This window comes from Colossoma macropomum, unplaced genomic scaffold (assembly GCF_904425465.1).
Source record: "Colossoma macropomum unplaced genomic scaffold, Colossoma_macropomum, whole genome shotgun sequence".
NCBI lineage: Eukaryota > Metazoa > Chordata > Actinopteri > Characiformes > Serrasalmidae > Colossoma > Colossoma macropomum.
This window is the reverse complement of record NW_023494792.1, coordinates 10,963,920-11,108,098: the sequence shown is the minus strand read 5'-3', so window position 1 is coordinate 11,108,098 and position 144,179 is coordinate 10,963,920. Positions and strand designations below refer to the sequence as shown.

At 39.6% G+C, this 144,179-nt stretch overlaps 5 protein-coding genes across 7 annotated transcripts; 4 read left to right on the top strand and 1 right to left on the bottom strand.

Moving 5' to 3' along the window:
* Window positions 1-11,521: 11,521 nt before the first annotated feature.
* On the bottom strand, window positions 11,522-13,812 carry LOC118811599 (four-jointed box protein 1-like). The gene has a single exon (XM_036575926.1). It carries the CDS (start codon window positions 13,529-13,531, stop codon window positions 12,326-12,328), a length of 1,206 nt encoding a protein of 401 aa, XP_036431819.1. The 5' UTR covers window positions 13,532-13,812; the 3' UTR covers window positions 11,522-12,325.
* Window positions 13,813-45,039: 31,227 nt separating this feature from the next.
* pamr1 (peptidase domain containing associated with muscle regeneration 1) lies at window positions 45,040-77,573 on the top strand. Its single transcript, XM_036575925.1, has 14 exons — window positions 45,040-45,231; window positions 57,786-57,962; window positions 59,469-59,594; window positions 60,059-60,173; window positions 65,512-65,729; window positions 66,883-66,990; window positions 69,708-69,878; window positions 70,167-70,355; window positions 70,651-71,613; window positions 72,320-72,505; window positions 72,704-72,770; window positions 73,581-73,813; window positions 74,222-74,583; window positions 76,487-77,573. The coding sequence occupies exons 1-14, from the start codon at window positions 45,108-45,110 to the stop codon at window positions 77,045-77,047; spliced, it is 3,600 nt and encodes a 1,199-aa protein (XP_036431818.1). The 5' UTR covers window positions 45,040-45,107; the 3' UTR covers window positions 77,048-77,573.
* A 5,540-nt stretch (window positions 77,574-83,113) lies between these two features.
* On the top strand, window positions 83,114-119,378 carry slc1a2b (solute carrier family 1 member 2b). Of its 3 annotated transcripts, none has more exons than XM_036575922.1 (11): window positions 83,114-83,398; window positions 107,569-107,708; window positions 109,817-109,969; window positions 110,980-111,230; window positions 111,343-111,493; window positions 111,591-111,717; window positions 112,844-113,077; window positions 113,456-113,650; window positions 113,893-114,027; window positions 114,316-114,550; window positions 116,482-119,378. In XM_036575922.1, exons 2-11 carry the CDS (start codon window positions 107,579-107,581, stop codon window positions 116,551-116,553), a joined length of 1,683 nt encoding a protein of 560 aa, XP_036431815.1. In that variant the 5' UTR covers window positions 83,114-83,398; window positions 107,569-107,578; the 3' UTR covers window positions 116,554-119,378. The 3 variants fall into 3 exon arrangements, with proteins under 3 accessions (XP_036431815.1, XP_036431814.1, XP_036431817.1); XM_036575921.1 differs by lacking the exon at window positions 83,114-83,398 and adding an exon at window positions 102,099-102,389; XM_036575924.1 differs by lacking the exon at window positions 83,114-83,398 and adding an exon at window positions 102,101-102,389 and having other exon boundaries at window positions 114,316-114,504; window positions 116,482-116,604.
* A 3,585-nt stretch (window positions 119,379-122,963) lies between these two features.
* On the top strand, window positions 122,964-124,710 carry LOC118811596. The gene is made up of 2 exons (XM_036575920.1): window positions 122,964-123,721; window positions 123,887-124,710. Exons 1-2 carry the CDS (start codon window positions 123,058-123,060, stop codon window positions 124,027-124,029), a joined length of 807 nt encoding a protein of 268 aa, XP_036431813.1. The 5' UTR covers window positions 122,964-123,057; the 3' UTR covers window positions 124,030-124,710.
* A 10,555-nt stretch (window positions 124,711-135,265) lies between these two features.
* LOC118811595 lies at window positions 135,266-141,609 on the top strand. The gene is made up of 3 exons (XM_036575919.1): window positions 135,266-135,291; window positions 138,001-138,690; window positions 141,326-141,609. Exons 2-3 carry the CDS (start codon window positions 138,018-138,020, stop codon window positions 141,466-141,468), a joined length of 816 nt encoding a protein of 271 aa, XP_036431812.1. The 5' UTR covers window positions 135,266-135,291; window positions 138,001-138,017; the 3' UTR covers window positions 141,469-141,609.
* Window positions 141,610-144,179: the final 2,570 nt, after the last annotated feature.

Genomic DNA, 144,179 nt, shown 5'->3' with positions numbered 1-144,179 from the left:
TAGCATGTCCAGTTGGCCTCACTGCATGTCTTTGGACTGTGGGAGGAAACCCACGCAGACACGGGGAGAACATGCAAACTCCACACAGAAATGACCCTGGTCACCCGGCCGGGAATCGAACCCAGGCCATTCTTGCTGTGAGGTGACAGCGCTACCCACTGCACCACTGCACCGCCTGACATTTGCAGTCCCGAAAGACTAAATTAATCTGATAAATTACATGACAGAAACTGACTTTTTAGCGATATAGCAAATGGCATGCACAGAAATCATATGGACTGAAGGAAGTTTAATATAAAATTATGGACATTAAAAGGGACACTCTTGCCAAAATGACAGATCTTACCATTGCTACATTGTTGTAAACATGCCTACTCACCTCCTACAGCAATGCTGCTGTAGTCTCAAAAGTGAGATTTTTCAGTTTAGAGGATAGAAAACACCCTCATGATGATGTATCTTTAAGGCCAGAGTTACTTTTGAAAAACTACAAGCGCTTTGAGGTGGATACATGAGGGGGAGCTATTGAAATGTTTTGGTTTGGTTTTTCCCAGCTAGCTGATAAATGTAGACAGAAGACTGTATTTATTACCCTTTACATGAGTGGTACATCAGTGGATTTCTTTATTGCCATTGAGGGAATTCTCAACAGATGTGTGACGTATTTGCATAATGCATGCTGGGTACTGTAGTGACAGAATATTAATGGGCAAAAACAGGACAAGGGCACAAAATTGTTAAATCGGTGAGGCTGGAGGATGCAAAGCTGCACTACAGAATACTACATAAAATGACAAATACTATAGGCTGGAATGCCCCTTTAATGGGTCAATTGTTGTATCACTATTTTTGCAATGACACTTTGAACCCTTGTAGATCTATCTATCTATCTATCTATACAGCAGAAACACTACAGCTTCTAAACCCAACTTGCCGTTTGCTACACCTTCGCCATGGCACAGATACAACTGGGAGAGATATAAGCTTTAAGCATCACGATCCAGTTTCCAGAGCTTTCGCGAGATTGTCAACCTCTCTTTATCCCTTACTTAAACAGGCTGTTTTTGTTACTGTGCCTTTAAGACTGATAGATGATAAATGAACTCTGTTCTGATTGGCTGTCCTGTATTGTGCCTCATTCAAAAGTCACTCCAAGCTAGAACACTCCTTAGAACATCAATGTGAATGGGCGGAGCCAAACTGCTGCACACTGAATAGGTGGATACATGTAAATGAGTTGGTAGTTGCGACATGACAGAAACAATGAATTCAAAACGGGCTGTTTTTGCAGTATAGTTTCCATATATAAACTGTAAGGATGTGGAAGTATGCATTTTAAACCTTAACAATGTTTGCATATTAGTCCAAGCTAAAGAAATTTGGTTTTCCAAGTTATGGGCCCTTTAAACAGTTAGATCATGTCACACATTGCAGGAAACCCCGGCCGGTTCACTAAAACACCATATTCGTTCGACTTCATTTGTATGTGTGGTGTTAGGCTTCGAGTTGACACTTCATCTATGCAGTGGAATGTTGTCTGCAAAAATAGCAAAGGCAGTAGAAAAGAAGAGTGAATGAGAGTGCTCCAGCTGTCAGATACGCAGATGGAGAGACAGAGAGGGGGAGGGAGAAGGGGGAGGAGTGAGCTGGAAAAAGCAAACGTTTGCTTTGAAGTAGCCCCTATCACCCTTTCATTCACCTTCTTTACTCATCAGCATGTCATAAATCGCAGCGCGTGTGCGTGTGTGTGAGCAAGCGTCAGAAATGCCTTTGCCAGACTGAAGCCGTGTGAGCTATAGGAGCACCTGGAGAGAGGAGGGGCAGCGACTGAGATTATTCACTCACACTAAAATCCCCCCTCAAATATATTCATTCAACACACACACACACACACACGCCATTCAAACATTTCAGTAAATCCTCTCTCAAACATATCAATCCAATACATACTCACACGCAAATGTGTTCCATTCCCTCATTCTACTGTGTTTACACACTTGCTCAATACTGAAACTAAGTGTGCTTTGAAAAGAAGCTCCACAGACACTGACATGAACACCTAACCCGTCAGCTCTGAGTGAGTGTGATGATGGCAGCATGAAATGCTGATTGACCACGGAGATCTCCTGACACACAGTCAAAAGGACAGAGAGAGAGAGAGAGCAAGAGAGAGAGAGAGAGAGAGCGAGAGAGACAGTCGGTGAGAAAGCACATAAGAAAGAGAAAGAAAGAAGGGGAGAGAGAGAGAGCAAGCAAGGAACAAAAGCTGTGGGAGAGAGACAGAGCACATGGAAGAGAGAGAGGATGAGAGAGAAAGGAAATGAGAGAATGAGGGAAGGAGAAGAGACAGTGAGAGAAAGGCAAGAGAGAAAGAGACAAAGAGGATGGGAAAACATAAGAAAGAGAGAGAGAGAGCTAAAGAAAGAGAAAGAAAGAGCAAGAGCATGAGAGAGACAGAGGGAAGAGAAAGAGAGAGAGTGAGAGAGAGACAGAGTTAGGGCATGAAAGGTTAGGTAAACAGTACATGGATGGCAGTGTCATGCCCTGACTGAGGCCCATCACTCATGGTGCATTCCAGAAAACACACCATCCATACACCATCTGGTTTTGCAGCACACACACACGCACACACGAGAAAAAATCTTCTTAAATGTGTTTTTTTCTTGACTTCATTCTTAAGAAAAAAGTTCTGAGAAATTATTATTCTTTAAATAACTTCTTAATCATTATCTTATTTGCTTCTTTTAACTATTTTCCTGATATTCTTGACAATATTATGTTCTTAAATGTTTTCTCATGATAGCCTCACACTTGTCTTAGGCTATAATAGTTGGGAAGGTGAACATCTAAATTTATTATGGACGCTGCCTCTGCTACTCCTGCCCATCCTTGTCTGTCACCCCACAATTATCATATTTCCAAGAAGTATTTTTTCCTGTCGGCTGTTTCTTCCAGCATTACTTCTACTTCTTGTTTGCTAAATTTTTTAAACACTTGGTTTGATGGTTTTCCTCCATTTTGCTGTCCTCTGAGAGGATTAAACTAAATAACAGACATAACAGTTACTACAAACTCAAAGTGTATCTTGTGTCATTTATGATACAGGGTTAAAGGCAACATAGCATACATAAGAAAACTATGAAGATTAAAAAATATAATTAAGAAGATTTAAAAATAAGATTATCTTAAGAGAATATTTGAGAACTTCTTAGGTTTTTCATGAGAATTGCATTTAAGAACATTCTCATGTTCTTAGTGTTTGTCATAAGAACCTTCGCAATTTTTTTTCTTAAGAAAATGTCAAATCAAATCAAATCAAATCAAATCAAATCAAATCAGATTTATTGTCACATCACAAGAGTACAGGGACACAGGTGAGTGAAAAACTTGAGTGCGAGTTCCACAAATTATGCAGAGAACAGTATTTACACATAGATAAACAAAACTATAGATAGGATAGAAGAATAGATAAAACCAATTTAACTAAAATATATACATATAATCTTACACTAAATGTGAATCCGGACCCAGATATCTGAAGAGTTCAATGCCTCTGAAAACCAGCTCACAGAAAGTTAATACATGAAATGGTCATGACTACACTGCCAGATGCCTGAAACATTATTTTACAATGATTTTGAGAAGGTTTTGTCCTAAAACATATTTGTTTAAATGCATGTAGGGTGGAGAGGGACATGAAGGGTGTAGTAAAGAAAAATGGTCCCCAAAGAAAACCACAATTTGTCTGTTATCAATATTACATATAAAACAGAAGACACATGTTGGTTCACTGGTGGGTTTGGATAGTAAATGAAATGGCTATATTTGCATTGTAGACATCACAACCCCTGGTTCCTCTCACTACCATTGAAAAGAGTCAGTAAGTGTCTCTACAATGCACATCATTCACATCAGAATTACTTTGATTATATTTCAACAATTATTTATGAAGAAATTGTATAAAAAAATTGGAATTGTCCTTTCAGAACTTCTGCAAGAGGTTTATACTTTAAAAGTTTAGAGATACATGCATGAAAAGAGCAACCAATTCCCACAATCATAACACTGATTCATTAATCATAGCATAGTTAATTATATCAGAGTGTTTGTTAAATTAATAATGGTATATTGCATCATGAAAGTGTTATGATGAAAACTAGTGAGTTTTTTTTTTTTAATTGTTCAGTGAATGAAAATCCACATTTGCAACTGAGATGAAGTGTAGCTCATTAGCAGTACCATCTACGATGCAGTCATGCTGGACGAGGTAAAGCTCTTTAAAGGTGCTGTATCCATTGCTCCAGCTAATATGTGCTATTGATTATATTTCCTGACTGATGTGAAATAACCAGTATAGTTAATGTTGTAAGGAGTATCAACAAGACAAACTGTTTTTCGTATTTTTGTACCACATGCACACTGAAGATGAGCTTGTCATAGCAGACCCAGACTTAGTACAGAGTGCAGACTTTGTGTTCTAATATCCCTCTGTCCTTCTCTTTACAGCCTTATTCTACCTGCAGGCCTTCAGGATAAATGTGGCCATAAAATATAAAATTCCTATACCTTTATTCTAGAAATATAGCTCTCTGCAGCACTGTCGCAGCATTTATCTTTAGAAGTGGAAAATGTGGGACTGAAAAAGCAATAAAATGGGAGCAAGAAAGTGAAAATAAAATGGGGTAAAATTCCCTAGGTGACTATGCGAGTGCTTTGTCGAGTGGAGGCAGGAGTTTATATGCAGCTCTCGTGGCACTGGTTTCAGGAAGAGATGCCTTTATAGCCACACTGAATGATTAGTTCCAACAATCAGTCGTGCGATGGAGAACCTCTAAACAGCTCTGTTTGGACACAGGACCAAATGAACAGAGAGTGATAGGAAAGCGGGACAGACAGACTGACTGACAAAGAAAGAGAGGTGTCTGTAAAAAGTAAGCGAGAAGAAAATCGAAGAAAGTCCCTAAGGAACGTTTCACACTAAGGGCCGGGGGTGTTGTCATGCCAACGGGCCTGTTGTCCTAAAGCGCATCTGCTCTTCCAAGTCTGCAGTTTCTGTCTCAGGTGTGTGTGTGTGATTTTGCTTGCCTATGTTTACCCATTCGTTGTTATGCACATATTTTTTAAGCAGAACGGCTGCTACTCAAACTACCTTCTGCTTTCTGGTCCACCTGAACCTGTATGCTAGGCTCACTTTTTAATATTTTTAAATTACATACAATACTGTGCAAAAGTCAGACCATCATTTATTTATTTAATATCCAGTCAAGAGTGTGTTATTCAATATTCAGCATCGGAAAAAGGCAGAAAACAGAAAAATATACAGTAGTCTCAAAAAATAAGTACAATTTAAAAATTTTCAGTACTTAATGTATCCACCCTTCACCTTCATTACAGCTTCCATTCCTTTCAGGAGACTTGCTTTTATTTTTTCAAAGAAATCTGGAGGGATATTTTTCACACCTCCAAAGTTCAGTCTTAGATGTTGGTTGGGTTGTATTTTCTGCTTCTTAAAATCCAATAATCCCAAACATTTTCAGTGATGTAGAGGTCTGGACTCTCCATGGACACTGAGAACATGGGCAGCTTCTTTGTTTCACAAATTTCCTTTTATTTTGTCCATTTCCTTTGCTCAGAAATGGCTTCTTGATGGCTACACATCCTTTCAGATCCATAGCAATGGACAGAAACACCTGTGGATTTTTTCAGATCTGAAGTAAGAGTGGAGCTTGATTTACTCCTTTCTCTCTAAGACAAAGGTACTGTTTATCTGATGGTGACAGTTTTGATGGTCTACCAGGTCTTGCACTGTTGTTAGAAGCCCCGTTTGCTCCATTTTTGGAAACTCCTGTTCACTTATTTTCATTTGACTTTCCCTTTTCTCATGCAAGTGAATAATCTAATCTCACATCTCCTCAGAAAACTCTCTTGAAAAATAAATGACTTGCACTTAATGGCATTTTTGACCAGAAAATAAATAAATTAAGGGTGGTAGTGTACATATTTATATTCTATTTAGCTTTGTTTTTTTAATGCATTCTGCTTTTTTCCTGTCTTTGTCACCAGAACAAATTCCTTGTCTGTGTAAACATACCTGGCTAATAAACAAAGCTGACTCTGACTGTGCGAGACTGAGTGAGCGCATTTGTGTGCGTGCTTTTTTATGTGAGACTGAGCGAGCATGAATATGTGTTGCCGCAACCAAAATTCTTCCTAACCCCTCAGCAGAGATTAGGTGTTATGGGAAGCATACTCTTCTTCAAAGACTCGCAGACCACACCCACTATTGTGCCATAATTACTATGTGTCTCAGTACATGAGGGAGAGGACCTGAAAGAGGCCTATGATTTAGAATGAGTCACTTCTCCTGCCTCCTGACTGCCAGCACGTCGAAAGCATCCCGGCGGGGGTGACTTGAAAACGCGCCCAACTGTCTGCCTCTCATCTCGAGCGTACGCACACAAAGCGAGACCCTGCATGCCTCTTCTTCACTGTGTCTGAACCCAAACCCACCCCCACCCCCCACTGCTATCTCTCTCCCACTGAACCATCTCTCAGCCAAACAAGAGGGATAAGCACTGAGGGATTGGGCAACCCAAACTGCCATATGCTACAGACTAACTGCACTACTGTAACAATGCACTTGTAATCACCTTGCATGTAGCAGCACGGTCTTTGTCATCACATTGACTTGCCAAGTATGCTATTTCCATAGTCGCCGACTTTTCTGCTTTCTGATACCGCCCGCAGTGCAGCACAAAGCACAATTTACATAGAAATGGCTGTATTACCATGGCCCTGTGCAAACCGAATTATGTGATTACTCAAAGAGACTACTGAACGCACACATGCCTCTGGCACATTAAGTACCTTCAACTTAGAGCATTAAGGCAGTAGCCGGCCAGCCATAATGTGTCGATTCTGTTGCTCGCCATAGCATGTCGATTCAGCAGTTCGCAGGCTTTAGCTGAAAGAATGCGAAATATCCTATTGTGCCTTGTCTAATCGATCAGGTCTGGATGAAGCCAAGATGGAAAAAAGTGAGATGAGAGAAAGAATGGAGAGACCTAGAGACACATCTGTGAAACAAGCAGAGCTTCTTCTTTACTCTCATAAGTCATGTACGCTACGCTAAGTAGCAGTGCAAAGAAAATCACCCACACACGTCATAATGTTGGACACTTCTGAAAGGACTGAGAGCTTTTCTCTCTTTCTTTGCCCACACTAATACTGTCGACAGCACCCATCATCATAATTGACTGCTACATGGATTCACTATTAATGTTCTACATGTCAGTCCTTGATGGTGTATGTGGACTACAAGTGGTGAAGATGGACCACCCCCCCACCTCTGTGCTATAAAAACACAATCACGTGCCCATCCTGCTCATTCAAAATGGTCTTCCTACTCCCACCCGGCTCAACTCGAACCATAAATCCACAGCAGGACATTTGCATAGTAATACAAATCGGAAGCCATACTCAAGTCCAGAAAGATAGTTAGACTCATAATTCATAATGACAGATACCATCAGAATCGGTTGTTCTTATCTCACTACATTTTTTACTTTTTTTCTCCTCCCACACTACACTCTTCTTAACAAGAAATTCTCCATTTACATTTTGATGAGGCTCATGCAAATGCAGAAAAACTTGCCTCATTGCTGGAGATGATTCTCTCAATGCTGCGCAGATGAACCAACAAGCTTCGCCCTCAGGAATTACGCAAATCCAGTGAGCATGTCAATCAACACAGTTTACTTTCCTAGTCAATCAAGCGAAAGTGAAAGCTGGGAATTCTGGAAGTGAAGATTTATAGAAGGTTTATAAGAACAATACCTATGTACAGCATTTCAATGCATGGTCAACTTAGTGGAAGAGACACCTGAGGGAGATCTAGCGTATGAGAAGGAATATACATCAGACAATTTACTGTATTATTTTTCTCTCCTTCTGAGGCCATAAAAGCAAAAAATAAACATAAGGGATTGAGTGTTGAACTGATTCTGTTTGTAGGTGCAGGTGCACTGAGAGAGAGAAAGAGAGAGAGAGAATGATCGATAGACAAACAGAAAAATAGATATTAGGAGTGAAGGTGAGGTTAAATTCACTCAACCTGTCAAAGAAAGCTTGTGTCTGGTATTGATAAAAGGATGTGAAACACTTCAAGCGCTCCCTCTTCACCAAGCTGACAAACGTCAACATTTTTCTCTCCTCCAGCTTCTGAAACTGAATCTCCATGATGTTCTTAAAACCCTGTAGCACTGTTTCCATCTTACTTTCCAAATTACTGCATCATCAGCTAGCTTTCATAACACTTAAAGTCTGCCCTGGCCTCGGAGCCAGGATCAACACACGCGCTTCGGGTAAGGGTCCTAGAGACTTTAGTCATTGACCCACAGTGAGTAATGGCATCCTGCCTGCCAGGTTTCATGCCATGCTGCACTGGCTCTTGCCCACCCGAGTGTGGCTAAGTGACTTTCTCTCGGCTGTGTTTGTGCCATAATCAAATCACTCACGCATAGAAAGTTTGCAATGTGGCACCCAGAGAATGCCGAACATGCACACACACTGGCCGGGGCACAAGTCAAGCACGCACTTTCCCATGGGAGCGTTCTGTACCAGCCTAATTGCTCTTTTTTGTCCTTTATGTGTGAAGCCTATAACAGAGCACAGTACAACAGATGACAGTGACCCAGGACCTTTTATTTTTTAACAGAATATGTTTTCAATCATATTAGTTTTTCACATTATTGTGGCTAACAATGCTTGATATATCAGAAACAGAAATAGAATTTTTTCTTGTTCTGATAGGTTTACTACTTGCTTGAAACCCAGCAGAAGGTCTTTCATGTTAAAAAGCTAACTTTTACTATGAATTGCAAATATTTTGTACTATTATTTTATTAACCTGATAACAGCCCAGGCATGTTCTGGTATGTTTTACACTTGTATGTATTGTTGCTATGGTAACAAAAGTTTGGTGTTTGTACAAAACAGTAACTTTTCAGGCGGAAAAAAACATGTTAAGTTATGACACAATGTAACACCAAGTAATTATGGACCACTTCATTACGAAATTTAACACAATGTAAGGGCAGCTAGATTTTCAACTAGCGTAATTTTCTTTAAACGATAAAAAACTTAAAACTAAAAAAAAAAGTATCTGAATTTAAACTATATTCATTACCGACAAAAAAATGTAAAACCCATGTAGCATGGCCATCTGACATTTGTTTGATTAAGATTTGCTTAAACTAATCAGCAAGACTTACGAAGAAGCCAGATGTGCAGTTCACCACTGACAGAGAAGCTCTGGTAAACAGCTGGGTCTCTGGCACTCTGGAAATCTGTTGCCCCAGGGTGAATGTATGCAGAGATCCACCCCAGCTTCCTCTGGAATGTCTGCAATGTGGGTGCCTCCCCTGAGCCACTAGGCAACAAGAGCAGGCCCTGTGATTACCTGCAGCCTGAGCCGCATCCAGAAAGCTTCACTGATACTGCGTAACATCACGAACAGGATAGGACAAGTCACGAAATTCCCACCTGGAACTATCTATAACATGAGGCTTCCTTTTACTGCTGACCTGAGAGCACTTTTTAAAGTATTCGCTGTCAAGGCTTTATGGTTGCAGCGAGGCTCAATGAAGCAGGTCCTAGATCAGCACTAAAAGGCCAGCTTTGCCCCAAGGCTGTCCTTAAGCAGACCCAATCCCACTGCTGACAGTATGATCAAGCAGAGAGGCCAGTGGGGCCTGCCATTAGAACACACAGCCCAGATGGACTGAATAAAAGCATCGGCCTCTGCAGTGACCGGTGGGGGTAGAATGGTAACCAGGTCATGTTGCACAGCAGGGGGCTTTGGTGAACAGGGACAGGGGGTTCTGCTTGGGGACGTTTGTGTGGTTTTGTGGCATGAGGCGAGCAGTTAACAAACCCCAGACATGGAGCAGGGGGCACACGTGCAAACAGCAAGACGTAAAAGCCAGAAAAGCAACGATGGCTTTTATTTCAGCCACAACTGTTATTAAAGCCAGCACGAGAGCTTGTTAAAGGAGGGAGAATTTTTTAAAAAGGCAAAAGGGGGACTCATTAGGAGAGCACAGCTTTCCTTTTCCACTTCACCAACATGGCACACATACAGGGGCTGATATGAGTGTTTATGGAATTGTGTAAGCACGCGTGTGTAGAAGTTGCTTGTGTCTGGCTTAAGCAAGCAGGGCTCAGCTTTGCATTGTTTTTGTAATCCCCAGTGTCTGTAGACTCTCGTAAATCTCTCCCAGCTCCTAGCGACGACAGACGTGCCTCAGAGCGAGACGCCCAGCTGCATGCAATACCAAAGCACAATAACCCATCTTAACCCTGCTGCTGATCCGCACCCTTACTCAGTCTACACACATCTCGATTTCTCTATCCCCATTACCACAAGAGCAGACAATACACTCCCTATAGCTGCATTTACTTGAGCTGAAGCTAGGTGTATCATGACGCTAAGCGCCAACATCAACAAGAAGCAGAGGAGATCAACCACGAGTTAAATGCTAGCCACAGAATCTGAAGTTCCTCCTTGGCTAATCTTGAACCTTTGATACAGCAGACAGTGTATTCCATACAAATCCGCATCTGGGCAGGATGGGCTGATGAAAAAGCCCCAAGGAAATCAACAAAGGTGTGAGTGTGTCCATCATAATCTGAACCAGATGTGAGTACAGACTGGAACGCATTAGAGTAGCTTTGATCGTTGATTCCTCGACAGGTTTTGAGGAGCATCTCCCAACCCTCCTCCACTAGCAGCTCTGGGTCTGAATTCACAAACCACCTCAAGACGTAGGCGTGCTGATCTAGAATCAGTTTTTGTGACCATGACTGTCATAAATCCAAAGCTATCTGATCTGGAATCAGTCCATTAACTCAAGATGGCTTCACAGATACTTGAGCCCAAGCCCAAGCAAATCAATAATAAATCCAAACAAATTAGGCCCTCGCGCTGCATGGGATAAAATTAAAATTAGATTCTGTTCACTGATGAGTGAACAAACAGGAAAAGAGCTCCGCTTTGCTCGCAGTGTGCATCACAGGGCTTGACCTAGCAGTTAGCAACTCCAATTAACACCACACATTGAGTCATCAAATTACAATGGCCTCTCGTGCATAAAAACCCAGTCCTTTGAGACTCATTGATTGAAGCCACTGATCACAACTTGCGAATGTAAACTTATCTGGTTAGGAGTCAGCTTGTCTTGAGCATAGTTGGTACCAGTGGCCCTGAAATAAAATAGCACTGTGTATGCAGCATCAGAATGATTCTCCACTGAGCCTGTGTGGAGTGTGATGTGCACTGTGAAGAAAAGAGCCTTGTATGAAGTATAAAAAAAGGAGTGTGTAAAATGTTACTGGCTGAGAATGTGAGTGCTTAGGCGTGGCATTCCTATGTAACAACAGCAACACTGTCTAACTCAGAGAGTCTTTCTCACAAGATGTTTTGTTGTTCTGTGTAGGAAAGAAGACTCCAGATCAGCACCAGCAGCATTCGGCTTAGTGAAACACTTCAGTTCCACTAGATTTAATGGCATGTAAAAATGACAGGTTTTTGTTGTCCAATAAAAAAAAACAAAAAAACAACTGGAATGTTATCACATATTGTGACTTAAATTAGTTAAATAGAGTTCAGAATTCACAAAGCGAAATCCCACAACACATTTTCAAAATCAACAGACATCCCACCACTTCATTAAGGCTATGAATTGTAAAGCTGTGCAAGAGTAACAATAAAAGGCGACCATCTTAATCTACTTCTGTAACAGTGTGAATATGACCATTAAACCAAACTCAGCACTACAGTGACCCACAACGTTTTCCAAAGTATTTAAGAATAAAGCATGTCAATAAAACACAGAAGAGCTGTCCAACTCCTGTTAATTCAGCTGTAGCTTTGTTTCCATCAAATAAAAAACAGAAAAACAGCCTAATATATCACCAAAATGGTGGAAGCAGCAAACCACAACAATTAACCAATGCATGACTGCAGTTAGGCTTTTATTGCATTGCCTAACCGATTAACTCTATCTCAAGCAATATGCTCAGTGAGTTTAAGGTTTTAAGACTTTTCGAAAACAAAACATGTTTTCTTGTCGTGGAAACTCATACAAAACAAGACGTTACTTAGACACGTTTGAGGTCCGTCCCCACAAGAGGTAGTCCAGCCAGATGCTGAAAAGTTACAGAGAGTTGAACACAGTTCATGAGTTGGATATTGGCATGGTCACCTTCACAACCAGTGGTCTATATTCATACTCATTTTTGGAAAAGGGTCTGCACATCGGAAAAACTACAGCTGGTTGTACTTCCCTTTACAGTGCAATATGTGCCTGTAGACTCTGTCTACTCTGTCCTGTAATATCCTGGCGTGCTCCTCGGACAAAAAGCCCAGCTGTGCAGCCAGGGGTTCACTGTCCTGGTACAGTTCGAAGAGGCGCGCCCGCACGTCCCGGTACCGGTGCAGAGCTGCGACCCGCTGGGCCGTCCTCCTCCTGAAAACGCACACGGACCTCAGGACAGAGCTGTGGTACCTCTCCCACATGTCCAGCACGCGGTAGCCGTGCACTAGGCCCGCCTCGTTGTCTATGAAAACCAGGGCACCATGGGGCGCCTTCAGCAGGTTGCTTGTGTCCCGCTCCATGACACGCGAGTCCCACTGCAGGCTGAACAGGTTGCTGACCAGCCGGTCGAAGTTGGCCGTCAGGTAGTCAAACACGACAAGGTCGCTCCACTGAGCTAGCTCAAGCAGGTCCACCTCAGTCTGGTTGCTGAAGTCCGATGAGGGGCGCAGGCCACTGCCATCCGGCCGCAGGGGCGCAGGGGTCACCGTCCCACTCAAGTTGGCGATCCACTCTGTCATGGACACTACAGCTCGTCCTGACCACTGCAGGCTGTCCACCCTCTTCCTCACGTGCGCCCACTGCTCCGCGCTGGGCTGTGCTAGCACGAGAGGAGGCACGTTGGAGATGCCCAGCAGCCTCGCCAAGTAATAAGCCAGAGTTTCCCCCTGCACCTGCTCGGCGTTGATGCCGTAGCGCACGCACGCTCTGCTGCCGTCCGAGAACGTGGCCAGCTGGTTGGACGTCCTGCCGCAGCCCGGCTCGAGGGAGAGCACATGCTCGGCTCGCGCACGCAGGCTCCAGGCGCGCGCGCGATCCTCGCTGAAACCGGCGGGAAGGCGAGACTCGAGGCTGCGGCTCCAAAACACGCCGTCCTCCAACGGCTCGACTGCCCTCGCTCCGACGTCCTCGCTCACGAGCGTCTTGTTTTCATCCCCACTCCCCGCCGTAGCGTTAGTCCGAGCGCGGGGAAAGAAGCGGGAGGTGGTCCGCGCGGCCGGGACGGCAAGTAGGGCTCGGAAAGTTTTGGCCGTAGACGATACGAGGTCCCGCTCTCGCCGCTCCAAGCGCTTCTCCAAGCCGCCCCACAGGTGCAGCACGCAGGCGAGAGTGCAGAGGAGCAGCAGCGCCAGCGAGTTCAGCGAAACGGCCCTCATGTCCGCTCTTCACACACTTTCACACCACTTTACGTGTTCTCCATCCACGAGGCTGCTCCGCTAACACCAAACACCCGCAGAAGACCACGCGCTTCGTCGTTACCACAAGGCTGAGGGGGACGAACGCGTTTTCATCTTGGTTTTCTCAGTTTTACCTCAGACTCCCCTCTTTACTGACCTTCGTTTTCTCCTCACTCTCGCTAACATACTCCCCGTTTCCGTTAAGACGCTGAAGCTCCTTCTCTGTCCGGCCGCTGCTCAGCTTTGAGTTGGGCTCCGCTCCGCTCTGAGAGAAAGACGAATGGCCACGTGACCGCAGCGGCGAAGCTGATAGGCTGGCGCTGTCTATTGTTGTTTTCCCCACCCGTTCTGCGCCAGGCCCCGCCCCCTACCCTGTGATTGGCTAGTAGTCCACACTGACTCTGAATGGGCGGTGTGTTTGAACGTGTGAACTACTAGCAAATCGCAGCGCAGGAGGAGGCGGGGCTTGTGTAAATACAGGTGGGAAAATAAGGAGGTCTGAAGGGAGAACGGAGGATTCTACCAGCTAAATATTTATGCATTTATTTTATTTATTTATTTTTAAGTAATTTTTGTTATTATTTTATTTTATTACTGGTTTGGTGATGTTGGGATCCAAACGTGTGTGTGTGTTTGTGTGTGTGTATATATATATATTTATATGTCTATAGTGAATGTTAGACTTTCATTTCCTTTGGTGACAGTAGCTGTGTGGTGACAATTGTGTGCAGTCAAGGGTCATAGATTTTTAGATTTTAGGCTGTATGTTTTGCTACTAAAAGTACTTTATATTGAAGTCTTTGAAGAAACATTAGAAGCTTTATAAAATGCATGTGTTTTTTCATTGGATTAGTGGGAGAGGGAGTTAGGAAGTCTTTCTGGCAGGCCAAATCAAATCTTTCTCTGGACAGGCCTGCTCTAGAAAACGATGGTAGTCCAATTTTTAAGCAATTAAAAAGGCCACTACAGCTTTCATTCTGCTGATTCAAAGTCTGAGACGTGTTACAGCAAAACTTCTCCATGTGTAACCTGCTTCTCGAGATGGAAAACACTGTATAATGACAAGTCTAAAACTAATCTCACTTTTACAGTATGGAGAAACCCAACTGAGACCTGAGTCTCATGCCCAGTGGAACCCTGATCTGACCTCATTAAAATACAACAGTATAGTTATTAAAAATACATGCAATAAAGTAAAGATGAAAGCCACCCTCACATAAAAAGGTGCTCCCATGTGAGATGGCCATGGAGCAATGCTTTGAACTGTTATAGTTAGATTAAACACTGCAATTTCTGAAGCTCATTCCAAATCAAACGTGCTTTGAAGTAGAATGCCATCTTTCTAAATTTGGAGGCAACAGAGTGTGCCAGCACAACAATAATCTTTTCTGCCTGTCACTTAGAATGTAATGTCATGTTTCAAACTTCTGTAACAAGGCCCTACAGACAAGTAGCAGATAGAGCGTCTCTCTATTGAATGTGAAGCTCATTTGAAAATACAAAAAAATAGAAAAACACAAATCATAGTGGCCTGTATGGAAGGAACCAAAGTGAAGTGCACGACAATGTAGAGTCAAATATACATCCAATACAGAAAGGGAAATTAACCAAACAGTTTCCATCATTTAAATATAAACCACAAGCTACTCATGTAAATGAATCCTAATTTCATGTACTTTGTCTTTATTCAGCTAAATGGATTTGAAATAATAATGATATAAGTGATGGTTTATGTCATCATACATCATTATTATTTTATCATTAACAATTTTCTCTTTCATTTAGAATCCCATAAAGACTTCAAATGCAAAGATATAAAGATTAACATGAGTATAAATGCAAAGATTAGGAAAGAGTATTTACAGAGAAAGCCATTTCTATTGTCATAAATGATTTAGGACACATCATTAAATTTATTAATGGTTTCAAGATTTCAGAAAGACAAGAAAATGTGGGTATACAACAGTAATTACTCAGAATCAACAGGATAAATAACATCTTCAAGACTATGAAGAGAAAAAACACGACTGGAACAATCTGGAATTACAGCATCAGGAATATTTCAGAGCTCAGAGTCAGGTAATGAAGTAATGTGTTATGTGTAGCTACATCACATCATCATAACTGAGCCAAAGCATCCAAATGTGAATGATCTACATCATTTTTTCCACAATAGTCTTATCAGTACTGGTATCGCAGCAGAAGGTCTACTCTTCCAATCCATTTTAGGTCATTAACAGCATTAAAAAGGACAGATGCTCTACTCAAAAGGACATTATTGCCATCATTTATTTCTTTTTACATCATTTAAAAACACCATCCAATTACACTCTATGAATTTCATGGTGAATGGACCAATAGAAATGGTGAGAAAAATTCTTGCAGTAGCATTGCATTGTATTGGCATACATTAAGCCAAGAGCACTTTTCCATTTTCATAAATTTTCCATTTTGGAAGCATGCAAATTTTTATGACAGTAAGAAGACAGTGAATAAAAATGGCAGTTTGGCAGTTTTAAGTGGTTCGTTATCGTACAGTAGCAGGCTTTTACTTTTACCAAATCCTGATTTACATTTTTAGCTTTTATCCGTTTTCTGCATCTACTGTACTGGATGAGGTCGTATGCAGGAATAGCTCAGCCTATTTCAACTTAATTGAAATTTGCAGGAACATATAATGAGGCTGAGCCTTCTATCTTAGGCAGCTCCCCAGTTCCATTTTAAAATTCCTGTGTCAGAGAACTGGAATTAATTAGTTCCTTAATTGGCCATTTATGACACACACACACACACACACACATGCGCACACACACACACACACACACACACACACACACACACACACACACACACACACACATTCTTCTTTCTCTTACTTTATGTCTCTCTGTCTCCCTCTCCCTCTCTCTCACACACACTCACAGACCTTGCCCTCTCATCAAGCTCTTCTTAATGCAAGTCTTCTTCTCACAGTCAGTCAACTCTGAATTTAGGTTTTTAATCAAATTAATTAGGCTGTTTTTACAGTGGAATGTTGACTCCAGGACAGAATTCTCAATTACCAGACAGAAATAGGAGAGACACGAGACATGCACAGAGTCTGAAGTGCCTACAGTCAAAACACAGCCAAACGGCCATGGGGATATTAATATTCCAAACCTCATTCACCTGACCCTCATACCACATGAAGGGGAAAATCTTATAAATTGAGCAGGGACATTGGAACAGGCTGACACACACACACACACACACACACAAAACACTGTGCAAAAGTCAGAGACCTTCAGTTCAAGTCAAGCAAGTTACATTTTGCAGTTATTCATTTTTCATGAGATTGGATGTAAGATAATCCACTTGTTTAATGAAGGGGAAAGTGAAAGGAAAATAAGTGAAAAACAGACAAAACGTTGTTCAAAAATGATTTAATGATCTGGAGAAAATAGAACTCATCACAACTGTGCAAGACCTGACAGACCACCAAAACTGCCACCATCAGATAAACAGTTCTTAAAGCGTCTCGTCTTTGAGAGAAAATCAAGCTCCACTCTTGATTCAGATCTGAAAAAATCCACAGGTGTTTCTGTCCATCCTTCCACTGTGAGAAGACAGCTCAACACTATGAGTCTGAAAGGATGTGTAGCTGTGAAAAGGAAAATAGAAATGTAAATATTCAAAAGAGAATAACATTTGCATAGCAAAAAGAAGCTGCTGGTGTTCTCAGAACAATGGACTGACCACAAGTCCAGACCTCAACATCACTAAAAGTGTTTGCGATTTTTTGGATTCTGAGAAGCAGAAAACGCAACCAACTTTTAAGACTGAACTTTGGAGGTGTGGAAAATATCGCAGCAGATTTTTTAGAAAAACTGAGAGCAAGTCTAAAGAAAATAGAAAATAATAACGGTAAGGGTGGACAGAATAAATGCTGAAAACTTTGATGCTAAAATTAGTTGTTGAGGCGTCTGTGTAATGTTTTTGTTAAATATGTGTTTTCTGCTTTTTTGGATGCTGAAAAATGAACAACTTGTACATAAGGGTCATTATTAAATAAATGAAAGGGTGGTCGCTGACTGTAAACAGACTCAAAATCTTCGGAAAGGAAACCATTAGAAAAAAAACACATAAAGCAAGAGAAAGACTGTGTGTGCCATAAATCGGAAAATAGGAAAATAGAAAAGTAGCTTCTTTATTGTTAGATGCTCAAAAAAGGAAGAGTACACTGTACTTTGTTGTTCCACAGTACAAGGCTTCATCAGGCCACTTAGAGTATATTGAAGTCAGACAGGATCCAATAGAGACCACAGAGCCATTAGAGTGCATGGTATGCTATGCTCCAGCACAAATGCTGGCTTCCTCAGATATCAAGCATATCCATTTCCGGCCATGTGTCATCCGCAGGCCTGGCATGGATGGAAGTCCCAGCCACATTCTTTACTCGCTTTCACAGTAAAAATGTCGCAAGATATGAAGCCAATAAGAATGCCTGTCTGCTCTACTGTCCTCCTCTCCATACATGATCTATGAATGGCTTCAAAATTACTTTATGAGCCGGATCAGATGTGTTGAGGAATACCTTTAGGTTTGCAGAGCAGTGGGTGCCCAGGACTAAAGCTAAGAACCACTGACTAACCAACCTAACCATATGAATAACAAAATATGGATAAATTAAAGGGATACTTCAGCATTCCTCAACCCAGTCTCTGTCTGCGGCATGTATAGTATATGTTCTGTTACCACAGAAATTAATTTTAAAGCATTTCCCAGTGCTTAGAAAGAACAAGAAACCTGCTAACTTGAAAAAGACACTTATAATAGACACCAATGGGCACTTGCTGAATTTTGTCAGTGATTGTTCAAAATACATGACTATATAGTGTAAATTTGAAACATCAACCCTCACACTATAACAACCCAAGTGTAAGGATGAGACAGACATAAAAAATGTGTTACCAAAGGTTCTTACAGAGTTTTATGCAACTTTGGCTCTGGTACGAGTCTATGCGAAAACTCCACACACTAACCATGTTTACATGCAGCCTAATAATCCGCTAATAGTCCGACTAATAGCTCAATCAGAATAGAATACGTCCATATATACACCTCAATTGGAACAGACTAGTCCGATTGAGGCCATTTGAAATACAATTTCTATGTTATTGACCGAGGTTACAGGATAATCCTGTAAATAACTCGTTAAATACAAGAACAATAACCATGTAAACACCTGTATCCAATTACATTCCCAATCGGAACGTGTAAGTATGTTCTGCGCAGGTGCGTTTCCGTCATAGCGAAAGTTGATAACGTTCAACATGGCAGGAGCAGAAACTGGTCTGCTGAGGAGACGAAGTTTATGCTTTGAACTTTAAAAGACGGCGGTGGGACGGGTGTCCAGCTTATGTGTCTCAGAACGCAACATCTTCCTCTCGTGCCATCTTTACTAAGTACATGTGAGGTACATTTTCCTGAGTCTGACATCATTTTAAAGTAATTAAAAACACAAGCACTGCTCACCATTGCTTGTCTGACTCTGACTGGACTCACATGATGCTCGTTGTCATGGTAACGTCTACACTAAGTGGTGCTCTACACATGCGCGTAATTTTGGAGCAGATTACTTGTAGTGTGCATGTAAACAGAGATTTTCTAGCAGATTGTTGAGTAGAGTGAGCATATAAACACCTTAGTCTTAGTCTATAATTGGAATGTATTTAATCGGATTGGCAAAAATCTTTGCATGTAAACACAGTCAACATATTACCACAAATTCTTCCCTTTGGAAAACTAGTCCAGTCTATGAAAGAACTAATTGTACAAATACACAACTTCATTTGTAAATGTCTTCTACATTATACAAAAATATGTTTAACTTTTATTGATGGAATTTAGCAACTGTCCTTTGGCTTCTGTTATGACTGTGTGTCAAATCTACAGTGTTTCTAAGGTCAGGGAAACTTATCAAAATGATTGTATGTTGTAATCGAACATACACTATAGATGTGCTAGACAGAGATTAGGTTGAAAATGCTGGAATATTCCTTTATAGTAGTCTTTATAAATATTGGACTTTTTAATAGTCCAAAAAAGGCAGTATAGATTTTTCTGTCTGGGCCGCTGTGCTGAGTTGTGTTTTGATTGCTCCATTTCTGTCACTACGGTCTGGGGCTGATATCTCCAGTGTCTGCTAAAGCCACAGATGGCCTGCTCACATTCTCTCTGGTGTCTGGGCCAGATCAGGAACCCGACCAACAGAAACCCAATCACCTTGCTCACTTTGCAGAGGCTAACACTGCACTGGCTCTAAATCATACGCACACACACTCGCTGACATGCACACACACACACGTGTGTGCATATGCACACGCATGCACACAGATACACACACAGCAGCCTTCATCGCTAATGTTCGCCTTCACTCCTTCCTTCGCTTGCAGGTTGAATAATGGATGTTCAGGCCTACCATTAGCGCTGAAAGCTGCAATCATTTCACTTCAGCTGACAATAACTCAAACTCAGGGACTGGGGGGAGCGAGTGAAGACGGGGAGAGATTCATTCAACACTTGTCCTGTTGCTTTGTGCACAATGACATTCTGTATTGAAGTTCTGTGTGTGCGCATGGGTGCATGAATGTGCAAAATGATTACATATCACACACTGCAATATGGTGGTAAAAAAAAGAGAAAAGTGATAGTGCCATAGAAAGCTGCAGCAAAGGTTGGGTGATATGAATTCTCAACTCCGCATATGGGCGAATGAGTGAGAGATGGAGAGAGAGGAACGATTGATGTGGGTGCTGTCTGAACGACTTCTGTGCTCATCATCCAGACCGCTGGAGAATTCAAATTCCAAAATTCCATACCTGCCTCTGGCTTTATACTCATCTGAGGTACATTTTTCTCTCCAGCCAGCGCTGCTTTTTCATTCAGACTGATTGCACTCAGCCAGGCCAGCCGGAGAGCAATAGCAAATGGATCTAACACACATCTTGATAGGAGGAATATTAAGTCTTTGTCAGCCTGACCAAGGATTTGGCATTCCAAACTTGAGAAGAATACTACATTTGTCAGATTAAACCAAGTGGAAAATGACAGGGGCACCTTTCTGAACCAAGCAATATATCAGCAAGTGCAACCTTTAGAAACCTTGAATGTAATGAATTGATATGCATCTGATTGAGAAATATTCAGAGAAATGTTGAGCCCATTTTCTGTCTACATTATACATGGAAATTGGACATTTTATCTACATTTTACTTTGGAAACTGGAAACAAAGGCCCCTGTGAAAGATGAGGGTTAAGGTGTCGCGCGCTCTCCGTCAATCACTTTGGTAGTATTACTTATTTTAATGCACGCAGGTTAGCAGTGAAAGGCCCAATCTTAAATGTGGGGCTCAATTTGAGCTGCAGTGATGCTCCATTTAGTGCAAGCAGATCAGTGCCATTCTTTGTGCTGACTGTCGAATCCAGCCAGCTGGCAAGCCTCATAAACCTCAGCACCCCAAAAGGCTAAAGCTGCAGCCACTGTGGGCTGCTCTCTCTCGCTGCAGGGATACTCTGTACAAAACGGCCTGCGAAATCCCACCGTTTTCCATATTTAATGCAGTTTTATTAGCCTGCCTTTGCCAATTTCTCAGAAGCCCTTGGTCCTTCCTGATAAGGCTGCCTGTGCTTTTCAGAAATGATTAATACCACTCAAGCCTGGCACAGAGGCGCTCCTCAGTCACCCTGGATAATTGTTCCTTTCAGCCACAGAAAAGAAAGGTTGGAGAGAATGATGGAGAAAACCTGGCCCTTTGGTGCACTTGTCTTCACCTGCAGCAGCTTGTCTTATTTTTTATTTTTTTCTTACTTATCCCAAGTCACTTTCGGTCCTGCTGAACATCAGCACTTTGCGGATGTACTTACTGATCATATCTGATAATGAGACAAGGAGGTGAATACACTGTCAACTAACCTCATTAGACCAACAAGCCTGCAATCTCCCAGATTATTGGCCATAGACCAGTAGGCCTTAATCCTCTATTAAACAATTTAAGGATCCAATCCTCCCTCACTAACTGGCTTACTGACTTCAGTGGGCTCAAGTATTTTATGAGGGGAATGCCTTCAAATTGGCTAACAAGGGGCTTAAATGAGCTGGCCAGTTTTGCACAAAAGTCAAGGCTCGTTTCAATTTATTTTCTCTCTGATGAAATGTGGCGCTCACAAGCTGACCCAGGCAAGGCAGAATTTGGGTCACACGGCCCATTAGGATTAGTGATTGTGCTCCAGCATTCCTCGTGTTTTCTCTGAAGATTTAACCAGTGAATGGGCAAGATGAAAGAGCAGCTCCGAGGCTACTAAGCCGCTCGTGCTCGCTTGCATCACGTCACACAGGCATGATTGTGCTGTGGTGTGCCGTGGCCTGCCAACCATACGCCAAGATCCTTCAAAGCCAGTTAAGCGAGGTCTGATTAACATGGCTGCATTACAAGTGAATAGATGAGCCCAGCTGTGCCAATTCAGCAAACAGCTCCTCCCTGTAATATCTCACCCATAAAATCGGTACCTTGGGGGCTGAGGGAGTAAAACTGAAGTTTCTATCAGCGTCGGCGATCCATGGCCTCAGTAATCCGATTCATCTACCGTGAAACCTCAGGTCGAGCAAGGCCACGCTCAGAGCTGTTGTAGTGAACAATAAAAAACCCACATGTGTAGTAGTCTCTGGCTCCCAATGCACTGCAGAATGGTTAGGGGTCTTTAGGGGTCTCTGAAGTAACTATTATACTACCCCCCAGGCCAACACAACAGACTGAGCAAGGATTTAGATTAAATATACTGCAATATAAAGTGTTTTTCAACTTTTATTTGTTTTATCCGAAGAGAAACTGTTATTTAAGTGATTACTAACCTGATTTTAATCTATTACAAATTTTTTACATCTCTAGATTTTACAAGGCAAGTAATTTGTAGAACTCAGACCTCAACAAATAGTAGTAGTGTTTGAATGGTTCTCACAGTAATGTTATAACAACACCAGTTATTAGACATGATCATGCAGTGTGTTGTTAATGTTACTGAGTGTCACGCTTTGTTGCCTAACATTGATGTAAACACCCAGCATATGATTTTTTGTGGAAATTTGGGAAAATTGCAAAGATCAACGTCCACACTTGTGATTTGAATCCTGCCGTATTGTCTTTATTTATGCAAGATTTAAATGACTTTTATTGGGCCAATTTTTTAAAAATTCTGTACCAATCAGCTGGTCAAATCCCTTATCAATTACATTATAAAGCCTTATCTGGTAAAAATGAATTTAGCTGAAATAGTGCTGAAGACAACTGCTGGAACATGAAGATACTAATCTGACCCTGTTTAAAATCTGTGTGCAGTGTTTTTTGACAATAAGATTGATAATAAAATTATGCGGGCCATGTCCTCCCACCACTAAAGGCAGCTCAGTTCTTGCATAATCTGACCCAATCTTCTGGGTCAATGAGTCCTAAAAAGGGTTCAGCATTAAGCACCATGGTGACCACCCCACATGCCTCAACAACAGCTCCCTCATGTTAAAATGGCTAGTGAACCATAAAGACAGGGTTCAAGTCTTTCTACCAAATAGCAGTTTTAAGGGAAAATAAATCATTACTTGTGTTGTAACCATAAGCAGTACAGATGGGACAATTGCACTGAGAGGGCTGTGACAATTGGGCACCTTACGCCTTTACTGGACCCCTTATATTGTCACTTATGTACCCATGACTCATGGGTAGCTATGATAACTAAATAGCATATGTCAACCATTAGCCTACTTTAGAGCAGCAACTTGGTTGAGACATAACAATAGCAAGTAAACAAGTACATTACATTGTCTTTTTTGAAATTCATTCAAGGTCATATTGTATGGGGAGCCCATTATTCTTTCCACTGGGGCCCATAATATTATAACAAATCATAATGAGAACACATTCCACTTTCTTTCTGTAATTCAGATACATTCAGTGTGCATTCCACCATTGATCCTTATTATGTCTGAGACCAAATGCACACTTAAAGCCACCAGTGTATATCAAGCCGATATCATATTTTCACACATTTAAGTTGAAAAGTGTCTGCTGCATTCTAACATGCTACCTTAATCATTCTCCTCCCCTGGCTGTTAGAAATTGTTCCAGAGCCTATATGTTCTAAATGATAAGTGTCCCCCCGGATGAGGCAGCATCACCATGCACTGTTAGCATGCGCATTATACTCTTTAAGCAAGAGTGATCGCGGCCATTAGGAACAAAGGCATCGTAACTGAATTATTTAGCAGACACAGAAAATAGAAAGACACACAAGCTAGCAGATGAGTTATAGACAGTTGTTAGGATATACACATGCACACACACAGACACATATAGTGCATATCAGGTCTTGGTGTTAAGTGCTGTCATAAATTATAAGAGGACATCAGCTACTGCCTGGAAAGAATGGACAAAAGTTCTATGATATTTATTCTCTTTTTGAAGCTGCTGCAGGCAGTTATTGGTGAATAGACGTGAAATATTTGAACGGTTCATCAGACACGAGCCTCTCCAATCTTTATTTTCAGTTGCAAACTCCTAGAGAGCTCCAAATCCATCATCATACTCCTATTCATTCTTTCTGTTTCATAAAGAGAAGCATGGTGCTTCATATTTCATGGAGAGAGAAAGAACAATTCATGCTTTGGGCACAAGTGGAACTTTTTCACTCATTCCAATCCTGGTATTAACATTTCTAAAAGAAATGGCAAAACTGGCCTCAGGTCAGGATGAAAGGACAAGTTCAACCAGAAAACTCTTCAGAGTTTAGGTTATATCGCCCTCTAGAGGCTGTTAGCTTACAATAGCATAAGCTGCACTTAAGCCTTTGCCTAAATAGTACATTAATCCTGAAGATTGATAAGCTCTGTTTAATGAATACTAATGAACGCTTGAGCTGATAACACACACATCTATTTAAACAAGCCTGCATTGGGGCAGAATGCAGCCTCTCAGTACTATTCTTCAATCCTGACCCTGGAAGCAGGGGGAGTAATTATTCTGTAGAGCTTAGGTATGCCCTTAGGCCCCTTCACAGCCACAACAACAGGGTTTTTTGTGTCTCATTTGCATACCCTGCTACCATTACATTGATGTGTTATGTACGTTTTTTTCTTCTCAGCAACTTTGAATTCTCTTGGAATGCATTTAAAAAAGTATGAAAAAATATTCAACTGTGTAAATCAGGTTTTGAATCCTGGGGCACAAATACAATGCAGTCATATTTATGGAAGGATATATTTAAATAGCTATCAAATTATCACATTAAATTGAGAACTGAAATAAAGGCTATAAACCTAAAATATCATTAAGATTGCACTGCCAAGAGGCCAGTCAGACTTCGCAGTCAAATGCATAGGATCTTGACGTGTTCCATCCAAAAGTTTGACTGACATCAGCATGCTTTAAACCATGTCTGAATCATGGTTCGTAAGATTCACTAGAACACAGCTATAGCACAAGTGGGCTGATTCTAGTTCGATGGTGAAATAATATAGGTGCAAAAGAATCATATCAGGGTAAACTTCTCTAGCCTCTTTCTGCAGGCCCTCTAGTGGCCATTTCACCAGTGGAGTGGAAAACAACTCAGACATTTTTAATTAAAGTATATATCCTTTTGAAAAACAAGCTGTCCTGAGTTTTTCTTAACACAAAGCACATTCTGAAAACTAAATATGTTTGTTACAAAAGCTGTTATTGTCTATTGTCAAGGCATTGCAAGTTCATGTTTTACAGCAGAAATGTTCAAATGCCAGCACTGTTCTCCAGCAGAACCTGATATATCCATTCAGTGCATAGTATTCGGATCATTGACGCAACACCGTTTTAGGCAGAATCTCAAATGGCTTCCTTCTCCCATACAAAGTGCACTACATAGGTCTTAAAACAATGGCTACTGCATCTAAACAGTGCACAGTGTGTCTAACAAAGAACCACTTTGGATTCAGCCATGTGTGCACAATTCCATACTGGACATAAAGTGCAATATTTAGCTGTAAAACAGTGAGGCAATTAAAATTCAGCCTTAGGATTTTCCAAGGTGTGATCTTATAGATGTTTAATATTGCCTATTAATGGGCTGTTTTTTGTTGCAATTTTCAGCACTTTAGATTCTTGTTTTATGTTAAAAAATGTTAAATATTGCACTTGTGTGGCTTTGCTTAACTCTGAAACATGAAATTAAATGACCATTGGAGTTATCTGTTTTTGCCAAAAGTAAAATGTAAATTAATTTAAATAATAAAAAAAATTAGTAAGTTAGTAATTTGGTAAGTTACCTGAATTTTGTTATTTTTACTTAATCAAAAGAACCCAATAGCAGTGTGATTGATATTGCCTGGAATGGAAAAAATGATTTATGAATACATATATATATATATACAAATTAGGGGTGCGGGAAAAAATCGATTCTTAGATGCATCGCGATGCAGATGTGGACGATTCTGAATCGATTCACAAATGTCAAAAATCGGTTTTCTAAATATTTAATTGACAACGTAACGTTGACGGAACGCAAAAGGCGGAACTTGGAAGTGGGAAAGTGCAGCGCCCGGACAGTCTGTGGCGGCACATAACAAAAACACTACTGGATGAGCGAGAAATCCGAGCGGCTCCCTCTGCATTAAAAGCCAGGTTAGATCAGGAGTCACAACACAAATGATAAGAAGAGACGTTTTGTCCTTTCAACAAAAATCAAACCACCTCGGGAGCCACAACATTTAATGTCCAGTATGTCTCAGTATGTGATAATGTCCTAGTATAGACTAAACAATATAAAGGAAAACGCAGATTTACTTTGCTCTGCTTTAAGCTTTAGCTCAGCTTTAGCCGCCTTTCTCCCATCTCCTCCAGAAAACTTTTCCTCAGAAGTTGATCAGTTAAAAGTCTCTCAATGTTCGACTGTTTTACGAGGCTGAAGTCGCTTCTTATTCTCCAGCTTCTTGTTCGAATTTTCCCGTTCCACCTTAAATTCGAACTGAGGCGCCGAATGTAAATGCGGCACCATTTAAGGTGGAACGGGAGAATCCGAAAGAGAAGCTGACTTCAGCTTCGCAACTTTTTAGTGTTTGACAGTCTCTCATTGAAGATTTAACGTACCAGGAAACCAACTGTGCTGCTTATAAATGCAAATAACGCATCACTGCTATGTGACCTGCAGTCTGCACGCCGCTTCTCAGTCGTTACGAAACGGGGCTTTCGCACTATGTTGCACACGTCCCGTCTCAAAGATACTTTACTGACACAGCGATCCCCCCCGTCTCTACAACGAGACCAAAACCGAAGTTATAAAATCACTAAAAAAACGGGTAGAATAGCTGTAACATGTGCTGCGTGGACGTCCATCACTACTGGATCTTATTTCACCGTAACTGCGCATTTTATCGCAGATGAGTAGCAGCAGCTTCTCGTGCTCCAAACAAGAGCACTGACTGAGAGCCTTCTAGTTCACTTGCCACATCACTTCCATTTGTTTTATTAAGAAAGATATTGGAAGTAAATTCATTATGGATCATTACAAATACTTTGCTTTAAAAGTACCAAGTCACTTTAAATAACAACACTGAGTCACTTAGTCTTTAGACTAAGACTTTAAAATGTATATTGTCTCTATATTCTGTGTATATTTTGTGTATATTTAATATGTTTCAGTTGGTTTTTTGCATCGATAATCATTTTATAATCGCATCGCAGCCCTCTGAATCGTAATCGAATCGTGAGGTGCCTAGAGATTGCCACCCCTAATATATATATATATATATATATATATAAAGTTGTATGCAACTGCCACAATTGCATTTTATGGTTATTGTGATAAGAGGTTAATATAGGTCCCCAATCTAGGTCCCTGCAGCTCTGATTTTTGTAAACACTTAGGTTTGAGTGTTGTGCAAGTTGTCTCTTACTCAGCAATGTGCTGAAGACCATTTTACTATCTGATGACCTTTTGTAGGTCAGTTAAGCATATATCAAGATAACATTAGCTGTCAGCATTCTGAATACCTGGGGGAACAGATTTTATCTTTTGTGGGCCTGAATTGCAGACTTTTTTTTTTTTGCACTAGGCACCTATTTCCTATCTTGGACAATTACCCCAAAGAAATTCAATGGACTGAGTTAGAAGTGCACAGCATTGTCTAAAAAAAAAACAGGGAAAACTTACTGGAACACACAGTTAAAAGAGTAATGTGGCAGAACGTGGAGAAATGAAATAGGCCACTGAGGAGAATGACACTGGAGCAAGATCCTTGGAGAGAGGTTTGACTGAAAGGATGACTGAAAGACTATACTGACTGCTCTGAATGGGACTTTTCATTGTGTGCTGGGTTTGAATCATATAAAAGCCAGAGGGATGCAGAAGTTTTTAGCTCTTTTCCAGACAGTTGGACATGTAAACCAGGTTTTAAAGTCACAATTTCTGTCTTAAACCGTCACGGCATTGTAGTTTCACTACGCTATTACCCAGTCTCGGGTTCTTGCTGTTTAGAGATGCTTACACACAGTCTTGGTTTGATTACAGTAGTGGTAATAGTGGTTAGGCCATTATACCCACACAGTAATACGAAAGATATAATAAGAAGCACACACAGTCTTTTAACACTGGAGGGCGCTTTGCGCTGCAAGGCCTGGTCAGTGAATTTGGAAGTATGTCAGCTTTATTGATGACTGAGTTTTAGAAGTATGTGTGTGTCCTCATATAACAAATGTTTGTTTTTGTGTTGATGTAAGACTTTCTGTGTTGTGCAAGCTCCTTCTTCATCTGGCGCTGGGTGCAGAGCATTACTCTTGATGTTTTCAGTGCACACTTGGATTGGGTTCTGTGAGGACAGCAGTGAGCAAAAACCTAAATTTACCTAATTCATTTGTGTGGATCTTTTCTACATGAATAAATTATGATACATGAACACAACTTTGTCTTTTAGCACTAATCTTGTTGATGCAACATATTTTATTTATGTGGAAATGACACATTGAATCTAGTAAATACAATGCATTACTTTTTCAGTGTGGGTAAACCTCAACTATCACTGTGCACACCCATAGACACATGCCACAGCACACCCTTAATATTCCTAAATGAGCTTGGACAGTATATCTGGATTCTGAGTGTTTATTTGGATGTGGGTCATCACCCGGTGCATGTGGAATGCGCTCGCGGCCAAGTCTGACTCACCCAATCAGCATGTACGTCACACGCAGGATCACCCTCTGCTCACGCAATCAACGAGGCAAATATTTTCTGTGGAAACCACCAACAAAACTTTACCAACAGCAGAGGTATCTGGTAGAGGCGTTTCTGTAGACTAAATAACAGCAGTGCAGGGCTGTTATTGAGTGTGCTGTAAAAGCTGAGTTTACTCATATGGTCACAAGCCTCTGGCAATGACTCTTGTGTGCTTTTGCCCACTGTTAAATGTCAGCTTTTTCTCCTCACCACACGCACATGTGCTCTCATTCACACAAACACAAAAACAGTCCAAAAAGCACACATGTACACACGTACAGTGCTGTAAAAAAGTCAGAGACCATTTATTGAATTTTCAGTCAAATTGGCCATTCAATATAAACTGCCCATTTTTCAGTGTCAGGGAATAAATCAGAAAGTATATTTAACTGAAAATTACCCAGAAGATTTAAAAGCTAAATAAAATCTCTTTCTTAGTGTGTCCATTTGTTGCCTTTATTACAGCTTCCATTCTTTTCTGATTCCCATTTCCATTTTTCCTCTTTAAAGCTTTTGAGTCTGTGTACAGGACTGTGAAAAAGTCAGTGACCACCCTTTCATTTATTTAATATCCTGTCAGAGTGACTATTATGTACAAATTGTTCATTTTTCAACATCAGTGGAAAAGCAGAAAACACATATTTAACAAAAAATTACACAAATTTAACACATTTTTCATTATTTACCTTTACCTTTATTACAGCTTCCATTCTTTTCAGGAGACTTGCTTTCAGTTTTTCAAAGAAATCTGCAGGGATATTTTCCTACACCTCCAAATTTCAGTCTTAGAAGTTGGTTGCATTTTCTGCTTCTCACAAAGTAATCAAAAACACATTCAATGATGTTGAGGTCTGGACTTTGAGGTGCAATTTTTCTGTTTCCTTTTTCTCAGTAACAGTTGACAGCTACACATCCTTTCAGACTCATAGTGTTGAGTTGTCTTCTCACAGTGGAAGGATGGACAGAAACTCCTGTGGATTTTTTCAGATCTAAAGCAAGAGTGGAACTTGAATTTCTCCTCTCTCTCAAAAATAAAAGCTTTAAGTGCTGTTTATCTGAGGTGATGGTTTTGCTGATCTACCAGGCCTGTATTCACAAAGTCTCTCACAGCAGGAGTGATCTTGGATCTAATCCTGTCAATAAAGTCATAGTAAATAAGACACACACTCCTACTCTGAGAGGATTTGTGAATATGAGCCCAAGTCTTAAACAGTTGTTAGGAGTCCCATTTTTTCTATATATTTTATTAATTTTTGGAACTCCTTTTTTGGAATCTCCTGTTTTCCTCCCTTCCTTATGCAAGTGGAATATCCTATATCTAATCTACTTAGAAATAGCTCCTGAAAATTGAATAACTTGTACTTAATGGCCATTTTGACTGGAAATTAAATAAAAGAACTTTAGTGTCTGACTTTTGTACAGTACTGTATGTTAGGTTCTTAGACCCAGATTAATCCTAAACCTAGACTAAAAGCAATTTTCAAGTATGACTCACCACTGGCACTACAATATAGTCCAAGACTGGGCTTAACCCATGTTCGGGAAATCAACCCTTTCACTATCTGTCTTTCTCGTTCTCTCTCCCTCACTCTCTGTCACTCACACGGACACAATTACAAAGGTGCCTTAATTGCAAAACCATACAGATTCTGCATGTTCTTTTGCCACTCTGGATTTGTAGTCTGGAAAAAATTCATTAAACATGGAAACTTTGTTGCTATGGAGAACCAAAACAAACTGTGAGTGTGGTGTGTCTGCTCAGCTTTGCCTCTGGCCAATCTCCCGTGCATTCGCACAAAAATACACACCGGTTTTCACCGTTAAACCCAAACACACACACACACAAACACACACACACACACAGAAAATAAATAAAAACAGTGATGGAGTACCTAAACCATCATGATATTGTATCTGCTTATGTGTAGGCTGGCACTGGTCGTTGTTAAGCAGTGGGGTTAAGGCATTTAAAGGCATTGATATGGGATTTGTAAGACTTGAGTGTGCTGTTTATTGTGTACTGTGTTTATTTGTGAGTGGATTGCGTGCATGGACTGGGTGCTTATGTCTGTGTGGTGGACGGAAAATCTCGGAGCAGCCGTCTGCACTGTGGGCTTTTCCTCTCTGTCTGGTTCCGCCTCTGCACTTTCCATTATCTGACCGACAGCTTCCCTCAGTGTTCCTTGGGCATTCACCAGAGCCGATGAAGCTGGCGAAGATCCAATCTGGACAAGCGTCCTGCATCTAGAGCTGGCCTTGGGATAGTGGATTTTAATACCTTTAATGGGGGGCCTGATTTCCTTTCAATGCAAATGGACATATTTGCCCTGCAGGTTAGGACTGAAGGTGCTGAACTTGTTTTCAGTAGCATTCTCTTTGTTCATGTGCAGTGCTAAATATCTGTTAGACAATTAAATGGAAGACAAGGGCAGGAAATGATCATTAGGACAGGATAAATTTCATTTTCTTTTTAGGCCAGTGGGCAATTCCTCTCAGGCTTTGTAGTTCTTCAGTTTTAACCACATAGTGGTGCTTTCATGGATGTTAACCACCTATTTCTAACAAAAAGCAAGGGAACCAGAATCAGAGATAGACACCAAACATGTCTTGGCTGATCAACTATGTTTGGGGCTATTGCAAAATTGTCTACTCACTTAGCTTGGGAGCTAACCTAGATCACAATGTTCAGATACTATTTAGGGCACTTTAGCTGTATATCCATTTAAAATGAGAAAATGCTGATGATGAGCTTGTGAAGACTTAAGTGGTTGATGTTAATGTTATATTAAGAGCTGAATTAACACCAGTTAACACCATCAAATCTTTGGGGGGAAATGTCTAGCCTGAAAGCAGAACTGCTCAGTGAACTTATCCTTAAGTCATCTTAGCTATTGCTTCATTTCATCAGTGTTCCACTTAAGACTTGAGCCAGAAAACATTCCAGCCACTTGCCAGTACTTACTCCTAAGCTAAACGATGGGCTCCAAGGTTCTACAGTGTTAAATCAAAGGAACATGACCTATTTCATTCAAGTGGTTGTTCACAAATCATATTTGGATGGTGCTGACAAAGTGTACGAGGTTGCATTAGATAAGGGTTATAGCTCAGTCCTTCAGGTGATTCAAGGACCGCTACTCTACATTTATCATGATACACCCTGTAATGTGAATTACATTCTGTAATCTTTGCCATAATGTGGTTTTAGACTGCAGCAATCTCCTCCATATGGAGCCTTTTAGCTGTGGCAACGTTTTTCTGATTGCCATCTCTGTAATTCGAGTTCCAAGTCTTATCTTTCCAGGGACCCATTGTCACAGTAGGACTGGCCTGGATGGGAAGACGGAATGTTAGATTTAAGACTCCATAGTGGCACCATAGTGGCATGAATTAAATAAATCTAATGTAGCTGAACTCAACCATATGCGTAGGACAAAACGTGATGATCTCATGTATGGGACTGCATTTGTTTTAAATTATTCTTCCTCTCTACCTATCACAGAATTATGGTTGTTGATGGTTCCTTGGTATTGCTGTCAACTGGGCTAACTCTGGAGATAGAGATTGCCATCAAACACACCACAGTGTATATATACACATTACTGTCCCGTGAAACTTCTGAGAGAAAGAAGCAGATTAGAACTGAAAATACAGCAAACTCTGGAGTCTAAGGCTAAGGCATTGAGTCAATTCCTCTTTTTTATCATGATACTGATATCTCCACACGCTTCCATGGTCTAGTTTTCTCCAAAGGGAAGGATTTTTGGGGTGTACAGATGTCACAGGTTGCTTTCTTTTAGCTTTTAGAAGGCCACCTCAGAACACAGGGCTCAAAAACTACTTTTATACTCTTCTGTGAGTCAGTGTGTGCAGAGCTTTGGTTTCATTGCTCATAAATGGCAGTAATATAAACAAAGTAATTAGCATATAAAAACATGCTTCTTCAGGTTACAGACCATTTGTGCCTGCATCTGGAACTGGTCTACTTGAGGGAGGTTACATACTTTCAACTTCTTCATTTGGCTTTAGATCAAAGAATTAGTGGCACCACTTTCATATTTTAAATACAGTCTACCTCATAAGGTTTATGAGGTTTATGAAGAGCCAGATCACTTAAAGACCCCATGCACATAAAAATGTGTTTTTTAAATGGTTAACTCCTAATGGATAGCTTAATAAGATGACATAAACTGATGTTTGTGTCAAATGTATATATATGTATACATATATATATATGTATAATAAATAATTTGGATTAAATTATTGCTGTGTCAGCTTCCATTCACAGTAAAGAATATTTCTTTCTTTCTATAAAGTTACAATTTTATTGATGTGAGGATTTGTTCTGACAGTGACACCATGTAACTTTGCAATGTACCAGTAATGAGATTAATGTAAAACTTACCAAGCTTTGGGGCTCTGAGTTAGTTTGGCTGGCGAAAGGCAATGAGGACAAGGGAACAAAGGAGTGGGGAGGACTTGCTATTGAAGTTGAGTGGAACCACTTCTTGGAGTGGAAAAGTGTTCTGTGGTCCGATGAATCAAAATTTGGAATCCTTTTTAGACATTATGGCTGCCACGTCCTCTGGGCTAAAGAGGAGAAGGACTATCTTGCGTGTTATCACAGTTCACAAGCCAGCATCTGTGATGGTATGGAGGTGCATTAGTGCACATCTGTGAAGACACCATTAATGCTGAATGATATATATATACAGGTTTTGGAGCAACATATGCTGCCATCCATACAACATCTTTTTCAGGGACTGCCTTGCTTATTTCAGCCAGACAATACCGAACCACACTCTAAATGTATTACAACAGCATGTCTCTGTAGTAAAAGAGTCCAGGTGCTAAGCTAGTCCGCCTGCAGTCCAGACCTCACCCATTGAAAACATTTTGCGCATTATCAAACAAAAAATACGACAAAGTAGACCCTGAACTGTTAAGCAGCAGAAATACTATATTAGGCGAGAACAGAAAAACATTTCAACTTTCAAAACTACAGCAATTGGTCTCCTCAGTTCCCAAACGCTTACAGTGTTTTTAAAAGAAGAGGTGATGCAGCACAGTGGTAAACATGCCCTGTCTCGACTTTTTTGAAACATGTTGCTGGCATCAAATTCAAAATTGGCATTTATTTTTCAAAAAAGCAATTAAATTTTTCGGTTTCAACATTTGATATGTTGTCTTTGTACTATTATCAGTTATATATAGGGTTGAAATGATTTACACTTAATTGCATTCTGTTTTTATTTACATTCTGCACATCCCAATGGGGTTGTAGAACATTTACGGATTATTATGAATTATTGCTCTTACTTATACCTTCTCGCCTAAAAAGAAATGTCCTGATTTCTATGTCTAGCAATGAATTGAAGAAACTGTGTAGCAACAAGTACAACCAAAATAGCAATTTAGAGCAAGATAGAGGCTTGGATATACTAACATCTGAAATAGATTAGAACAGCGAAAGTCGATTAAGAAACTAATAAACAAGCCCAGTCAGTAGAAATTAATTATTGTCTTTCAGCAGACAGCCAGTGCTGGTGGCAAGATATACCAAAGGGTAAAGGGGTTGGCTTGGATATAGGTCAGGGAGGGGGGGGGGTGCAGGGGGTAGGCTGGGAGGAGCAAAAATTAAGCCTTGGGGACAGGAAATGGGCTGGGGAAAAGGGGTCAGAATATGTTTGGCAGGACAACAGGAGCATGGGCCAGCTCAGAAGTTACAGGTCAAGCCACAAGGGACAGATCAAACATGTGGGAGCAGATAGAGGATTGTACAGTGGGGGTTGTACAGCCATGATGTGGAGGCCAGGGTTGAAAGGGTTGAGGCGACTGTAATAAAGAACTTTGAGTTTAATATGTGGACGAGCCAAGTCACAAACTTGAAAGTCACCAGGTAAGGGGCAACCTGCTGGAGCAACAAGGTCTAAGACTTCATAAAAGCCAAACCAACGCAGGGCAAGGTTATTGTGTTGGGCTGGGTCATCCACCAAAACCAAGTTATCAGGTGTATAGGGGCAGTAGTAGGGATGGCACTCACAGTACTTTTGCTGGTGTTTCTGGGATTCTTTCCTGAAAGCCTTAGCTGATACATGGGGTTTCCTAGGCTGTGTGCGCAGAGAAGCAGCAAAAGCAGCTGGAGTGGCAGCTGTACCTGATGAAGCAGAATCAGGGGTGCTGAGTAGAGTATCCACTGGCACACAGGCTTCCCACATGTAAACTAAGTAGAAAGAAGTAAAGCTTGTACTGGCATGGACTGTGGTGTCCTAAACCTTGGTGACTTGAGGGAGATGATCATCCCACTCTTGGCATAAGACAAATATATTTTTGGCCAGTTCCCCTTAAGTGTACAATTGTAGTGCTCCACTGTGGCATCATGTTGAGCATGGCAGGGCAATGTGTGAAGTTTATGAAGTGACATCAGACTACAATGGTGTTGATGACGTCTGAGTCAAATTGCCATCCCTGATTGGAGTGTAGGACTTCAGCTACACCATGCTGAGGAATGTATTGTTCAAAGATGCAGCACACCACTGAAACAGCTCTTTCAGTCTGCAGTGAATAGAAGTTGACAAATTTCATATACAGATCCATCAGAACCAATGTGTAAGGGTTGCCTTTGGTTGACAGTTTAAGCTCTGTGATAGCAGACAATTTGGAAGGGCCAGCAAGGTGAAATCAGGGCTAGTGGGGCATGGGGACAAGGCACTGGGGAACGCCGAGACTGACACGCAGTGCAGGGTCCTGTCCAGTGTTTAAGCCAAGCCACAATGTCCTGCAGCAGGGTGCCCATGTAAGAAACACAACACCTAAGGCACTGTAGGAATCAGTCACATAGTCTGAGTCTGCAGCTAGATTCTAGATTTCTTCACTTGCAGGCCTCAACGTGTTGGGATGGGTGACCACACTTCTCCCACCCTCACTCTCAGCACAGGCTGTCCACAAGGCTGTGTCTAATCACCCATGCTGTACACCCTGTACACCCACAACTGCATTGCCAAACATGACTCCAACACATCAAGTTCGCTGATGACATAAAAGTGGTGAAAACTCTTACCAGTCTGGTATGGCAGCCCCACTGCTGCCGAACAGAAGGCCCTGCTAAAGCGTGGTGAAAACTGTGCAGTCAATCACTATCTTCCCACCCCTGTAGGACATTCACAATAAAAAATGTCTGAGGAAAGTCAACAGAATTACCACAGACCCCACACGCCCCAGCCACTTCCTGTTCCACACACTGCCAGCTGGGAAGTATTTCAGAACATTCAGGCCAGAATGACCTGGTCTGAAGAACAGTTTCTCTCATTAAGCTGTTAAACTGGTCACACCCACAGCAATCACCAGATCATAAATACAAACAGTACTATATGCACACTGGACTTTAATCTAATTCTGTGTTCTCTCCATGTTACTGCTGACTGACGTCCTGTATACTTGGACTGAACACTTGAACAAACATTCATAACATTGTCTACTGGACACTTAAGTATGATTTACACACTTGACCTATTTCTGAGAATGCTGCACATTTTGCACCTTGTTGCACTGTCTATGCACCACTACAAATCTGTGTCTCTAGTTTATTCTGTATTTATTGTCTATTTATTGTTTCTGTACTTATTGTGTACATACATTGTCTGTTATCCCACTAGTACATGTGCACTCAGGTCCTCGTCTTCATGTTTATTCACCAGAGAAGTAGCATGAATGTATTTCGTTATACTGTACCCCATATATGTATAAAGACAGTAAAGTTTGATTGAATAATTGAATTGAACCAGTAGTCGAGGGACAACCACCTGCTGGAGGGAACTATGTGAAGAAGGGTGCCATACGTGCCTATATATAGAGGCCACCACATACCTTGAGGCAGGTAACTGGGAACACAGCTTGTGAAGGAATGGGGATGCTGTCCTGAGTTTCCAAAGAGGTGAGTGTTGACCACATTGTAATCAGTCAAACACCAGTGCAATATTAGAGTCATTCTTTTGTTGTGCTGGCAGGTGCCAATCTGTCTGAATGTGAACTAGGTTTGCAGATGTGCCACATGAGCTGTTCCCCCTGAGTGGCCATCCAGGCCCTGGGACTATACCTGTCTTGGATGATCAGTAGTTCTCAAAGTTGCAGCAAGACATGGCATCTGTGTTGAGTTGTTTAGGGCCATCACGGTGCACTACGGTCCAGTTGTGCAGGTCTAGTGCAACAGCCCAATGTGTGCGTTGGCCTTTGGGATCCTGATCCAGTGGCCCACCCATGGCTTGTGGCCTGTGATGATGATAAATGGATGAAAGCCCAAGTAAGGATAAAAATGATGAACTGACCAGACAGTGGCATATAGTTCAATCAAATACTGACCACTTCCTTTGCAAAACTGAGAGGGTATGACTGGCATATGCAATGATGTGTTCCTACCTGCTACCTGTTGAGACAGTACACTCCTGATGGCATGAAGGGAGACATCATTATACAGCAGGAAAGGAGCCAACAGATGGGGGAAGGTCAAAACAGGTGGTGAGGTCAAGGCATATTTCATCGTCTGGTCGGGATCATTGGCATCTGGAGACCATTGAAAGGGCACTCTTTTATGAGTAAGGTGATTGAAAGGTTCAGCAATGTGAGAGAAATGGCTAATAAATTGCCTACAATAGGAAAAGAGACCTCAGAAGTTTCTCACTTCTGAGGCTAAAGGAAGGGGAAGGAGAATGACTAGATTCCCTCTCATGGGGATAACTGGAAGCAGAGGAATTATCCCAGCAGTCCAAGCACTGATGATGTGTGTCATAATGAGAGCATGACAAGATTGTCGACGTGGGGCCGAGCTGTCATCATAGAAAGAGTAATAGTGATCAGCAGAATGGACAGTCCTATCAGACGATGGAGATCATACTGACCTGCCACTTTCAGTGCAGCCTCTAAGGTAGCCACCCCATGCTCATGAATTTGAGACTGAAGTGGCAGTTGAAACATCAGGAGTGACTTCAAAATGTTGAATCCATGATCTAAATGGCTCTATTCTGAAATGGAACTTGTGAGTGTGTTGTGTCAGCAGAGCCTGCCATATGCAACGACAAAGAAGGAGCAGCCTGTCGTTCTTCGTCCACATTTTCAGTGTTTAAAACAAACAAAATACAAGCATCCATAGCTCTACAGTCCAAATGTCCACCAACGTTGCAGTTAGCGTGTGTCACCGCTGCCACCAGTGTAAAGCTTGTCGTTGTTTTGCTATGGTCTTACTGAGACTCAGGGCAGTGGGTTAGTTTGAATGGAAGGAAAGGAAGCAAAGATGATGTTACAAAGAATGGGAGGACTCAGTATTACAGTTCAGTGGAATCACTTGTAAATAAAGAAAACACAATTGCTTTGGCTACACGTTGCTGCAGGCTGGGCCTGAACCATAACACTGCTGCACCTCTCTCTCTCCCTCTCATTCTATGACTCACTCAGTCCACCTCTTTCACATACGTCTCAGGGATATCTTTCTTGATTTAACAGCAGTCTTAGTAACTAGAACATTCACAGATTATCACAACGATTATTATTGCTCTTAAAGTAACATGGGCTGAACAGACATAAGCTACTGCTGCTGTAATTGCTGTAAGGTGTGAATATCAAAAGTGTAAGGTGTGAATATGAAAGACAAAATATTTGACATTTTGCAGTGATACCATGTAAAAATCCAGTTCCTCTAATGTGCCAAAATTTGTTAACATGTGTAACTTCTAAAACATCTTAAAAACAGCATTTACAGATCTGTGCACATGTGCATGTCATAATGTAAAGTTGACAAACACAGCTATGAAGGGAAATTAGTAAGAAGCTTCTAAACAGAACAGTGTTTTCCATGAAAATGTGCTCTGGCATTGAAAATGTTGTTCACTTGGTGTTGCTTTATTTAATAGTTCTATGAACACACTTCTAGGGATTCCATGAATAGGAGTGTCCATTCTGATCCAGTGTTTATATATCAAAACCATATGCTCTTACACAACCTTAGAGGGAAACCCTGGTGGCACTGTCATAAACATTATCTTATTTCATTACTGATACTACAGGGTTTACTTTCAAATATACACTGATTCTTGTGTCCTAGCAGCAACAAGCATTTAGTTTAAAGTGCTCACCCTGGGGGACAACTTTCCTGCACCCTCTTTTGCAAGATGTGTCCATCATCTACACATGTACAGTAGTGATAGGTAAGGGATCGGAACAATTTAGCAGGTCAGAATGCATGCACACTAAATTAGGTAACAGAGCATTCTCTCTTATAAGAACACTGTATGGCAAAAAGTATGTGGGCACTTCAGCATCACACCTATGTGAGCTTGCTGGACATCCTATTCCAAAGTCATGGGTATTAATATAGAGTTGCCCAGCCCATTTTTGGCTATAACAGCATCCACTCTTCTGAGAAGGCTTTCCACAGGATTTTGGATTGTGTCTGTGGTAATTTGTGCCCATCCAGTCAAAACAGCATTTGTGAAGTCAGGCACTGATGTTGGATGAGATGACTTTGCTCGCAATCAACACCCCAGTTCATCCCAAAGGTATTCAGTGGGGTTGAGGTCAGGGCTCTGTGCAGGCTACTGGAGTTTCTCTGTACCAAACTTGTCAAAATGCATCTTTATGATCCTTGATTTGTGGACAGGGGCACAGTCATGCTGGAATAAAAAGGGGCATTCCTTATACTGTTGTCATAAATGTGGAAGCATAAAATTGTCTAAAATGTCTTTGTATGCTGCAGCATTAACATTACCCTGCTCTGGAAGTCCAGACCCTGAAAAATAGCCCCAGATGATTATCCTTCCTCCACCAAACTTTGGTTTTGCCATTATGCATTCAAGTAGGTAGCATCTTCCTGGTATCAGCCAAACCCAGATTCATCCATCTGGCAGCGAGATAGTGAAGTGTAATTCATCCTTCTAGTGAACACATTCCCAGTGCTCCAGAGTCCAGTGGTGGCATGCTTTACATTATTTCAGCTTGGCATAGGGCATAGTGATCTTAGGCTTGTGTGCAACAGCTCCGTTATGGAAAAACAGCTCATGAGGCTCCTGACACACGTTTTTGTACTGATGCTCCTTCAGTTTGTAACTCTGTAATGAGTGTTGCAAGAGAGGATAGGCGATTTTTACATGCTATGCATTTCAGGACTTTGCAGCCCCACTGTTACGACCCCACGTTTTGTCTAGGGTGCGTGGGATCTGGAACATGTGGCATTAAAATACTGAACTGGTGAGAATTGATTAGAAGCGTGAGGAACAGACCAATATAGAGCTTTTGAAGCCATTTTTATTAAAACAAACCTCAATAAAACCAGAGTGCTGTGATACCTAGTACCACACTGGAAGAATCAAACTGGACAGCACCAAAGAAAAGAACATATCAAAACCGAACCACGCTTGCCTACTCTGAAACAAAAAGTATTTAGTTAATCTAATAAAAAGGAAACCAAAGCTAACTACTCTAAACTTCCCTAGCCAGTAACCAAAAGTATATGTGGCAGTGCCCACCCTCTGATCTAGGCAACTAGACAGAGTAGACATCTACATGGTGCAAATGTATAGGCGCGCCCCTCTTACCTGTTTGAAACCCCAGGTGGTACAAACAATCTCTTGTAAAACAAAGTTAAAAGTGTGCAGGTAAAATACCACAGCTAAAGTACTTCGTCTAACATAAAAGACCATCTTACAAACTAAGTTAAAAGAAGCACTGGTAAAACACGTAAAACAAAGCACACTCCCAACACAAGAGATTAAAAAAGACAAACTAAAACAGCACATGTGACCAGTCCTCTCTCTCTCTTCAGCCATCTTGAAGGCCTCTTTTAAAACATAGCCTCCTCCCCCAACTGCACCACCCAGGCCTCTGATTGGTTCTCACATGGCTGGTTCCAGAGCAGGTACCTCTGTGAAGAGACCAAGAGAGAGAGAGACACACACAAACACAAAAAAAAAACAAAATACGTGCTTACACATAAGGAAAAGAGACAGGCAAAAGAGCAGGAGAAGAGCAACAGAGAGGGGAGAAAAAACAAACACACACGTGCACAGGCACTGACACCTAACACCCACTCTGTGAGTTTTTGTGGTCTACTGCTTTATGGTTGAGTTGTTGTTGCTCCTGGACCCTCCTATTTTGCAATAAAAGCACCTAAAGTTGACAGGCAGATCTAGCATGGCAAAAATTTCACAAACTGACTTGTGCCAGAGGTGCCATCCTATGACAGTGCCACATTTAAAGCCACTGAGCTTTTGGGTAAGACCCATTCTACTGCCAATGTTTGTCTATGAAGACTTTATGGCTATGTGCTGGATTTTTATAAAACTGTTAGTAATGAGTGTAGCTGAAACACCTGAACTCAATAATTAGGAGGGGCACTATTCACACACTTTTGACCATATAGTGTAGTATATAACGATCAGGTGTTTGATGTAGACACATGTCCAGTATATAAAGATATGCTCACTTTTGCATAAATCTGGTTTAGCAGTTCACTGTCTGGACACTAGTGTGCAAGAGAAGGTAGCATCCCTTTACACCTCAATGTTCTGTCTGTTAGCTGCTTATTTGAGGGAGGCCAGATAAAAGCAAAGTGTGAGAATCTTCTATAAGTCTATGCCACAATAATTTGGGACAGTATGCTACAAACTAAACAGCATATCAGTCCATATTTAATGTGTGAAGGGGCTTTTCTTAAACTCATATTCACTTTAAAAAGTGTAAAATATGAAAATCTAGCAAACAATATGTATAACAATCAAAAGTGATTTGAATGAAGTGGCCTCTTTCTGCAGGCCCTTTTGCAGACCATTCTGCTTACAGAATGGAAATTCACTCTGATATTTTCAGATTAATAAGAACACTGTTGGCTCTGTGGGTGTGAAATATGAGCAATTAGGTGTGAGATCTGCCTGTTGTGAAACTGCAGCATTCTTGATATCTTATATCTTTCATAGTTCAAATGAGGGACCCCAAAACAGGCAGAAATGGCTACTGTGAAAAGGGGTTGAAACATAATTTTGAATTCACTCCTTTTGAATTCACATACCTTTTGCTCTGCTGTTTCCACACTAAGCTCAGTCTGCAGTGTCCTACAGAGTGACTCCCTTTGTTTACACAGTAATGGCTGTTTACTGAGTTATTTTCACATGCTGTCGACCCTCTTATTTTGGCAGCAGCAGCGAGTGGGTACAAAACTAGTTCAGAAGAGCAGGGACTGTGGGGATATACTATATGCAAATTAGAGAACATGATTTATGAACTGAAACATGTTGTTTCAGACTAAAGACGACATGATGGATGATGCTATAAACACGTTGCCCGGATGCTGCCCTGTAGTCCGTATGGCTACAGTGATCCAGCCATAAGATTAAGATAAATATTTACAATACCAGCATGCTGGGTTATGCTGGGTTGCAAAAGTCTTGCTTCCAATGGTAGCGGGGTCACCTGAGAGTGGCCCAGGGATTGTGAGGGTCTGACGTGACTGATACGGCCGGCACACTGCACAGAAGTGTAAAACTGTATCCACTTATACTGTTTGTGTCTGTGCTGTTATCCGGTGTTGACCAGAGGAGGATGGGTTCCCCTTTTGAGTCTGGTTCCTCTCAAGGTTTCTTCCTCCTGTTGAGGGAGTTTTTCCTTGCTACTGTTGCCAAGGCTTACTCACTGGGGGTGTGGACCTGGATTCTCTGTAAAGCTGCTTTTTGACAACATCTGTTGTAAAAGGTGCTATATAAATAAATTTGACTTGACTTGTGTTATGATTCTGGAAAGTCAAACATAAGGTTTAATTGATGGTCAATCAAACAATCTAACTAAGCTATTCATGCTCCACCCACATATGCATTCTTTTGAGCAACTGTTGTGAGATAGGAAGCTTTACAGATTATTGGCAAAATTCCATGTAACCTAATGGGACATTGACTGTTTTACTTTGCATGCAGGTTAAAAGTCACCCTGTTAAAATAGATTGTATTCATCATCTAGCTAGGATTAGCATGGTGGCAAATTCCATGTCATTATCGATTCTAACCTGCCTAGTTTGAACTCCTAGAACTTAAGAATAACTCATCCTGCTTGCATTGATATGCATGTATTTAGTGAATTATAATAAGCCTGGCAATTGAAGGGGTTAAAATGGAATCTCAACATTAAGTAGAAGAAACTGTAGTTGTCTGATGTGAGTTTTTCAAAGACTTTGATTTTAAAAAATGTGCTATTTTCCTTTAGGTTAAATGAGATATTTGCTAACAATCTGTATGACTTGCGCAACCAAAGTTGTCATTAAAGTACACTTTAAGTGGCCATTGATAGGTCAACTGATTTTCTTAAAGAATCAACCAGGTACACAATTATGAAGTCCACAGCCACTTGGCAACAAAAAGGCTCTGCATGTGTTCTATGTAAGTCATGGATTAGTCCATCAGGAAGGCCTGAGTCAGCCCCAAACCCACCCAGTACCTCATAATAAACACTTACGCATCTGAGCAAACAGTGTAGAGCCGATGAAAGGTGAATGCATGAGGAGAGGGTGGGATCGGTGCTAAATCCTGTTATTTTTGGAAAAGCTCGTTGATATATGATCTCTAGAGTGTTTGGAATACTTGTTTGAATTTGAGCTGCTTATGCTGTATAAGGGATCTTGATCTATATCATGATGGTGCTTTTTTATCATTCCATTACAGATCCCATATAATGGCAAACAAGAACAGAGATCAAGAACTGGAAATGACCTCATGCAAGTCCATTGGTTTCTCTGATGTTGTTTTTTCACTGTCATGGCAATAAGCTCTGTTCACTGTGGTTCTAGAGACTTTCTAAGAAATGTTCTGAGATTGGAAAGGAACATGTTTTTTTTGGAAAGATAGCAACTTGTTGCCTTATGATTACACATTAGAAGCCTTCAACTACTTTTAATCTGTATCTTAAAGAATCTTGTCAAACTATAGTACTGTACCAAAATCAGAGGCCATCCTTCATTTATTTAATTTCCGGTTTAAATGGCCATTAGGTACAGGTTATCCATTTTCAGGGGATATCTCTGAGGAGGTTATATAAAAGATAATCCACTTATAACAAAGAGGAAAGTCACAGGAAATAAGTAAAAATACAGGAGTTCCCAAAATGAAAGTTATAAAGTTAAAATCATTTAAAAAATGTAGAGAAAATGGGACTCCTAACAACAGTACAAGAGCTACAAAACTGTCACCATAAGATAAACGGTTCTTAAAGTGTTCATATTTGAGAGAGAGGAGAAAATCAAGCTCCACTCTTGCCTCAGATCTAAAAAAAAAAAACAGGTGTTTCTGTCCATCCTTCCACTATGAGAGGACAATTCAATGCTGTGAGTCTGTAAAGATGTGTAGCTGTCAAGAAGCTTTAACTGACAAAAAAAGAAGTACATTTGCAAATCAAACCAAGAAGCTGCTGGTATTCTCAGGACAATGGGCTGACCACCTCAGGGTCCAGACCTAACCAATATTGAAAGTCTTTGGTATTACTTGGTTTGTGAGAAGTAGACAATGCATTCAACTTCTAAGACTGAATTTGTGGAAAGATATTTCTGCAGATTTCTTTGAAAAACTGAAAATGTCTGGAAGCTGTAATAAAGGCAAGAGTGGATGCACTAAATACTATTATATTTAACATTATATGTAGTGCTCTGTGTAATATTTAGCCACTGTTTCTGTTTTTTGACTCTGAAAAAATGAATGAACTTGTACCTAATGGCTGTTTTGCTGTAAATTAAATAAATGAAGGGTGGTCTCTGACTTGTGTGGAAAGAACACAGAGAGATGATACTGTAGGCTATCTGTTGTTGTGTGAGACTAGTGCGTCCACATATGGAACTTAGACTCATTGAACAGCAGTGACGTTGCTCAGGGAGCTAAAGGAGAGTTGTTTTTTTTAGAGGTCCATCCTACCTAAAAGCAGAGTTCTTTATGCTGTAACATGAAGCCAACAGAGAGAGAGAGAGAGAGAGAGAGAGAGAGAGAGAGGGAGGGAGACAGAAGGAAAACAAAAGAAAGGAAGACAGAATAAAGAAGGAATGAAGAAGAAAGGATGAAAGAGAAAGAATGAGAGTGCTGAGTTAAAGGGAAGACAGAGTAGAGAGACTGTGTTTGTGGGGGAGAGAGGGAGGGAGAGGGAGAGATGTAAAGAGAGAGAGAGAGAGAGAGAGAGCGCGTGTGTAAGAGGGAGGGAAAGAAAGAGAGAGGGAGAGAGAGAAGGGTGATGTCAAACCAGCTGAGCTCAGAAAGTAAACAGCGCTCCAGAGAGCAGCATGCCTTCAGCGGCGCGGCTGCAGTGGCAGAGCCAGCGGCCAGGCGGCACGCTTCCTCCCAACTCCCCGCTGTTCATCAGCCTCCTCATCCTCCTGCTGCCCCCAGGCACAGCCTGGCCATACGGTAAGAGTCCGAATCACTTTGTCTTTCTCTGAGTCTCTCTTTTAAAGAGGCTCTCTGTCTCAGCCTTTTGTTCTCTCAAAGCCAGCATCAGCAGTCCTTCACTGGCTTTATCTCTTTCACTCTGTCTCGCTTCCTGTCCCTGCTCTTCTTTCACTTTCTTTCTTTTGTCTTTCTTTCTTTCTTTCTTTCTTTCTTTCACTCTCAACTTAAGATGAAGCCGGTGTTGTTGTTCTACACTGTTTTCAGACTTGACCTGACAAAGAACATTGCTTATGTTCTTCTAAACTGTTAACTTGTTTTACTTCATTTTGCTCAAAGTATCTATCTGACTTGAATAAAACCAGCTATGCTGTTTATTACCATGTAATAGAGAAGAAGCGTGCTGCTGTGGATGGACTGTTTTGCTGTTGAGGCTCTCTTTGTTTTGAGCTTCAGCGTGCTTCTCTCTGCCGTTGATGAGGAGGAGCTTTAGAGATTTTTGGCCGTTTGTGGCAGCTTCACTTCGTCCCTCTTAGTCATACTTTGACAGTTGGGGCACATTAAACAGCACATGGAAAACATTTATGCGAATCTGTTTCATGACATTCCTGACAAAACTGACCACTGCATCATGAGATGTTCTCCGGAAGTGTTTGGCAACTCTCCATGACAGTGTTTGAAAGGAAGCACCTCTCTGTTGACTCATGTTGGCCCTTACAAGGAATTTGTGTTCTGTTGTGAGTTCCACAAATACAACAGAAACACTGGAAACATGCATAGACATGCTATTATTTGGATAATTAAGGTATCCGATGCAAAAATGTGAAGCATTTCCCCTCCGTGCAGATACCTCTTGTGGTAAAAAAAAAAAAAAGATGCTGAATCTGAATCCTGATTAGATTTGGATGTATTACAAAATCCTGCCTTCAGGGACATTTGTAGAAATCACAGTGTGGGTTAGATTCATGGAACGTCTCTAAGCAATTACATGGGTAAAACAGAAACAATTATCATCTCAGTGCTTGTGTAATTGTTCTCAGGGATGGATGATAAACTTGTTGCGGTAACACGGTCAAGGTTAAGAACCTTAGCTGAGGCTGCATGTAGGGAAGGGGTTTCTGCAGATAAACAGAGGACTGAGGCAGTCAGCACAGAGAGTTGATTCAACAGAACTTCTTCATCAGAATCACAAGGTGATAAGCACATCTGCCATGCTTGCTGTTGAAATTAACTGATCTGAGAGCAGCTCTATGGTTTCTCCTATAATGGCTTAGGTTCGGATGTTTTGAAGAGCAGTTGGTCTTAGGCCGCTCTCAGAGGAGAACTTCTACCAGGAGTCCAGCAAGCTGTCAAAACATTCTTTTCTGTTGATTTCAGGGATCTCCCCACGCCACAGTCTCCGTGGACATCCATCTAGTTTCCGAGATTCCACTAAATGTCTAGGCGGTGCTGCATAATTCATTTTATTTGCGTTGGATCCCCAAGGAGTGAGCACTGCCAATGGGTGGTGAACAGTGGGGCCAAGGTCAAGTGAGGAGAAACTTTTCATTTGGAAAGAGTGAAAAATGTCACATTTGGGAAAGTCATATTAGTTCATCTGAAAGTTATGGGTTGCCTCACATGCTAATGTGTATGAGACCTGGCGATGGACACATTTCAGGTTGCTGTTTGACCTACATTCAGAGCACCCTCGGCCAAGCAGAGTGAACAAAAGTTGATATCAGGCTGACAAAGATATCAAATCATCTCGAGGTTTGCTTCAGGAATGGAGGTGGTGTTATATTTAGAGCTTTGTGGGGGTTGTCCAGAGAGATCCAAGTTTGGATGTACACACGGCATGCGTGTGTGTGTGTATGTGTGAGTGTTTGTGTGCGTGCCGTGGCCAAGGCAATGCCCACAGAAACCCAGAGGAGTTTCCTGTTCCATGACTGCTAAATCGCTCAGGCCTCTCAAAGAGCAGACAGCTGCAGCAGAGAGAAGAGAGAAGCGCAGCAGAGCCAGCTTTTTTCAGCACAGTCTGCATCACAGCGAGCGCACTTTGCTGGCCCGGGCAAGACAATGTGCCAAGGTTTCTTCCTTAGTGCACTTTTCACTGTTCAATAGACTTATTCCTTTGCTCTTATTATTGAGGTCACAAGACTTCAGACCAGGCACTGCTTTGCTGCTATATGCCAATTTGTCCCAATCTAATCTTTTAATATTGAGCATCTGCCTAAATCTATTCCCATTACGATATTTGTATTTTCACAGAAAACACACAGAAACATGTAAATTATATTAAATGTGTGTAAAATCTACCTCACAGATAATTATCATATGAAATAGTTGCAAATACTTTTCCTGATCCCTGAGTTTTGAAATAAGCTTCTGGCATAAAACATATCTTTAAAAAGCGATTCATGGTGGAGAGGTACATGCACAGCATTGTAAGACAAAATAGTCCCAGAAGAAATCTTTTTTTACTGATTTACATCTTTATACTTTACTTATACAGAAATACACCCTTGTGTGTTCCAAAATTAAAGGAAGCTCCTGCACAAATTATTACGAACAAATTTAGTTTTATGTTTTAAGCCATTTAGCTCCATTTACCCCCATTCATTGACGATTCGCTCATGGACACCCTCTAGCGTATTTCAGTCATGTTTTTAATATAACGAGGGAAATAAGAAGTGGCCAGGCTCCCCTTAAACAGGCTCTCAGGCTACTTTCATATTTCAAGTTATTCTAACATTCTCAGAGTACTAGGCTTGACAGTGCTGTTATTCTTATCACTTAATGTGCAACAGCTGCCAGCTATTTTCCTGTGTATTAGTTAAAGGTGGCTAGCTTAATCACAGTCAAAACAGGTATTACAAATTACTTTAAAAAGAAAGGACATATATTTGATCAGGTTTAACATAGCTGATCTATTAAAAAAATGCCTTCAGTAGAGATCTTTCAGATGAGACTGGGACATTCCCAGACAAAAACACAACATAAAAAGCACCACATGGAAAAATCCAGCACTACTGAACTAAGACAAAGATACGGCAAAGGGGTCATTTTCGTGTCACTTGTGAGAAAGCAATGTTTTTTCATATTAAATTTATACCAGATAAGCTGAGTCGCATGTCTGTTTTTAATTTTTAGATGTAGAGAACTACACAGACCTAGCTTGTAAGTCACTCGCTTCGTTCTCATTTATCAGGCTTAAGAGTCTCCTCTTAGCACTAAAACAGGTTTTGGTGCATCACATCATGACACTGTGAGTCCTTGTTTGACATCATTTAAATATGCCAGCTGCCCTTTATATTGTGTGACAATTTCATGAAGATGAAACCAATAGAAATGGTTCACAATTACCTGGAATAAAATGACAATACCTGGAATAAAGTGATCATTTTTCTTTACCTGTAAAGTTACTATTTTGGAGTTGCAAGGTTTTGTCCCAGTGATAATACACTATATGGACAAAAGTATTGGGACACCTACATATTACACCCACAGGAGCTTTTATGACATCCCATTCTAAATCCACAGGCATTAATATGGAATTGGTCCCCCCTTTGCAGCTGTAACAACTTCCCCTCTTCTGGGACACTGATGTTGGATGGGAGGTCCTAGCTTGCAATCTCTGTTCTAATTTATCCCAAAGGTGTTTGATGGGGTTGGGGTCAGGGCGCTGCGCGGGCCAGTCAAGTTCTTCCAGACCAAACTCACCCAGCCATACATTTATGGACCTTGCTTTGTGCACTGGGGCTCAGTCATACTGGAGCAGAAAAGTGCCTTCCCCAAACTGTTCCCACCGTATTGGAAGCATACAATTGTCTTGATATGCTAAAGCATTAAGATTTCTGTCCACTGGAACTAAGAGGTCTAGGCCAACCCCTGAAAAACATCCCCATAGCATTATCCCTCCCCCACCAAACTTTACACTTGGCATAATGCAGTCAGTCAGGTACATTCTCCTGGCTTTCACCACACCCAGACTCATCCATCAGACTGCCAGACAGAGAAGTGTGATTCATCACTCCACAGAATTCATTTCCACTGCTCCAGAGTCCAGTGGTGGTGTGCTTTACACCACTCAACCTACCTGCCTACAGCTGCAACTTTGTACAACATCAGTGAAGCATCAATGCCAAAGGGAGCTCATCATCTATGACATACTGTAAGCACCAGTGTAGTATGCACATTATTAAAATTAGGTCCACTTATAGTCTGAACCACACATCAACATTCCAGCACCATCTGCCTTTGTGCGCTTGTCTTCTTGGCAAGTGTAACGATCCTCAGCTGTAGTTTCTTTCTTAGTTTTGGGAGGAAGGCAGACTCATCCTGGATAAGCTTTAGTGGCCAGCGACAAGAGAGACAAAAGAAAATTAGACTAGAGTAGACTGGGGAGATGAAGACGAGCAGCTGTGCTGACTGGATGGTTTGGGTGTTATGTCAGAGTTCTGTTAAACAAAGGCATTTGTTCACAGGGTCATGCACAGCAGTGTGTTTGGATTCACAGATGTGAATCTGCACCAGACTCAACTGAACAATGACGTTACACCGATGACAAAGAAGTTGACTTCTGACCAAGCCACTGGAACTCATGGAGAGATGGAGAAAATATGTTGATGATACCTGCAGATGTTAGTACTGGTCTAAGTGTATCAATCCCAAATGAAACAATAAACTATGAAAAGATGGACTCTCATAATAAAGTGAACATTGCAGTTTGTAATGCATTATTATGCTGCAAATGGGAGATACTTTCTTTTTTAGATTAGTGATGAGTAAGCAAGTTCAAACTCCTGGGAGCCTGGAGTCACCAGACACAGATGTCGAAGTTCAATGTTTATAGCCTCCAGTGTGGTTAAAGGTTATATGGTTTAGCTGAGGTCACAGATGACTAGCAACTCTTGGAGAAAGCTTGAGGAGTTTTCCCAGGGCTTTGTTCCCAGGGATGATGTCAGAATCTGGATCCACTTCAAAGCTGAGTCACCACCACAAACCTGCAGGGTCTAACTGATAAAACCTGCTTTTGATGGCAGTAGGGGCCTTGGCATAGACACAGAACAGAAGTGTTGGAAGAAACTGCCCGTTGTCCTGGAGCTCAGTTCACTGAGGACAGGAAACACTTAGGCTGTTTCTCTGACATCGGTTACAGTTAGGACATGGGTTGGAAACGGTGCTGCTAGGCCAACACATGAGGAGAGCTTTGGCATGTGGCGTGGAAGGGTGGGTGGGGGGGCCCTCCCTGGTCAGATGAATTCAACAGCTATTTTTGCTCCCCCGTGCTTCTTCAGATGCGTGTCACAGCAAAACACTGTGCACATCTGTGATGGAAAAAGCAGATACCCATTACATAACTCAAGAAAGGAAAAAAAGTCTGCACTGCTGCACTGGGATCCAAATCTGGAAAAAGAGCTCAATTTTTAATACACTGATGCTGTCCAGAAATATTTGTGTTTTGATGGTGTAGTGCCAGGAAATCCTTTGTGCGTGGCTAGTAAACTGAGAGAGAGAGAGAGAGAGAGAGAGAGAGAGATTGCACAAATATAGCCATTTTATTTACTATTCCAAATGACTAGTGTACTGCACGTCTTTTGAGTTTTTATATGTAATACTGATAAGGATAAAATGTGGTAAATCTGGAAAAATGTTTCTTTGGGGACTTTTTGCCTTAAAACGCCCTGCATGTACCTATGTGCCATGAACTGACTAAAAAACATGTTTTAGGCCAAAAGCTTCTCAGGCATCAGGCAGTGTATTCATAAACATTTCATTTAATAACTTTAAGTGAGACAGTTTTTAGAGGCTTTAAATGCTTCAGATGTCTGGTTCATTGCCCCAGTTAATAAGTCTGACTCTTTTCTTAGAACAGAGCATTTCCCATCAAACCACTTCAAATAACTGTATTTATGAATGTGTGAATTACGGTCAGGACTGTTTAGCTAACATTTCTTTTCCAAAGTATTTTTAAAAGTCTTTTCTCATCAACACTTTTCCCATTAGGCTGTCAGGTAACACTTCCAAAACCCAGAAAACCCTAATATGAAGATAATTATGAGGAAAATGGACACACAAAAAGTGCAAATACATACATACCCTTCTGTCTACGTCTAACGCTGGGATTCAGAAGCTCCTCTTGGCTTGTAAAATCTGGCAGCAGATTTCAACTCTGCAATCTTTATGCATTTTGCAGGTGTTGTGTGGATGCCTGGGTGAAGGGGTGTGTGCTGCCGTGTGTAACGACTCCATTGGAGGATTTCTTCCTCACACAGATCTGAACCTTAACCCAACAGAGCCCAAACCACAAATCTGGTCTTAGATGATTATGTGTAGGGCTGTGGAGTGACAGGCACGCGTTTGAGAGGGGGGGCATGTGCAGAGGGTCCCAGCAGTTCAACAATAAACAGTCATTATGTTAGAATGCTCTACTTACAGATAAAGCAGAGTTGCCTTCAGGAGTTTTAGACCACAAAATGAAGTGGCTCTAAATTAATGACAAATCTTGCACACATTCTTCTGCATGTCTTTTAAACCCGAGCTCTCAGAATGTACATTGTAAGACCTTAATGATGCACAGACATAAATCAAAGTGATTTGGTTAAGTGTTTATGCAGCTATTCAACACAACACTTTCCATGCTCCTATACTTGAGAGAGTCTTTTAATGACATGCACACCATCATAACAGATTATCTCAGTACTATCTGTGCTCTGCCACTGAAACAAATCAATAGGAAAAATCCCAAGAACTCCACAGGATGACTGATGTCTTCTCACAAATTTGATGACTGACCTCAGCTTGCAGTCTGTTTGCCCTCCTCTCCTTGTATCAGCTTTCTGGACACCTTGTAAAACCTGCTAACGCAACAGCCCATAAAGAATTCACACACACAGAGTCTGTGCAGATATTCTCCCAGGGTCTTAAAAGATCTTCAGAGACTGTCAGCTGCTCTTTAGGTACTGTGCAGCTGAAAGGTGCTCTCTGACTTTTGCACGGTACATCAACAAATGCATCATACCTAAACTAATGAATAAAGGCCTGTTCACGCACACTATGGCTTTAATCACTGAGGGTTAAAAACAGATTTTATGGTCATGCATGGCACCACATTCTTTGCAGCAACAATGATTCTTGTTGATTATGTAAGTCTTATATTGTCATATGTTGTGTACTTGTGCTTTTTTTGGCTTTCAGTTTGTCAGCAGTATATCAATCACTGTCTGTATTGTATGTCCAACAATAATTAAAGTCTTAGAGTGCCTAACCAACAATAAATTGTGACTGCTTACAGCTTTTGCTACAGTGTGCACAGGCCTTAAATTACGTTCAATTATTCCCCAGGAGCATTTGCCGTGGTACTGTTGATCACATCAGTATGCTCAGAGAAGAAGAGCAAGAGAGTGAGTTTGTCATGTAACCATGGCTGGTTGATTTACTAAAATGGGGTCATACTACTCTATTCTTCAAATAAGAATATGGCTTGCTGTGCTTGCCGCGGGACCAGTGGCCATGGATGCTTACTGTCTGTTAGACCCTAATTCTTATTTTAATTGTTAACTCAGTATAGTAAGTGCACTTTTATTATATAAGATGGGTTCTTTTTGGACGCTTCTCTTACCATGTAGAGATTTTTTAGGTGTTTCACATGCTTTATATATAACCTGAGCCTCCATTCTTTATTCTGCTATTCTCAAAATGCTCTTCAAAAACTGGCTGTTGAGATTTGTAAATAGGGCATGATCTAAATTTTATATCTTAACATTTTCAGGCCGAAATATGGAATAGTCTGACTCGTTTTTTGTTTGTTTGTTTGGGTTTTTAGGGAATTCAGTGCAGGATCTGCCACTTTGCCTAATGGTGATGTACTGTTGATACATTACTTACATTAAGCGGCTGTACTGTTAATATGTTACTTCCATTACACAAAACCTAACCTTACCCAGCTTCACTCAAAACCTAACCTTACCCAACCTTACTCAAAACCTAACCCTCACCCTGGCCCTAATCCTAACCCTAAACTTAACCTCAACTCAAAACCTGATCCTAACCCTCATATGTTTTTGACACATTACTGAGAGTTTGTTGAGTGTTGTTCCATTTAAAAAGGACCACTCAAATAAAGTGTCACCCAAGTTCCTTGTACTTTTTTCCCAGGTTTTGAGTTCAGCACTTTGCACTCTGGGAGAAGAGCCCAGAGTTTGAGAGAGTCTGAAGCAGCTCAAGTACTTATATTCTTCACCTCTCTGAAGTATCATACCAAACCCACAGTCCTTTCAATACACACCATAAACAATTACATACGATAGATGAGCTGTGCTGTCAGTATAGACCTGCCAAACAATGGCAGTGAAGAAAAAAAACTGAATTTGAAAGGATGTGAAATAAAAATGGAGAAAACTGCACAGTGCAGTTGTGCATAATTGACAATGGCTAAATTACTTTTTATGTTCCATCTAGTCAGATGTGTGTCGCTCCCTTGAATGTCTTCAGTCCTCTTCAGCCCATAAACAAACAACCACCCATTTTTCTTTTACCCTTTTTGTACAACTTTGCCAAGTATGCTTGCGGCTTTTGCAGTTTGTCAAGGGAAACCACAGAAATGTACAAAGTGTCTCATTTGGGGGTTAAAAGAGACAGACTGACTGAATACAGCATGCACAGCACATGTTCACAGAGTTTTGTCATAAATTCACAGGAACACGTAAATAACGTCATACACTGTGGGAAAGAATAAATGTTTAGCAAGAACTGAGTCTGTTTGTCTGTCTGGACTGTAAAGCGTGGAACAGGTATTTGACCCTTGAAATACCTCATGAAAACTTGAGCCTAATAATATCTGCACACACAACCAATATGACTTCCATGTGTTGGTTTATATTAGTGTACTGTGTTAAATGGCTAGGCCTGAGGGTAATCTTAATTTCTTGTAGTCCACTGTTTAACTGCTGTCTGCCATAAAAACAGTGGATTATGGTCTAAAACAACATCCGGCCATTAAGCTTTATTTGTTGTCAGGGTATTTTCACGTGTTATATCAATCCTTACGTCTTTGTTTACAGCTTCTGGGTACGATCTTAATGGGGGAATTCTATTATTTTTTCTAAGTCTCTACATAACATTATATCTGAGGTGAAAACAAAGTCATTCAGAGTAGGTTGAAAGAGAAATGGTGCATTTTAGAAAAAAAATGTACTTGGATTATTTACAATGATAGTGATAGGACCAGGGGTCACAATGTCTGCAACACAAATATTGCCATTTTATTTACTATGCATCCCAAAAAATATGTTTTCTTTAGGGATTGTTTTGTCTCACAACACCTTGCATGTGCCTCTCCACTATAAAAATGCATTTTAGGCCAAACTTTACTATAAAACTATGGTAAAACAATTGTGGCTTTTAGAGGTATTAAAAGCTTTGGATATCTCATTTCTATATGTGGAGCATTTCTCATCAAACCACTCTATATAACTTTGTTTACCTCTTAACCTTTTAACCATATCTGTTTGAGGAATCGGTGGAATTACCCTTTAAACAGTCATTTCCCCTTAATGCTGCTTATCACATTTTTTCCTGCCTTGTAATTCTTTGTTATGTACAACAACTCAGTTGGATCCAAAAATGTGCTAATCTTCTCTCCCTTGCACAAACCTCTTTCCTTTCAGCTGAACGTTGACTTCACAAAAACAAAAGCCATCACGTTGCGATGAATCACATGTATCGCTCTAATTCATCGCTTCACCAAAGGAGGAGTTAAAACAGCTCATAGCTACCACTACCACAACAACAACAACACGCACAAGGCTGTTACCATGGAGAGATCACCAGGAGCACAGACACTCTCTAATGGAGTTAAGTCAGTAGAGAGGCTGCTCAAGGTTACTCTCTCTCTGTTTTCTCATTCCACGTCTGCTCAGCTGAGTTTCCACCTCTCTGAGGACATTAAGCTCCGGGTTACATAACGCAGGCCATGCCGTGCCTCGGCCTACGATGCTCTGCTATAGCTGGAATTTCACCATCTCGCCCTGCTTTGGGAAGACAAAAGAGAGAACTGCAAAAACATGCCCATGAACAACTCTTGCTTAAGAACTGCTAAGGTTTAGTTTAATGACCCATTCATCATCAGAGAATAGTTCAGTCTCTGGAAGAAGATTATTGGCTCCTTGCAAGGTTTTTACATGCCGTGACATTTCTTGTTTTTAAAAAACAATTCAATTTAATTTTATTTGTTAAGGCTTTTTTTTTTTACAATATACTTTATCCCAAAGCAGCTTCTTCGAAATTTGCTTGCAGGCCCCTTAATGAGCAAGCTCTAGGGCCGACAGCGGCACGAACCTTCCCCTGTGAGCATGAGAAAAAAATACTGTGAGGAGACGAGAAGAGAATCCAAACAGTACATAGTCAGACACTGGATAATGGAATAACTAAACAAATAGTATGGACAGATGAGTGACATTTAACCTGAACAAATAGGTGGAGAAACAGAACTAATGCAGATGCTATCAGACAAGAGCATTCATTATTGGAGCACGGACAGTGGAGCTTCAGTCACAAAGACTGCTCAACTGGCTAGATAAAGTGACATCTGCATTTAGATTGTTTTGATTTTGATTGTGCTTGAACATGTACATTCCGTGTAAAAGTGTAAAGCTTGGGCATTTGTACAATATGAAAGGAAGAGCAACTGTTTCTTAGATGACAATGTAGGATGTTTTAGACTATGTTAGCAAAAGCAGTTTGTCTGTAACAACATAAGGAGGGATAGTGTAGTACAGGGGTTAGCAACCATGTATTATACTATCCATTTTGCCATTTTGTCCTTTCAGCAAAAATAACCCACAACATTTTATGTCCACTTTACCATCTTGGCTGTAAATATGTCAGTATGCCAGTAGGTGCTGATGTGCTGGTACAGGCTAACAAATTTAATATAAATGAAAACTTTGCTCTCTTTAGCTCAGGTATAACTGCTTTTCTCGCATCTCCTGCCGGAAACTTTTTCAAAAGTGGAAAAGTCTCTCAACGTTTGATTTTTTATGAGGCTGAATTCAGCTTCTCATTCACCAGCAGCAGGCACCATTTAAGGTGGAATGGGAAAATTTGAACAAGAAGCTGACTACAGCTTCATGCCTTTTTAGTGTTTGACAGTTTCTTGTTGCAGATTAAACATATCAGGAAAACAGCTAAGTGCGTATAAAAGCAAATAAGTCCATTCGTCTCCAAATTATCCATGTTTGTCTTAATTATCTCTCTAGCTTAATGAGATTGTTGTCTGTGTGAACAGCAGTCTGTGCACCAACCTTCAGGGCTAAAAGGTGAATTAGCAGTTATACATTTACTCCAGCATTTAGGATCATTTATTGTTGAAACTGTTAGAACGGTCAGCAAAGCTTTACTTTACTGCAAAGAAAGAATTTTTTATTTTTACCTAAAAATGTAATTCTGCTGTGGAGCCGCATGTTGCCGACCCCTGGTATAGTAGATATAGTAACATAGCAGTATAGTAGATATTATATTACAAATTTGAAAGTTCAGTTCCACATTTGAGTTCAGTTTAAAAAACAATAGGAACTGGTCTACAGAGATGTTAGGAAAGTGATTTGGTCAGATGAGTCATCCTTCACCATATTCTCTACAAGTGGGTGTATGCATGTGTGTCATACACCAAGAGAACAGTACAGGCTGGAATTCTTGACCACTATAATGAGGGGATCCAGTTGCTCTGTTATGCCGTGGGGGGAGGGGAGGGGAGGCATTTTGCTGATATGGTTCGGGTTCGCTTGTTATCTTACAAGAAAGTCATTCCAAATCAATACAAAGTTATTCTGACTGATCACCTTTATCCTATGATGAACCATTTTCATCCTGATTTCCCCATCCACAGGACATGAGGGCTCACTGCATGGTTTGATGAGTATGAAAATTATGCAAACCACATGCTGTGGCCTTTGCAGTCACCACATTTCAATCTAAATGAACAAAGATTTTAGATTGTTGTGTTCCATCCTCTCAGTGCAGTTCCAGAGACTTGTAGAATCTATGCAATTGAGAAATGCAGCTGTTCTGCCTTACAAAGACACTTTATGTGTTTTTTTCCCTTAATTTTCCCTCAACTTGATGTTATCCAGTTTTGTCCACTAACACTGAGAGGTCAGTCTCAGTGTTTAAATTAATTTTACATTTACACATTACTCTGTTAGTCCACTTTCATTCTTTAATGGTATTTACAGTTCACTAATCTTCAGGTGTGATGTGGACAGCAAGCACTGATAGGCAGTGTCACAAAGTTAAATCTAATTCTAAACTACAAAGACCGAACTGCAATAATCATTCAACTGTACCACTACTGACAATTGAAAATATTCGATTTTCAGTGAAGAAATTGGAAAATACTAAAGAAATAGACTAAAATTCAAACTTATTAATTATAAATCTAATTATAATCTAATTATAAACAAGCATCCCTGAGTGGCTTAAACCCTTGGTCTGATCTGAGTAGTACAATGCAGGCCATCTTATACCTTTACCAAATGTAGTGACTGAGTGAACAGAGTGCAGGTTTCTATACAGTAATGCATTTTTTCTATCAGACTACAGATTCCTGTATAACTACTGTCCTGGGCCGGAGTGGAATGTGATGTGTAGAGGATGCTGTGAATATGATGTGATCCGATGTAAATGCCCTCTTCAGGGGACACCAGTAGGCTACGCTGTTCCGTGCTGCAGAAATGCCCGCAACGAATGTGACCCCTGCATCATCCATCCAGGTGAGTCAGTGTTCCAACCATAGATACACATTCTATCTTTATCACACTCTTTTTTATAATACACTTGAATGAATATGGTTTGCTGTTTGCATTCAATTTACATTTTATATCGACAGGTTTGAGTTTGCGCGTCCAACTTTTTTCTGCTTCTTTTGATGTCACTCACTGACAGAAACATGCAAACATGTAAAAGATACATGCACAACAGTAACTTTTTCATACATTCAAACCATAGTAAAATATCTCTTCTTATTACAAACACAAATGTGGTATTAACTGAAAGTTTACAAGCTGAATTTTTAAGCTTATTACAGTGAAGCATGAGTGAGAGATATTTAATATCAAATTACTCTAAACTTTCGGTATTAGGAACTGTAAGCAACAGTGATGACAGGGACACTAAAATGTGAGGTTTAAGTGAGTTGATTTCACATTCTTGCTTAATGGCTTAGTGGTTTCCATGGCCATGGTGCTAACAGAAATGTATTTCCAGTCACAGCAGCCTTCCCTTCAGCCGTTGATGCTGTGACTTCTAAGACATACTCACTCTCATTTGCTTTCATCTCATAACTCTCTCTTTCTGTATGAGGTATCTGTAACACTGTCCTTTTCCAAACTATCCTAGTCTGTGTAACCTCCTATCTGATTTCTGACCTCTGAAACTTAATAAACTGTGCTTCTCTGTGTTTCATTTCTTCACCTCTCACAATGTCTGCACTGTTTCCAAATGTGTTTGATTTGGCAATTAAGCCTCACTTGTAACTGTCATATCCCTGAGGACTTGAAGGGAAGGAAAACATTTAGGTCATTAGGTGAGGGATAATTGATTGTGATAGCTCAGTTTAAAGGCCCATGTGACATAGTCTATATGGACCTAGCCTATTACTCTCTCCTGTTGTTTTTGCTCTTTAACCCAGTGAGGGTGTTACGACATACGAAAAAAGACATGTTCTAGGTTCATTATGTGCGTGTGTGTTGGAGGGTGGGGGAGAGTGTCTGTTTGTCTGTCTTTGTCTGGCTGTGTGTTCATGAATACCAGATGTTCATAGTTAATTTCATACCTGGGCAACTGTTTTACTGCCGAAGTCTTCCAAAAAATATTCTTTTACAAACAGCCTCATAAATTCATGAGCGCGTTACACGGCAGCGTAGTCATCTGAACATCTGATACTTACAGCCCTCTACATGTTCAGGTCCTGCATGAGTTTAAATGTTTCTCTTTTTCAGCATCCTCACTCCATATGTATAATCCATTCCCAACGTCCAGAGCTCTTCAGGGTTCTGTGAACATGTCCATTTCAGGAAGCCAGTATGTACTTATGTTATCTGCTTAGTAAGCTAGAGGCTAATGTCTTTCAATGGGGAGGCTTGTGGAGCCTACGGGAAAGTAAAGCTTTCAGAATCCAAAGCCTTAAACTTCATAGATCCCCTCCATGTATACACTCCTAACATTTTAAAGCCATATTAACACCTCTTTGCTCAAATAACTTTTTTCTCTCAACGAAGGGTGCAGCATATTTGAAAACTGCAAGCGCTGCAACAATGGAACGTGGGGTCCCAGAGACGACTTCTTCATTAAAGGCCAGTACTGTGCGGAGTGTCGCCCTGGGTGGTCTGGTGGAGACTGCAGGAGTAAGTTATTTTCACCTACATGCCTTCCGTATCATTTTTCTTATCAACACTCTACATAAAATGATGACATTTCTAAACAGCTAGTGGTGTTCCAGTATTTGGAAGAACTGTTTGTGGGTAACTCAAATGTACTGTGTCAAGTCAAAACTCACTCAATTTGGACTCAGGTTCAGGCCTGGCAGGCATTGAAGACATAAAGTGATGTAAAAATAACTAAATACAACTTATTATTTTACATAACAATTACTTTAATTATAAAACACTTTACAGAATAGATATAAATCTGGATGTTATATACCTGCAGTTATTTGTTGTTAATATTTGAGTGTTATATTCTGTATTGCGGGTTAACTGATGATTGGTGGACAGATAGATGGATAGATGATAATTCAGTCAATTAATGCAGCTGGAGCAACAGTGGGTGGATATATTGATGAGCTGATGAATAGATTCCTCACTTTCAGCATGTGGTGGAGTGATCAAGAAGAGGCAAGGTCACCTGGTTTTGGAAAGTTACCCTACCAATGCCCGCTGTGAGTGGACCTTGCAGGTGGACCAGCCTTTCACTATAGAGCTCAGGTAGGTCCTTCAGCTGCTATTATAAGCTTCTCCTGTGCAGTCATAGCTTCCATTTCCATTTCAGTTTTTCTTCAATTAGCATTTCTAATGCTCAGTCCACTTGAACAGAAATCACCCCATTCAAAAATACAGAAAAACAACAATTACTAAAGGAGTATTGATATTGATACAATATAAAACTTGTCACTATTGGTCAGCAAACACAGAGTACATGAAAGAGCTTCATTCAAAATCCCAATTCAGTTACAAAGTTATGAGGTTACAGTGTTTACAGTGCATCTTGCAAGGTATCATCAAAGCTGTGGAGGAAGAATAGTTATGGACTTGATGCAGTCAATCTACTCATACATCTGAAATGGCCTGAATTGTTTATGGACCATTCCACCAAATTAGTTTAAAATGCAGCCTGCAGTAACAAAAAAAGTTCAAAAAACCAATTAAGTATTCAAACCTTAGATATTTACTATGTTATATAATTTATATAAGATACTTTCTATTGGGAGATGGCTGTCCCAAACCCTTACCCCTAAATTTCAATCTGTAAAAATAATATTTTATTTTTGTGTTTTTTTCAATGTTGTTAAAAAGATATTTTTTATCTTTTAAAACTGAAGTTGAAATATGTCAATTTAATAATTGATTTAAAAAATGCTGTCCAACAAATCCCTGCCCTCATGGCCACGTGGTGAGCAGTTAGATCCCATTGTTCTGAAGTCAAGTTAAATTTTATTTATAGAGTGCGTTTTACAAGTCACAAAGCAGCTTTACAGAAAATCCAGCTCCAAGCCCCAATTATCAAGCCAAGGATGTCAGTGGCAAGGAAAAACTCCCTGAGAGCAAGAGGAGGAAACCTTCAGAGAAACCAACATTCAAAAGTGGGAACACATCCTCCTCTAGGTAACACCAAAGAGCAAAACAATAACACAACAAGAACAATATGAATAGAGGATAAGATTTTACAATTAATGTACAATATTGAATATAGAGAAAAAGAAACCAGTCAGTCACTGGACAGAAGTATTTAGATTAGCCAATTTTAACCAAGAAACAATGAGAAACAGATCTATGAAAGTCAGCCACTGTTACCAGTGAAAACCAGTCACTGTAGTATCACAGTAAAAATGAGAGTTAAATCCATAAACATCAGTGACTACCATAAGCAAGTAAATGTGTACCAAAGTCTGACAATCAGCATATAACATTTAAGAACCGTCACTACCGAAACACATATTTTCTGCAATATACCCATGTGTGGTGTTGGGGTCTGTGGGACCCGTTTTCAATGTTTACCAATTGAAAAATGATATGATTTATTATTATTTCACCCTCAGACTCCTTGGCCCTAATTTTCTGCGAAGAACATACAATAACACATTTCCAATGACTTCACACTGTAACCCCTTACACATTTATATTACACATGTGGTGTTCGGGTCCACCAGACCCGCAAACACTGGCTGAGTAACAAAAGGGTTAAGTAAACTTTTTTTGTGTTTAAATAAAAAATGTTGTTTTTAGGCATGTACAACTGTTCAAAGCTGTGTTTTGTTTAGGTTATGCACAAATTTAGCTAAAATTGTCACCACCAAAACAGTCATTATCAAATGTTTCAGCAGTATTATGATTGTTTTGTTAGTGACACAATGGAAATTACAATCATCTGTTTTAATAACATAAACATAATTAAGATATATCGTCATTCAAAGCCAAATGATTTTAATCTTGCATCGAAGAAAGTTAGAAGTTCAAAACACATTTTCAACATCTGTTGCCTGAACAAATTTGGTAGAATGATCCACACAGTGCAATTTATATTTGGAATTTATATTTGTTTTTACTTTTTTAAGTTTCAAATTTGGATGAAATTGAAATGTAATAGCACCTGTAGGAAAGCCTTGGTGAATGCAGTCTCCCTCCATTTCTCCTTTTCACTTTTGATATCACTTCTCCTTTCTTGATGCTTGATGTTTCACCTGCAGCTGTGTTTAGCTACTGATTATTCCATATACAGTGTTAACCAGATGGAGAACAGTGATGTGATAATAATTTTCCACTCATGAGCTTTAAAATGCAGGCCAAAACAGTTTACAGGCTCAGTGTGTGTTTGTGTGCATAATTACACACAACACTCTAAAAATACTTCCCATGTCTTTGATTATGATAATAGTGTGCGGACAAAAGCACCATTCTCTTTAATGAAGAACCTTAAAAACACTGACAGATTATGTGACAGTCCCGCCGTTCACACTGTTAAAGAAATAAGGGTCTTTTCTTTTTATCCATATTACTTAATTCTGAGCAATGATGATAGATTAATGAAAAGTTATGGCTCCTGGCACACTCAGACAAAGCATTGCTGGCAGGGTGCATCATGCATTTACTACTGCTGGCAGTGGCCGATTCCTTAATACTATAATGATTAACCAGTAAGACACAACCAGTAACACATTGTGTGTGAGCATATGAGCGCAGCTGCTAATATCCTCATGTTTTGACCCATTTGGGCTGCTTTCCCAGCTGTACCTCTTTAACCAAAAAGACAGCTCTGCATGTAATGTTTGGCAGTGTTCCAGCATGCGCTTTACAGTATAAGCTCCAGATTTCCATGTTACCGTCTGCTGGCTCAGCCAAGTCAGGTTAACCCTAATGGAGAACATTCTCTTTCAATACCACTCAAGATATAGAGCACAGCTCCACAGCTCACTTACTGTCTAGGAATAGGTAAATCTTCACTTATGTCTGTACTTCAAGAAGTAGAAGTTTCTAAGCAAAATGAACTATTATCACTTTGTTGATGGGGTGATATGAACATTTCCTATCACAATATCAGTGACCACAATCATCTTGGTTTCTGTATTATCACTGTATTGTTAAATTATACTGAAGGTGTTTAAAAAGGACTAATACAAATCATTTCAGCACAGGGATTATATTGATTGACTTATTGAACCACAACCACAATTAAATTAAATATGATAACCATCGTAACTGCTGTTTACCCTTCAGATTATAACTACTGTATATTACGAAAGTCCACCCTTAATTTATTTAATTCCCATTAAAATGACCTTTAAGTGCAAGTTATACAACAGAAAATTACACTAAAGCCTCAACAACTAAATATAATTATATCCTATAAGTTTGTGTCAGTCTTTAGTGTGGCCACCATTTGCCTTTATTACAGCTTCCATTCTTTTTGGGAGACTTGAGTTCAGTTTTTCAAAGACATTTGCAGGAATATTTTTCCATACTTCCAAAGTTCAGTCTCATAATCCAAATAATGTCAAAAACAGGTCTGGACCAGGTGGTCAGTTAATTGTTCTTCTTGCTTCTTGGTTTGCTTTTTTGTCTATTTCCTTTTCTCAGTAACAGCTTCTTGACACCTTCACATCCTTTCAGACTCATAGTGTTGAGTTGTCTTCTCACAGTGGAAGGATGGACAGAAATACTTGTGGATGTTTTCAGATCTGAAGCAGGAGTGGAGCTTAATTATCTCCTCTCTCTCAAAGATGAAAGCTTTAAGTGCTGTTTATCTGATGGTGATTGTTTTAGTGGTCTACCAGGTCTTGCACAGTTGTTAGTCCCATTTTATCTAGATCATTTAATTTAATTTTGAACTCCAGAACTCCATTTTCACGTATTTTTTAATGACTTTCCCTTGCTTATGCAAGTAGATTATCTTATATCTATCTGATTACCTTACAACAAAAAATTGAGATACGAGGTTCAGCGATATCTCTCTTTTATATCATCTTAAACCTAATCTTGAAACATTATTACCTTGTACTCACTGGCCTGTGTGAAAGGAAATACAATAAAAGAAGGTCTCTAACGTTTGCACAGTACTGTATTTAAATGTGTGTTGCTTGTTAAAGGTGTATGCTTTGCAGTGAGGCTGCAGCAGTGGGCTGTTTACTTCCACCATGACTTATTAACAAGATGGTAACTGTACACAGTGCCTGGTAACTGCCTCATCTTTATAAGACCGAAAAAGGGACTTTTCATGTTTTTATGAAAATGGAGAATATAGTCGATATTAAAAAGCCTCAGCTGACTCAGAAAACACCATTTGAGTTTGTGGCTTAGAACAGCGTTCATAAATTATTCTAATCCAATTCTGTGGTCCCTTTAAATGTGTGTGGTGAATGCTTGATTGAAAGCGTGTGACCCCTCGCTGTAATAAGCTGCTCACATTGAAAAGCCCAATTAGAAAGGAACAGCTGTCTACTAACGCGGGTCGAAAAGGACACATCACAGCTGACTTTAATAATGGACATCATCCCTTTCAGCATCTGCACTGTATTCACTCAAATACATGATTGTTTAGACCCTTCTTTCCTGGTAATTTAAGCCAAATTGTGTGCGTTTGCAAACAACACTATCTCAAGGCTTCCCAAGAAGTCTTGGATGTAGCAACATAATGACCCTGTGAATAAAACCATGACTCTCCCTAACTAAAAAAACATACCACAAAATAAGTCACATATTTCACAACAGGTTCAGACCCGCATAAAATCAGATATCAAGTTAATAGTTGCTAACGTGTTGGTCATTGCTAAAATGATCTTGCTTTGCTTTTGCAATGCTCATGACTAGTTGTCACATAAGCACTAGAAACAATTGCAGCCTTGTTCCCTTAAGCTGTGGGCTCTCAGCACAGCCGTGATGTCAACTTCAAATCATGGACTAATAGCTTGTTTCCACCTTAATGTGTCTTGCAGACAAGGTACAAGCAGAAAAACACATAGTCTCAGGAATGTTGGTTTGATTTTAGAAGGGAACAAGAATTTATGAAACAGTTAATTTCCTGCAACAGAAAATAAAATGCACAGTTCTCACCTCCATTAAAACAGGCCATTCGTGGAAAGAGGAGGACCGGCTTGTCTGTGCCATTAACACATTCTGTAACTGGGATGGTAGTTCATTACTAGCTGCTCTGCTGCAATAAAAAAGAGAGAGAAATAGAAGGAGACCAAAAGAGAAGTTTGAACGTGCCAGGATGGCAGAGCCAGGAAAACACTGCACTCTCTTTTTGTCAGAAAACAGGGCACACTATTCATCTCCATGGAACTGTAATGTGCTAATATGGAAATACGCGGAACCTGGTTTTATACCCTGTAACTCAACTTAAATGATTGAACAAAGTACCAATTAGTCATTGAATTTTAAAGGACTTCTAAAGAGCGGATACTTTGTTGGAGAACAAGAGCCTTTTTAAAGGAGTGGAACAATCATGAGAGTCTGAATGGAATGAGACCGGATGTCGGGTCTTCGCCGTTAAAGATGGTCTTGGGCTGTTTTATAACCTCTCAATTTCGTCTCTCTCTCTCCGAGACAGGTTCATGATGCTAAGTCTGGAATTTGACCACAGCTGTCGCTATGACTTTGTAGAGGTCAGAGATGGTGACAGTATAAACTCTCGGGTGATTGGCCGGTTCTGTGGAAATGAACGCCCCCCTCCGATCCAAAGCACCGGCAATTCCCTGCACATACTGTTTGTCTCTGATGGCTACAAGAACTTTGACGGGCTGTTTGCCATCTTCCAGGAGAACTCAGGTAAGAAAGTGTGGCATGTCATTAGGGTTGCCACCTGTCCAGTATTTTCCTGAATCTGCTTGGACCTTGGTTGTCTGTCAGGGAAAAAAAATAATTGAAATTGAATCCACGCAGTTTCATATGTTAACTTTTCCTGTGAAGTTTAAACTGCTTCTTTTTATCTGATCAAACTATTTGTATACCAAGAATGGGTTTTATCGGTTCATTTACCCTTAACATAGGGACAGTTGTTTTGGTAAGGTCCACTGTTGGTGACGTGTATAGTGACATGTTTTAAAATAGTTTATAAGAGGTTAATATAAATAAATAAATATAAACTGTGACCTATTATCTCTAATGAACATGAATCTCCAATGAAGCTAGTTTAATGCTGACTAAAGAGACAAAGTAAGATAAGTAACCAGCAAGATGTGAGGTTTAACAGTATAGATGAATGTGGGCTCACTATTTGGCAAGCAACAGGTCACAGTTTCCCTTTCTATTTATGTGTTATAACTACTTATTAAAGCCATTAATAAACTAATTTCATACAGCCTTTAGAAAGATAGTTTTATTGCAATGTGGTATCAACATTTTAAAGCTACAAAGTGTAGACTGTTCTCTATACCAGACAGTCACATCATATACCAATAAACAGCTTTTGTGTTTCCTTTATCCTTAAATAATTTTACTGTAGCTTTGTGAATTAATCAGCACCTCTAACATAACTTCCCCAAAGTGGATTAGATTTACTGATTTAATGTACTTGAAATGTGCAGTGTGAGGTTGTATGAATATTGGAGCTGACTTGGTATCAGCAGATGCTTAATATTAAATGGTTCAGGTTGAGGTCAGGGTAAAAAACACTTGGACATCTCTAGTCATTCAGCATAAAGGTGAACTGAAGTTGAATTTCAGGTCATGAAATTACAGAGAGAGACTAGATTTTCATTTGATTTCATTTCCAAATTTATGTTCATTCATTCTGGGCATATCTTACACTTAAATTAATCATTATCAATCATATTGTCCTTTCAGATTAACCATAATCGCATTAGATTTGCAGACTCAAATTCAACTGTCCATGTCTTTCTGTACTTAGTGTTGTTACTCATTTTTCCCAATGAAAAACGTGTTTGTGTGTGTGTGTGTGTGTGTGTGTGTGTGTGTGTAGCGTGTACCTCGTCCCCCTGTCTTCATGATGGCACCTGTATATTGGACTCCTCTCACTCCTATCACTGTGCCTGCTTAGCTGGGTATACAGGCAAGAGATGTGAGCACGGTGAGTTACCCATTATCACTGTCACCTATAGTGACTGATACTGTAACATTTCATCTTAGACCTTATCAAAACATTAACGTTAGATCAACATATCAGGTCTGCACAAGGCAGTTCTGCTAGTAGTAGAGCTGTACTATTTCCGCTGGGACATTTAAACGGGTGGAGTGTGCATTTGTTTGTGTGATGCCAATGGAAAACCCACCTTTCTCTATCACTCTCTGTTTCAGCCTCCCTCCCTTTCTCATATATTTGTATGTTTGGATCCTGCCAAACCTATTACAACACCCCTGACTCCTGTGAACACAAGCTGGCAAATGAAAAATGTTTTGCTTTCTTTCTTATATTTTGGGGCTTGTAGTCTCATTTTCATTTCTAAATTTGACTCTATAAAGCTAATGGTGAAACAATCCCTCCCTTTAATATGAGCCAGCTTTTTCCATGGCCATAAAATCTGCAGGAGGAATTTCATACTATATTATGAGTACATATATCTTTCATTCCCGTGAGGGATACTATAGGCTGCCAGGCTGCGTCTAGCTCGGTTTTAAAGCTCCCTGCACTTTGGAAAACATATGGGCTTTAACTCTAACTGCGTGAGTGCATTCACTGTAACAGAGCCTCTTTACTCATATTTGGATCTGCCTGCAGCTAAAAAGGATGACAATCATGGCCAAACATTACAAGTTCCCCAGGACTTGACTAAGCTAATAGAGAGCTAATGACCTTTTACTAATTGTAACATCCTCTGCGAGTGTTCTCAGTTGCCACTGTCCAGCATGCTTTGGAGCCCAGTGCAAGCAGCCTGGGCTTAGCCAAGCCAGAGTTAGGGTTGAAGCTGAGTTTGGGTTTGGAAGCATGGGGTGTTGGTTTGTGGTTAGGATAACTTTCATTTTATCACCTCACCACAAAGCCGGCTCCTCTGGGAGTTTAAATAGGGTGGGTTATTCTTCGCCTGATGTGTTGGGGTCATGCTCTTTCCAAACTGCATATCCAATCCAAATTCTCCCCAATTTGTGGTTTGAGAAGAAGGAAACAAAGGATCATGGAGAGAACTAAGGGAGGGTACCTTTTGTGCTATGAGTGTTAGCGTTAAATATTACTGCTGGAAAATTCGTCATGTTCATCCTTCTAAGTTGCACAACAGCATGGAAAGATAGCTGCCTTGATCAGGCGCCTACAGTCATTTATCTTCCTCGAATATGCATGTTCTTTCCCTTGAAAGCATAGACACAACCTCTTCAACTCTGTCTCTAAATGTGTGTCTGCTAGACATTGTTTTAGGAATTACTCAACTCCATTCCATCCTTTATACCTAATCCCCACAACAACCACATAATACCTACACAGTAAAGGATGCTTTATTCCTACTAAATACAGCTGTTCTCCAAAGGTCTTCCAGTTGTGACTTCTCATTCCTTTCCAAGGAAAAGACTTTTCCATTATTACTGTGCAATCTTCAGCAAGTGATTGCTAGTTAATGGGTCACTTAAATTGGATGTTCTAATTGAATGTTGCTGTAGCGTAATTGTGGTTGTGTAATTTTGTGAGCTGTGAAGGGTATTACTGGAGCCTGGGGCTTGAGAAAGTTTAAACATCTAGGAAGTGTGATTTATACATAGTCACACACACTCAAACAATCCCCACAACAGACACACAAACAGTTATGTAAGTAGTGCAGGAGGACTTGCTGATAGGAGACAGGAAAGAATGTTGTTGGGGGAATCTCAACAGAGAGCATTCTGAGCAGGCTGAGATGACAGGAAACACAGCGTGTGGCGTGCTCCCAGCACATGCAGGTCAGAGTGTGAAGGCCGGCACAGGCAACAGAGGCAGCCAAGCTGCTGTCTAAGTTAAAGATGACACTGAACTGCTGTGCTGGACTGCTTATTAGTATCATTCATTAATAACCGGAAACAGTTATGCAAGACACGGCAATGCAGGCGTATGGTATTCTTCACCTTTGCATTCTTGAACACAACTTGCTTTGAAAAAAGAAACTGGTGACTCAAAAAAATATATCTCCAACTATTTATTTTAAAGTACTGAGCAAAGTCTAAATACGGATCAAAAATATTCTTTTGAGTTGTTGAGGCTTCTGTGTAATTTTCTGCTCAATATGCTGAAAAATGAATGATACCTAATGGCTGTATTGACTAGAAATGACATAAATGATGGGTGGTCTCTGACTTTAGGCACAGTACTGTGTAGTTTTAAATATATAAAATACAAATAAATGAATCAAATGATAGAAAAATAGAAATTAACATTAAATAAATAAATAAACATAATGGTTTACTTATTAAAATATAAGTATTTACTGTTTTTAGCAATTTATTTTGTAAAAGGGCAGAAAGAATATTTTGTGTTCTAGTCAAGCTTATCTTCTGCACAAGTCATCTATCTGCTTAATTTACCAAACTGAGTTCATCAGGAAAAGCAGAAATAAATATGGAACTTAATCAATAAATAGATGTGAAAACAAACAAAAAAACAACCAACCAAACAAACAAATAAATAAAAAAGGGAAAAAATGTACATAAATTTACATTTATGCATGAATTTCCATATTTATGTTTCTGTGTCTGCGTATATGATTATACTTATATTTCCATTTCTGTGATTTGTCACTTTTTATATACAAAGAAAGTATCAACTGCCAAGTACTGAAGGTTCAAGGTTTAGACTGTGATAATATCTCATTCTGTCCTAACCCACAGTGTTGGAGTGTAAGAGGCCTGCAGTGCCAGAGAATGGTTTTATGGAGAGTCTGGATGTCAGGGTGGGAGGTCAGGCTTTGTATCGCTGTGATACAGGCTTCACCCTAAAGGGCTTCCGCATGTCTACGTGCCTACTGGACGGCTCATGGAGCGAGATGACTCCTAAGTGTGGTAAGCAAATAGAGAAGTGGTGGAAGCAGGGATTGCATCTTACATGTTTGTAATTAAAGCAGTTGTGGACTGTGGTGGAAAATTAATGTAACAACTATGGAAAGACAAAATAGTGTTTGTCACAATGTTTGCATTGCATTATATGACCACAATGAGATAACAGACTTGCTAGTGAGAGTGTCTTTGACATACTTTGTAATTCTATACTGAAAACTTTCCAACACTGAATTTCCTTTGAGATGGCACGTTCTTCTCTGATAATTACGCCATGCCTTCTTGTCTTTCCAGTGCCAGAAAAGAACTGTGGCATACCTCCTAAGCCAGCATATGGAGACCATTTCCTGGTCTATGGTCCCAATGATGTGCTCATTGCTCTGCAGTACTTGTGCTATAGGCCATATACACTGATTGGAACTCCTCAAAGAACTTGTCTGGCAAACAACACATGGAGTGGAACGGCACCCATCTGTGTCAAAGGTACACTTTCATCATGGTATCATGATGGGCTCAAACTAATCCCATTAGTTTTACCTCATCAGAGTGCAGTATGCAGATGGTACCATTGTAGTCTATATGCATTATACTTACATGGAACAGTAAATGAAAACAGTTCAATGGTTTCTCAATCACTTTTGAATTAAATGTCTCAAAAATCTGAACATAACTTCATTGCTGCACATTGACCATTGTTAAGTATGTTGTTATGTTAAGTATAGCTTTGCTTAATCTCCAGTTCAGCTTTCTGAAATACTAAAAATACATCTGTTTCCAGAGGAGGACATCATACCTGTACCAGACAAAGACAAAGACATAAAGAAAGGAGAAGACATTGGAAAGGAGAAACAAATAGACGTCATTGATAAGACTGGACAAGAGACAAAACAGACTCCTGACAAAACTATTAGTCTAGAGATACCAACAAGTGAGAAGGACAAGACTGGTCAGGATGCTGAAACTGGCAAAGAGAAAGGACTAGAGGTGGGGAAAGACATAGGAAAGGACCCAGGCAAAGATGTTGGAAAAGAGAAACCCACTGTTGGAAGCAAGGACAAAATTAGCAACAAAGATTCTGACGACAGCATGAACAAAGTCAGAAAGAAGGACTCAGACAATGGAAAACCTGGTCAGAAATACCTAGGCAAAGATGAAGATGTGGATGGGGGAGAAAATGTAGTAAAAGACCCGACTAAAGATCTGGATATGAATATTGTGGACATTGTGTTAATTGATGACAATAAGGGACCATTAATTGAAGAGACCATTAAAGAGACTATACCAAACATACCGAAAGCCACTGAAAAGGATGAAGAAGAAACAACGACTGATGTACCGCAGTACACAATAGTCAGTCTGAAAAAAGATGAGAAAGACAACGTGCTTTATACAATAGACACCCTAGGCCCAGAAAATAACACTGAGCCTGTGGACAGCAATGACATTGAAGGAGGCCTGGAGACGCTGCTGCCAAAGGAATCCCAAAAGATTCAGCCGACAGCCACTGAAGATAAAAGCACAGAGAAAGCCATTGTTCCAACTCTGAGTCCAGAGACTGGGGGACCAGTTGTGACAGTCAAGCCTGAGGAGACGCAGCAAGGTGTGGATCATGAGGAGGAAAAGACCACTGGACCATCCTCAAAGACACAAACTAGTGAAGAAGCCGAGGCAGATTCAAAAGCTGAAGCAGAGAGCCCAGAGACAGAGCAAGACACTGGAGCAGAGAACCTCAGCATCATCGGTAATCAACAAGCTGAGCCAACTTAAAGCTATGGTTTGGCCAGAAAAAAAAAATTACACAATTTTTTCTTTACCCCAGATGTAGTCGATCAGCCAAGATATGTTTGGTGTCTGAAGATTGCTTCTTTAGCCTGGAGCTATGAGGCTACTGTAGCTAACAATTACTAGAAACCTCTAGTCACAAGTTTAGCATAGTGCAAACTGCATATGTAAAAAATCGCACACTTGCCTGAAACAATGTTGAATCAATAAGTAATCTTAAATAGGCTTCTTGTTTCGGACACTATATGATATATTGTTATATGTAAAAGTGAACAAAAGTACATTGCATAGCTGAAAACAGCAATAGCAGATATCTTAAAGCCTGAATTTTGTCCACACTTTGTCCATCGTTACAGAAAACAACATACAGTATCAGAAACCACATTAGTGAGTCTATTTGAGATTACTTAACAACTCGATACAGTTTGAGGCAAGTGTATAATTGAAGCATGTAGTTTGCACAATGCTAATTGGTGGCTATAAGCTTCTATTGCTTGTGAGCTACATTAGCCTTGCATCTGCAGTTCAAAACTAAAGAAACAATTCTGGGGTAAGGGGAAGCATGCAGATTATGTATTTGACCGTCACTTTAACTGTTCAACACACGTGTATACCACTGAAGGTCCACTCCTAAATATTATCTTTCTTTTGCTTCTTTCTTTCAGAGGCTGAAGGGAGAAAGTGTCCTCCACCACCACGGCTATACCATGGCTCTTATGACTATGTGGCGGGTCTAGATCCAGAGACTGTGGAGTTTTCCTGCAATCACTCATATGCTTTGAGTGGCAACACCCGCAGGACATGCCAGCCTAACGGCACCTGGAGTGGAACACAGCCATTCTGTGTGAGGGGTATGAGCTTCCTCAATAGCCTCCTGCCAGAAAGAAACCTAGCCTACTTAGATTTGGAAAAGATAACAGAGAAGTCAAATGGATCCACTGTCTGTCTAATGTTTATGTAAATTTAGAGCGTTCTTTGTACATGTGTGCCATTCAAGTGGAGGTAGATAGGATTATATAACACAAGTGCTTTTGTATTTTTATGTGCAGCATGTCGGGAGCCCAAGGTCTCAGTGCTGGTGAGGCAGAAGGTTCTGCCCCCACAAGTCCCATTCAGGTACATACACTTAATCCCTGGACAGTTTTAATGTCGAATAGATGCAGCGATTATGCTGAAAGACAAAAATGAACTCTTAGAAGGCATGACTGTGGTTTTGCAGTATTATTTATGTAGTTACACAATAACATGATAAATTAACAAGTTAAAGTCTGTACTTTTTACTTTTATCTGTTTGTTTCAAGGTCAACAAATGACAAAAACAAGGCATTTTCTTCTTTCCACAAAAAGTAGACTACATTTTTATCAAATTCAACTCCTATTAAAATATCTCCTTTTCTGCTTACAAACACAAATGTGTCACTGCATGAAAGTTTAGAATGACATGTTTCTTTCAATGTACTATGAGTGGGAAATTTTAATATCAAATAACAACATGCTTTTGTTATTGCAGGTGATAACATGACCTCTAAGAGTTATTTAATTATCACTACGTTATACATTAAACCCATTGCTACAGACTGATCTTTGAACAAAACAAACCATTAGTGCCCAAAAGAAGCAATGGAAAAATCACAATACCGCACCACCTTGTAAAAATATCTGTCCAAGACTATCAGAAGCATGGCATGCTATATGAGCAATTCACATGTGGAAATTCATTTCAGTCCAGTGCTCTCCAGTCCAGGAGTGTTTACTACATTTCCTGCTATAACACATTCTCAATTTTCAGCTCATTATCAAATGTTTCATGAGCATTATAAGGTGAGTTACAGCAGGGAAAACATTAACCTCTGTAGTACTGTGACGATTCAGGATTACAGTTGGAGTGTGCTGCTTTATTATTCACATATGTTCCTTTTTTTTCAGGAAAACTCCAGTTCATAAGTTCTATTCCTCCTCTGGCTTGACGAAGTTCTCCATCCCTGTGAGTCCCACAAAAGGGCCCCCAACTCTAGCTCCACTCCCCCAGGGTTTCCATCACCTCTATACACACATCGAATACGAGTGTACATCACCATACTACCACCACACTGGAAGCACCCGCAGAACCTGCCTCAAGACTGGCAAGTGGAGCGGTCGTCATGTCTCCTGCTCACCAGGTGAGGGCGCCAGATATGATTTGCAATTGTGTAACGAACTGAACGTATGCTAAATGGCCAAGCACAGGTAAACGATCCTGCACATACCAATAAAGAAAGCTTTTGTAACTGAATGAAAAATGAAAATAATTCAGTATGGAAGCAGGGTGGGATGTTGTATTCCAGTGAGAATGTTATGTTGAATGAAAGTACAATATACATCCATTTATCAAATTCCATTCAGTGTAGCCCACACCTATGGGAAAGCACAAGAGAAGCCAAGCACAGAGGCACTCCACCTTAGAGACAGGCATGGAGCAAGCTAGCTCATTTGCTGTAGTGCTTTTGCATTATTTTTGCTCCTTTCTCTTGTTCTCACCATATGCCTTTTTCTTTTTCTTTGGCTCCCTTTCTGTCTCTGTATGCAAGTGTGTGGCAAGTTGCCAAACTTTGACCCACAGCATCCGGTGGACTCTCACTGGCCATGGCTGGCTGCCATCTACCGCCTGTCTGGGCAGAATGGAGGGGGAAAGCTGGGAAAGGCTGCCACCATGGCCGAAAAACTGGGGAAAGGCTCAGCACTGCTGGATGATGTAGGAGACATGGCTGCAGAGAACTGGCAGCTGGTATGTAGTGGAGCGCTGATAAACCAGCGCAGCGTGGTGGTGGCTGCCCATTGTGTGACCGAGCTGGGGAAACTCTACCCACTAGACGTTGCCAAGGTCCGTGTGGTGCTGGGAAAGCAGTACCGCAGTGACCTGCGAGAGACCAAGGGCCTTCAGCGACTCAGGGTGAGGAAGGCATTAGGGAATTGGGACGAGTGCCAGTCAATGGGCATTCTGTGTTATAAGTGATCGAGGCATTTCTTTTATCAGACAATTAGAAATATGTAATAATAATAATCATCATCATAATCATAATAATATCTTTATTTATAGAGCACTTTTCATACTGGTGGCAACTCAGAGTGCTTTACAGACAGGTGATAATGTTTTGCAGTAATAATCAAGCGATGACAGATCAAGTTAAAGATAAATACCAAAGAAACACAGAATTCTAATTGAACGCTGAGTTAAAGAGACACATTCTCAAATGTTTCTTAAACATGTGAACTGAGCTTGACTGTCTTGTAAAAGATGAAATTGAGTTCCACAGTTTAGAAGCATAATAACTGAAACATGCCTCTGGGCGTTTTTCCATATTTTACAGAAGGTATTTGAGGAAGGCTGGTATCTGCAGATCTAAGATCACATGTTGGAACATAGACAGACAGACGTTCTGTGATGTAAGCAGGTGCTAGGTCATTTAGAGCACACATGTCAAACATAAGGCCCGTGGGCCAGGGCCACGGGACTAGCTGCATTTCAGCTGCAGTTCAACCATCAAAAACACTATAAACAGTCAGCGGTTCAGAAACTGATCCCAAGAATGAATGAACTTGCAGCAAAGAAAAGATGACAGGTGCCTAGTTCAAACAAATACCTCCTGGGGACATTTTTTTACATTTAATATTTAATATTTACATTTTCATGGGATTTCCTAAGGTCTGCTACAAGTGCCTCTGTTTTGCTGTTGATGTTTTGCCATATTTAAATAAACAATGGCCAGTTCAGGTTATAGTAGGATGTTATTTAAAAATGAAATAAAAACACAGGCATTCTCTGGCTCACGGATTTGTTGATATTTTTTAATATGGCCCTTTTAGTAGTTAAGTTTGACACCCCTGATTTAGAGCATTAAAAACTAGAAGCAGACTTTTTAAAATTATCCTGAAAAGATACAAGTAGTCAGTTCTTTCATAACAGGAGTGATATGTTCTCTCTGTTTTGTTTTTATTGCATTTTGTATGAGTTGTAGAGAATGCATTGTTTTCTTAGGAAGCCCAGTAAGAATAGAATTAGAGTAATCTGCTCATAACAAATGCATTAACAAATAGAAGGCCGATAGATAGAAAAGGCCGAACTTTAGCGATATTTCTCAAATGATGAAAAAATCTACTTTTGTGACTGCATTTACATGCAGGATAAAACAGAGCTCAGAGTCTAAGATCACACCCAGGTTCTGTACTTCAGGTTTAGTAAACGAAGCCAAAGAACCGAGCTTCAAGTTTTAGTACCGAGTATCAGTGTTTCAGTTATTCGCTATTAAGAAATTTTTGTGACATCCACTGAGAAAATCTATTTGAAACAGGTTTCCTAATGATGTCATTTATTCTTTAATGAAGTATTTTTAAGCCAATAGTTTGCCCAAATGTATTTTCCCCCTTACCCCAAATGCAGTAAATCATCCAAGACAAGTGTAGAGTCTTATGTTTGTTTTTTAGTTTTGTACTGGAGCTACAAGTGAAAGCTTATACACACTGTGCAAACTGCAAGCCTAAATCATCACACACTTACCTCAAACAACACTGAGTGGCTAGGTAAACTCACACTGTAAAAAGTAGTTGCTGATGCTGAATGACATTCTTTTATTTATTAAAATGGACTGAAGTATGTTGCATAGATAAAAGAGTAGCAGCAGCCATGATGGAACTTGTAAACTGAACAACATGAATTGGACTTTTCTCCATTTTGGCTGATAGATCACTTTTAGGACAGGATTAAGGATTTTAAATATTGGTTGATTGTATTTTACAGCTCTTTGATCTGACTTTTTTCCCTTTCTAACTCTTTTATCTCATCTCTGACTGACCAGATATCCTCCATCACCGTGCATCCTAACTATGACCCCCTGGTACTGGACTCCGACCTAGCTATACTAAAGCTGCTGGACAAAGCTCGTATCGGGGATTATGCGCTACCCATCTGCCTCCCAAATGCCCAGGATGCTGCAGACGACTCTCTTCCCATGCGGGGCATGGTGACGGGCTGGTCCCTGACCCCTGACCCCAGGGCTGGCGAGAGCGAGCGGGCCCGTGTTGGCACAGTCATGCTAGGTGACGTGGTTCACTGTGAACAGCAGTATGAACATTACGGCGTTCCGATCAGTGTGTCGGAGAACATGCTTTGTGGACGCCAGGGTCCCGGTGCCAGTCCTTCCAACATCTGCCCAGCTGAGACAGGAGGAGTCCTTATCCTCCCGCCCACTTCCTCCCCTGACCCCGCTTCCACACTCTTAGCAAATCCCGCACAGGAGTGGAAGCTTCTGGGATTGGTCAGTTTCGGGTATGACTCGCTAGACTGCAACCCAGAACTTTATACTGTATACACGCACATTGCTAACTTCATCGACTTTTTAGAGGGGAACATGAAATAGTAAGATGTTTGTGCATTCTGGTTCCTCTTTCACTCCCAACCCAGGCCATACCTCACTTATCCTTTTCGCCCTCATAATCCTTTTATATGTAGCTTACAGGCTGAACTAACACTGGACTATGCAGTGCGCTGCCATGAGAAGACAGCATTAGTTAGAAAGGGCATGAACCCTAATCCAGGTAGAACTTACTCTATGCTGAGCTAGGACCAGCTTCTCCCAGCTATATCTTTGGCTTCAATATGTAATAAAGAGACCACAAAACTGATCTTAGAATAGCATCAAAGGGAAACTTCTACCAACACTGACCCTTCCCTTTAACAATGTGTGGGTCCTCAGGTAATCGGTGCTGTAGAATTGACCAGAAAGCCAAATGTCCTGTGATATCTGATGTCAGTGATATTTGGTCTTCTGAATGTTTGTAATGTACATATATTGTAATGTATTATTCTACAATTGTAAACATGACTGAAAGGATGTATATATTGTATAAAATTACTGTGAGCTTCTATTAAATAAAACAAAGTTGTGGTTGTGTTCTAAAGAATGTTCTTGGGTTCGTCGAGAGGCCGTCATATCTTTTACACATTATGATATAAAGGAAGCTGTGGTGTTGGAGCTACACATTGTCAGGGGTAAAAAGCAACACATTCCTGTAATGTAATTAGTGTTTCATACAACGAAGTAGAGTAACATATTTTGTTACAGTTTATTCATCAAGATTTTACTATAAGGCAGCTGATTTTTAATGGTTTCTACTGGCCAGTTCCTAGGCTTTCAATTAGCACCAGCATCATAATTTGTCATAGGTAACTGGCTGTGTCTTGTTCGGAGTAAAGGTAGGGATTGTGGTGTGCCTTTAAAATGACGTTGACTGTGATGGGCTATTCTTTCTAACTAAAATACTGAAAGAACTACTGGGATTTTTTGTACTATCCAGTAGGTAGAAAGGTGTATGGGTTTCAGAGAATGATGGAATAAGTAATGGAATCCCAGTATAGTTTGAGAGAGGTAATAAGTATTATTTGCAATGGATTACTTTTGTGAGTAACTATTCCAACACTGGAGTCACAATACTGTATTTAGTTTCATTAAATTGCCTATAGCTGAGATCTTTGAAGCATTTTGACCTGGGAGCTGCATTTCTAAAAAACTGCCACTAGATGGCAGAAATGACACACATTAATATCAGACAAATCTGGCACTGTTCACTTAATGGGCAGAGGGATGTCTGTACTCTACTACTACACTTCAGGGCCAGAAACAGCAACATGGAAAAAATATATATACATTTTTCATTAATAACGAGCGTAGACTTACGTCTTACATTGAATGCTATTATAAACATTTTGACAAAATTGAAAAAATCTACTGGAACAAATTCAAACAAACAACTCTTCTTTCTATCTTTATCCAGTGACAAACCATTCATGTTATTAGATATTGATTGGGGTTTTCCACATCAAGACATCGTTGCTGCCTGTAGAGCTGAGCAGCTACTACAGGTGAATTATGCCATGCCCCTGATCACCAAGTGCACCTCTTGCGGTATTGACTGTGAACAGAAATGACTTGTCAGGGAACAGCCTACCAATTTCAAGCAACTGATCTATAATTACATAAATGAGACCCACAGAAAGGAACTCACAACAAACACACACACCTCAACCTCAGGTGGTGAAGGATTAGCTTCATTTGCAGTGAACCCTCCCAGGAAAGATGCACACAGAGATGAAAAGCTCTCACTATGGGATAATGCTGTGTATGTATATGTGCTAGGGATGGGGCCCTTTGTCACTTCACTTCGCTGGGGCACACACCCTTCCCCCCACATACAGAACACGCACAGTGACGTATGATTCTCAGCATCTAGCATTTGTTCGAACATGTCCATGCTCTATTTAATATGCAGACAAAGTCCTCATGGGCATTCGGTTTGAGAGATTTTCCCATCCGTCTACACTAAAAGACTTGTGCGAAAGATGTGCTGTTGGAGGTAATTTCACTTGGGAGCCCTCGTCCCCCAGCGAGGGCCACGTTTATGAAAGGGCTCTTGTTGTGGTGCCTCTTTATTTTACTAGAAATTCTACAGAATTGTTAAACTTCCCACAGGAAGTGAAAAAGAGCTTTTCCAGTTGGTTGGAACACAGCTTCTTCTCATGCTCCTTTAGCTCACAGGGCTTCATCAGTGATAGGACAGAAGCTAACTTCTCAAACGCTTGATTGGTTGAGAGCTAGCAGTTGACCTTGTCGTCGATGAGAGCAAGTGCACTGAGAATAGGAAGCATAAGGACTATAGGATTCCCTTGAGCCAAACAAGAGCCATCCTCTTCACCTAGCTGCTTGGCTGATCCTCTTATGAGAGCTTGCTAACCCAACAAAGTCACAAACAGCATACATGCATATGTCAACAGATAAAGGAAAGGACACTATAAGCTGCTTCAAAGAATGTATGCAATGTTCATATTAACTACGAACTCTTTCACAATCAAATCAGTCAGTTAAACTAGAAATGAACCAAATGGATAGAAAGCTTTATGGTGACACTATGACGGGGGGGAGGGTCTCTACTCACCAGTCTGCCGTTTCCAGGGAAACCTCATTAGCATTTTTCTACCTTCCAGCTAGTCTTGTGCTCGCTTCCTTTCATTATGCAATCACGTGGCAATGGGTGACTTAAGGCACTCAAGGAAAGGCCTAATTTTCCTCCTAAGTCTCAGTCCATGGAGGTTGATGTTTTAAACAAAAATGTAGCATATGTAAGTTGTTATGATTAATACATAACCAGTAATAAAATTCCCTTCAGTTGTTATGATTTCTACACACCAGTCAAAGGGAGTATGCTCAGTTTTCCAGCGATTTATTAATGCGCTAATAGTGTATTCTGAATTTGTTTGCACTTCATTGTCACACAAAGGTAAAATGTGCATTTCCACTGGACTGTGTATAATGCCTACACTATGTGTGTGTGTCATTTTGCCCTCGTTCACAAGAAGCTTGCTGATGGGGACTTAATGGCGAGCTGGTTGACAACATGATTTAGAGGGCTATATTTGCCTGCTACAGTCCAAGACAGCAGTGTTATGGATTGCAAGGCTAGCAACCACAGCTGAATCTGATTTCCAAGACAAAATGCCACGCTCCAGATCCCATGACTGACATGTTTAACCCCAGAAGTTTTAGCACGGAGCCAGTGCACATGTTGCCAAGCATTTGATTCCTCACACCTGTAAGGACTATGCATCATTCATAATGTGTAATTACAAATTGCTCTACTTTACACTAATTGCATGCACACTTTCCAGGCCCTAATGAAGGACCAATAGCATTAAGGCAAGCAGTTGTTTTTCCTCCACTGTTATCCAAACCTTAAGGTGATGGTTCAATCTCTGGGCCTGTTGCCCTTCCCCCATAGCTGCGGTGTTACTCCCATGAGAGGCCTTGGGCACCGTTGCTTTATTAAGCTTTAACACATTTGGAGTGAACCTGCTGCTTTCTAGATTAACCCTCAAAGGGCAGCACCAGAGGAATGACCCCCCACCTCATTACACCATAGTCAGGACACTGTATATAACTCAAAAAATCTGCCTCTCTCTTACACACGCTGGGGGATTGTATGTTAGAGCTGATAGGAAAGGAAAACATTGGTCAATAAGTCAAAGGGAGAGCATGCTAAGCCTCATCGGGTCACCAAGCAGGTGTGACCGGCCTTCATTTCAAACTGAGAAGCTTTGCTAGATGTGACTGTTCACAGTAATCTATAATTCAAATCTTTTCTTTTAATCAACTGAATTCACCTTTATTTGTATCACACTTTTTTAAGCGACATCTACAGACCTCTGCTATTCTGCTTTATACCAAAGCAACAAAAAAAGAGTAAATAAAATCAGGAGGTATTTTCATGCAGCAACATAAACAACCATTTTTGAAAAGAAGAAAATGTTCAATATTGTCATATTTATTTTATTACTTAGACTCCAAACCTTTTCAACAACATAATATGCACAAAATTATTGTGAGATAGAATGTAATCGCATCACAACAGCTGGAGGAGGGGTTTCGGCTGAACACCTCAGTGCAGAGTGTTGCAGAATGAGCAGGCACTACCTCGGAAAGCCAACATGTCAAGAACCATTTCATTAGCAGAATTACACATAGTGGATTTGCGTAAACACTTCAACCTATATTTAACGTTGCCAGGCTAAGAATCTTAAATAACTGTTAGTTAAGCTAGAATCTAAATTAGCAGTTGCACAGAGGGCTAACAGGCCGAAGCTGAAGCAGTCAGGTGCAGTACTCTTCCTAGAATACAGGAGAGTATGGCACACAAGGCAAAGAGTAGATTTCACACAGCTTCCTACTACATGCTGAGATCTATCCTAGCTGTACCTAATGTGCTACATTTTAAGCACAAATCCACTATGAATATATACATTTTACCATAACAAATCGCTAACCCTTCATATGCTAAAAAGCTGAGGGGAGAAACAGAATATATGCTTCTCTTCTTATATTCTAAGACTGAGCTCCAGATGAAAAGAAACACTGCTACATAAACTGAGGAAATTAAAATTGAGCCTCTAATCACTTTGTGAATACCATCACTGTTTGTAATCAGCAGAGGACTCAACTTCTCTTATACATTGGTTCAGGTTGGTGTAATGGAGACAAATCTACAAATTCAAGAACAATTTTAGAAGAGTTGGTGTTTAGTTCAAATAAACCTGCAGCAATAAACAGTAATTCCCTATTAAATTTATACATTGTCATATACATTGTCATATGCGTCAGTATATACAAATCTATAAATAAATTCAATGTTTCCTCAGTGTTCTTTTCTTCCAGACTACACTAAATGCTTCATTTATCTGCCGATATGAAATGATTATGATATTGAAAATCTATTGCAGTCATATAGCTATCCTAAATAACAGCCTGTGAGGCAAATCCGAATTGAAAGTCTAGACGGAGCTTATTGTTCAATCAAGTTTACAAATGTAGTGTAAGTTAGAATGAAACGATCAGATTGTATGTCTTTAGACTTCAAGCAAAAGATCAGATACTGCAGAATATGTAAAAAAGAGAGATCTGGCAGTCTAAATTGAGCCTGTCTTCATGGTTCCATATACATGCATCCCACGCTACCCGTCACCACTGCTGTGATCTGCCAGCAAGCCAGCAAAGATGGTTGACTTTTTTTGTGAGAGAATCTCTAATTGAATCCAGTCCCTGTGATGTTAGAGCGAGAGCCGTTGTGCAGGCTGTCTGCTCTTGCTATTGATGGCAAATGGCCATTCTCAGCTTTCCCTTTATTCTTTTCATGTTTCTCTGTCTGAAAAAAGAGTAATCCCAATTTTTTCCTGGTTTCTTCCTGAACTGATTTCTTCCAAATAAAGCAGGAGGTATTTATTCACTGCTTATCACTGCATAGTCTAAAAATTGAGCAGTCTTTGTATGTTTTTAACACATTTTGCTGACCAGCAGCTTCTGTTTACACAACTCAAATTATGGCTTGTCATGACATTGGATTAGAAACCTGCATGTTAGACTCCTGTAAAAACATCCTACACAATTGAATGATATTTTTCTTAAAGTCTCATCAGATTTTTATAGAAAATTCCAATACGGTTCATTAAGTGTATTTATTCCTTGTGTTGCCCAGTGTTCATTTAGTACCAAAATTTCCAGTGTTGAATGAACACCTACAGCGTTCACATCTTTAGTACATAAGTCCAAATTGAGTTATGTTCTATAGACACATATGACAGGGTCAAAAACTGAGGATTCTGCTGTGTGTCAGTGTGAATTTACACCAACTGTCTCTTTGTTAAGCGTATATATTAAGTATAATTACTTAATTAAGTAATTATTTAATTAAGTAATTATTTTACATACTTTCAGACGACCAATCCTTTAAAATGTTGCACTGTGATGAAAATGAACCTTCAGTGAGCTGCCCTTCCTTGACCTACAGAGAGAGAGAGAGAGAGAGAGAGAGAGATGGAAAGAGAGGAGTGAGTGGAGGGAGAGAGAGAGAGAGAGAGAGAGAGGGAGAGGGGGGTTTTAAAAGTGATGTGGAGCGCGCGCTGAGGGCTGGTCTTCACTGAGAGAGGAGTAGAGGAGGGAGTGACTCCTCGGTGCAGCAGCACTCCGTGTAGTGGGACTGCTGAGTGAGCGGAGCTCCGCGGATTTTACCTCAGCAGTAAAGGCAGAGAAGGGCCCGTCTGCTCTCGGCGCCTCCACACTGCAGCCCTGCCCCCCCTCTCTCTCTAGTGGATGCGAGAATCCAAACCAGCACCGAACACCAAACAGCACCTGACTTGATTCCTCGGGTTTCCTCCCAGGTTCACTGAGGTGAGTCTCTCTCTCTCCCTCTCTGTTTACATGTACACACAGACCAGCACAGGTCAGAAACCACGAGCTCTTACAGCAGTCAGTTAGCTGCCCACCCACAGTAACGGTATAGTTAGCACGTTACATTCTGATGCTGCCAGTGAAGCGAGACCCGTTCAGTATCCACAAACTTGTTTTTAGGTGAGTCTCAGATCACATCCAGTATCAGCATTCAGCATCTGATTGTGTGTGCACACGGAACAACTCCGGTCACTGAGAATAGAGTGAAATTCACCCGAAAGCCTAGAGCTTCTCAAGAGCAGCGAGTTTTAGGTTCCTTTAGTTCCGTTTGTTATGATTAGCATATGATAGGCGGGATTTTTGTGCTTTCTAGTATACTGAGTCACAGTCACTACCCACAAAGCCAAGCGTATCATAAAGAAAGGCTATAAAGAGCGACTCAAGAACGATTATCTGCAGAGTTTATATGATAAAATCACCAAAATGAGTTCAGCGTAAGTTCTGTACAGTAGCCTGTGTGCGCCGCGGTGAAACACCTGACCGCTGGACTACCTGAGAGGAGCAGTACTGTTCGGTCCAAATGGCTGTTTTAGCGATGTCCTGTCGCTTCTCGTGGTTTGGCTGCACCTGTCCCTAAAACTGTGTGTGTGTGTGTGTGTGTGTGTGTGTGTGTGTGTTTGAGGCTGTGAATGACCGGCAGGATGGAACTGTGAGGAAGTGAACAGTGACCGATACGGAGTCTCAGCACGAGACTCTGAAATAACAACACACAGCACTGACAGAAATCAGCCTTAACGCCGCCGTAAACCACACCTTTGACGGATCGTCGTATATTAATCGTATGTCAGGCAGGAGCCGAGCGACTGCCTCTAAAACTCCCGCAGGATTTTGGTAAAGGTGGTCTAAAAACATGGAGCGAGGCTGCATTTCACCTGACTGTCTGCTTACAGGGCTGAATCCCAAACGGCTCCCTAATAGAAATATAGTGCACTCGTTTGCCCGATATTACATGACCGGTGTAGCGCACTATGTAGGGAGAAGGGATCCGTTTGAGACAGAGCCAGACTCCTCAGAGTTATTTCACCTCCTATCACCTGTGAGGCTGTCCTGCTCAGGTCCAGCTTAGAGGGGTCGTTTCAGCCGTGGTCACTGAGGTAAAACAAAACTGACTCTTGGCCTAAATACACAGATATAGCTGAATAATTATATAAAAAAGTAAATCATGAAAGAGCAGTGTTGTTTGAATAAAGCACATCATATGTGAAAGCAACGTCTGTGTAGTCCAGTAACTAATTGCAGTGTGTTGGTCGATGCTGATCTGGGTTAAAATGTTTTTTATTGTTCAGTCTGTTCATTGTATCTATGTTGCCATATGGATAGCCTAGGTATGTATGTATGTATAGATAGATAGATAGATAGATAGATAGATAGATAGACAGACATTGGATAAATTTTTCTCCTACTGAAAATCCACATTCATGTCCAAACATAAGCAATTTCCTGCAGCTCTTCAGAGCAGGCAGTTTATTAACTAAATAGCTCAATTGAGCCAGATCTGTTTTGTTCTCGGTAATCCCGGCGGGAGGTGTGAGCCGGGGGTGAATTCTGCCCTCTGGCTCATATCTGATGGAATGCCTGCTATATGTGATTATGGATGAAATCTGAAAGAGGGGGAGTATCCATGCAGATAATCGATTCTGCCCTGTGCCCAGAGGACCCTCTCACAGCCACGCATTACATTCCTTACACCACAGAATGAGTTGGGATTATTTATGGCTTTGTATAAATGGCCAAATCCACAGAGAGCTTGTGTACTTGTAGAAGACAATTATTGGGCATGGACACATGTGTTTCCCCATCACACTGTCCGTAGTGTATCAGTGCTTGTAAACAAGCAGGCATTTCCTACTGTGTTTGTGTGCTGCGAATAGTGCTGCACAGTATATTGTTTGTTAATCATTATTAAATAATGCTGGTCTTTGCAATACTGATATCGCATTAGGCTGCATTGTGCAAGTGACCCTCTAACAAATTTCTAACAATTTTTTTTGTGTTGTGAACATCCTGAACAATCACAGGTAATCCAAACGAGTTTCTGTTGGGGGGGGGGGATTGGGGGGTGGAGGTTGGCCGGGGAGAATCAAGAGATCAAACCTTAATTCCAGCTGGTCTTTAATCACATCACAGATTCATCATTGTGCTTTTAACATATTTAACATTATCACAGTCACAATATGTTGCAACGTAATCACAATGTCACTTCTATACTGTGCAAGTCTAGATATGAGATGTTTTTTGTGCTCTCTCTCTCTCTCTCTCTCTCTCTCTCTATATATATATATATATATATATATATATATATATATATATATATATATATTGAGCACAAAAAAACATCTCATATCTAGGCTTGCACAGTATAGATGAAGTGACATTGTGATTACGTTGCACGTTGTATATATATATTTGGATGATGTAGCGTAGCGTAGAGTACTACGGCAGTGACTTTTGAGTAAGAGGCGCAAATGCATTTCTTCTCCTTGCTGAACTAATGAAACTCCACTATAGGCATATTTTGTTAATCTGGAAAAAATAGCTTTTTTTCTTTCTCTCTCGTTTGCATATGTATATGCATGCATGCACAGAGGGGCCATGAGCAATGGTGTTTTTTTCTCTAATGGAAGTGGAGCATGCCAAAAAAACATCTTTTTGTTAACGTAAGTGGAGGTCTGTTACTTTAATTAGAGTATATGTCAGTCAGAGTGGCTTGGGATTGCCCTAAGATCCTTTTTGAACGTGGGGGTATACAATTTGGACAAAGGGAAAGCTACACAGTACATGAGACAATAAGGCGTAGTTAAGATAAGAGAATGACGTGTGTTCATGAGAGGGTGTTAGGACATTCTGAGTCATTCAGCAATAAAGAAGACACCTCCCTTGTGTTTTCATGTAGATCTGTGGTGACTTATTCATGTACAATTGCTGGACAATGAATGCCCACACCATTAAAAGAGCTTTACTCAAATTAAGCTCAGGATTACAAAGGATAAAAAGGATTGTAAATAGCGATCTTATCTGAACCGAAAACAAAAGAGCGATGCTGTGCTTTGATACTTTTGATGCCGATGGAATGATCTGGTGTCATAAAATGAGATGTATCAAATTAAAATTTTATGTAGAGCAGATTTTTTGGCCTATTGCTGCAGACTGAGATCAGATGTCATCACAGGCTTGCCTTTTCACCGAGCAACAAAACGGCACGAAGTGGAGGCAAAAGACCCTGCTGGTGTGCTGGCAGAAGTGTAGAGAGGAGAGCATTTGAGATGCAGGGAACACAGTGGTCTATCCATTAGGTCTGTCTTTACGGGAGAAAGGAGGGAAAGAGAGGGAGAAAAGATGAGAGACAGTGGGGCTCTGTTTGTGAAGGGAACTGTGGGGGTTTTGGGATGGGGTGATGAAGAACGAGGGAAGGGGGTGGACAGGCAATGGATTGTGGCAGTGCCCAACACTTAGGGGCATCTGAACCTGGCAAAGCAGTCCATATAAAGCCTTAAGTGTGGACCACTCATTAGAGAAACTGCAGATTTTTAATGAAGAACTAGAGATCTAGAGATGCACTGTTATCGGAATCCAATGTGCCGATTTCAGGGTTTTTTTTTTTTGTTTTTCCATGTTCATATCTGTAGATGTAGATACTGATGTTAATTAGTGATGGGTGATATTAAAAAAATATAACATTGCAATACTTAAAAACATCACAATATTTTGACACGCAGACACAATTGACCAGTAGTCCACTTTTAAAACCTGCCATTAAAAACTTTAACATTTCACACACTGCACTGCATTAAATCTAATGAAACAGGACTAATTATGCCCTCTTTGTGATGAAATGTGCAGTTGATCATTGTTTATTCTAAAATTGATCACAATAGCAATAAAATATCGTCATAATGCTCACTTCCAATGCTAATACATATGCATTTTGTAGAACATAACTGTTGGGCCTACATCCATCCGGATTAGCATTATGGAGAAATATAAGATTTATTTGTACAGGGTAACAAATGCAGTAAAATGAATAAAATACACTCTAGCACAGGAGCCCAGTGTGTCCTAAACATTCTGCTCTCTCAGAATACAATAAATACTTAATCAGATATTGGCTTGGATTCTCAGTCAAATTAAAGCGTTGATCTATTTACTTTAAACAATCAATCTGATTCAAATATTATTGTGCATCCCTAGAGAACATAGATAGAGAGACGTGGATTAGCCGTAAAATTAAAGAGGTAGAATAAGCAAAAGGAGAAAAAGAATGGGAATAAATAAATGGAAACGGAATAGAGAGCTTCAAAGTAGAAAAAATAAGATGTTTTTGTGCATATGTGTGAGTGTTCATGTCCATTCATCCTATTCAGAGCTTGTGGACAGGCTGGCATTGGGCGGCATCTACTGTAGCGCTTGAGTAATCCTCCTGGGAACAGGCGAGCACTGCCAAAGTGCCATCCAGTTCCTTTTCCCTCTCTCTCTCCTGTTCATCACTCCTCCATGTCTCTGTCCATCTGTTTTGGTACATATCTCTCCCTCTCTCCTCCCCGTTCATGTTCCTCTGCGGCCTGTATGGACTTCAAAATGAATTGGAAGGCAGTGGCAGGGTTAGTCACTTGCTCTTTCTGCTGTCATCTCCCTCGCCGTCTGAAGTGCTGAAATCTGCAGCGAGCTGCGAGAGAGCGCATTCCCATGAGCAGCACTTAACAAAGGAAGCCAGCGTGCAGAACACACACTCGCCTCTGAGAGAGGTTCAGCACGGCTCTCTGATAGATCTGCATCTGTAAGGTGGATCTTTCAGGCTTGTTTAGTTTAGCCTACCTGTTACTCTACACAACTTCAGGCTTCACAAAGAAATGCCACATTTTTGGACAGTTTAGAGATGTGCAGTATGTGGAGGCATGTAAGGGGGAAAACAGAGAGACAGAGAGAGAAAGGGAGAGAGAGCATGACAGGGAGAGAGTGAGAGAGAAAGAGATGGAGAGAGAGCATGACAGGGAGAGAGTGAGAGAGAAAGAGATGGAGAGAGAGCGGGAGACAGAGAGAGAGACAGACAAAAAGAGTGGGAGAAAGAAAGGGAAAGGTGTATAATTGAATATCAAGAATGAGAGAGAAAGTTGGAGAAAGAAAGAGAGAGATTGAGAAAGGGAGAGAGACTGAGGCTGTGTTCAGACTGCAGGCAAATTGGATTTTCAAATCAGAACTTTTGAGACGACTATCTGCACTGTTTTTTGCAAGTGATCAGATCAGATTTGTGTGTCCAGAAATCACCAGCCTATGGGTTGCCTTGGTAACAATGCATTGGTCAGTAATTGTGTAGCTATGCTGGTGACAAGGATTTCAAACGTGGATGCAGGAGAGAATTCTTCAGAATTCTCTGGCATAAGCCTGAATCTTTGGCTTTCTTCTTGAATCCCAGAACTTCCGTCACTCTGGATTTGACATCATTGTCGTTGGTCGTGTTGCGAGTGACACAAAAGACACTTTGAAATCGGATTTGAGCAACCAGAGCATCCATACTGAGATGCATCTGTAAAAATCTGATTGGAATCGCATTTCAAACTATGTACAAATGTGGTTTGGATCCGATTTGCAAAAAAAATCAGATTCCACTTTTTGCTGTCCAGATTATCAAAAATCAATCTGGATGTGCCAAAAATCAGATTTGGGCTGGCAGTCTGAACAAGGCCTGAGAGAGAGAGATATCAATACAGACAAAGAGAGGAAGAACGCAAGAGAGACAGAAAAAGAGAGAGGGAAAAGGAAACTAAGAGAAATCTTTTGGTTGGTCTGCGATAAGGCAATGAGAAAGAGAGAGAGAAAGACATGAAGAGAGAGATGTAGAAAGATACTGACAGAAAAGGTGAAAGACAGAAAGAGAGAGAAAGATAGCAAGATATATATAGAGATAGAAAGAGAGAGGGAGACAGAAAGAAATATTTTGGTTGGTCTACAAGAAGACTATGAAGTGTCTGTCTCTTTTTGTTCTAAAAAAAATTTGTGTTTCAAGTCTTTCTATTTTAACCAAAAGTAGAAGAAATGTAGCTTGCAATAGTTGGCTGAAGCAGGTTATAGCCTAGCTTGGGGAGTCTGACGAGTCTTTGATAGACTTCTGTTCACTGATAATGTATTTTAAATGAAGAGCTGAAGTTCATGCCATTAAAACTCTTACAAATAAAGGTACTCAAAAGGTACTCTGGTATGTTGCCACAGAACACAGGTTTCCAGCCCTGGTCCTGGAGTTTTAGTGTTTGCCTGCTCTAAAACACCCACTTCAACTAAGGAAGCTGCTTAGTTGGATCAGGCGTGTTCAGAGCAGGGCTGGGATAGTCCAGGATAAAGGTTGACAACACTGCCATAAAAGAGCCATTTTTGGTCCCCTCCAGAAGCTTTCAGTGGAAGGTTCTTTAAAAAAAGAACCATTTTTGTAAATGAGATGTGAGTGCAAAGAACCTTTTTAAAGTTTAAAGAACCTTCACCATTTTCCCCCTATTTTTGTCGAGAACCTCCAAGCGAGGAACTTGTTTTTTATTATTACTATTTATCTTAGTGTGAGTAGATATATTAGAAACATTCTGTTAACATTGCCAAGGATGGATAAAAGTTACAGACGGTTGAATGCAAACCGAGAAATGGATCATTTGTTCAATGAAGGCGTGCCAAGTGCCTGCTGAAAGCTTTCCAACTGCAAACATGGATCAAGACAAGTGACTGTATTTTATACTCTCATCTGTTCCCTGTTTCACTTCTCAGGCAGTAACTCTGTACTGTTCTGTTGTGCTAGAACAGTAGACATAATCTGAGTGTGTTGATGAGAACGTGTACATGTAGAGATATGATCAGAGACAGTACACCTTGTACTGAGGCATTATTTTGTGTCAAGAATGGCACCAATAGTGCCAAATTACATTTGATTTTTCGACCTTTTCTAATGTGTTTAGTGTTTAATGTGTTTGCTTTTGTGTCCTTGTTTTGTAGGCGTGCTTTGCCCAGAATAGAAGTGATGGTCATTTGGTTGGATGTTTTGAAAGTGGAAGAGAATGATCATAGCAGTCACATGGCTGTCTGTTAGGAGTAGACACATGTTTTTCTTATTTAATTACAGTAGTTATAGATATAGTAGTGATTACTGTTATCTTGCACAGCAGTGACAGTCATGCAGGCCTGATCTTCCAAACCACCCAGGGTCCCTCTGGCACTGGCCTGTCCCAAATTAAGGTCAGCATCGGGGAGACACGAACAGGCCCTCCAATAGAACATCAGATGTGGGGGGAGTCTCATGTTTGTTCTCTTTGTTGGCACTAGAAACGATACAGTCTGTGAACAATCCCTCATTGTTTGCAAGAGAAACAAATGATAATTAAAGTGAATTGCATTACAACAAAATGGAAGAGCTCATCTGAACAATCAGACCTAATACATAATATGTAAGATTTAGAAAGATGGTCACGTGGCCACAACCAGTGACACCTGCATTCAGCATGCCAAAGCATGATAATATGATGAGGACCAGCCCCATATATTAGAGCAGTACAACTGTAAGACTGTGTATTAGTGCAGTAAAATGTTAATTCAAGGTTTTTTTTTATTATTTGAGAGCTTAAATTGTAATGACAATAATAAGTTATCAAATCAGTGGTCAAGTGATTAGATCAGTTTGATGCCAGTGAGCTCCCAAAGTAGGCATCTAGCAAAATGGGGTAAATCTATCCAAATACTATTTCTTAATTCACTAAACCACTCAAAGACATGAAAAATATTTTATAGACAAGTATATTTTTTCAAAAAGCAGATGTTCATAAAGCTAAACTGATAATACAGTGTACATTAGACGTTTTGACACCTGTGAGCTACCAAGTTAAGCATCTAACAAAATATTAAGGTACACAATGAATAGTTAAGTATTTAGAGGGGTTTCTTCACAAACTGGTGATCATCTTAAAGTCCATGAAGAGTAAATTTCAGCCACGTATCTCTCTGTGCAAAATCAGAAATTCTCCTTAGGTTTCTGAAAGTCTTAATGACAACCTCTCTTCTTAAATGTTGTCCTTTCTGTCCATATTTGGAAAAGAGAGAGAGCAGGTGTTGAATACTGCTTTTGGAGTAGAGGCTCAAGAGTAAGGGGAAAAATCTGTTCTCACCTTGGACCCCTCTCAAGACCTATGGACAAACCTTGACACCTCTCTGCATCCCTCTTCTTTTTTCTGTCCTCTATCCTTTCCCCCCTTCTCCTAATTTTCAGCTAAAGTCCCTAATGGGCTTTTGAGGAAGCTTTGTATGCGTCTTTGTGCCAGGGCCGGAGGATTGCGGGGCATTAATTCCACTCTTGAGTATGTAAATAGCCGGAGCTGTGGGAGCGGAGAGCCGAGCTGCCACTTACTCACTTAATCTCAGAGCGCTTCATCACTTTTACGCGCTCTTAACGGGAACGCATGAGAAGCCCAGTGCCACACACACAATGGCAGCTCCCCGAGGGGGGCACCACGGCACCCTATGTCCACCGCCTTCTTCTTCCGGAGGGCCCCTATTCCTCCTCTTCTGCCTGTGCTTCGCCCACCCCTTCCCAGCAACCCCTGCCTGAGCTGCGGAGGCACACACACAGGACCGTCTCTGTTTACCTCCGGCCACGGCCAGCGGAACACTAAACAATCCCCTTCACTGCCTGTTTGTCAGGCCTGCTTTTGAAAGGCAGGGCAGAGAGAAAGATGAGGAAACAATTAAAAACCCCTCCTGAACCTTTGCGCTAACAGTTTCCCAGCGCAGGGAGCCTGTGAACGGGCGCTGAGCCCTCTAAACTGCCCCATTATTCCACTGCACTTGGCGTGTTCCAAGAGCGGCTCGCCTCAATGGCCATCCCAACACAGTGGACTTTTTGTGGGGGACTTGGCTCACCACACCATGCACTGGTTAATTAGGAATTGCATTCATTTATCTATCTATCCATCCATCTGTCTGTCCACCTACCTATGGCCTCTCTTTCGGGCTCCATAGTGACGACACATTGTTCGTTTCAGCGTGGCATTCTCCGCACTGTATGTAGTGTCAGGAGAGGCAGTGATCAGATGTTTACATCTGAGGATTTCCAGGGGGGCCATCTGTGATTTTAGCTCCACAGGGCACCATAATCCCTAATGGTTCATGATTTCAGATTGAATAATAAATGAGTAGGCCCAAATAATTATTGTTTGTAAGGAGAAATACCCAGAACTCTGAATGTTTATGTCCTGCTATTACTATTAATACAGTATTAAAGGTGGCAAAAAAACTTTCAGTGGGTTTCATGAAAGAATGATTCTGGTAGATCCAATGTATGAATGTGAAGAAACTTTTTTCGAAGACTCCAAATACCAAATATCAAAGCACCAGACATATTGTAAAGTGGAGCAACCAATACCCCTGTATTAACCTTTAATTTTAAAAGAATTACCATTACTATTAGTATTCAACAGATGTATATTTATTCCTATTCACACAAAAACATATATACCCAGTGGTGTCCAAATAAGAGGCGCAAGCCTCTATCTTTCATCATTTCACATAAGCAGACACAGCCCTTTCACTTCCATTGTAAAGGTAAATTGTGTCTGGGTTAAGAACTTCTTCAGAACTTCTTCAGTGTGAAATCAGTCACTTACATCAAGTCATACAGAGTTCAAGTTTCATCTGTGGAGTTGCATTTGAGGACATTTGTGCTGGTGACATTTGAGAGTTGAGAGAGCTGAGAATTAGCAGGTTTGTATGCTCATTATTATGAAATAAAGAGTCTGCTAGAAACAAATATCATAATTGAATATAAAGAATTGCACAACCGCCTAATTAAATAGATAAAAGTGCCCCTGTGCTGCCTCACACCATGGCAATCCAATCAATTGCTGGAGAAATATTTGCATAGTTTTAGAGAGCACACAGTGAACAATGATGTGGAAAAAAAACACGACCCCTGAGAGAGACCAGCCCAGGATAATTCACTGCAAAGGTGCCAGCATCTCTGCTGCCTTGATCTTTCCCCATTTGATATCTTCCACTTCCCTCTCTTTCATATACTAATAAAAATGAATGATGTTATGATTTGCTCTTTTGCTAGGCTGTTGCTGTTAATTAACTGTAATGGTGAGACTTATGAGCCATGTGTTACAAAGCTCTCTGTCGTAGCTGGTCTTGGGCTTTGTGGATCTGAAAAGATGAAGAGTGATGGCATATTTCTGCATATTCTGAAAAGAAATCAGTATTCAAAGAGCATTCATGAATTCTCTCAAACTATTTTGGTAGTCATTTTGATGATACTTAAGGTTTTGGGGCTGAAGTGAAACACTCGTTTAGGATTTAGTTGACATTATAACATATTTTTATCTAAATTAATTTGACTGTTACAACACTGCTACTACCACAGCTCTTTTAAATGTGCATACACAGTAGCCTATGTGTAATTGCATTCCTCTCATCTACATTAGACACGCAAACATGCACACAAGGAATACAAAAGCCCTTCTCTTTGCACAGGTACATGAATTCCCCTGAACAGTTCACATACTCAAAACACGTCCTGGAGATTCAGTGCAATGAATTTGCATTTACATGTTTTATTCAGATAGATACAATGGGAATATAATCAATCTGTTATATTTAAATGTTGTATATAAATTACCTCAGAGATCTATAAAAGTCAAAACGCCAGGTTCTCTATTCAATAATTGTTTTGTTCCTGTGGTAGATATTAATTATCTGTAATTTAGCTGTTTAATCAGATGAGGATACATTTATAGAAATGTGATGATTTTAATTGTTTCCCTTTACCAATGAAATGGATCTTTACTATATTGTAGAATACAGAATCAGCACCACTAATCTGGGAAAACATAGTAAAGTCTGCCAATGCTTTAAACATGATTTACCACATTCCTCTTCCAAGAGAGTTCAGGCAGTTCACAGTGTGTTTTGCAATATTCAGAGAAAGATAACTTTTATAGACTATCATTCTTTGACTAGACCTATCCATGCTCCACCCACAGATGCATTCTTTCATAGCAACTGCAGCACGGTTGGACAACTGGAACTGGAACTGGAAACTCAATGTTATGTAGGCACTCTAAACAAAGACTGCTACAGTTTCTCATTGTATTGAACAGGATTTTTGCCAGCGTTGTGTAAAGCTGGTCCAAGCTCTCAACAGTAACTCTCCCTCTCATGAGAATTTAGCTGATTACATTCCTGGGGACCACCCTGGCACAGACAGTGCTGGGCACGGCTTGGACTCAAACCTGATCCCAGTGGTCTGGTGCACCTCTGTAGTACACAGTCTGAGACAATCATTTGTCAGTTTATGAATGATGAATCTGCTCTACAATGTCAGCAGTTTGTCAGTTAAGGCACATATATATTGCTTCAAAAATATAAAATAAAGATTTCTATGAAACGCAAAATGATCCAAACAAGTTTTACAGCATTACTAATTACAGTAGGGATGCACAATAATGATGGAATCATACCGGTATCGACAGATAATTGCTCAAAACACTTATCAGCAATGGACAGATGTTTAGATTTGACCGATATTGGATGACATATTTATCGTACGCTACACTGCGCTAAAATGTCTGCATTTTATTAATTTTACTGCATTGGTAACCCTAAAGAGATAAATGTTCTCTGCAATGCTAATCCAGGTAGATGTAGTCACATCTGCATTCTATAAATGTTTCATAAAGGCTTGTGCTTGTGTTGTATTGGCATCTACATCTGTCTGCAGTTATCGGTGCATCCCTAAATTACAGCTTGTTCATGTAATTTGTAACCAAAAAGTTTTTGTCCAACAGTGGTTATATCTCACTGAGTGTTCCTGAAAGATGATTTTTATCCAAATTGACATGGTGGGAGAACCATTTTCCACCTGGTTAGTCAGGCTTTGTTCTGTGGAATCTGCTGTCTTTAGTAAAGCAGACACAGGGCAAGAGCGTTGTGTTAACTGTGACCTCTCTGGTTCAGATCGATGTGTGTGTTGCCTGATTTTTTTCATATTCACACATTTGCCATGTAAGTCCGTTTTGCTTCATTTCTCCATAACTGCTTCTCTGTCCTGTGTGTGTTTATGTTTGAATGTATATGTGTGCATTGGGTTAGTGACAGGCTGTGTCCCAATCATATCATTCCCCCAACCCTGTCATTCCCCATTTTCACTCCAGTCAGCTACCTTGACACTTCCACTCTCCTTCTCTTTCTATCTCTGTCTTATTCTCTGTGTCCCTGTGTTTTTCCTCTGTATGCGTGAGCAGTGGAGCAGGTGGTGGTGGTGGTGGGGGGGGGTGGTCCAGGCTGGTTTAATGAGATCCTCGGGGGGTTTGAGATGAGTCGATCAAACGCAGCACACCACCAGAAGCAGTCTTTAAACAGACGTGCTGACACTAATGATAAAGCCTGGTTTGGCAAGGCTGCCGTGCATACTGGAGCCATAGTCCTCCTCCAGCCTCTGCCAAAGGCTGGGGGAGATTTCAGTTTTGTTTTAGTCTGTGTTAATCAATACAGGGCTGCATGGGAGATCCCCAGAAGACACAAGGTAATAGGGGTGCCAGCAGATTTGCTTTATAAAAATATTGTTATTGAACAATAAATTTAGATTTTGACATGTAGATTTGATTTCGAACAGATATTTGATGGTGCATTTATTTGGCTCTGGAAGAGCAGGATGTTTAAGTGATGTTGGGCTACAGCGCTAAATGTCTACATTTTATTATAATATCACAGGAATGTTTCCATATTGTCGCGTCCCTACAGAATTGTGAAGAATCTTTAAAGGAATAGTTCAGTGAAAAATCCAGTTTATTTGATTTTCCACTTATCCCAAAGTCAGCCAAGCCATATTTTGTTTCCAAAAATTTCCTTTTTTTAGACTTAGTTTAGTTTAGTCAAACATTTCTAAGAAAAACTGGACGTCTCTCAAACCATTGCTATAGTTACATATCCTGATGATAATGTAGCCTAAATGTGTAAATAAGTCTATGCTATTTGACTAAATCATTTTTAAAACAAGTTTACATAGCTTATAAATGTAAATTGAAGCAGATATATGAAGATTTTGGCATGTATTTGTGGAAGCGATTAGGGTGACTACCGACTTCTAGTGTTTGTTAGCACCAGCAGCTCCAATTTTAAACTGTAGAAGCAAAATTTTGACACAAACCTTGTCTTAGCTGATTGACTGCATTTGAGGTAAGTGGAAAATCTTCTAAATTAGGTTTCTGAAATTGCCTTACAAGGGCATTAACCCTCAGAAGCATAGAGTTATAGCAGGAAAGATATATGAACAAAAGAAGCATGAAAGGCAGATTGTGAAGGAAGTGAGAGAAACAGGGAAAGAGAAAGTGAGAAAGAGGTGGGTGAGGAGAGGAGAAAGAGAGAGGGTGGAGAAAGAATTAGAAGGAAATTAAGTGAGAAAGACACAGGAAAAAGGACACTGAGGGGTTTTCCATCCTCCATCCCTAGGGTCCACTCTTATTCTAGCCCACTCGTTTACTATTTACCCCATGAATGAGTATCATCAAGTGTGGCCTGGCTACCACTCCTAGCATAATGGCTCTGTTAGCACATAATTGTAGTGGAGTTGGTCACATCTGAAAGCCCTGTGCACACAGTGGCATCACGATTTCCCATAATTCCCTAATCACCACCTCATTACAGCAAGAATGAGGTCGCCACAAACAAAGCGAATCGCTCCGCTCATGCTGATGGAGTTGCATGTAAGAGTCAGTCATGCGTTTTGTGCAGGCCCTGCTGCTCTCAGTGAAAACGGGTAGACAAATAGTGATCATGGCTGAGTAACTGGACAGCAATCTCAGGTGAAAATAGGTATTTTATTCTCTTTTTATTCACTACTGCCAAAGGGTCACTGATGGAAAATGACTCTTGAAAGTGACTGTTATCCCCCATGTAAGCTTTTTATACTGGAACACAAAATCAGACTTTAGCACACTGAATCCAGCATATCAGACTGCTAGACTTCAAGATTTGCTGATACAGAGCTTTTTACAACAGCTGTTCTCAGATAGCAGATAGATATATAGATGAGTTTGTCTGTATTTGCCTACAAATAAACTATACCTACACTATATCTGTAGTAGGTATTTAATGATGCAGAGCTCAAAGTAGTCCTTCACTGGAAAACCCGATTACAGATTATGGAATCAAAGCAAAGCATAATGGGAGTACAGTGGGATCGGAGCTCTTAATGTAATCAGAGCGGTTTTGGAATTGCCTTGAAGCCAGCCATGCCAAAGCTATTTCTTGAATGACACCAATTAAAAAATTTGAGTCACACTGTCCTCTCAAAACAGCAATTTGGCTAAAGGGCATTTTCTTAACTGGGGAGAATATGGTGACAGATGACCACTGAACTCACAAATGTGCATTCTTTTTTGTAATGTGGGGTTTATGCACTGTAACCCTTCTATAATATCTCTCTCTGTGTAGTCGTGGATGGACTGTTCTTGATGACACAGTCTGATCACGTCCTGCCTTGACATGGTCAATTCTGAGTAACAGTTACTCTTCTGTTTCTCCTTACTAGCTAATTTATGAGCATCACAGTCATTGACCACAATTTCAGATCCTATTTGTTGATGTCTTTCTCATAGATCTAAATGCAGATGTCACTTTAGTCACTGTTCCTATTGAAACATTAGCCAGTTGAGCAGTGTTTGTGACTGAAGCTCCTGCTGTCTGTGCCCCAAATATGAACTCTCAAAGTCAATTAGATTTCTTCCTCCTGCCATACTGATCCAAAATCAAGGTGAACTGGGCCTGCACAGAATTTTTCCACATGGCAGGATGTTAATTGTGTGTTAATGTTAATGAGTTACAAGGTTTTGATTTGACAGCAGCAATATATATGTGTGAGAAGTAATGAATGATTTTGAGGTCAAGATTTGAATCAATTTTCAATATGTTATGTCTTGATTGTATTGGTATTTTGCATTCTATATTCTATTCTATGCAATATTATATTTCAAAACAAAATATTGCAAAGTCATGTGTCCTTGTGATCTCATGAAACAACTGAACTGTGAACAATATAAAAACATGATCTGCCTCATATAAACCTTATACAGCATGTCTCCATTTACTGCCATCAAATATATTCAAATAACAAATATATGCTGACATAAAGCATTAACTATAATTTTCTGTTTCAGTGTTTTTTTGTCATCTATACACAGAGTTAGTATGTCTCATGTGTAGCCAAACATAATGCTACCGCTCTCATTAAACACACACACACACACAACTAATTTTGCGCGCGCGTGTGTACATTTAGTTAAGTACGTGTGTATCCAGCAGCAATAATTTGACCTTTGTCTGGACATGCAGATTCTAAATGTCCCTTGGCTCTGATGTCAGACTCTGTGTGTGTATATATGTGTGTCCTACAGGCTGAATTGGGATAGCTGAAACTTTTTTTGTTTGTTTGTTGTTTTTAAAAAATATTCTGCTGCATAGTTTTGCCTTGACCAACAACCAGTTTTGATGCCTAACATTAAATAATAACTGTAAATAGGGTGACAACGTGAGAGGAAGAGAGAATTAAAAAGTTCATATCTGTCAGTAGTGAATTGCTGACCTCAAAGTGCCAGAGTTCCGCAGTAAGAGAAAACAGTTTTCAGCTTCTGATTTCACCAGTCTAAAACATTAAATTAGCTGATTTTAATTCATTGGTTTAATTAAATTAATTGGCTTAATATACACATATGGATAATGGCTCTTAATCGACCCAACTATGTGAGAGAAACTCATAATTCAAACAACAGGTCCAATGGTTGGCTAACCATTTCAGGTTTCAGTGTTTGGATGCTGAAATCAGTTTCACAGGGAGTCCGAGAAAATATTGTCACTGTCCAAAAACTACGCAGCTCCAATTTTTTTCCATTTTTATTTTTCTACATCATTTGAACACAGCAGCTCTCCTTTACATTATGTCAAAATTTCATGATGAATGGGCCAATAGAAATACTCTAAAATTACTTAAGAAAAAGTCACATTGTATTTACTTACATTAAAACTAAACATATTTTAGCCTTCTCCTATAAAACCACCATTTTGTAGATACCTTTTTGGTGATAGTTAAAGAAAAAAAAATATTTTTATTGTGTTTGTGTTGATGTTCAGTTAAGCTTTTCCTGTACATTCTCTGTTTTATGAACTGTTTTTGAAAGCTGCAAGTTTTCATTCCAATCAAGCAGGAGCACACATGATGGCACTTGCTCAATTTACTCCTGTTTTTTTGGGATGACAACCTGAGATAAGGTGAGCAGAAAAGCAGATAGGACATGTGCATGAGTACATTATTTTTATAATTTTATAATACTCTGATATTGACCAAATTCTTTTTTCCCTATGGTTAATCGAATTATTGAAGACTCTAAATTCAAAATTAGTCAGAATGGACTTGTGTAATCTCTTTAGATTTTCACAGCATAGCCCACTATAGGAGGGAATAGTAAGCGCACTAGTTGGTGTAGTTGGTGGAGGTTTTTTTTCACGTTTTTTGGCCATGGTCCAACACCTTGGATTTGTGAATGTGAGGCCCAAAGGGACTGAATGTATCCGGAGTGCTGGAGAGCAGCCAGCCTGCTGGCTATGCCCAGGCCAAAACGATGAGCCCCCATACAGAGAGAATGGGTAAAAAAATCTACCCAGTGTAAAGCTTCATGGACAGAAGTATGGCATTTTAAGCAGGTACTTATAGCCAGTTGGAATTTGGCATTAATGTCAGTTATGCCTGCTGATAGCATGTTAGTATACATATCATCACTGTTGTGTTGCTCTGAAATAGTAACTTTATAGGAGAAGGAAAAAATGTTCTTGACTTTAATGTTAGGAGTCAGCATGAGTTCAGAAGTTCAGCGTGAAATGTTCACATAATGTAAAATGCAGCTGCCATTTCTGAATAATGTAAAAATAAAAAAAGTAGAAAAAAGGGAGTGACACGGTATTAATGTGACAGTGACATATTCTTCTTATTAGTTTTGCTTATCTTGTGTCATTTTATTCATGCTTTATACTGACTTGAGCTGAGGTAGAGGGAGGCCCCCCCCCGACCCCCACCCCCCTTCCCTTTCTTTTCTCTGAGCTCTGCCCGAGTTGCTAAGACAACATGCGAGGGCCGTCACTGCTTTGCATCCTCTGTGAAAGCAAAGAGGAGAGCGAGAGGGAGAAAGAAGGAGAGAGAGCGACCCCTCGCTCCGGGAAGGCAGCATAAAATCGGGATAATCGCTGTCGATTATGCCACACAATGGGCTGCGGTTTCTGAAAGATTCATTCATCCTGGAAAAGAGGGAGCTGGAGAGTGGGGAGAAAGGGCCTTCCATCGGCCTCCAAGCCCCTCCACAGCTCTCCCACGGTGGGCACAGGCATGACATCAGCGGCCTGAATGGAGCTGGCATTGGGCTCATGCCCACCCTTCCTCCCTCTCCCATGCAAATTTGGAGCCCGGGCTTGGCTGCTGAGGCTGGGCAGCAGTGGGGTGGGGGGTGATGGGGGGTTATTGGGGTAGCAGGGGCCACTGCCACTGTTTGCGTGAGGGACAAAGAGCCCTCAGATGAGGAGAGGGATAGCAGGGGAACTTCACATGGCCTTAGCCAAGAGAGAGAGAGAGAGATTTAATATGCCTTTCACTGGCCCCTTTTGGCCAGTTAGTGTGAGACTCACATGAACACACACACATACAAATCTCCACATTCCCTATACATTCCCCATGCATCCAGTTTTCCTTCAGACACTGAAAGAACGGGGCGTCCCTGTCAAATTTCAACAGGAGAGAGAGGATCTCATGACAAAGTCTGTAGAGACTGATGGGATTCCCATGGCTGTTACCTTGGCGCTGTCTTTCACTTTTGCCTTAATGTGACTACAGCTTTTAATGTTCATCCAGGCTTTTAATAGACCTGTTGCTTTCTACGTTGTGTCTGAAACTGAAAGAGAAAAGTTTTGGGGTATCTTCTCTCTTGTTTTAGTCAGGTTCTTTGCTTTGGTAGCAGCCTCACAGTGTGCAGAGCCTTTCAAGATTCATTCCTTTCCCAGTGTGAACACTCTCACCATTGTCATGAACTGTTGCGTAATAGGCTCACTGCCAAATGTTTCTGTTGTAAAATAATGAGTTAACATGCGAGTCGTGTAAGACTAGGGATCACGGTTACAGTGTGCATTTGTCTCATTGTTATACACTGTAAAAGGGTCGGGAAGCAATGCCAATTCTGGGCGGATGGCCCTGAACTAAGAAAATGTAGAGACAAAGAAACTGAGAATTATAAGAACACTGTATAAATAACATACACAACCTTGCCTTCCTTCATTCACAGGATTAAACCATTTGACATTTGCCTTTCTGAAAAACTTGGATAGCTATGAACATGTCTTTTCCTGGTTGTAGAAATTTTTTTCCCTATGGGCCATTTGATCTGAAATCGCTGTGCGTAGAGACTGACTGATTTCGAGAGCGGGTGAACATGCTTTCTGGGGGATTAACGAAAGAAGAGAGTGAGATGGAGAGAGAAAAGGGGTCCCCAGGGGATTTTCAGTGCTTACATTTAATCTGTGTTAGAGACTCCTCCCTCTGCTACCTCCACTGCTGCTGCTCCAGTGTTTCAGAGCATCTCAGCCTCGCTCTGTCTTTCTGGGACTGACTCACTCTGGCTGTTCAGGATCTGGGCTTAGGGCTTTGCTGTTGGCCTTCATAGCGAGAAGAAGTTGCTTTCACTGTGGGCTGAATTGAGTGGTCTCTGGTGGCCTGGACTTGAAGCAGCAGGACTGCCCCACGTCTCAAAGGCTGGAAGCCACGGAGTTGTGATTAGCAAGAAGTTTGGAGGCTCTTTGCTGTCTCGCTGTATTAGCTCATGCTCATGGCTGAAGACTGAGGCCAGTCTGTGTATCACTGAACAAAGTAGCCAGAGATGACGTAAGTTCATACCCATTTATGACTTATTAGAAATAAAATCATGAGTAAAATCATTTTTCTTACTAAAGGTCTGCTTTAAGGTCTTCATATATTGTCGCTATCATATCAAAATCTTGTACAGCAGATGCTTTTTGCATTGTGTGAAGATTCCTGGAGGAATGTACCAAAAAGCTTGGAAGTTAAGAACATTTTCTTCCTTCTCTTGTAAAGTTACCATTTCTGAGATATGAGGTTTTGTTACGGTAGTGATAGAAAAGCCTATACTGACTATAGTCTATAGACTACAGTACTTTGTTACTGTACTCGCATTTAATCATTTTCTTATGCTCCTCTTGTTAGGTTTATTGATTTATCCTTAACATAAGGCTTATTATTCTATAACTAGATGAAAAATAATGCAAAATGATTGAGATAGTAATTCATAAGACTGAGCAAATTCTAAATCCACCAACAAGATTGGAGTTTAAGGGCTTAATCATTTCTCATCTACTTCTTTGACCCAATTAAGTATTCCTTGGTTCCTCAAACAAAGTGCATCTGTCACTACATTGCATTGTCTATGGTTTTGAACCATGACCTCAGCAGCTCAGTGCTGGAGGCACTTGTCTAGTGAGCATGCCCTGTTTTTGTGGGTCCAAGTGCTGTGTTGAATGTAATAAGGATGAGAGGAACAGCCTCGGAATATTTAATATCATGAATCAGTGTGTTCTCTATGTCAGCAATTGGCTGGGGTGAGACGGGGCCTGGAGCTGTCCTCGCAGCACATTAGCCCAATGTTATTGAGGCTGCAGGTGACAAATCCGGCTTGTTGTTTGTCTGACCTTTTTTTTTTGCTGGGTGGAAGGTCACCATACGCGGTTGGAATAGCGAATTTGTCTCTCCCCCCCGCCCCCCCACACTCATACACTGCCACACACTGTCAAAGAGTCATTGTGTCCACTGAACTTAAGTAACCTTCTGTACAGAGGCAATAGACTAAGAAAGCCAGTCATATTTTTGTCTGTCTGAGTTGGATTTCTGGGGGCTTGACACTTCACTGACCTTATCATTACTGTAAAAAAAATGGAAAAAGTTGTATTATTTAGTCACCTCATTTAAGGCAAGACTGAGATAACGATGAATGAAGGGCTGGGAGAGAACTGCTTGAGAGAGGGATAGAGAAAGAGGCCTTAGGCCTTGAAATGTGACATTTAAACCCCTGATGAAAGCAGATGGTGCAGAAATATCAAGATGATTGGCACCTTAAATAAAAACTTGTTAACCTTTTCTCAAGGCAGCCCTGAAAGCTTTTGTCCGAGAGCTGTGCCTTATTTTTTTCTTCTGAATCTGTTCATTTGTCAATCTTTACTGCTGGACAATTCAATTACTTTTCCAGTAGGCGCTAATCGTAACTCCTTGTCAAGGCCAGATAAGGTCGCATTAAAGAAGGAGAGATGTGTTTCAGACATGCGCTGCTTTAGCTCTCCAGCTGATACAGTTTAATCTGATAAACAACAACAACAAAAAACAGAAATAAAGTTACTTTAAAGCCCCTTTATTTCATTACCCATGCTTATGTGTTGTGGTATTTAGCAGCTATTTCATCCACATTGCAACATGTACAGTGATGATTTCATAAAGTAACAGTGATTACACAACAAAGTTTAGTTTTATACGGGCTACTTCAACTTATCTAAGCACTGAAAGAAGAATAACTGGGCATATTATCCATGTATAGTTTTGCATTGAGATTTTTTAAGATAACTAGGAGATCTGAGGTTCCACATAGCTTGTGGCCTACACGATTTGGGTCCGTTCCATTATAATTCAATCAGCTGGGCCTATTAATACATACTAGCCTGATCAAAATTTTAAATTCAGCACATGATTACTTGTAACTGAAATGTTTTGCTCCAAAGTAGATTATAGATCACTTTCAAAATTTTCCCTTATTTCGTAATATATATTGTCAGGTATAACACATATGAGAAATATCAGTGCTATATCTTGATTTATACTACTTTAATTGGAGAAATAACAATGTATTCTTCATCATATGCCAACTATTATTCTTTTAAAAACTTATATCCAAAATTCTTGGAGAGATAAATGGATATATAGCATTTTGAAAGGAAATTCTTCAATTGTAGGTGATGAAGTATATCATTTCATGTCAGTAAAACTGGTAATAACTACAGTAATAACTACAAAGTAAAGATAGCTAGGAAGCAAGCTATTTAGACCATTAAGCTGCTTTAGGCTTGCATGTTAATATTTGCATAAAATGAACAAAAAGGCAAATAAATCGTTCATTGCATTCATTTTTATGAGAACTAAGCATTAGTGAAATTTTCATGACTGTGATATGCCTAATGAGAAGCCTTGGGGTCATCCATCACAGTAATCCAGTAACACACAGACATAACATTAGAGCTAACAAACCTCCACCTACGTGCTGTGTTGGCTTTATTAGAATAGTATGGAAATGCGTGATAAGTGGGAAAATTTACTGGGAGTTTTTGTGTTAAAATGCCAGAATTACATTAATAAATACAAACAATTCAGAGACTCCATCTGTGTGCCCTACAGCTGACCAGCTGCTTTACTTATAGGGACTATGTAAGTACCTCATTAGGACAGAAACATCATGGCTCCATTAACACACCTGACATATCCAATTAACGATACTCAACTATGTAGGAACCTGCATGAGAAACAAACATGGATTAAAGCTTTGGGTAAACTGAGGAGCATCACAGGTCAACCTAATGAACACACATTTGCAATATACTAGAGGCAAAGGTCAGTTATCTACAGAATCTCCATTCACCAAGGCTTAGGTCAGTTTACCTTTAAAGGGCTTGCAAACAGTTCTAAAACGTGAAGAATGACCACAGAGAGATTCATGATTAGATTGTTTTCATTCCTTTCTGGTACATTCGCCCAGAATATACCTGGACAAATGCCTTCCAGTTTGATATCCATATGGTAGCTGTAACAGGAAACTACCCTGAGTCCTTTATGAGTTTTCTCCACGCTGTCATCTGTCTGAGGGATGAAGCCAGTAGGTTCTCTTGTTCTGCTTTCACACCTGTCTGCAACACACACACACACACATACACACACACACACACACACACACACACACACACACACAAAAGAGTGTAGCTGCCTCTCTCCTCACTAATTAACAAATCTAACAGCCAGTCTGAAATAGAGCTGCTTCTCAGCTTTCCGAGCTGCTTGAAACGTGTGAGTCTATGGAGGCAGCAGGCAAGATGAAAGTCTCTGTAGAGTCTTTGTATTGAATAAAGGCTTATATATCAGCACAGTAGGGTTTGGCTGGAGGACTGTTTATTTGCAACTCATACAGAAGGAAAAAATAGTTCCATCCCAAATTGCTTTGTTTCCAAATAGCTTTACCCATCACCTGTCTATCTGTCTTTCATCCCTTTCTTGTTTATTTCAAAGGCATCTCACCTTATCTTAGATTGGGGTTGTTACCTTTGGGATGAAAATGGTAAATCAAGTGAAATCAATTCATGGTCAGCAGCAAAAGTACAAACTTTTTTGTCCCCTCTATATGTGAGAGTTGTCAAGTGAGTGTGGACTGTGAAAAATAAGAGACTTCATGACATTATTGGGATACACAGCATGTATCACAATACTTCATCTTTCTGAGGTTTGTGGCAAGTTGGAATTGGACAAAATGCACCAGCAAAGCATTAGCGCCATGTTTAAAATGCTCCGAAAAGGCTAAGAATTTATATAAAGTCATTAAAAGCACTTGCAGAAATGAACTCTTTAACTCATCACGATGGAATGAGTGGTAAAATCAAACCATTGGTAAAAATAAATTGTTAATAAAATAAAAGTAGGGTTTAATGCACTTCCAATCAGTTCCTTGTTACTCTATAGTTCATGTAGTTACTACACATGGGTTGTTCTTCTTGTTGATGTTTACTGGCTCTCTATAATTGGTCTATAATTAAATCATTGATATTGTTTGAGATGTTCACGTATTCAGTGTTTTAGGATTACTGATAATAACCATGAAAAGCATACTGTGATGTAATTTATTACAATACCAATGACACATTGTCATGCTTACTGTCAGGTCAAGGACACTGATTCTGCAGAGCAAGCAAAATTCAGTACGTCAAGCATAACACTACAGTAGTTATATGCAGAAATGAAAGTACTACTGTCTTTATGTCTTGGACATATCCAGGACTTACTACTGCCAATATACTAAGCCTTTGTGGTAGTTTCAGCCACAAATTGGAAGCCTTCTGGCTGTGTGTTATGTACAAAACTACTGCATAAGCCTAAATGCGCAATTTAAACGCACATGGAAAAACTTAAATTGTGTTTCTCCTCCTCATGCATATGCATTTGAAGGAGGATTATGCGATACATGGGAGGATTGTGCAGAGAGTGAGTGGAGCTGATGATGAGCTGTAGAACCAAATCAGATGTTAAATTAAGGCGTATTGTTAGCACAAGACACAACAAGATTTTGCACTGCACCTTCACCCATACATACGACTCACCCAGTGTGAGTTCCTCTTTGAGGAACTCTGATCTCTATATCCCACAAAGTTTACACATCAAAAACATCTTGTTTGTTTCCCTTTGCAAGTAGACATTCTTCGGTTAGATCACTCACTGATAAAATAATAAATGCTATCTCATTGACAACCATACTGCTATGCATGGTTTCACATAATTTCACTTTTGAAGTGTTAGTCTTTGTAACAGGAGCTCATCAACAACAGTGCTAAGCAATAACGCAACATCTGTTCCTCCTTAACAGCTCAGAGTCTGTTTCAAAGACTGCTACTGACAAAATCTGCTTTTTTGCTTTTAATCATGAGCAGACGACAGTGACTCTCCAGTCGTCTCCCATCTGTTCCTCTCCCTGAGTAACCCTGGACAGCACTATCATGAGAAAAAGACATTGCTATGTTTTTTAGAGGTCAGTGTAGGCCATATACTTGCTTAAGGTTACTTTGGTTTGACTGACATTCGGATCATCATGTATGTAAACCTGCTTTGGTATGTCAGCCTCTTCTCTTCCAAATCTGATAACAACAGAAATGAAGGCCTCACATAAAGCAAGTGTGGGCACAACACTCTCAAATCAAAAGTTTCATAAAAAATTTAAAAAAATTCTCTTTCCCTCTTTCTCTCTCTACAGAGCCAACAGCATGCCTAAGCAAGTGGAGGTGCGGATGCACGAGAGCCACCTGGAGCCCATTGAGGCCACTCCACGCTCCAAATGTGCCCTCCTCTGCCAGAAGCTGCGCAAGAACCTGCTCCTCACACTCACTGTTCTGGGTGAGTATCAGCCATCAGATTCTCCTTAATGGCTTTCTTCACTTTGACTGACTTCAGTCTAAATTCAAGCTTCAAGTTTCTTCGTATTAAGGAACATTTAGCAGTCTAAAGTTATCACTGTTGTTTTGCTATACATTCAACATTACATAATAATTTTGATGCAATGATGTAATTATTTAATTAATTGTATAGTTAGTTATGTTATTAATAACTTTTACATTTCATCTACATTCTGTATTGATAGGTTTGAGCGTGCACTCTGTTTCCAAATAATGACAAAATCTTGGCAGAAATGTGAAGCATAGTTTTTCTTCATGCAAAACAAGAATGTGTGCATAACAGTAAATTTCTGTCAAATTCAGATAATAATAATAATAATAATAATAATAATAATATATCTTTTCTTGTACTTACAAACACAATTATGGTATCAGTTAGTTAAAATCACAGCATTTAGGTTTAGAATCCAGATTTTGAACAAAATGTCAGGGCATACCATCATTTCCATAACTTTTAACACTCTCTGGCAAATTACAAGTTTGGCTGATTTTTGAAGTTAAAATAAGAAAATAAATAAATATGACATATATGCCATTTTTCTTTGAGTTGAAGTGCATATAAAATTCAGTTTACATACATGGACTACATTCACTACATGGACATTCACTACATGGACTACAATGCTAACTGAGTTATTCTAAAGTTATAGGTGTGTATAAAAAAGTTTGACCAGCAGGTTCTGGCCATTTAAATTAGATTATGTAACTGTAGGATCTTTGCAAAAAAGGCAGACAGAGAAAGAGAGAACATGTATTCACACAGATGATCACATAGATAATCAGCCTGATGAATGATGAAGTAAACAGAAAATAGTATTGTCTCTAACAAATGCACTTTACTGTATGAGAATGTTAATATATGTGTTTGACTTTGTCAGAAAAAAAGCCTTTACCTGTGTGAATCTCTGGTGCACCTGTGGAACTTTTATTTATGTGCATGAAAAGGGACAAAATCTCTGAAATCTCTGACATCTTTAAGGTTGTACAGGGTGAGCAAGCAGAGTGGGGCTAATAATATATCATTATGATTCAGTCATGTGTGGTGTGTACATCACATGTGAAGCCATGCTTTAAACACACACCGTAAACACGTGCAGCTGGATGTGTGTATGTGTGTGTTTTAGAGCATACATAAAAGGCATATAGCACTCAGCTGTTTGCTCGCATTGATGTGAGATTATAGTCCCGGCAGATAATCTGCTTGGATGCATTAGAGCTCTATAATACAATAAAAGATATGGTTTGTGAATTGAAAACAACAAAAGTCTTTATATGTTGCTCCTGGTAGCTTTAGAAGCCAGTGCTCCTGATTGGATGAGGGTTTTCCTCTTAAAGGTTATACTTGCTAGGGGGCCCAGTAGTGTTTAATAACAGAGTGCATTATTGAACAGCTTCACTGGATTGTAATCCTTGGCATGAATACAAAGGAAATGTCTTTTCCAGGGAAGTCGTGCTGCTGTTCTATGTCAGTGTCTGGCTGTGAGGGCTCCAGACTGCCCGGTCACTGGACAGCAGAGAGGCCATGAGTACAGAGAGGCCGGTCAGTTTTCTCTGGGGAAATTATTCTTAGAGGCCAAGACTCTCATCATGGCTCCTGATTTAGCCCCAGATCTCTGCGGCACCAGGCTGTGTTCCTGCCCACTATCAAAGTGATTGTTAGAAAACCTGCTTCCCCCCTCTGGGGAATACAGATGGTTATCTGGTCATGCATTCCAAGAGTCTGTCCCTGACACTGATGAGATGACACTTTTTTTCTGTTCTCTCACTTCACACTTCTTTTTTTTTCCCAGCACATGATTCAGTGCCTCCCCAACACAGATTCACATAAATATGCACTACCAGAATTGCCAAGATCTAGAAATGTGTTTGTTTTTTGGAATTAGACTATATTATTTGATATTCTACTAGACCTTCGGTTTCTGGAATACTTAAGCGAACTACATGCCGATGAAAATGAATAATGAATATATTCATTTCTTTCTCTCAGTTGACCCTCTGTAACCTGCCAAACCAAACCTCCACCTCTCTCTCTCTCTTTCTCTGTCACAGGTGTGATATTAGGAGCAGTAGCTGGTATGCTTCTGCGTGTAGCCTCTCCGATCGATGACAATATTGTCATGGTTATTGCATTCCCTGGAGACATTCTGATGCGGATGCTAAAGATGCTCATCCTTCCTCTCATCATATCCAGTTTAATCACAGGTAACCACTAATCCAGTCTACTTTGTGAAAGACCTTATCATGCACCGCTCATGAATGCATTGTTTCGTAGGTACTGTTGCAAGGTCTGCAAAGCTAAACGGAGTGATGATAAAACTGTAAATTTAGAGTGATCAAATGATTTAGATTTTATATGCATATGAAAAAGCACACTGTAAGGACAGTATACAGTGTGTAATCACTCCAACAGGTATAATGTTTTTTGTTGTGTTATTGAGTTTTTTATGGATAAATACCTGATTAGCTAGCTAAATTAACATGATTGCCTACACTGGTAGTTCCTGTAACATGACTGAACATATTGGAATTTGCTAGCAACATATTACTGTACTTGAGATGTATACAGTTGTAAGTTGCAAAAGTCTGGACACCGCTGGTCAGATTACATGTTTTCTTGAAAAAGTTCTCTACAGAGAACTTATATATGGCATTTTCTCTGAAAATGTCAGTGTACAATTTCTATTCTTTTGTTGATTTTAACATATTTGAAAGAAATAAAGTATAAAATGTGCAATAACTTTTACACAAGTAACATTTAATTTTTTATTTTTCCTAATATATTAAAATCAGCAAATACGTACATATCAAATGTGTAAAGTACTCTGTTCTCTGTAGAGGATTTGTTAACCTATTTCCACTCAGAAAATAAACAAAACTAATACCTAATGCTATGACCTTTCACATGCATACACAATCAATATAATTTAAAATGAATAACTTGTTTTATGTATTTTGACAGAAACTGAATTGTTCAATACAGTTTCTTATAAGGTTAAATGATAATGAATCATGTAAAGCTTGTCCAACCTCACATCAATAGCTACAAAAGAAAGCATTTGTGGGCAGAGCGTGGATAGGTCAACATCTAAAGTGATGTTGTGCAGATGTGCTGTGTATTTGCAGCTGTGTAGATAAATAATGTTAAGGTGCATACCAATGTGCATCTCACTAATAATACATAAAGCACTGATTTCCATATATCCTCAACCCAGGTCTTGCAGGTCTGGATGCTAAGTCTAGCGGCCGTCTGGGTACCAGAGCAATGGTTTATTACATGACCACTACTGTAATCGCTGCTGTTCTGGGAGTTATACTGGTGCTGATCATCCACCCCGGTAACCCCAAACTAAAGGAAAACCTCGGGGAGGGACTCAAGAATGATGAAGTCTCCAGTCTTGATGCCTTCTTTGATCTCATCAGGAATCTCTTCCCTGAGAACTTGGTTCAGGCTTGCTTCCAGCAGGTTAGTATTTACATTTTTTCAGAACCTTTTATTATCAGTACTGAGGTTGGCTATCACACTTCACTGGTATGGCAAGTTGAATGGTTTAGGCTGTTTTGTTCTATGTTCTTAGATCCAGACTGTCGTGAAGAAGGTTGAGGTTCAGCCAGATTTTGAAGACACCAACAGTACCATGGATGACTTTCTCTCTGGTGCCACTAAGCCGCCTCCCATATTCAAGGATAAGAAATCCCTGCAGTTCAAGAGTGGAATGAATGTTTTGGGTAGGAGGCCAAAACATCAGGCAGAATGAAATCTTATATCAATTTGTTTAGGGTTTCTCTGCAATTCGAATCTTAATGGCTTTGCAATCTCTCACAGGTCTGATTGGATTCTTTATTGCCTTCGGTATCTGCATGGGGAAGATGGGAGAGAAGGCAAGGCTCATGATTGACTTCTTCAACATCCTGAATGAGATTGTGATGAGGCTGGTCATCATGATCATGTGGTCAGTGATAATATTACAGTTGATTTGGCTCACTGTCATTAAAATCTGTTTTCTAAACAACACTGAAGATTTACAGTTTAGTGTCTCATAGAAATAGTTTACATAAGATATTACTGGTCTCTGGGCAGTTTTATAAAGAAAGGCACTAATTACTAACAGTCTACCAACATTTTGTGCTGGTGGGGGTGCCCAGTTCAGTGGGTTGTCTGCTAAGAACTTCCATGCAAGTGAACCCAGGTGCGACATTAACATATGACCAGCTATAACGAGCAATAACCATGTTTTGGCTCATGTGCTTTTTGTATGAAAGCTGGCAAATTGTAATTTAAGCACAACCTACTCTTTGATGGTGTTGTAAAATACACCCAAAGTTTTTGGAAATAGCAGTTTAACATTTACATTGTATTTCATTTAAGCTGTTCGGTTTTAGTTTCTTTTATTTCCTAATCACATTAAAAACAATGTTGCAGTGACATGGCAGCCGTTTACAAGATTTTTTTTTGCCATGAAAAACAAATAAATGTCTTTTAAAAACTCTTTTTCTCCTTTCTCTGAGCACCGACAATGGCAGCCATGTTAGTGCCAAAGATAAGACAAACTTTTCAAAGCCATTATATAGCGCACAGTCAGTATTTCTTATCAGCCTTGGCAAATCAGAGTAGGTGGTTCGTTATAATACATAACGTCACACACAAATACACTATAAATACATATCATATCTCTAAAATGATGACTTTTCCAGGAGAAGGAAAAGAGATACATTACGTTTAACACAAGTCAGTTTGGGCCATTTTTTTTGGTCCATTCCTCATGAAGTTTACACACAATAAAAAAGGGCAACAAGCACTTTCAAATTATATCAAAAACTGAATGGAGATACAAGCTTTTGTTCTGACAGCAGCTTAATGCAATGATGTAAAAGAGCAAAAGAGCAGTGACTGCCCCTTTGGTGTTATTATATGCGATAAATGGCCCATTGCGCCCATTTAATAAATCATGATAGACACTTTTTAATGCCAAAATACAGCTTGTGATGGTGCAGTACATTAATAAATCTGTCCATTAGAGTATGTGGTCAAACAAAGGTTAGATTAAAGGTCCTCACATATTATGTCTTTACTTCTAGGTATTCTCCCTTTGGTATTGCTTGCCTGATCTGTGGCAAGATTATCTCCATCAAAGATCTGGAGGTGGTGGCCAGACAGCTGGGGATGTACATGATCACAGTCATCATCGGACTCATCATTCATGGAGCCATATTCCTCCCTTGCATTTATTTTGCCATTGTGAGGAAAAATCCCTTCAGCTTCTTCATGGGCATCTTCCAAGCCTGGATTACTGCCCTGGGAACAGCCTCAAGGTGTGACAGACCACTCATAACTTCTTTTTTAATACAATCACACACACACACAAACACACACACACAAAAGTTCCAGTAGTTTGTCATAGTTTTAGATATAATAATAAGTATATACTGCCTGCACTGTCTGCAAAGCTGTTATCTGACTGTTGTTAGCTGCAGCAAAAGTTCTTGATGAGGATCTTCCTCTGCAAATGGATTATAAATAGTTCAGGTTCATTTAGTTATGACAACAGATGTAGTGTCAAGCTTTGGAGAAACTGTGTGAGCCTTCATTCTTGAATGATGATGCTCTTTGAATCAATTACCTTGACCGTGTGCAAATACTACAGTTCAGAAATAATTTAATGATTTTTTTAACTCTGCGTCTTCCTACAGTGCTGGAACACTGCCGGTCACTTTCCGCTGTCTGGAGGAGAACCTGGGCATTGACAAGAGAGTAACCCGCTTTGTACTGCCCGTTGGTGCAACAATTAACATGGATGGCACTGCTCTTTATGAAGCTGTAGCTGCTATCTTCATTGCTCAGATGAATGGTGTCAACCTGGACCCTGGTCAGATTGTCACAGTCAGGTAAGCCCTACTTGCTAATAATTGTATAATCAACATTGCTGATAATTTGTAGTGTCGCTATGATGCATATCTGTTTTTAACTTTTCCATTTTTATTAATGTTTCACATGATCTGTCACTAGAAAATTGTATTACATAATAATAATTATTTTTAGACTCTCGAATGTGATTACATTTCATCATGCAACATATCATATAAGTCTTTGTGGAGTCAGTAAATTATTTTTTATGTTGTGTTGTCAGTCTTACAGCTACACTGGCCAGTGTTGGAGCAGCCAGCATCCCCAGTGCAGGGCTGGTAACCATGTTACTCATTCTGACAGCCGTGGGACTGCCCACTCAGGATATCAGTCTACTTGTAGCTGTTGACTGGCTTCTGTGAGTAATTTGTTAATCATTTCATTTCAATTCATCATCTCAGTCAGTTTTGCATAGATAAATTAAGCCCATTCTAATGTCTGAATTTTGTTTACTTTCAAAACATGAATAAAAATGCTACTCCGATCTGAATTTTTGCTGAAGAAAATCAAGTGATGTTGGTGCTGGAATGTATCCCAATGTCAACACATTAGAATTTTAAATAAACGTTTGATGGAAGTTAACCTTTTTCTTTACCCAAAGTGGACACTGACTCAGATTGCTGATGTTTTCTTGTTTGATCTCTAGGGATCGTTTCCGCACTTCAGTCAATGTGGTGGGCGACTCATACGGGGCTGGCATCGTTTATCACCTGTCCAAGGCGGAGCTGGACGCCCTGGACGCCCAGCATGGAAAATCTGACGACATCGAGATGATGACCAAGACGCAGTCCTATTACGATGACCTCAAGAACCACCATGAAAACAACTCCAACCAGTGCGTCTATGCTGCTCACAATTCAGTCTTGGTAGATGAATGCAAGGTACAACTCACGCTTACGGACATAGAGACTTGTATATAGCGCATCCCTGCTGCATGTTTACTCAACATTTCTTCCTTTATTAATTTCTGCATGTTTGTATGCTGTATGCCAATGTAAATACATACACAACTATTCTGAAAATAATGGTGTATATATTTTACTGGGCATTTTCTTCAAGCAGCATTTTTTGTCATCTACGCTCAGTTAGAATGTAAGACAGAAATGGTGAATTAAAAAGTTACTTCAGTGCAGAACAGATTAGCATTTGAATCATTTCTCACCCTCAATTTACACACACTACAGAACTGTCGGAAGGAATAAGCAGCCATTCATGTTTTGTTCAAATGCAGTGACAGCACACTTAATTATCACTGCATAATGCCATTGTACATGCTAGGTTGAATGCACTCAAATTTTCTTGCCATCAAAAAGGCTGTTGTGAAGCTCAGAATATTATGTAGGATTAGAGTAGCTTTGGTCTAATATTTATTTTCAAGTGTGCTAGCTTTGAGCACTATATTTTGGAAACACATTCCTGTTTGGTAGAGGAGAAAAACTGATGCTAAGACACTACTGTCTATATCCGTGATCATAAAGAGACATGACCTAAAAGTTCATTTGGAACTAAGTACACAGTGGATGACAGAAAAGCTGCTGCTCTGCTGCTGTCTTTTGTGCTTGCATGACTTTGATGTCAATTTACTAAATTAACTCAAACTAACCTAATTTACCCAAAGATGCAAACCATTGTAGCCGCCTTGCAAAATAACACTGTATAGGCTTAATACTGCCACTGCCATTTATTTATAATTTGTTATCTCCTTTTATATGTTGTTTTTGTATGAACTATGTTTTATTTGTGGTTTTAATTTGTGTTTTGTTATGTATGATAAGATATACCAAATTGTGAATGTTGAAGTATTGTTTAATGTGGGTTATGCATGACAGTGCATGCCTAAACATTACAGAGCTAATGGAAAGTGCATGAAAATCTCAGTGCTGCTTTTCAGCTACTTATGGCTCTAATGTGTTGGTAAGGTGCCTCACATCTGCAGCTACAAGATTTCAGGTTTAAATGAACCCATAGATGTCCACAACTAAAGCTAGTATAATAAGGAAATGTGCCATAGATTTTGTTCTGTTTGGTCTAAAGTGATGTGCACCTAACAGTAAGGGAAGATGGGGAGAAGAAGCCCCCCACCCCTTAAAAACAGTGTAAAGCTTAACCATATTTGTACATGAGTTTAGCATGTACAGGATAATAATGCATAAACACACACAGTTGGAGGAAAAATGGAATAGCAGTCCATTTTGTTTTAGAGTACAAAAAAACAATATAAAAGGCCATTTTGCCCCACATTGGAGCAAGATATCCCCTCCCTACGTGGAGTTAGAAGCCCTCGAGGGAAATCTTGAATGTATAATTTATATGTCAGATCATATCTTACCTTTGCATTCTAACATATTTAATATTTCTATTAATATTTCTGTTAGATTTTGATAAAATTGTTTCAGATTTGCGCTCAAACAAGCTCATAGACAATATGGACCAAAGGAAATTGAACATTCCATATATGGACATTAATGGGTTAATAAGCCACAGCATTTCAGTCTCAAAACCAAACGAGCAAGAGGCTTAAACTTTAGGAATTCAATTTTTATGATGAAGAGATCACATAAAATGAATGTTCACAATTTGGTTTAACAAGAATTATAGTGCCAGGAAGAATTTCTTCTCATATCTTGTAAATCAAGAAGGTCATTGAGATCAAAAATATAATAATTATAAGGAAAGAAATTAGAGAGAGTGAGTTTGTGGTCATCTGATCTTAGTTGTTTATCTGTATAATAAAATAACCTACAGGATTTTTTATGTTTCATGGAGGTGTAAAGTTGGTTGTTCAGATGTTGTTGATGATAATTGCTTTCAGGTAACCTCGGCAGCCACGAATGGCTCAACTGCAGAGTACACACTTGAAGAGGAACCACGGAAAAGTGATTAACGCGAGCACACAGACACCCTGTGTCCGAGCCCCCAAGCTTTCTTATCTGGTGAAAAAAAAGAGAGAAAAAAAAAACACTAAAATCATGCACACGGAACAAATGATGGGTTTTGTAGTTTAGGCTTCAATTATTCCCATTACAGTTTGTTTAACAACCTGTTTGAGTGTCTGAAATAACATGTACTAATGCTAAAAAGGGTTAGAACCACACTGTCTGATAGTGCACTAACGTGCCTATGAGCTAACACTTGCGCAGCGGATAGCAAGGCTTTGGAGGGTAAAAGGAGAAATAATATACAATGCAAATTAAATTATTTCTGATGGTAATATATATATATACTGTATGCACGCTGTTTCTTTCAAATCTATGGTACGTAGTTTATTGGTGGGGGGAGGGGGGATCGATGAATGCAGTTAGTGGTGTATGAGCTGGCTCTTCAGAATGTAGGGAGAGAATACACAGATAACCCAGCAGTTCAGCTTGAACTAAATACTGTACTAAGCCTGTGCAGAGCCAATGCCCTTACAGTTCATATTCTCTTTAGAGCAATAGTTATCTACTCTGTAACCTCTGCCCTGTTTTACCTCACTCCATGACCTCTGACCTACCCGGAGCAAATTTTTATTGGAGCGTGTCTTCAATCCTCAGTGATCTGCAGGGAGTTCTGTTGTTACTAGGCTACACAAGTGGGGTAGAGGCCACTGCACATGCTCATAGGTACTAAAAGCACGAGCCATGTTGAGACTGAATGCCTCCCCCTCCAGAATCTTTCGACCACTCTGTCCCTTTTCTCTAAGGGTCCAGTGGGCTTCTTTTTTCTTTTTTTGGATGGGCATGATTGTTTTAGTGTGTAGGTGGCACTGAGGCATATATGCACATCAGAGAATAGGCCAAACAAGCAGCAGCCTACAGCTTCATTGACATTCACCGAAATTGACTTGATTAGCGAACACTCTATTTTTAGCCAATTCAAAGCACACAAAGCCAGAGCCTAATGAAATACCACTCACTACTGATAATTAATAATTCAGATAAATGATGCTTATTATCTCAGTATTTCAAAGGCGCTGAGCCTTTTTTAGAAAATCGATTTGCTTTGTTGGAAAGTTAATTATTCACATTTAAGTTATGCATTTGACTCACTTGAGGAGAACACTGCAAGTATCAAAAAATGAATATGTGTAAACTTCACCTGCCCAAGATGTCTTCAGATGAAAGCTCATTTCTTCTCTAATCTGTAGACTGTAGAATGTTAGATACTCAGGCAAATGAAAAAATGCACTCATTGTTGTCAGGGAAGACACATTCCTAATGCAGGCAGTTGAAATATTTTATATTAAGCCCTCTTAGCATGCTGGAGAGTAATTGTTTACCTGTTTACAAATTCACAGTGGGTTTACAGATTGCCAAATGCCTATTGCCTTTATATTTGTAAAAGCTTGCACTGTTTTATATTGGCTTTCTCACACTGCTTATCACTTATCCACGTTTAAAGGTTTTTTTGTTTTTTTTTTTACCTAAGAAAGCAAGCATACCCCCCAAAAGAAATCATTCGAACCATTTGAAAAGCACATTTTAAGGAACAATGTTAAGGCTGACATTCCAATTCAAATTACCTTAGCTTGTTTCCTTCTTTAAAAGCACAGAGGAAAATACAATCACAAATTAGTAATAAAACAATAGTAATAAAATGTCCTGGTATATGAGGAAAAATGCAAGGCAGAGGGATAACTGAATCTGGAAGACAACAAGAGTGCACAAGTGAGTCCATAGCACTACTAGTGCTAATGTCTTAGAGCCAGTGTGAGTGTATTAGTGCCAGCAGCTGCTCTCCTTATCTACCCTAGCAGTCTCTGTTTATATGATGTTCCTCCTCAGAAGCACATGACTGTTCTGGCAGCCCCAGTATGCTGCAATACTTACCTACATCTGACTGTCAAAGACTGACCAATGGCAGGACATACCTCCAAGAATTATAGCCACTGTCACCAGGAATGCTGAGGACTGTCATGGAACCAAAAGAAATGGCATTAAAACTGACACTCATGCATGCACACACAGCCATGGTAAGATGCAAGATTGGATGGATGTCAGGAATTTTCTTGTTGACCTCCTTTAAACTCAGCCTTGCCTCTAAAGCGTTAACCAGTGCGTCTAGTGAGTTTGACCATTCTGAAAAGCTTGTTAATGTGTTTAGAAAGTTTAGGAAGCTTATCACTCACATTCATAGTTTTGTCCCGTTTTTAAAATGTTATTTCACCTTTTTTATTTTTATTTTTTGTCCCCTGACTTTATAATAAAAATGCCGCTTTGTGAAGAGCAGTAGCTTATGGCGAAAACGCACAGCTCATTGATCTTTCACCCAACTTTTTTCTGTGCCAAGAGAATCGTCATCACGCCCCTGCATTGCGTTTTGATTGGATGTTTCCACATGCAGAAAATTTCAGTGGGTATCTAATGTGACCGGGCGCGAAATCTGATGTTGATCCGATGAGGTTCGGGATCCAGATGCAGATGCCCTGTTACGTAAGGACTGTCATCAACTGCAACGTTTTGAGCTCACTGTTACAGGATGGACATTTCATTCTTTTTGCACCAGCTTCTTAAAAGCGTGAATTGAAAGTGCCTCCTTGCACTTTTTGTACATATTGTAGGTAACAGATTTTGTTTTCTTTTATTTTTCAGTGGGGAAACATGTAGTGTTTAATTGTGTGAGCTTTTTTTGTAATCTAATAGAAATGTATTCTCTATGTAATGCATACAAGGACGTAGATTAGAAAATGTATAGAGATGAGTGTAATAAACTGCTTGTTTTAAGCTTAAATAGCTGTACTTAGCTGTGTCACATAAATGTTCCATATCCAATATATATCCTTTTTTGTATCTAATGTAAGTTTGGAATGTTTGTTCCCTACAGAAAAAGAAAAGTCGTGTGCATTCATTTTCATTGTACATAAATATAAATATATATATGATTTACTCTGTGAAATTGCAATGCAGAATGTTCCAGATGTTACACTGACTCTTGCTTAGGAAATTATGATGAAAAGGTGTGGGGTGTAATGCTGTGAGAATGTGTTTTTGGTCTGGTACGCCCCTGATCTATAAGTGGATATTATTATGGCATGCAATGTTTGGTTTTTAAGAAGAAATTAACAAAAAATCTTAAGCAACTTAGATGTGAAGAGCAATTTCTTGGTAAAAATGAGGATCAGGAAACATAAATTAAGGATGTGAAATCTGCCATGCAGCAGATAAAGAGTCCCCATCACACACTCCACCACATTCTTCTTCTTCCTTCCTGCTGGATTAGATTTAACTCAGATGTCCAATAGAGATGCTGCTTGTAATAAAATTCTAAGTGACAGTTGGTCCCTTGAAATGAGAAAAGAAATATAGCCTATAAGTTCTCAGACCTCAGAATAGGCATATAATGTTCATGAACATCATTCATAATATCCAGGCATCCTCTTTTCTTCTCGTGCACACAGGCACATAGACAAACTACTCCATTGTCACACTTTAGTAAAGTCTGAATAAACAAAGGTTTGAGACATGTACACCCAAACAGTCTCGTACTACAGGTACTGCAGGATTATCTTATTTTGTTCAGTATAAATGATTTTTGTTTTTTTGTTTTTTTTTTAAGTTTAAAACATGATTAATAGATTGAATAACCTATCTCACCTTTCACTTCTGGACCCATCTGTTCTGTTCCTAAATTCCTCTCATGCTTTTTGTGATGTTTCTTTTGTTTCGATGAAAAAAAAGAGAGCGAAAAAAATAATCAAAGAAATGAAGAAAATAAATAAATACCTGTGGAAGAAAAGTATGTTCATACATATCAATAAGTGTTGTACCATTGGTGTACATACAATTATGATAACTAATAAATGTTGATTCATAACTAATTCTGGTCTTTCTTTGTTTCTCACCACAGAATAGTGGACAACAGAAAGTAACATATATTATCATTACGGAAAAACAGGACACTACAATAGTTTACACTGAGCTGTTACACAATCAGCACATAAGTGTGGAGACTGTAAAGTGCAGTAAGTCTGCTAGGTAGTCAGAAGCTAATTGCTGTGGAGTGACCTTTACAATAAAGAACTGAATGCCCCCCATTAAAGAAATAAGATAGGAGAGCCCATAAAATCAAATGGTTGCTTTTTTTAAAAAGTCAAGAAATTTAAAAACTTCCAAAATAGTAACACTATTATTGGTACTGGAAATAGGCTGTTAAATGTTGGCAATAATTAAAGTCTTTACCATTGATCACAGCAAAGAATAAACTGATTAAATTTAGTAATTTTTGTCAGGGCTATCTTAATAGCAAAGGAAAGAAAAGATTATTCATATCAGTATATATATATATATATATATATATATATATATATATATATATATATATATATATACACACACATACATACACATATATATAGATGAACATATAGATAAATAGATGAGCAAAAGGTGCAGTGTAATACAAAGTATTTGTTTTTAACACAGTTTCGTACAACCCCATTTCCAAAAAAGTTGGGACACTGTGCAAAATGTAAACAAAAACAAAATGCAATGATGTGCAAATGATTTAAACCCTATATTTCATTGAAAAATAGTACAAAGACAACATATCAAATGTTGAAGCTGAGAAATTTTATTGTTTTCTTAGAAATATATGCCCATTTTGAATCTGATGCCAACAACACGTTCCAAAAAGGTTGGGACAGGGGCATGTTTACCTCTGTGTTTCATCACCTCTTCTTTTAACAACACTCTGTAAGCATTTGAGAACTGAGGAGACACTGCTGTAGTTTTGAAAGTGAAATGTTTTGCCATTTTTGCTTAATATAGGATTTCAGCTGCCCAACAGTTCAGGGTCTCCTTTGTTATATTTTTCATTTTATAATGTGCCAAATGTTATCAGTGGTGACAGGTCTGGACTGCAGGCAGGCCAGTTTAGCACTTGGACTCTTTTACTGCAGAGCCATGCTGTTGTAATACATGCAGAATGTGGTTTGGCACTGTCTTGCTGAAATAAACAAGGCCTTCCCTGAAAAAGACGTCGTCTGGAAGGCAGCATATGTTCCCAAAACATGTATATATTGTTCAGCATTAATGGTGTCTTCACAGATGTGCACATGCCTTGTGCACTAATGCACCCCTATACCATCATGAATTACTACTTGTGGATGCAGTGCCGAACTGTTTTCACAAACAGTGGTTTTCCAGCGATTTCCACTACAGAATCCTGTCTGTTTTTAGTGCAGTGCCACCTAAGGGCCCAAAGATCATGGGCAGCAAATACTGGTTTTTGCCCTTATCTCTCACATACAGAGATTTCTCCAGATTCTCTAAATCTTTTGATGTTATTATGTACCATAGATGATGAAAAGAAAAAGTTCTTTGCTATTTTATGTTGAGAAATGTTATTCTTGAATTGTTGCACTATTTGCTCGTGCAGTCTTTCACAGTGGTGAACCCCTCCTCATCTTTACTCCTGAAAGACTCAGCCTCTCTGGGATCCTCTGTTTATACCCAATCACGTTATTGACCTGTTGCCAATTAAACACCAGGTGTTTTTTTAAGCATTGCACAACTTTACCAACCTTTTGTTGCCCCCCGTCCCAACTTTTTTGGAATGTGCTGTTGGCATCAAATTCAAAATGGGCAAATATTTTTCAAAAAACAATAAAATTTCTCAGCTTCAACATTTGATATGTTGTCTTTGTACTATTTTCAATTAAATATAGGGTTTAAATGATTTGCACATCATTGCATTGCACATCAATACATCAGCCGTAGAAAGTTCTTTCTCTCTCTCTCTCTCCCTCTCTCTTTCTCTCTCTCTCTCTCTCTCTCTCTCTGGTTTAGGTTCAGTAGAGTGAGTGCACCTCTCAAGTGTTAAAACTGCAGAGCGAAAAAGCGAAAGTAAAACAGTTCCAGAAAACGCTTGTGCAATCATCACAGTGCAGATGTGCTTAGTGACTCACCGCAGATGCTTGAAGACCTCAGAACACAATCGCTTCTGAAAACACAGTCGAGTGAAAATATAGTGTATGTACTTGCTCAGAACAGCAGTGTATGTTTTATGTTCCAGCAGCCTCTGTATCATGTGTGGAATTATCCTGGCACTGTGAAGTAATAAACTTAATTAACTTGATTAACTTGTTTTTTTTATATGTTGGAAAGTTTAATCATGTTGAAGCTGTTATTTTGTGTGGTCTCGTGTTCAAAGCTACTGCTGTTCTGTTTAATACCATAGATTACATGTTCAGGAATAGCTGAGTGAAGTTGAGTAATAATTCATTTTAATAAAAGTCCCTACTCTGTGTCGTAACTAAAGCTAAACTAGAACAAACAATGCTTGTAAGTGGTCATGGAAAGTTTCACTTTCACTTTGGTGTTACATAAGTACATAGACGGCCAAAGTACAGAACGACAACAGCTGCGTTGCTCTCATTTGAGCTCTTTATTCAGAGGGTCCTGTACAAAAGATGTCCAACTTTGTTGTTGATCTTGCTGGGGAAAAGAGGATCACAGAAGAAGCAAAAAAAGCTGCATCTGAGATAGTGCAGGATGCGATTGATAAACAGTGTTATGGCTTTCCAGTCAGCTTCTACTACACTTGTTCAGAGCCAATCGACTCCTACACTTTCTGCTGCATTCCCACCAAGGAGTTTCTGCAGGAACTTCTAGCAAAGCTAAATGAAGTAAGTTTCAAGGAGGACACAGACCCTGAAGAGAATGAAACCTACGCATATGTCAAACCAAGTGATGATATAGTTTATTTGTGTGAGCAGTTCTGGAGTGCACCCAACACACTGTGTGAAGACTCAAAGCCTGGAACATTAATCCATGAGGTTTCTCATCTGCTGGGCACTACTGATGTCTCCTATGAGCACCTGACTGTAGAGATATATGAGGACTATGGGACACTACTTGGCAAGTCACAGTGTGTAAAAGATATCAATGGAAAAGATTATCATAGGGAAGAAGTGTTCCAGGTGAATGCCAACTGCCTAGAGCATGAGTTTGAGACCATCATCAATCATGAGCAAGTGTACTCTAATGGAAGATACCAGTGCTGTGGAGAAACTAAGAAAAACTCAGTCTGTAAACATCGCTCAACAGGCCATTACTATCTACATAAAAGATTTGGTGAGAATTTGTTTGTGCATACACACACACACATACAATTATACTATATATATATAGCATAATTCATACTCTTGCTGTCTTATCAAAACTTTCAAACTAGTTTTTTCATTACTTAAAAATACAAATCTATAGCGCTTCAATAACAACATTCATTGCATTCTCCAGGCGGGCAAAGAGCTGAGATGGAGCGTAAGCTGGCCACGTTCTGGGAAGAGAGAAATGCTCATGCAACCACTGAGGGAAAGAGGATGAGATATGTGAAGAGGAAGAACAAAGCCTGTGATGTGATTCCTGTTTCTGGGCCCTGAAAGCTTCCAGAGAACAATCGTGATGCTACATATTAAAAGATGCATTTGATGTTAGCCTGATCTCACATAGTGGAGTATCAATAAGCCATATAATCATGATATACTAACATACTGTTTTGCCTGATACAAGTTTATGGAAAACAGCCAAATGCTGATAATGTACCATATAACCATTTTACATGATATCATCTTAAGTGATTGATTTCAAACAGGATATTATGTAAAAAAATTTGAGAAATGTTGCTTATTGCTGAGTTAGATTACCTACCTAGTTAGCTGGCTAGTTAACATTAACGTTCACATGAAAGCTACTTGTCCCAGTGTTTGTTCTGTCATGTTACCTTGCTTTAGAGATCTGCTTATTAATGTCACTCTCTTGACATAAATCTAATACATATTTAACACATTTTTAACAGATTTTATATGCTTTTATGTAGCCAGAATGATACAAGAAAATGACTAGTTCCTGATCCTGCTACTTAGTAGAACAATTAAATGTGTTGCAGACCACTTTGTTTATTTTTGAAATGCTTTGTGTTACTTAACTATAAGTTGCATGAAAATTTTGTTGCATGTGACTCTCAACTGTAACTAGTTGTGTAAAACCTTGACCATGTAAAGTCAGCCTTACAGCTATGTTGCTTTATGCTTGACTTTATTTTGTGAATAAAAATTCTGGAATAAAAACTTTTTGTAGGCTGTGTCTGAATACAGGCTCTTGCCTCAGATGTCTGTGGTGTATGCTTAGCAATAACAGTATCTAAGGACACTATATGTCCATAAATTTGCAGACACTTGCTCATCCAACATTTCTTCCAAATTTAAGGGTATTTATTGGGATTTGGGCCCCACCCACCCCTCTTTGATACAGTAACAGACTATTCTATGAAGGTTTTACACTAGACAAATGTTGGAACATTGCTGTGAGGCTTGATTGCATTTAGCCACAAAAGCATTAGTGAGATCACATACTGATGTTGGATGATTAGTTCTGGATCACAAATAGTACTCCAACTTATCTTAAAGGTATTCAGTGGAGCACCATCGCTCCAGAGAACACATTTCCACTGCTTCACAAGCTAATGCTGGGGGCTTTATACCCCTCTAGCCAATGCTTAGCACTAAGCATGGTGACCTTAGGCTACTCCACAGTGTCCCATTCTATTGGTGATGATTTTCTATGGAATTCAATTTAATTCAATGCAATTCAATTCAATTCAATTTAATTCAATTTATTATCATTATACCAGTACAGGGTTGTACAGTAAAATTAAACACTGTCTGGTGCAGTGATTAATAAAATAGATTAAAAAAGAAGACAACAGCCCAAACACAATAAACAAAAGCACTATTTATACAAGCTGTATAATCAGAAGGGGTGTCTGGATATTTTTAGACATAAACTCTATATTACACCACTGAATGTTAAAATCCTGGCATAATTGAAAATAGCCTTTTCCAAGGAGGTCTAATCACAGATGGATTTTAAATCTTGGGGAATAAATTTGAAATTGAGTAAATTAAGTTGGGCATTTTGTGATGTATTTTGCATGAAAAAAATTCAACCAAACAATTTCAGATAAAAACTGGCCTGTACATAAATATATAGTCAACTGGTTAAGTGCAAAACAACATAATACAATACAATATAATAAGTGTGTGCAAGTCCATTTTGCAGAAAAGTGACATACATCACATAATGAATAAACTAATGGCTGAATATGTGTACTACACCTTGATTTTATTTGTTTTTTTCACATCCCTCCATTCTTCCATTTACTACTATCATGGCTGAAACCAGCTATAAGGATACCGAGGTATGGACCTTGATTCATAAGCTTTTTTGTTTGATTATTTTTCTCCCATGCTTTTCCATTCATGAGACTTAATTTGTAAACAGCGCAAATCTGATAATGTAGTAGCTTACTTAGGGTCATAGCCATGGGTATCACAAGCCTACCCCAATCAGACAGAGGTGGAATGTTCATCAAGCAGCATTTTTTTAAGATGATGAAAGTTGATTTGTTTCCTATGACTGCTGTCACTGTATTATGGCCAATCAAAATCATTGCGCTCTCTGCCAAGGTCCACCTTAGTTTCTCAGCTCTCCAATCACTGCTTAACAACTGTTGCTCTGTTATTGCCTCAAGCCTTCAGTTGGTTATTAACACTCATCATGTTTGTAACTAGCATGACTGCAAGTTCCTCTGTAGTCCTGGAAGAGTTTTATAAGATTCAGTGTGGAAACAGCGATGACACCCAATTAACAGTGACCTCAGAACAGTTGTGGTTTGGCCAGACAGACTCTGTATGAGTTGCTAACATTACCCAGAGTGACTTTGATATCCTGACATGTTCAGGTATGCAGCACAAATGCTATACGTTAACAAATGACATTGCAATGACATATGTGAGAGTTTATTATAGGGTAATAAACAGATTATGCTTCTAATTTGTTTTTTATTTGTACCCTCCTCAGTTTGGGCTACAGGCTAGTTGGCTATACTGGCAACTAGACTACAACAAGGAAATTCACTGTTCACATAATTAAGAAATCAACAGATACTTAAGGCTGTATTTTGTCTCATTAACTGTATGAGTAGACTACCTTCCTGTTTGCTGGATTTTACAGTGTATTTTTAATGTATGCTTTTTCAACAATCGGTGAGGACCAAGATGCATAACAGAAAAAGAAACATAAACCGAAAGAGACATGTAAATGAAATAAAGTTAGTGTGAAACTGTCACCTGATTCATTATATTCTATATAGGTTCCAACATGTATTTCAGCTGAAAATAAATATATAAATAAATACTTAAATAGTTAATTAAATAAAATGAAGTAAAATGTAATTAAATGTAACCAAATTATTACATCAGTTTATGGAACAGTGATAGCAGTTCATGGAAGAATGGAGAGATGAGAAAGTAGTAATGCATGACTCCAGGTTTTCTGGAGTCAGTCTGACTCGAAAATTCTGCCTCTGGAGTGGACTCCATCAACTCCCTGACTCCGGTTAATTTTAACCAGGACAGCGCCAAATCTGGTAGTGAAGGTATACACATGAGATTAAACCATCCTAAATGTAATTTGCATAATTTCTGAGTAGCTGCAGATCACAGTCACATGATGAATATCTGTAGATTATATCAAGTAATTTCAGGTAGCTAAATAAATGATTACAGCTTGACTAATGTTTCAACACATCTTACCATCAGCCTATTTCACATAATGAAACTCAGGCAAGGTCAGAGTGATGTACTGAGAAGATCATTACTGTAGTCAGAGTTCTCTGAAAATGGAACATTTTCAATTTCTTTTTCAATTCTTTGAAATCGAATCAAGTGTTCATTGGAAGGAGTTGGATGTTATGTTCTTCCTGTTTTCAGGAGGCTAAAGTTGGCTTTGCATTCAGCAGCTTCTTCTTTAACTTTTCTGTCCCACCTTAAATTGTGCAGTAGTTAGCACTTTCCATGAATAATTTAGTTAATTTTATTCCTTGAAACTTTTTAAAGTTCTTTTTTTTCTTTTCCCACCTCTGTCTGTCAAGTCAGATACTATGAGCTGTTTTTCTGAAATTTACAGCATTTTTTGCAACATCATTACCAATTTTTAGGGAGATGCATACATGGCAATTAAAAAGCCTGTATCAGTTGAAATTTTATTATTTATTAATATATAGATATTTATTAAATGCTTTTAGGACCTTTAAAATAAATAATAAAAGTCAAATGTTTTATTGTGTTTTCCATATTTTGTATATAAATCATTTCAAAGCCTTTTGATTTATTTTTCTCTGAACAAAAAAAAGTTTTTCACCAAAAATGACTAAAAACACAGGGTTGAAGTCTGTTGGTGAACTGGCAGTTAGCGTTCTCCTCCAAGAGTGTTGAGCTGTCTAATGACGTTGCGTTAGCTGGCTTTGCATGACTCGCGGGAAGCATGTGCTAGCCTTCATTCTAGCCTAGCGTTGGCAGTGTCATGAGACTGGGGGAGACCTAGCATGAGTAACTGTGGAATCTGCTAAACTAGGGAGACAATTGGAAAAAATGAAAAATAAAAAAAATGTAGGAGAGCTGATATATGACATTGTTTTTCCTGAGACACAAAGGTTGTCTGAAATGTCCTAAAATGTACATTGTACCATATGAGGCTAGTATACATGCAGCACAATTTTTGCATGTTGCAGTTTTTTAGTAATCCCTTTGTAAATATTTCAAGTTGAAGCCTAACTTGGAGGGCCATGTTGGCCTTTAAATAATCAGCCAAGCTGGTTGTTAAACATAATGACCTAATGTAGGGTATATTTGTATGGTATCTGGCCTTTTTCACTGAATACTAAGATTCAGATATTTGTATTTATGTAGGCCCATCATGTATTTGCAGTATTTTGAGTGAAAAAAGACTTGTTAAAGGGCAATTTTAAGAAATATTTGGAAGTTGGCTTCTATGTGTAAAATAGTTGGCCAATAGTTGGCCAGTTGTTTTTAAAAAGCAACTGTGTCTATAAAACAGTAAAAATGGACATGAGCAACAACTAGAGCCAAAAAGCAAAAAAGTAAAAAGGTCACAGCAAAAAGATATGGACATTCCAGTAGACAGTAAGGGAAAGGAGGGACTTTAAACCTCCCACAGCAGCATGTATAAAAATGTGCTTGCACTCCCTGGCTCACTGTGCTAGCTCTAAGTACTCAGAGGAAGAGTCCTACAAGGAACACAGCTGAGTGAGTATATATTTTATCTGCATTGCACTGAGGGTGTAAATTTCCAGCAGCCTCTGTGAAGTGTGTGAAATGAACTGTTTAAGAAGTTGCTGTACATGTTGCAGTGTATAACTGTACAGTGTTTCTGTTTACTTTTTATGTTGTTTTGTGTGTGTAGTGACCCCTGCTTAGGGCCTGTAGAACTAACCCACTCCTTAGCAGGGAAGGGGGAGTAGCTAAGTAGTGCGCTACTTTTTGTAGTTAACTACATTTTTTGTAGCTAATAGCTGTAGCGCCTACACATTTGTGTATCTATAGTAAAAATGTTTGCTACAATTTCGCTACAGATGTCAGGCAATCTGCGCAAAATCTGAACCACAGAACATGGTCGTTAACCTGGTTGGTGGCGATTATGTAATCCTGACTGAGCTGCAGACAGTTCGTGCAAATGGTCACGCGTGGGTCCCATGTGCTGATCACCCCTTACTAGTAGGCTTAGCTCATTCCGCAACCGAAACGTTAGGAAGAGCCATTTTGTCCTTTCAACAGAAATGAAACCACCTTGAGAGCCACAACATTTTATGTCCATTTTAACATCTTGGCTGTATGTCTCAGTATGTGCTGATGTACTAATTCAGGCTAAAAATTAAATAAACGAAAACACAGACTTACTTTGCTCTACTTTAACCTTTAGCTCAGCTGTAGTCGCTTTTCTTGCATCTTAGGAAACTTTTCCACGAGTTTCTTATAAAATGTCTCTCAATGTTCGACTTTTTACGAGACTGAAGTCGCTTCTCATTCTCCTGCTTCTCGTTCGAACTGTCCCATTCTGAGGCACTACATTGTACTGCTGCGCCATTTAAGGTGGAACGGGGAACATCTTATCTTAATTTAGGAATCTTATCTCATGGTCTCTTATTTCAGGTTAGACAATTGTAATCTACTCAATTGAAGTTGACAATCAACTGCCATATCCATACAGACTGTACGCGCACAGCTACAACACATGATCCAAAGAGTCAATGAGCCAGGCAGGTAATGTTAGTTGCCATTGCTGATGTAAAAAAAGGTTGAAACCAAGGGCGACAAACTTGTAGTTAAGAATATTGTGACAGAGCTTTGTGTTTATCAGAGCATCGCAGCTCCACAGTTTAGGTTTCCCAAACGTTTTAGCTGAGCATGCTTTTGTTATTCCTCCTAATAAACAGACATACATTCAGCTCTGTCTCCTCATTATTTACCACCATGACTGTAATACGAGTTTTCATCAACATTAACACATGAAGGTATTAAAAAGTATGGTGGAGATCGTGTCTGCAGTGTCTGGGGCTTTTAAAACACTGTTAGAAAAAGAACTCAAAGCAGCGTTTTCAATTTAGATAAATGTAACATCATTATGCTTGTAGTGAACTACGCTGCCTATCACTGCATAAAACAATAGAAACAGACAGAATCAAACAATAGAAAACAGAAGTTAAGACACCACTGAGCTTGTCTTTAAATTAGGAAATTATAACATTTTGTCTAGTTAAGATTTTTTATGTAATACTGTTTTCTTACCTGGAGTTAATGGATAAAATGATGAACTTAAGAACTGTTGTTCTGTAACAACTTCTGTCCTAAATTCGATCCTAACTGAAGTTGTCATGGTGACTTAGCAAATAAGATAAGATTTCAGACGTAAGATATTTCTGTAGTACAGCCCCAGTTCTCAAAACATAACTTGAACTGGTAAGCTGGTCACCAGCTTGAGCTGAATACATTTAAACGAGGAATATTGGCGTGGTTGTATTCTAGTTAAAATACTGAGTTCAGATATCTTCATATTTCTCATAAGGCCATATTCAGATACTGTAAGATAAAGACATGATGTACCTGGACATTGAATTTAACCATACCACAAATACTGATTTACTGGCCACTCCATCTAGCCAAATACAGAGTTTGCATATTTCAATACAAAGCATGAGGGCATATTCAGATATTTCATCTAATGTGTATAAAACATTAGATGTATTTTGACACAGTGCACTATATGAGGCAAATGCTGACTCAAAGTGAAAGTGTTTGACCAGGCATAAAGCACTTAAAATATCTCCAAATGTGTTCAAGATATGATCCAGATTCTTGCAAGTGTAGCCCTTTAACATTTATAACTCTAGGTGGAAGGACAGATAGGAGTAAAAACAGAGCTTTGTGTTAAAATTGTGTTCTTGTCATATAAATGAGAAAAATGCAGTATTAAGTTCATGTTCTACGATGAGTAAAATGAATAAATGAATAGGTGCTAAAATGTTTGTAATTTTGCATTATGTACAGTTGTATTTGAACATTTATTTGATGGTATCTTTTTGAAAAGATATTGAGCCTAATACAAGTTTTTGCTTAAATGAGAGTTTTTTTTTTCTTCACTGTTCTGAGTTCAGCTCTGGTGTTTCCTGTGAAAGGGAGGGGGGCTAAAAAGTTCGCAGGAGAGAGACTGTTTTGTTTTTGGGGGAGAAGAGAGAAGGTGTGCAGAGGGGAGAACTAAACTTGGGAGATGAGAAGCCTGTGAAAAAGAGCCTTTGTGCGATAATTTTGAACCAGAAGAGAAGAGCGGGGTGATGTCGTGTATGTCTGTGATGACTGGATCTGAACTGAATCGTGCTCTCTGCTAACCAGCAAAAAAGCACACTAATGAGTGCAGTTAGCCATAGCAACTCGGCCGGAGGACGGAGAGACTGCTGGGACTGACGGACGCTGGACCAGTGCTGTTAAAGTGGACATGCTGATACCATCCTGGTCGGAACTAAGTGCTTTTGTGCCTTTTTCTTTGGTTTATCTCCCATTGGAAAGCGCCATTCTGCTGCTCATTCTGCCGGCTGACCTGTAAGCAACCTCTGACCGAGTGTGCTTTTTCTCTCTGAGCTGTAAACCTGTGGGGAAGGTTGTTGGCTAAATTTAAGTCAGTCACCTAACTACAAAAACTGATGTCTAGTTTAAGTGAAAGACTAATTAATAATTCAAATACCAGATCAAAAGGAAATTAAAATTGTGTTTCAGACATATATAAATTGTGGTTTTATTGTCACAGCAAATTTTCATGTATTTATGCAGTTCATGGAAGGTTATAAGTGCATATTCAACACCTGTATTAGGAGTTAATGCTTGTGTAGGGTGTAGGTGTTAAACAGAATTGCTCTAATCACTAGAATGAGGTTCGCAGCGTACAGTGTATTCTCGTATCCCAATTTGGAAACTTTGAGTGTGATTGGGTGCTATGAGAGGAAGTAGAATAAAAGTAAAGTATCTGTGCATGGGAGATTTGGGTAGCTTTAATTGACTGGCTACATTTCTGAACCTCCAGGGAGATATCACCCTAGCAAATAAGCCAGTTGCATTTCTATATTTGTAGGACCCACCCTGTACCTCCCACGCTACTAGTTCAGGGTTAAATGTTAAACACCTTTAGGTCCTTGTTGTTCAGTTAAGTATCTGGTGGGGGCGCTACACAAGAATTTAAAAAAGACTCTGGATTCTTGGGGTTTTGGCACAGTGCTACTGCACACAGACCTGACCCATCTGTACCCATCTAGGAGGGGAAATTATGTTGAAATGCTGTTTGTTGACTACAGCTCAGCATTTAACACTATAATCCCCTCCATTCTCACCACAAAACTGGAGGACCTGAGACTACATCCATCCCTGTGTCAGTGGATCTTCAACTTCTTGACACCATTGACGGGTGTCATCACAGCCTGGTTTGGGAACAGCACCAGGCAGAGGGTGGTGCAGTCAGATGAGTGCATCATCAAAATGGAGCTGCCTGACCTGCAGTCCATCTACAGTAAGCAGTACTGGACCAAAGCCAAGAAGATAGTTAAAGACCTCATCCATCCTGACAGTGGAGTCTTCTCTCTTTTACAGTCAGGGAAATGCTTCTGTTCCCTGAAGGCCAGCACAGAAAGAATGTAGAGGAGCTTCTTCCTGCAGGCCATTCAGGCTCTCAACCAGGATAACAACTACGACTATTCATGCATACACACACACGCATAACTTGATTATTGCACAACACCCATACATCCTACATACACAATACATAATGCTGTATTAATACATATAAATTATTTACTTATTAATTCTTATACCTCCTGCTTATTTGCACACATATGCACACATCTGCACTTAACACTGTCCATAACATTGTATTTTATTATATCCCTATATTTTTATATTTTATACCCTTCTTTCCTTTTTTATATATATTGTTATCTTATTTTTTTCTCCTGTATATTGTGTTGTTCCTGGCAGAAGGCAGTCATATAAGCAATGCACTTGTATGTTACACTATGTGCGGTTGTGTGTGTGACTAATTTGATTTGATTTGAACAGCAGATCAGAACAGACAGTATAATTGTGATTGGTTACAGAGTAAAACCTTACCCAATATGGAATTTGTAACATGATTCTTTAAAAAGCAATGCAAGAACATGTATCCTTCAGGGGCAGACTTTAAGTTCAGGACATAAGCCCTATTTCGAGAGGCAAGTGATAACTTGGTTTCAAATAATGAGCATAAACCACAGAGACAGCTGCTGTCTCACTTCTTGCTTACACAGGAAATATCTGGACCCTGCATGTTTCTTTAAAAAGATTAAATGTTAGCACAGAGGTGTCCAGTCTTATCCACAAAGGGCTGGTGTGGCTGCAGATTTTCACTCCAACAAAGCAGGAGATCACTTGATGAAATGTTTGATGATTAAGACCAACTGATTAAACAAGAAGGATCAGGTGTGCTTCAGCTCGTTTCAAGTGAAAACCTGCAGCCACACTGGCCCTTTGCGGATAAGATTGGAAACCTATGTGTTAGCACGTCGGGTTATATGTGTTATACAGATTATTAAGTGCAAGGGCAGAAAGTTAAAGTTAAATACTTGATGAATAGGAGAGCTGAGACATGACAGCATTTTTCCTGAGACAAAAAAACCATTTGCTCTGAGGAATAATGCCACTTTTTCTGATGTCTGAAACCTGATACTGAGGTCTAAGGATATTTTAAAATGTACATTATAAAACAGATAGTTCCAGTTCTAAATCTGATTGGCTGAGCCAACAGTTCAAAGCCGTTGTAAAAAAACACAATATATGCACACCTATGACCGCCTTACAGCAACTAAACATCACGTCAAGTCAAAGTTTATTTATATAATGCTTTTTACAACATTTACAACATTGTCACAAACCAACTTTACATAAAAATCTGAGTTCTAGCCCCCAGTGAGCAAGTCAGTGATGACAGTGGCAAGGAAAAACTCCTTAAGAACAAGAGGAAGAAACCTTGAGAGGAACCAAGACTCAAAACAGTCCTCCTCTGGTCGACACCAGATAGCAAACCATAACAGCAGAGAATGAGATTTGACCACAAGTAGTATAAGACACGGAAAAGGGGGAAAGACAGGAATAGCATTGTCTATGATAAAAAAAATGCAATAGTATCATCAGTGGGGTCAGTGGCATGCATGTGAGGTTTGCACAACTTGTACAGCAGGAAGCTCCATGGTGGTCAGACTGGTTGAAAGGGCTGGTTAGCATGGGCACCAAGGCAGATGTAGCAACAGCATCAGACCACACAGGATGGGCAGTTATTCAGCTCAGCAAAGAAACACGCAGTTCTGTTAAGACAGACTGATTACAGTATGCAGTGTTAAGCGAGTGAAGCAGAGACTCCGGCAGGCCAAACTATTACAGCCTTACTGAAAGGGAGAGCCAGAAGGTAACAAAGACATGAGGGCTTCCTGAGATGTCAGTGCACCCTCCGCTCCACTGTCAAAAGATTTCAGTGAAAGCATGAGAGCAGTGGGATGACAGCACCATCACCCCAGGCACTGTAATACTCTATGTCCATGAACCCCCAGATCTGCATCTTTTATCTAACAGGAAAAACTAATTATTAAAGGCTAGACTGAACAAATAGGTCTTTAGCCTAGACTTAAAGACTGAGGCTGTGACTGAATGACTTGAAGATTGTTACAAAGATGGGGGGGGGTCTCCCTGATGTAACTATCAATTCTAGGTACTAATAATAAGCCAGCACCCTATGATCTAAGTAGGTCAATATACAGTGATGGGCAACCGAATGTTCTTCTCTTCTTTTAGCAGTCCATGATTCCATACTCTAAAGTAACTACTTTTGTTGGTGGAACGAGGCCCATCATAAATATGCAGTATTTTGAAGTTCATGCCCACACAGCGTGAAAAACATTCATTTAAGGCCACTTTTAGGACATTTTGGAAGTTCACTACTGTGTATAAAATAGTTGGCCAGAATCTTCCTTTTTGACACGTTTTCAAAAAGCAACTGTGCTGAGTCTAGAAATGGACATGAGCAACAGCTAGAGCGAAAAATGCAAAAATAAAAAGGTCACAAGTAACAGTTAGGGACTTTACGGTAGAGAGTAAGGGGAGGGGAGAGACTTTAAACCTCCCATATCAGCATGTATGAAAGCATGCATGTGCTTGCTGACTCACTGTGCTAGCTCTAAGAACTCAGAGAAAGAGTCCCACTAGAAACACAGCTGAGTGAGTATATATTTTTTCTGCATTGCACTGAGGGTGTAGATTTTCAGCTGCCTCCGTGAAGTGTGTGAAATGAACTGTTTTAGAAGTTGTAGTACATGTTGCAGTGTATAACTGTACAGTGTTCACTTTATATGTTGTTTTTGTATGTTTCATCTTTTAGCTACATTTCTGAATAGATTGTAAGTTCAGAGGTAATAAACAGATGTTTAAGGATGGTATTTTTAGGATAGTGTACACAGTGCATTTTTTCCATTGTTAAATTAAAACTAATGTCCAGTATGAGTTTGCAGCTACAGGAGAAGATGTGGGGAGATGCCCCCCTTAAGAACAGTGTGTGTTAACTCCAAACCATATTTCTACACGTGAAAGCCACGTCATCTGATTTTTACAGAATGCATAATTCATATGTTAAATCATTCTTATTGTATTATTTCAAAGTATAACAGTACATTGTAAAAAGCTAAAAAAAATCACTGCAAAATAGAAACATTTAATTTGTTAAATTAAAAATTTCAATTTTGCTTATTTGTTAAATAATCCTTAATGAATCAGTTATTAAGCATTTTAGAAAAGTTACTCAATAATGATAGCAATAGCAATAGTAATAAAGATAACAAAATAAACAAAGCAATTATATTTAATATTTTATTGACAAATGCAATTAATTACTGCATGTGATACAACAGAATAGTGAAAACAGTGTGAACATAACTCTGCCTAACTTTAAAAATCACAAACTCATCTCCAGTAAAATGACTCAAAGAATCTTTACCAATTCGAGCCAAACTGCCCAGCAATGCTAATGATCACCTTATCTAGCACATAATGCTAATGCTAGCTGGCCAGTGAAACTCCTGCAAACATAAAGACTAAAAAATACAACTCCATTTCCAAAAAAGTTGGGACGCTGTGCAAAATGTAAATAAAAACAAAATCCAATGATGTGCAAATCATTTAAACTCTATATTTCATTGAAAATAGTACAAAGACAACATATCAAACGTTGAAACTAAGAAATATTATTGTTTTTTTGAAAAATATATGTCCATTTTGAATTTGATGCCAACAATGCGTTCCAAAAAAAGTTGGGATGGGGCAACAAAAGGCTGGTATAGCTGTGTAATGCTAAAAAAACACCTGGTGGTTGATTGGCAGCAGGTCAGTAACATGATTGGGTATAAAAACGCATCCCAGAGAGGCTGAGTCTTTCGGAAGTAAAGATGAGGAGGGGTTCACCACTCTGTGAAAGACTGCGCTGGCAAATAGTGCAACAATTCAAGAATAACGTTTCTCAACATAAAATAGCAAAGAACTTTTGCTTTTCATCATCTACAGTGTATAATAACATTAAAAGATTCAGAGAATCTGGAGAAATCTCTGCATGCAAGGGACAAGACCAGAACCCAGTATTTGTTGGCCATGATCTTTGGGCCCTCAGATGGCACTGCATTAAAAACAGACAAGATTTTCTAGTGGAAATTACTGCATGAGTTCAGAAACACTTCTGAAAACCACTGTCTGTGAAAACAGTTCGTCGCTGCATCCACAAATGCAAATTAAAACTCTAAAATGCAAAGAGGAAACTCTACATAAACAGAATCCAGAGATGCCACCACCATCTCTGGGCCTGAGCTCATTTAAAATGGACTGAGGGGAAGTGGAAAAGTGTCCTGTGGTCCGACGAATCAACATTTGAAATTCTTTTTGGAAATCGTGCACACTGTGTCCTCCGGGCTAATGACCACTCAGCTTGTTATCAGTGCACAGTTCAAAAGCCAGTATTCATGATGATATAGGGGTGCATTAGTGCAAATGGCACGGGCGACAAGCACATCTGTGAAGGCACCATTAATGCTGAATGATATATACATGTTTTGGGAACATATGCTGCCATCCAGATGACATCCTTTTTCAGGAAAGGCCTTGTTTATTTCAGCAAGACCACATTCTGCATGTATTACAGCAGCATAGCTCTATAGTAAAAGAGTCAGGGTGATAAACTGACCTGTCTGCAGTCCAGACCTGTCACCACTGAAAACATTTGGCACGTTTGAAATGAAAAATACGATAAAGGAGACCACGAAATGTTGAGCAGCTGAAATCCTATATCAAACAAGAATGGGAAAACATTTCACTTTCAAAACTACAGCAGTGTCTCCTCAGTTCTCAAATGCTTACAGAGTGTTGTTAAAAGAAGAGGTGATGAAACACAGTGGTAAACATGCCCACTGTCCCAACTTTTTTGGAACGTTGGCATCAAATTCAGTACGGGCATATATTTTTCAGAAAAGCAATACAATTTCTAATTTTCAACATATGACATGTTGTCTTTGTGGTATTTCCTTTAAAAATATGGTTTATATGATGTGCATATCATTGCATCCTATTTTTATTTACATTCTGCACAGCGTCCCATCGTTTTTGGAAATGGGGTTGTAGATAAAAATGATGAAATGATGAGAACAAGCAGTGTCAAACCTCCAAGATTTATGACTAAATGTAGAGATTTTTCTAGCCATCAGTGAAATGTATGTTTTAGACCATTTCCTACCAGGTAATATGTAAGAACACACCCACACACCCACACACATACACACCCACACACAAAGAGGAGTAGAAAGAACACTCCTGAAGCAGTCGTGAGCATCAGAATAAAAAAAAACAACAGGGAAACAGCTACATTATTCTCATTTTAACCTCTTTATTCAGAATATCCTCAACAGAAGATGTCTGGCTTTGTTGTTGATCTGGATGTGGAAAAGAGGAAGATTGCAGAAGAAGCAAAAAAGGCTACATCTGAGATAGTACAGTATGCTATAGATAACCAGTTCCATGGCTTCCCAGTAAGCTTCGGCTTCACTTGTGCAGAACCAGTCGACCCTTACAAGTTCTGCTGCATTCCCACCAAGGAGTTTCTGCAGGAACTTCTAGCAAAACTTAATGAAGTAAGTTTCAAGGAGGACACAGACCCTGAAGAGAATAAAACCATTGCCTATGTCATTCCAAGTGAAAAGGATGATGTAGTTTATTTGTGTGAGCAGTTCTGGAGTGCAGAGGACACACTGTGTGAAGAGTCAAAGCCTGGAACATTAATCCATGAGGTTTCTCATCTGCTGGGCACTGTTGACATCACCTACGATCACCTGACTGTAGAGTTGTATGAGCAGTATGGGACTCTACTGGGCAGGTCACAGCCTTTTAAGGATAAGGATGGAAAAGTATATTATAGAGAAGAAGTGGCCCAGGTGAATGCCAGCTGCCTAGAGCATGAGTTTGAGACCGTCATCAATCATGAGGAAACATACACTAATGGCAGATACCCATGCTGTGGAGAAACCAGGAAAAACTCTGTCTGCAAATGTCGCTCAACAGGCCATTACTATCTACATGAAAGATTTGGTGAGTATTTGGTGACCATCATTCATTTATTAAATTTTTAGTCCTAACAGCCATTAAATACAAATGATCAATTTTTCAGCAGAATAAAAAATAGAAAACATACTTAACAGTCACCATTCTTTCTGGTCTGGGGGGCATGGTGCCCCAGGGGATTTTTTTTTTAATGGCCCCTAAATGTCTGTTCATTATGAACTTAGGAATAGCCAAAAAATGTATCAAAAATGGCTATTTGGTCAAACTGGCACACAGTAGATCTGTCTCTTTGTAGTTTGTATTAAGCACAAAGCTAGTATGACTTAAGCACTATATCCATTCACGTACAACAGGCACAGATCAAGCAAAGGTACTGAAGTCAAATATATTGTAGCGTTCACTGCTATTAAAAGAGTCACAGCTTTTGCACAAGCCGGGGTGCTTTATTTTCATCTGTGGTCGGCCACAGCTATGCTGTACAGAAGCGGAGTTTTTCTCTAACAGTTTGCTCTGTGACTCAGCTCACATCTCTCTCTCCTTTGCTCTCACTCAGATCGTGCACACTCACACACACCCTAGGGCAGTTCCCAAATCCGCCCTCTCCAATAAGAGCTTCTTGAAAAATAAACCCAGTGAACAACGCAGAAGAACACACAACCTAAAACCAACATGTTATAAACACTTGCTAAATGCTAAAATATTATTCAAATACACAGATTACAGATTGTTAAGTCTCAGTGGGTGCAATCAGAAAGAGTGTGATGTTGCTCTGTAGGCATGTTAAATAAGCTAGGTGACAGACTTTCATGATGATAGTAACAAATATTACAGACATTATATTATAAATAATCGTAGCTTTGGTGTAGACTAAGACACAGGGGAGATCATGATTCCACCACAGGATGTGCTTTTTATTGAACACCAGAGTAGAAAGGCACATTCAGACACATAAACTCACAGGGGAGGTCACCACTAGCCACTGCACCATCATGGTGACCACCAACCCACACTAAGTAAACTTACTCCCAACACAGAACACCACAAAAAACACATACCACATAACTTTAACTGATGAACAACAACATAAGCTTTTTTTTTCAGAGGGCAAAACATCTCCCATGAGCCTCCTGGCATTTCCATCAGCATGGAAATGCCTCATGAGCATCAAGAGGCCAGTTCCAGCCAGTAGCGGGGTGCTACAAAATGTTCTCATTTTAGTTCAGCTAAATTGAATATAAATGTTAACTCAAAGCTTAAACAACACTCACTCGCTTTCTTCTTAATCACTAACCTCTATCTGATCTGCTCCTTCTGTTTCTTTCTCTTTCTCTCTTCCTGTGTTTAGTAATACATTCATTTTATGAAACTCAACCCTACAAGAACTCAAGGAAATAATGAAAGATCAATCAATTATTATTTTTTTTGTTTGTTTTAACTAGTAAAAATCTCATTTAACAGGCCTGTCACCTTTTTTTTGCACCTACAGGCTAAGGATTTGAAATATATAAAACTGTGGTTTTGGCAACACTTTATTTTGATGGTCCACTGTAGATGCTCTGTCTGTCTTTAAGTAACATTCAACTAAACGTCTACAGTATTAATGCAACTGAACTTGAAGTTGAATGTGATAGGCTCTATTAAATCAAACCCTAAACCAAAAGCTAACCTTGACCTTCAGCATAAAACCTACTCCTATTCCTAAACTTAACTCTCACAATAATGTTGATAATTAAACGAGTATTACCAGAATGTTTGTTAAAAATGGAAGTATCTGTAGATCATCTATAGGGGCCATCCAAATAAAGTGTGACCGTGTTTTTAGATTATAGCGTTTCATATTTTCTTTACCTCACGTAAAACCAAAGTTACCTAACAAGCACACAAATAAAAAATCCGATAACCAGCTCTACTGACCATAATTTGCTTCGAATTCACACTGTAGGTGGGTATCTTCACTCTGTAACTACTTTCTGTTTTAGTCTGAATATAACAGATTTTGTTGAATTGAATAAGGTCTAATGTTTGTTTTAGTGAGCTGGGGGTTCCACTTTTCACATGGCATTAGTAAATCTCTGGTAGCACAGCAGGGGCAGCACTGCGTTAGAGCAGCAGCAGAGCCTCCCCCAAGTCACACCCTGCTATTACAGTATGTTGTGAAAGAGTATATATGATTTGAAGTAGTAATGTGCATTTAAGGGGCCAAAAGCTCCCATAAAACTGGCCTATTGCATCGCCCATGTTACAGTTCATAAAAATAGTCCTAATTTTCTTCCTTTTTTGTCAATAATTTTCTCCTCTCAAAGTTTCCTTTGACTTTCTCCTTCCTGTTCTTATTTCTGACCTCCCCAGAAAAATCTTTTTTTTTTATTTAGTGACCCTTTTGATATGGTCTTTCTTAAAGGTTTCCTGTTTTCTGCTGATATGAGTGAAACCTAATACCTGGTGAGAAGGCCTCGGTTACAAATAACCATGTAACTTTCTGATACCACACCCACCAGAAAATATCATGTGCATGTAGATCCATTGTTTGTGGATTTGGACAAAGCACTATTTTAGCACCTCCAGGCTGAACTTTAACTACTCACAATTTGAATCATACATTAATAAAAGGAAAAATAAATCGGAACAGTTCTCAAATACATATGTTTATTACTTTCTCCAGATTCGAAAAAAGATGAGATGAAGCATAGGGTGGCCAACTTCTGGAAGGAGATTAATGCCCGTATAAGCACTGAGGCAAGGAGGGTAAGATACGTGAAGAGAACGAACAAGGTCTGCAAGGTGGTTCCTGTTTCTGGGCCCTGAGAGCTTCTAGAGAAAGTCCACGTTCAGCTCAGACTAACCATGGTGGAACATTCTATATAAATATAAAAATAAACTATAAAAAGGATCAATTAAGTATTTGACCTTAGATATGTACAAGGATTATGTTAAGATCTGTTTAAACCCAAGGCATTGAGATAGTAAGAAGGTAAATATATACAAAATCATAATTTACAGGGTTCTTTCTATTGGGAGGTGCCTGTCCCCAACTCGAACCCCTATACTTTTAAATCTCTACACCTCCTTTAAAGTGATGTTGAAAGATTTAGATTTGTCATGACTTTAATTTTAAAAAAGAGTTGTAGCCAATAGGCTTATTTTAGCCACACCCTGCATGTCCCTGTTCACCATGGCCATATGATGAGCAGTTAGATCCCACTGTTTTGAAGAAAAATGTCCCAAAGTCTGAAAATCTGTGTATGATATAAGGATTGTCACTACCAAAACACACATTTTCTAAATGAAACATTTTTGGGTTTTCATGAAAAATATTATGATTATATGTGCTTACAACTGTTCAAAGCTGTGCTTGGTAGTAATGTGCTGGCTAGCGTTTTTGAGTTCAAGCTCCCCATTAGTGTAAGAAAAATAACTTAGAAGTCAGTTGTTGTAGTCAGTGTCTGCAATGCATGCTCTTTATCACTGCAAATATATAACAAATATAATTATTAACATAATCTCAGCAAATAGAATCAAATCTTTTTAACTTTGCAATCTGAAACTTACCATTCTGAATCTCATCTAAACCATATTTACTCTTCTTACTATACTGAATCATATGTAACTTTGCTACTACACTGGATCACGTTTAACCTTCTAGTATATCAAATCATATTTAACCACCTAATATACTGAGTCATATTTAATCTTCCTAATGTACTGAATCATATTTAACTAATGCCGAATCATATTAATTATTAACATGATACAGAATAATATTAAATCTTCCTACCATACTGAATTATATCTGATCTTCTTACTATACTGAATCGTATTTAACCATATCATTATATTGAATCAGATTATGTACAATAAAAATGACTGGAACTCTATTTATTTTTGATGTGTTATTTCTGTATGTATGTATGTCCTAAATGTAGATTTTTTTTTATTTCTGTATCAGCTGCTGTAATTATGGTAAGCAATTTTAGTAGTAAAAGTATTAATAATTTTCTTGCAGCAATAATTGTTACATATTTACAGTCAGAATATAATAATTGGTATTCTTGGTAAAAATGGGTTAAAAAAAGGCATCAAGAAAATGTCTTGGTGGTTAATTAGTTCAATCTCACACTAACAATGTGAGAGAATTTTTTACTTTAATTGAAGTAAACTTAATCTCAGAGAACAAAAACCTTTTAACAAAACAATGTGTCACAATTATTGCCACAACCAAACAAAATTTAATTGAAGAAAGTTCCCATTTAGATTTCACTTTTGGTTTAAAAATTGTATGGTTTTTAGGATCACCAAGTCTAATTAATTAATTAAATTAACTAAAGAACTATCTAATTAAAGAGCCATCTGGAAGGCATGCCAGAAGAAAGCTTTATTTGTCTAGCCACAAACGTGAGCACCTGAAGCTTACTAGAGACTATTGGAACATTGACTGAAACTGGGTTGATACATGAGACAAAAGAAGAGCTTGTTAGTAGCAAACATTTGGCAAAAAAAAAGAAATCATATACAGAAAAGAACCTAATCCTGGAGGATCTGTGATTTGGAGTCCTGGGAACCTTAGTTAGGATACATGGCATCATGGACGTCATTCACATATTTAAGAGCACAAGAAAGAAAAAAAAGCCTCTATCTGTAATATTCTTTTTGACTCAAAATGGCTCACATCTCCTCCACCGTCTCCAGGCTGGGGTGGAGGAATAATGCTCTCTTCCATCATGACTTGGATGCCATGGCAACTGCACTCCCTCCCTCTTGCTTTAAAGAAATGCATGTTTCCCTACCTGCACCCCCACCCTCTCACCTGCTCCTTCTCTTTTTCTCTCCATTCCTGCTGTGGCTGAACGATTTTGGGAAAATCAAATGTTTTCAAATGTTTTTTCCATGAAGACCAGAATATCCTTTTTTTTGGCTTGAGGTTGGAGCACTGAATGTAGTGTGCAAGAGTGCCGTTTACTTGTGGTTGTGTTGTCATGTACACAGCACGAGTGTTTGGTTGTTTCCGACTGGTCTAACTCAGGGGTGTCCAGTCTTATCTACAAAGGGGCTGATGTGGTTGCAGGTCTTCATTCCAACAAAGAAAGAGCTCACATGATCAGTTGTTTGAAGACTGAGACCAATTGATTAAATAAGTGGAATCAGGTGTGCTGCTGCTGCACCCCTGATCTAATTCATCTACAGGCACTTTACAAGATCTGTGTTCTTGGGTTAAATTTCCCAAATTAAGACAACAGTGTTGATAATAAAGGTTATGATAAAATTGCAGCTTTTGTGATCTGAAAATTGCATTCTTACAAATTGCGATATAAAAACGCCACTCCCTAAATCCATCTATCTTCCATTCAACCCTTATCTGCTTTGAAATAAAAAAAAATCAGATAACAAAAAAAAAGCATTTTTTCTTTTGTTGTTTTATGACTCCAATTACGTATCTTACCACCATCTTTTACTATTAGCTTGGATTTATTTTTCCCTGTATTTCCCTGTTCCTTGTATCTCCTCCTGCTGTTGACCTT

What these genes read in the sequence shown, in the direction of transcription:
- slc1a2b (XM_036575921.1), top strand. An exon ending in CATATCCAGTTTAATCACAG is followed by an intron (nt 109,970 to 110,979) that starts GTAACCACTAAT and finishes TCCTCAACCCAG; the next exon opens with GTCTTGCAGGTCTGGATGCT. An exon ending in GGTCAGATTGTCACAGTCAG is followed by an intron (nt 113,651 to 113,892) that starts GTAAGCCCTACT and finishes TTGTGTTGTCAG; the next exon opens with TCTTACAGCTACACTGGCCA.
- LOC118811595 (XM_036575919.1), top strand. Translation starts at nt 138,018, where the DNA reads ATGTCTGGCTTTGTTGTTGATCTGGATGTGGAAAAGAGGAAGATTGCA. An exon ending in CTATCTACATGAAAGATTTG is followed by an intron (nt 138,691 to 141,325) that starts GTGAGTATTTGG and finishes TACTTTCTCCAG; the next exon opens with ATTCGAAAAAAGATGAGATG.
- LOC118811599 (XM_036575926.1), bottom strand. Translation starts at nt 13,531, where the DNA reads ATGAGGGCCGTTTCGCTGAACTCGCTGGCGCTGCTGCTCCTCTGCACT.
- pamr1 (XM_036575925.1), top strand. Translation starts at nt 45,108, where the DNA reads ATGCCTTCAGCGGCGCGGCTGCAGTGGCAGAGCCAGCGGCCAGGCGGC. An exon ending in AGGCACAGCCTGGCCATACG is followed by an intron (nt 45,232 to 57,785) that starts GTAAGAGTCCGA and finishes TTTTTCTATCAG; the next exon opens with ACTACAGATTCCTGTATAAC. An exon ending in AGGCAAGAGATGTGAGCACG is followed by an intron (nt 66,991 to 69,707) that starts GTGAGTTACCCA and finishes CCTAACCCACAG; the next exon opens with TGTTGGAGTGTAAGAGGCCT.
- LOC118811596 (XM_036575920.1), top strand. Translation starts at nt 123,058, where the DNA reads ATGTCCAACTTTGTTGTTGATCTTGCTGGGGAAAAGAGGATCACAGAA. An exon ending in CTATCTACATAAAAGATTTG is followed by an intron (nt 123,722 to 123,886) that starts GTGAGAATTTGT and finishes TGCATTCTCCAG; the next exon opens with GCGGGCAAAGAGCTGAGATG.